The sequence below is a fragment of the Ceratotherium simum genome, chromosome 1 (genome assembly GCF_057802395.1).
Source record: "Ceratotherium simum simum isolate JZ-2026a chromosome 1, ASM5780239v1, whole genome shotgun sequence".
NCBI classification, from domain to species: Eukaryota; Metazoa; Chordata; class Mammalia; order Perissodactyla; family Rhinocerotidae; genus Ceratotherium; species Ceratotherium simum.
The window spans coordinates 73,603,372-73,747,550 of NC_141900.1; the positions used below are offsets into that span (position 1 = coordinate 73,603,372).

Below are 144,179 nucleotides of genomic sequence, written 5' to 3' on the forward strand. Positions count from 1 at the left end.
AACTTTTTTTTTTTTCCCTTTAAAGATTCTGTGGATAAATGATATCATGCAGTATTTGTCTTTCTCTGGCTTATTTCACTTAGCATAACACCCTCAAGGTCTATCCGTGTTGTCGCAAATGGTAGGATTTCCTTCTTTCTCCTAGCTGAGTAATATTCCATTGTGTGTGTGTGTGTGTGTGTGTGTGTGTGTGTGTGTGTGTATCATATTCTCTTTATCCACACATCTGTTCTTGGACACTTAGGTTGTTTCCATATCTTGGATATTGTGAATAATACTGTAGGGAACATGGAAGTGCAGATATCTCTTCAATATCTTGTTTTTATTTCCTTTGGATATATACCCAGAAGTGGGATTGCTGGATCATATGGTAGTTCTAGTCTTATAACTATTTTAATATCTCCTCTAGAGGTCTTTTTGACTCCTTTCTAATTCTTAATCATATATATATGTTTATTTCTATTTCTATTTTTTTCTTAATCAAGACCACACTGGACTTATTTATTTTATAGATTTTTTTTCAGTGATCCATCATTGGATTTATTTATCATTTCTATCTTTTAAAAAATCATTAGTCCATTAATTCTAGCTTTTTTTCCTTAAGTCTATCGATCTGATAGTTTAAAATATTGTTTGTCCTCTTTATAGTTTCTTAAGATGTATACCGTTTTCTTATTTTTTATCTTTCTTTCAATTTTAATAGTAAAGGCATTTAAGGCTACACGTTTACCTCTGAGTGTAGTTTTTCCTGTCTTTTCCGGGTTTAGATTTATAATGTTCTTCATTTCTTTGTATTCTAGTGAGTTCATAATCTCACTTTTGATTTTGACTTTTATCTAATGATTTTCTAGGAGTATGTTTTTTAATTTTAAGATAGTTTGGATAATTTGATCTTTTTTTATTACTTTTTTAATATACATAAATCAATTACATATCTATATACTAGTAATGAACAATGGAAATTGAAATTTTAAAATTCCATTTAAAATAGCATCAAAAACTTAAGATTGTTGGGAAACAATTCTTTATTTGTCTCTTTTATTTCTGCATTTCTTACCAGTGCAGGCACTGCTTGTCTTTGTTCTGAACCATCTTTTCAATGGTGCTTGTGTGGCACAAACCATTAGAAGACAGAGATAGTGTCTTCCCTTGAGATTTCCTTTGCACTACCTTCGATAGAGCAACAGGTAAGCTTGCACATTGCTCATTATAAAATGTTTAGGTCTCTAAGCTTGTGCAGTTATCACATGACATTTTTTTCATCATCCTGTGGAAATTGGGGTTTGGAGAAGTGGTGCAAACGCTGATGCTCTGGTGAATGCTGTTGCTGTAAGTAATAAACTATCTTATGTCTCTCTGGCTCAAAAGTTTCCTGTCTTCTGCCAGCATCCATGTAACTGGCAGGCTAAGTTGTTAACTTGCAAGTAGGGTAAAATTTCAGAAACTTCGTAGTTCTTGACAAAAATACTTAAGGATAAATATAACAAAACATGTGCAAGACCTTTACATTTAAATTATAAACATCACTGATATTAAAGAAAATAACTAAATCAAGAGATATAACATTATTATTCATCGAGAAACTCAATATTGTTATGATGTCCTTTCTTCCTACATTAATATATAGATCCAATACAATCCTTTTCAAAATTCCAGCAGACTATTTTCAAGAGAGAGATAAGGTCATTCTAAAATTTATATGGAAATTCAGAGGATTAAAAAGTCAAACCAATTTTTAAAAGGAACACTTTCCAAAAACTTATACCTTATGATTCCTAGACACGATAAACTATAGCTACAGTGTGGTATGCATGTAATGCCAGGAAAATGAATTGATGGAACAGAGTTAAGAGCCCAGAAATAGACCCTCAGATTTGAAAAACTGTGAATGAAGATCCTTCTCTCACTCCATACATAGAAAGAACAATTCGAGATAAATCGTAGACCTAAATTTAAAACTCAGAACCATAAAGCTTCAAACATAGAAGACTGTCTTTGTAATCTCAATGTAGGCAAAGGTTTCTCAGACAGGCCACAATAAGCACAAACCATAACACTTAAAAAATATAAATTGCACATTATCAAAATTTAACATTTTGGCTCATCAAAAGACTCCATTAAGAATATGAATAGATGAGCCCCTCTTTGGCGAAAAACATTCACAGCATATATATCTAACAAGGAATCTGTATTGAGAATATACATATATTATATGTATATAATTTATGTGTATGTATATATACACATATATAATATATATTATATATACGCAGACAAAACACAATAAAAATTCAAGAAACTCAATATAAAAATGGGCAAGATACATGAATGGTTAATAAACACTTGAAAAAATGCATAACCTTGTTAGTTATCAGAGAAATTCAAATTAATACCACAATTAGATATCACTTTTACCTGCTACAATGGCTAAAATAAAAAAAAAACAAGATGAAATGTTACCAAGGATGTTGAGCAGCTGGAACTCTCCTATGTTCCTAATGGGATTGTACAATCTTATAACCCCCTTGAAGAACTCTTGGGTAGTTTTTCATAAAGTTAGCTATATGCTTACCCAGAAATCCCACTCCCAGGTATTTATCCAAGACAAATAAAAACATATATACACACAAATACTTGTACTCAAATTTTCATAGATTTATTCATAATAGGCATCATTTCAAATAGCCCAAATGCTCATCAGCAGGTGAATGGATAAATAAATAGTGGTACATCCACATAAATGAAATAATACTCAGCAATAAAAAAGAAGAAACTACTGATACATGCAACAATATGGATGAATATGAAAATTATGTTAAACTAAGTAACCCAGACACAATAGAATACACAGTGTTTGAATCCATTTTTATGAAATCCAGATTAAGGCAAAACTAATCCATGTTGATAGAAATTAGTTGTTGATGGGGAAGGGCAATCAGTGAGGAGGAATACTGACAGAAAAAAGGCGGGAAGAAACTTTCCAGGGTGATGGAAATATTCTATAGCTTGTTTTGGGTGATGGTTACATAGATATAAACAGTTGTCAAAACTTAAACTAAGTATTTATATTTTGTGCATTTTATTACACATTAACCTTAATTTAAAAAAATATCAGAATGTCTGATGCTTTAGGGAGATAGAAGAATTCACTTACTCACCCATAGTATAATGGAAAAAATTCCGACACCATCAGAGTAGGCAAACATTCATCCTTTGGCTGAAGGACAATCCTTGTGTTTATTTGGGTTGAGAGACAAAGGAATAATGATCCTCTGCTCCTGGAACATCAGCCTAAGTGCTGGGCACTAAGGCAATTGCCAAGGCTTAAGCTCTCTATAGTTCTGAGTGGTGTTGTATTGTACTTTGCGGATTTAGAAAGAAAAAAACTTGCTGAATGGTTGTATCAGTTATCTGCTGCTACACTACAAATTACTCCAAACCTTAGTGGCTTAAAACAATACCCCATTTATCATCTCATGGTTTCTGTGAGTAAGGAATATAGGCAAGGCATAGCTGAGTTCTCTGCTTCAGAGTTTCTCACGGGCTGAAATCAAGGTGTCAGCTAGGGCTGTGGTCTCATCTGAACGCTCAAGTGGGGAAGGATCTGCTTCCAAGCTCACTAATGTGGTTTTTGGAAGGATTCAGTTCTTCAAGCGCTGTTGGCTGAAGGCCACCTTCAGTTACTTGTTATAGGGCAGAGAGACAGAGAGAGTGCTGGCAAGATGGAATTCTCAGGCTTTTGTAACCTGACCATGGAAGACATATATCATCACTTTTGCCTTACTCTACTCATTACAAGCAAGTCACTAGGTCCGACCCACACTCAACGAAAGGGACTATGCAGGAAGTGAGGACCATTGAAGGTCATCTTAGAATGCTGCCTGCCAAGATACTTACTAATGTGTCTAGCATAGGAGATACTATGTATAAGGTACTATTTTATGGAAAGTTATATTTTCTGGCCTTCAGTATGCATGAGTTATTTTACTTAATAATGAGAAATTTACATGATGCTAAAGAGAAAATATAACAATCTTTAAATATACCTTCATAGTGTATACTTATAAGTGCATAAAATAAACATTAATTGACAGGGGAATGAAGTAATCTTTCAAAGTTATAAATTATTTGAATTACAATTTGTAAAGTTAAGTACTAAAGGGAATATGGTTTAAATAATTATTTTAATTCAATTTACTTATTCAACTGGATCATTTTCAGAAGTACAAATTTGCACGTTTATATTATGATAGTTTTTATAATATAGTAAATATAACTTGATTGTATGGTCAATTGATTACTTACTGGCTTGATATTTCAATGACAGAACTCATCCCAGACTACCAAAAATAATTATTTAACTTTAAACTTGGCTTTCTAAAATGTTGATTTTTAAAAATTTATTAAGTACACTACTGTTATTATGCACTTAAAATAGCTAGGGAAACAAAATGGTTTGAAAACATTTCTAATAAAAGAAGAAACAGTATCTCTTTTATTCAGTATTTTGAAATTACCATTGGGCTTCTACTGAATACACTAAACTACATACAAATGGGTAAAAATATTTAGTAATATATTTAGAACTCAAGCTTTCTGTATCATCCATAATACTGGAAGCAAGATTCTTCTAAGTAGAGGTTATCACTTTTTGGAGGAATTTTAACCAAAAAAATGATGTTAAACTCGTCAGAGACCAAAAAAATGGATTTCTTTCATTTCTTCTCGCTTAAAATGTGCAATTTTTTAATGTATCTGTTGCCCTGGGTCAAAGGCCACTAGGGAGATATTTCAAACTGCTGATTGTTTTACTACAGTTTTCATCTTTCTCTTGGATTAAGGTTTCAAATTCTCTAATCAAAAGTCATCTCTTTCCCCCTTGCCCACTTGTCTACCCTGATTGGGGCAAGGGAGTAGAGGACAGACTTGGTTCCTTGGCTTAAGGACCATTGAGTCTTAGAAAGCATGACTTTAGCAGAGCCAAAGCAGGGGAGTGATTTATGTTCTTTATGCTAAACTAAAAATCAGAATCATACTTTGAGTTATTTAAGAATCTTCCATTGCCTTGTTTTTAAGATAGTTATGCTTACTTTGGGAATTACACTCAGTTTTTAAAATGGCTTTAAAAAAGTGATGCTAAGAAAATCCCAGACCCTCTCCAAGGACTAATTTATCAGAAAAAAAAATTTAGGTGGTCCTAAGAAGTTGCTTCCTTCTGATTGTGAAGGTATTCATATCTTTGTATGAAGGAGGTTCATTGTCTATAATGCTGAATGATCACAGACAATGTCCATCAGCTAGTTTCTAAGAAAAGAGCACTCTGGGTCTCAGTGCAGACCAAACAGAATATTCCAAAGTGATTCTAGCAATTTTAAATGTCATGATTTCATTTTATAATGGTTTGTTTCAACCTTATTTTTCTTATCATCTTTGGCATTAATGATTGTCTTTTATAGGATTTAGAGATTTCTATTTATTTTGAAACAATTTTATAATCATACCTTTATAAGCACAATTCCCTCTCTTTTATTTAAAATTTTATCCTTTACCCGTTAGTAGGCTTTCCAAATACCACCTTCTTGATTACAGAGAGAGCCAGGAGAGATTCTCTGCTCTTCATAGTCTAAAAAGTAAAGACTGTATGATATAAAAGAGACAGATGACACTAAGGGACTCTAGCCAATGTCATACTCCAGCAACATTGTGAGGCAGCATTGTTCTACTATTGGTGGTATTGCTGGTGCAGTTTATGGTGTAAATACAAGTGAGCCTTCTAAGAATACTGTTTTTTTTTTTTTTTGGGCTGCTATCAGGTGGATTTTTCCAGCACCAGATAGCCAATAGCATCTTGGGTATGCTTCAAATGGGTTTTTGTCTGATCACCTGGGAGGAATTGAATGAACAGTGTCATTGTTAGAGAGTAAAAAACTTAGTCTAGAAATCCCTCTAACAGAATTCTGAGATGAAGCTTCTGGAATGTATAAATGAGATCCTATTTTGATATAGGCATACATGTCATAAGAAATCCAATAGGACAGGTATGAGGTTTAGGGTTCTCTGAACGTCCACTACACCTTTTCCCGTGTCTTTGTACTTGCACCTCCTTTTCTCCTTCCTCTCCCTCTTCCTATGGTTAAGTTCTTCTCATCAAGGGTCTTCTCCAAACCCATTTCATTCTTCAAATTCCTCTCTCTTCAGATTGGTTTTGGTGGCACCTCTTATGTCCTGTCACAGGACACAATTCCTACTTCATAGTATGAATCACATCATGTTTTAGTCTTCTCTTTACTTGATCCTTTTTCCTACTCTACTGTTAAGTTCTTTTGAGCAGAGACTTCATCTCTAATTCTATGCCCCTCTTACACATTCTCCCAGCGCACCATCATTTTTCTCCACTAACTACTATTTGTATTTACATATTTACATGTGTGATTATTTGATTAATGTCTACCTGCCCCGAGACTCTAAAACTTTATGAAGGCCAGGACACATCTGCTTTACCTTCCATTTTATTCCAGTGTTTAGTGTTCAGAGTACCTGACATCTTGTAATTGAACAGAAGACTTCTGTGCTGCCAGGACCTAACTGGAGGCCTGGTATGGAGTTTGTATTCAATAAATATCTGATGAATAATTAGATTTCAGTTAGAGTCTGAGCTTTTCAACTTACTACTTATATGTTCTTCATTTAACCTCTCTCAAACTTTGTTTCCTTATTTATAGAGTGGGAATTATAATACATTAGATACATATCACACAGAGTTATCCCTAGAATAAAACTGAGGATGGATAGTAAAGAATGTGTAAATTCTAAAAGACTTGGCATATGATAGTCATTATAATTAACGCTGAGAGATGGGCTATACTCGTGGAGGTATTGGGATGGACATACGTCATCCTGGAAAAAGGCTTTTGATGAAAGGGTTGGGTCCCTTCAGGGATTCAGAGTGAATTGCTTTTCCCTTAGATAGTGAGAGAACAGCAAAAATCAAATAATTAACAGTAGCACACTGGGCCTAAATAGCTTCAATTCACTTTTCCTAAAGACAGTTGTTTTAGTTTCCTGTGGCTGCTGTAAAAAATTATTCCAAATTTCGTGGCTTAAAACAACAAAAATTATTCTTTTAGTTTTAGAGGCCAGAAGTCTGAAATCAAGCTGTTGACAGGGCCACACTTCTTCTGGAGGCTAAGGGAAAGAAGCTGTGCCACGTCTCTTGGGTTTCTAATAATTGCCAGCTTCCTTGGCTTGTGGCCAGTTAACTCCAATCTCCGCATCCATCTTCATAGTGCCTTCTCCTCTATGTCTGTCTTCTTGTGTGTCTGTTATAAGGACACTTGATGTATTAGTTAGGATTCTCCAGATAAACACAACCAATAGGATATATATATATAAAGTGATTTATTATAAAGTATTGGATGGAGGCTGAGAAGACCCAGGATCTGCTATCTGCAAGCTGGAGACCCAGAAAAGCCTGTGGTGTACTTTGAAGGCCTGAGAGCCAGAAAGCCAATGGCATAGATCCAAATTCTAATCTGAAAGCTTGAGAACCAGGAACGCCTCGGGGAGGAGAAGATCAATGTTCCAGTTCAGTCAGGCAGAATGTGAATTCAAACTTCCTCTGACTTTTTGTTCTATTCAGGCCCTCAATGGATTGGATGATGCCCACCCACATTGGGGAGGGTCATCTGCTTTACTCAGTTCTCCAATTCAAATGCTAATCTCTTCCAGAAACACCTTCACAGACACACCCAGAGGTAGGGTTTAACCAGCTATCTGGGCGTCCCATGGCCCAGTCAAGTTGACACATACAATTAACCATTTCGCTTGCTATTGAAATGGGGGCCTAACTGGATAATCCAGAACGATCTCTTCATTTCAAAGTACTTAATTATGTCTGGAAAGACCCTTTAACCAAACAGTGTAACATTCACAGGTTCTGGGGATTAGAATGTAAACTTATATTTTTAGGAGCCACCATTCAGCCAACTACAACAGTCTATGTAAGGGTGAGTACAGAAAACATGCCTCTGTTTAGATTGGCTGTACAGGGACCAAAGCATTCTGGTGTTGCTGACCTTGAACACAGATAAAGCAGGTAATCATCCCTGCAGTGATTTCAGGGATCTATGTAAGCTACCCCTCCCCCACTATATATCCTACAACATCTTCATTTCTTCTGGTCATTCTATTGCATTGCCTGATAGTCTACCAAACACAAATTCAGGCAAGTCTTTTATTAGTAGTATTATTATTGTTGTTGGCAGTAGTAGTTGTCACTGTTTCGGACCTCTAGAGCAAAGAATTGAGTTAATCAGCACCTTGGTATGTGGCACATTATCATCGATGGTCTGTGCAAGTCTCCTTTTTGTACATATGCATGTCTGCATATATTTATATGTTCTCTTTAATTCCCATTCTCCACTCTTTTCCTTCCCCTCATAGATTATCACTGTAAGATGTTTATGTAAGTCCTTTTGCTTGTGTGTATGTTCTCATAAACTGTGTTCTGTTGCTTCTTGGGCACATATTTTTAATTACTAATTGGTGCCGAACTAAAATTACATTGTTTCTTACTCTTTTCAGTAAATACGATGTTTTAAAGATCCATGTTATTCCTAACATGTGCATGTAACCTGTTCCTTCTAATAGCTACACAATACCCCATACTCTGCATCTACCCCATTCACTTCCTGCTCTCCCAGGGATGGCTGTCCCAGTTGACTCTAACTCCCTGCCACCAAAATAATGTGGCAATAAATAACTTGTCTATGTCTCCTTATGGGCCTAGATACATTTTTGGGGGACTATGAACATAGAAACCGGATTGTTGCTCCTAGAGTTAGGAAGACTATGAGTTATTTATATCTTTGTGTTTAATATATTAAATCAAACTCGTTCCTAATAACTTGGGCACATATTTACACAGAGTCTAAGGTTAGAAAGCTGGAGTAGCAGAGAATAGTACAGGGCTCCAAGTGGCTGGGGGGCAGGGGCTATTCAAAGTAGGAGAGAGAAGAATAATGAGAGGTGGGAGGATTTCAAGAAAGCTTTGCGTTTTTCCTAAAGTTGGTTAAAGGTCCTAGGATTGAATGAATAATATAGTCTAGCTACAATCTGCATTTATTTAGTGTCTATTAATCAAAAATTTGGAGAAATTTAGGCATTGGTTTAAATGTCAGAGTTGAAAGTTCCTCTCTTTACCTAAAAATATGAATAATTTAGGGGCCACAGTGGCAAAAGAATCCTCATCTTCTACATTGTTTTAAATGTCTTTGTCATGATCATCATGCTAAAATTACTTCTAATTGCAGTTTCAGTAGGTCAATCATCATTTTCAAGGGTCTCTTATATTTACTACTTTTCCACAATACTTATTCTGGTATATCTAGGTTCACTTTCTACGTACCAGGAAAAATCTTCTTATTGTCTATTTCACGTGATATGCCCATTTTGATTTCTGTCTTCACTCATGTTGTTCATATCCAACATGTGCCACTGTATGCCTTAACATCTCCCTCACCCCCTTCAAAACACAAGCAGGAAAGTACAGTGACAGCAAGGAAATAACCCTGAAGGCCAGTGCCCCAGACCATAGGAGTCAGCCAACTGAAAGGGACACTCACTGAGAGCTTGGAGGCAAAGGACAAGTCAAGCTAATTCGGTAACAGGAGATTTTGTGCCCAGTGCTTTGGTAACACATTTACAACAGAAAATCTTTGGAATTCCTAAGTGTAAGATCAGGTATGCCCTTGCTTTGCCATCTGTTAGAAATGATGGATTCATTTACATGACTTATCCAGGTAACGGGAGCAAGAAGCCTGGATCTCAAGAAACTTAGGCTCTTAGTACTGGCTCTATAAGGAACTTTGTCAAGTCATTTAACTTCTCTGGGACTTTCACACTTCTGTGCCTTTGCAGGCGTTGTGTCTTCTGTCTGGAATTCCCTAAGCTCTGTGACAGGCAAACTTTTACTCATCAGCAATACTCAGCTTGGTATCATCTTCTCTCTGAAACATCCCCTGACTCTCCCCACCTACGCCTGATTTGAGCAGTTGGGTGCCGCTTCCTTTGTGCTCCTGCAGTGCAGTAATTATTTATGTGCAAGTCCCTCTGCAACTCTGCTCCTTTCCCCTACCCCTAGCCTTACATGCTATGAGCTCCCAGTTTTTCCTCTATTTTTAAAATCCTAGTGCCCAGCATATGGCTTAACATATAGTAAACACTCAATATATGTTTGTTGAACCTAATGAATAAACTTTATGTCTTAATATTTCTTTACATGTTAAATGAAGTAGTTGGGCAACATTGGTAGTTTTCAAATGTTTAAATGTGGAAGAACCAGTTTTCTCAGTTAAAAATTTAAGGGAAGGACCAATACATTATGGAGAAAAAGCAGAAAGTGCTCTATTTGGAGAAACAATGGGATTCTAGAAACCTGTCCACTTGACCTCTCCTCTTCAAACAGAGCACTAGGAGGTGGAGAAATACAGTGAAAACAAACTGCCCTAGAATCACGGTTGCTCATTTCCCTTGCAGCTATAAAAATGTAATTCTGTGAAAGTTATTTTTTCAAGGAGTAACATTTTTTTATGTAAACATTTTTTGGTGGAATTTTTCCTAAAATGTAAAAATACTGACCTGCCTCCCTAAAAAACAGAATGCAGCACTAATGTAACTGAATCTTTCCTTCATGACTCAGGCTCTCATTAGGAACAGTCACTGTTTCACTCGGCTGAATTCACAGAGGTGTTGTTATGACGTGTTTATTTTCCTGTATCTCCCCTGTCTGTCAGCTGCCATTTCTTCTGCTGTCATTTTTTCTGACCTAATAGCTCCCTTAGCTAATCTCCTTTCCTCAAAGCCCCTGTGCCCTAAATTTTCTGTGAGCTAAAACAATAAAAAATAAAGTTTGTTTAGAAGAGTATGTTCATACACACAAAAAAATGAGTAGGATTTGAGAAAGCTGATGGCCATTGTGTTGGCACTATGTGAAGGTCGTGAAGGTTATTTTAGGTATTTAAAGGCTTAGGGCTATTTCCTGGTTTCTATGTCCTCACCTTTGGGGATTGCTAAAGTCATGCTTTTCCATATATGTTTTCCAGAAAAACTAACCTTGGTACAATCTGGGAATGACTGAATAAATGTACCTTAAATGATTTAAAGCATTTAAACCATTTTTTTACAAAGCAAACAGTAAACTATTGAGCATGAACCCTTAATGTATGTTAGTTTATAAATTATACACAAGTACTTTTGTATTAACATGTTATATACGTTAAAAAACATACTCAAAAATAGAAATTATAAGTAACATAAAAACAAATATAAATGCTCATTCTAATATTTTCTTCTCACATTCCAGAGAATTGTCTTGTGCACCCTGAGATGCACGCACAATAACACATCCCACTTGTAGACCTCTGGTTTAGATAACTATGTAAGGATATTAACTTTGATTTTAGCTAGGCAGATAAGCCTCTGCCCAAGTGAAACCTAATTTAGCTGCTTTTCAAAACATCAAACCAAAACATTTTTTTATCTTCAGAACCTAACTTGTGGCCTAGCATATAGTTGGTGCACAATAAATGTTTGATGAATGTTGAATGAATGAATGATGAAGATTAAGTAGTCCATAGGGATGCTTTATAAACTCTTTTAATTCATTTATTTTATTTGCTTAGCTCATGTCAGACCTCTTTCATAATGTGTTCACATACTATTATATCATCATTAGTGTGTACATCACTAGGCAGGATTGATTGTAAGGCACATTGGGGTTTCACTGGCAGAGGGCTTTGAGCCAAGGATAAGGCATTTAATTGCAATGGAAGGCTGGTCCCCAGGGAAGGTTTCCACCCTTAATCTACTATAGATTACTATAGTATGAGACATAGCAAAATCTGGTTTAGTGAAGACCATAATGTGATACCTAGGGGCATCTGGGATGGTGGGTGGGGCACTGGCAGTAGTAGTAACTAAATAATAGTGAATCTCAAAGCCAGGCAGATGATAGTATATGATATTGGGAAGGACATGCAGAAAGGGAGAGGGGCCAGTAAGGACACATTTGGATTGAGTTTCAGGGCATAGCCATGTCTAGGCCTTCTGTTCTTACACTACACACTCAGCTTGGGCACTCATGACCTCCTAGACAGTAAAGTACCATCTATGTGCTTGTATTCCAGACACCTATCCAGCAGCATATTGGATGGTTCCAATTAGCTGTCTCACAGGTCCCTCAGACAGTACATCACCTACATAATTAACTCAGCAGCTTTCCCCACACCTGTTTCTCCTGAAGGTTTCTACTTCTGTAGGTGGTATTACCACCATCCACCTAGATGCAGGGACCTGGAAGTCACCCTTGATTCCTTGAGCTCCCTCATGCTTTACCTCTGTCTATGGGGCTCCATTCCCACCGCCAGCATCACCCTTTGCCTCCTAATTGGATTCCCTAGCTCCAGTCAGTGCCTATAATCATTTTAGTCATTATACCAGAGTAGCTTTTATAAATAGAAATTTGGAAAATATATCCTCCTTGTGAAAAGTTGATAAGACTCCTGCTCTTCTCTTCGGCTTCATCCTCCATCACTCTCCCCCTCGCATTTAGTTATCCTCACGTATTGAGCTTCTTTCAGTTCTCCAGTGATGCTAGGCTGCCCTCAAACCTCTGTGCCTCCATCCACACTGCTACTTCTGCCTGGAGCAATCTTTTCTCCTCTTTTCACTTTCTCCTTCTGCTCTCAGCAGAGACATAACTTTCTACAGAAACTTTTCCCTGATTCCTAGGCCAGACTACATCTCCCTGCTAGCTAGTATCATAGCATTTCAGAACTTCCATTGCCATCCCACTCTGCGACTCTTCTTGTAAGTGTTTGTATGTCCATACTTCCTTCTAGATTGTGAGCTCCCTGAGGGCAATGGCCACATTTATCATCTTTACTGCTATGTCCCAAGCACCCACGACAGTGCCCTCTAGCTCCATACATATTTGTTGAATAAAAGAATGAGAGGATGAGGGCACTGGAGTGCTCATCAGGAACCAAGCCTAAGGGATTAGTCAGACAGACTAAACAAATACAGCAAGTGATGGGGTAAATGGGCAGCTTGGGGAACACTAAGGAGCCCATGTTTTTTTAAATTCCTGGTGTATCTGTGGACTGGTATCTTATGGACTTCTAGGTCCTCCTAGAGGGAAGACCTGAGTTTACCTAAAGAAGCAGGATTGCAGTCAGCCAGACGTGAGCTCTAAATCCTAGCGGTGTAATCCTGGCAAGTTACTGACAGAGCTGATGGCAGAACTGATTGAGATAATTTGTGTAAAGGGCATGGCATGGTTTACCTGGCATTTTGATGCGGCCCTTGTAATACAGTCATTATACCATGTTCAACATTACCCACCAAAATGTTTCTGCTTTATAATAATAATAATAGTTAATATTTTTGAGCACCTTTCCTCATATATGACATTCTACCAAATACTATAGGAGACTTATCTTATTTAATCCTCATGAGACCCTATGAATCTTCTCTTATTCTCACTTTGAGGCAACCAAGGCACAGAGAGATTGACTAACTAGCCCAAAGTCACACAGCTGAGCAAGATATAGCATCTGAGTATCTTGATTCTACCACACAGCCTTTCATTTGTTCTTAATATTTTTATTTGAATTTTATTTCTTCCCCATTGAAGAGTAAGATGTTTAAATTTAATTCAAGGAGTATCTATTGAATCACCTACCATGTGTGCAACATTAAGTACTGTGTGAAATTAAATTAACAAGTATTTATCACTGACTATGACTTTCTAGAAGAGTGCTGCAACTCCTTGATATTCATGGACTTTAACATCTCAGCGAAGGGATCAAAAACAAAAAAAGAAAAAAGAAAAAACAAGGCAAGGAAATATATAAGAAAGGGATGAAACAGAACATACCAGAGCAACTACCTTCTATCCCACTCATTTGATTGCAGATTATGCTACAGTAGACAGCGATGCTTCCTAAATGTTTATTCTCTAATGGTAATGCAGTCACCCTCAGAACTGACCTGCAACCATCAAGTGGATTCCAAATAGTCTAGGCCCCTAGATAAGTTTTCAGGAGTTAAAGCACTTTTATACACACGGTTTCTGAAATCTCTAAATTACAAAAAAAAGCATTTGTTAGTCATAGGTCACTGGGCAAAACGTCATTCGTCTTTTGGAGAGTATGGTCTGAATAACTGTCATCAAAAACTTCAAAGGCTATGTTTTTCAGGTTTAATTGAAAGTAAGTTTGGTGGCATCGACTCTAAAGGTGAGAAATGTGTCTTTTCAATCAATTGGAATCAATTCCAATTGGATTTTTGAAGAAATGAAATTCCTGGGATATTATTAGTGATACACCTAGAAAGAGGATGTATCCAATGTACATTGTCTTCAGTTTTGGTAACATTACTGTGATTCCTCTCTTTTCCTAGAGAGTCAAAGAATGAGTTTGTTCTACTTTCTACAAATGAATTCTGCATTTCACTCACAACGAAATAAAGAGCAAAAGTTATCTGAATGTATTATTAAAGTACTTTATATCTGCAAATTACTTTATACTTGATATTCTTGGCTCATCAGATTAAGCTACAATCAGAGCATCTCCTTTATAAATGGAGAGTTGATCAGCGTTTTACTTCCGGCCACAAAGTTTCTCACAGCAGAGGCCATCTTTCCTGGCATTCAGCCTGCGATAGGCCCGGCTTGGCGCCCTGGGCCAGGCCATTCTCAAGGGTGTCAAACTTGCCTGCCTGGATGCCTCCAGTGTTTTCGTGCAACTGCAGCTGGTTTTACCAGACCCAGGATCCTGTTTGACCAAAATAAACGAAGAACTGAAAAACAGAATAAAGGTAACTTTAGATTCAGAGATTAAGAGATAGGGGTCAAGGTTTCAAAACCACACCTAAAATTTGATATTTTTGTATTTTTTCCTTTTGCATTGTCCACCCTAAAAGTTTCTACTTCTCTCTGGGCATTCCCAGAATTTCAGCTGGTCTGGGGGAGGACTGGGACGAGGAGTTGGGAGAGAGGGGATGGAGTGACTCTGCTCAAGGGAACTGTTGGCCAGCAGGGGACCAGCCAACTCCCTCCTTTCCCAGCTCCGGAGGCACCCCTCCGCGCTGGGCCGTGCCGTCGGGCTTTGGCCTCCTGACCCAGACAGCGCGGGGCGTGAGGGAGCTCGCGGTAGAGCCCGGGTCGCCGCCCCCAGCCTCGGCCGCCCGCCAAGAGTTCGAGGCCTCCTGATCCGGATATGATGAAAAGGCGCAACAGAGGGAGAAGTGTTTCAGGAGTGTAGGAGTGGCGGAGGGGGCAAGAGAGGCAGAGGGAGCAAGTCCCCCTTGGAGGAGAACCGGCCGGACTGAGCTGGCTGGAAAGAGGGGGCGGAGAGCGCGCAGTCGGAGGAGCGGCCGCTGCCGCAGTTGCCGCCACTGCGGTGTCTGGCTGAGCCCGAGGGAGGCGGGAGGGACGCACAGGGGCGGCCGCCACCGTCAGGCCACCGGGGCGCGATGCGACTGCTGCCGGGGCCTCGCTAACTTTCCGGGGCGGAAGAGGAGGAGGAAGGGGCTTTGAGCGAGTCGGGGGGGATGCCGAGGTAGGTGGTGGTCTCCCCGGCTGGGAGGAGGAGGCGTCTGATCCCCTCCCCCGAGCTTCTCCCAAATCTAATCTCCCTTCTCCGCCCCCTCCCTCTTCAGTGGCCCCCTCCGACCCCTGGGACTCGGCTGCTGTCAACTTGCTGGGTAACAGTTTTCCTCCCTGGTTTCAAATCAAAACTTCCCCGGGGTGGGGTTTGGGGGAGGGAAGCGGAGGGGGAGGGAATGTCCCGCAGGGGTGGCGTGCTCTTCTCTGAAAACACGTTTTTTTTTCCGCCAGAAGCAGTCAGTTCCCTGCACCCAACACCTAACAGCCGTTCCTGCGTCCGCCCCGCAGGGCGGCGAGCTAGGCGGCAGCGCGGTGGAACGGCCCATGTCCGGCGCCGGCGAAGCCCTGGCTCCCGGGCCCGCGGGGCCGCAGCGCGCGGCCGAGGCGGGCGGCGGCCGGCTGGGCACCCCGGTCCAGGGTGAGTGCGCGCTTGCAAGTTGCAAGCTTCTTTGTCATTGTTGCATTTTAGAAGTTGTTCACACATTTACTGATTGGGGTAGGGGTGGGGAGGTTGGTGCGGTGTGGACAGATAGCTTGTAGTTGTGAACTTTTGCATGATTAGCTTTACTCAAGCAAGTTCTCCAGGATTCCTGCCCTAGATCAACAACCGGATAAGAGGGCGGGATCCGCTGGTCCCTCCACTCCCCCTTCCCTTGGCTGCGGAGAAACAGGATGACAGGATTGCTTCTTTCTTAAGTATATGCATTTCGGGGCCTAAAACTCCAATATGCGGGATCTAAGGCCCTTCTCCCCGACGTCTCTTCAGTTCTTGTGTCTTCATCAGATCCAGGACTGCCGCTGCTCTCTGAACAAGCCTGCACTCTCCGTTCATCTTTCTGTTTGTTGTGGGCTACGCTGATAATCCATAATCTAGGTTTCTGTGACGAGTTGCTTTGGAATGGCTGATGCATTCGTTTTCAATAACTGTTTTGTTTTGAAATAAACATGCCTTAAAAGAAACACTTTCCAATAATGAATTAGCTCCTTTGTGTTCTTCCGAAGTGTAAACACATACAGCCTGTGAAGAAAATACTCTTGTTTTTGGGAAACTTCCATAACAAGGTTATAAACAAGTCAGACCATGTCTTTCTTCTCTTGAAGGTAACATACTTCAGGTTTTCATTGGTGACAGAGCAAGAGCCTTACTCCTCTGATGCATTTTCCTCTAGGGGCATTCTGATTTAGAGCTCTGACACTGATCTAAACGAAATAATTTTCCTGGGCTCAAAAACCTACTTTATACTCTTGATTTTAAGCATATCTGATAGCTTTTTTTTCCCCTTTAACAATGGTGTAGTGAGCTTCTTGAGATTCTCTTTCTTTAAGGCAGCAGAAAGTGGAAAAGAAGAAGTTAATGTTGAACCCAAAATAGGTAAAAGCAGAAAATATCCATGGCTAAATTAAAATGTTTTAGCATTCAGGGCTGTTAAATTGAATTATGTATATCATTGTTTTTTGCTTCTAAACAATGAGTCATTTTTTCAAACGGAGAAAATCAGAAAATCAGAACTAGAATGATAAACATATGTTTCCCAGAAGCAGCCCATGTTCTGCACACTATTGACAACACAGTCGTTTTCCTGTAGTTAGGCATGCCCTCAGTAGTCATATCGACTCATTGATGGGCTTTTTATGGTCACACTTGAGCTAATCACTATGTTAAACAATGCTTATGTCAAAAATCACGTCAAACGTACTAGAACAACAACTGATTTGGAAATAGTTGATGTCTACAATTTCCAATTTTAATAATATGCATTTTTGAAGTCAGCTAGGAGAACTTGCAGTGGTACTTAATGCACCTGTGCAGACGCAATGCTGTAAGGTATCACATGATCTGATTTTAAGAAGCGGGCAGGGCCGGCCCCGTGGCTTAGTGGTTAAGTGTGTGCTCCGCTACTGGCGGCCTGGGTTCGGATCTTGGCGTGCACCGACACACTGCTTCTCCCGCCATGCTGAGGCCGCGTCCCACATACAGCAACTAGAAGGATATGCAGCTATGACATACAACTATCTACTGGGGCTTTAGGGGAAAAAAAAAAAAAAAAAAAGCAGGCGTCTAGGATGGTCTGAAGTGCAATGTTGACTGCATACAACACACACATTATCAGTGTGGAAACTCTTGGGTTACATTTCACCTGAAAATGGGCTTAGCCTTAGCAACATGGTTACCTATTGCTTTTTTATTAGTTTAACTGCGACTCACAATATCCTTTAAATAGACATCAATTTAATTGTAAGTGTAATATAAAGTTGATTTCTTAAAAAAGAAAATCCACTGAATCTCGTTAAAATATTGTGTCTCAAACAAGCAGGGTTTCATAAGGTATATTGAAATAAAAAAACCTTTGGAGCAAGTGGGTAGGGAAAAAGCTTCAAGAGGTAGCCTCTCATGGTTTGGTTGGTTTTATTGGTAAAGACAGTGAAGAAGATTTGCAGACTGTTCTGCTCTTAAGCTCTTCCTTGAGTTCTTTTATCCTTTTCCTTCTGTCCTTGGATTCTTTATTATCTTTTCAGAAGAATAGTTTAATAGTTCTCTGGTTAGATGTGGCTGCTTAGTTAATTGAAACCTAATTTTAAAATTTTATATATTAAAATTGGTGAGAAAAATGGAATATTTTATGAAAGTTAACAGAAAATACCTTTTTATGAAGAGGAAGGATAAGGTCAAGTCCTCCCCTGCAAAGTTAAATATATATATATATATATATATATATGCATGTACATAAAGACATATGATATAACCTATACATATATTACTGTGTTGTAAAGAGCTATCTATACTGCTAACCAAAGGCGTAGAATGTTAAAGTTGAAAGTAATATTAGGGTGTTTCTAGTCTGAGCTCCCCATTAAATCTAGAATTCCTTTCTACATTCTTTTAGGTGGTTAGTTAGAAACCTACATTGTAGTGCATTCTGCTTACCAGCATTCAGGGTTATGAAGATTTTCCTTATTGAGAGCGTAGCTCTGTTTTTTTTAAAACTTCTACCCTTTTGCTGTGAGTCTGCAAGCAAAATTCTGTTGCTTTAAAAGCATAAAAAAATCTCTTCTGTGTATTTTGAAAGTTGTTACAGAGCAAGAACATAAGCTCATATGCTCCGGGCTATAAGAGTGAACCAGGATGGGTGTCAGAAGATGAGGAACAGCGGGGACTGTGGGCCACTGGAGAGCTCCTGGGCCAGGAGGCAGTACTTCTCAGCTCCAGCTCATTGTTGCCATTTGGCCTAATATCTTCCAATATTTCAAGAGATACTGGAAATAAGGATTTTTTGTATCATCTCTCCCTTTTTAAAAGTTGGCAACTAATTAAATACAATTTTTGTCCAGGCCAAACAAAACAACCACACCTGCAGGCTGGAAATGGCCTCTAAGCAGCTGATTTGTGATCTCTGTTATGGAAAATAAAAAGTAAACATGCGATTTAAAACTATTTCCCTATTTATGACTAACTTCTGAAAGATTGATTTGATTCGCCTTCTCACGCAAAGTACCTGTATAAATGTCTTGATAAGTGAAGGACCATTTGGGCCAAACATATTTTTGTTTGGAGAGAGAATGGAGCTTGCATACGTGGTTCATCTAATTGTGATTTTTTAATTTTTTGGATTAAGCATCTTAAAATTCATTGTGTTGTCAACACTGCAGATGTAGGTATTTGCTTTTTTGTTTAATGGTTACTAGAATCCATGTAGTTGCAAGAGCCTTTTAATTAAGCGCTTCATTTATAGATTTGTGGCTTGTAACTAGAAGGATCTTTAGAAATAATTTAGTCCAACTGGCTCACTTTTTAGAAAGGACATTCAAAGAATTTAAGTGACTTGCCCAAGGTCTCATACAGAGTCGGTAGAAATCAGGGTGGAAGCACAAATTGTAAAATATATTATATGTCATTGTGATAAATGTGGTTGAAATGGAGAATCAATACAACTTTTTCCTACGGGTGGATGAATTGAAGATAATAGGCTTTGGATACTGTGAATCACTTGAACCTGTTCCCATCCCTGCATCATCCCCTCCCCCCATTGCATTTGCCAAGACTTAGACTGTTGGACTGTAAGTGCTGGAATATACTTTAATGTGATAATGTGTGATTTAACGCACTCCTCTCTGGGGAGAGTCCTCTGAGACTATTAGGCGGACTTTTCATAGCAGGATGCAAAATGCCAGTGAAGTTAATTAAAAATAATTTAAAATAGAAGCTAGGGAGAACATCTTCAAGTTGAAATTACATAAGAAGAGCTTTGACTTAGAAGCTTAGCTGAGTTGTCAGCAGTTTATAGTGGCTAATCAGATTTCCTTTACAGGAAGCCTGTTTATTTCAGTTTATACAATGTATGCTTATAATATCCGTATTCTTTTACTTTTAGCATATGGTTTTATCCTTTTGATTAAGGATGGCATTTCTCGACGTATGTCATCTTTGGATGGCTGCTAACTCTGGTTCTCAATCAGGGACGATTGCGCCCTCCAGGAGGTACTTGGCCATGTCTGGAGGTGTGTTTGGTGGTCATAACGGGGAGTGGGGTGGGTGCTCCTGGCATCCAGTGGGTAGAAGCTACCCTCTAGGGTAATGCTAAACATCTTACAGTGCGCAGGACAGGACAGCCCCTCACAACGAAGAGTTATCTGGCCCCAAATGTCAATTGTTTTAAGATCTATCCAAATCTTTCAAGGCAACTGGCATTTTGGCTCCACTCCAGACTTTCAGATTCAGAGTCTCAAGACTCAAGAATCTGCATTTTTAATAAGCTCCTGGTGCTCTTTATCTCTAGTTGAGAATTCTTGTTTTAGAGGCTTTTATCTGTGGAAAGATATGTTACATTGATAGATTTTTAAAAACAACGTTTTTTTTTTTTTTAGTAGGAAGCTTTTAAAAAGTCCCTTTTTCAAGTTCCAAACGTGAAGTCATATCACTCCATGCATCCTCTCTCTCAGTGCTCTCCAACATTTTTATCACATATCCTCGTTTGACAAAAATAGACCTGAGTATTCATTCGCAAAAAATTTCTTTTCAAAATGTTATGTACTGTAATCTAAATACATTGTGAAGCTTAGAAAAGAAATACGTAAATAAAAAATTTAAAGGATGAGATAAAAATAAGTAAACAGATATTTTAGTACTTTCTTCCAGCACCTCAGTAGGTATTCTTGTTCTGCTGCCCTACATTGCTCTTTGGAGATCCCAGGGTTATGGATTAATAAGGAAAGAAGTCCATAATTTGCACATGAGTTGCGTTCATTTATAAGTTGGATTTTTGGAACTTGGATTATCCTTTCTCCTGGAAACAGAGTGATAAATTATATTTAGTTCTATAATAAATCTCACTAGATTGTTGGAATTAAACTTTATTAAATTTCATATATTTACAATGATAAATTATAGAGAACATACTATTATAATGCCGGCAACCAAAAATAAATAACCAAGAACAAAATTAAGTTGAATCGAAACTGGTTGGAAACACTTGAATATAGGTGCTTGAGAAAGGGCAGGCTTAATTAGAACACTATAAGGAGACTTATCTAGACTTGGAAGAGGATTTGGGGGCATTGTCAAGCAACTTAGAACTTATACTCCCACTTCTTCATTTTACAAGTTTAGTTATAGAAGTGTAAGGCTTATCAGCTAGGCACATTCGTTTTCCCTTTGCTAAGAAACAGAATCAAAGGAGTAAGAGAAGGATGTAACTGGGAAAAACTAAGAATGGAGGGAGGGAGGAAACAAGTGGTTGTCTATAAATTTTTTGTTTTGTTTTGTTTTGTTTTTTGGTGAGAAGGATTGTCCCTGAGCTAACATCTGTGCCAGTCTTCCTCTATTTTTTGTATGTTGTTTGCCGCCACAGCATGGCTTGATGAGTGGTGCGGGTCTGCACCTGGGATCTGAACCCACAAACTCTGGGCCCTGAAGCGGAGCGTGCGCACTTAACCACTACACCACTGGGCCGGCCCCAATATGTCTGTAAATTTAAGAAAGTGTTTGGAGAGGTTGAACTTTTTGAGCTGGGAACTGTGAAAAAGTTCTAAGGGATAGCATGGTAGGAGCTGAACTGGTGGTGGGTGTGTTAAGGAAGTAGATGATGGGGCAAAATCTTGAGTTAGGCAGGTAGCACTGCTGACCTTGAAGTAGGACCTAATACATATTTGTGGAATAAATGATTGGATAAATGGGGGGCTTGATTGCTGTCCAGAACAAGTGTGAGTCAGGGCAGCAAATGGTGATAATAAGGAACAGTTTTGGGGTCAGGGTGGAGGATGGTATTTGAATAGGGAAAGCATTTATATGTTTGTGTTTTTAATTCAGGGCACTTGTATAGAGGTTTAATTTTATTACTGATTTTCATCTCTACTATACCCTTTTTGTTTCTTTTCGTGTTGTTTATTTCTGCCTTACTCAGATGCTCTATAAATATTAAACATTTGTATTTTAAATATGTAAAATTTTTATAAAATACATCTGTAAAATAGATGTATTTTAAATATATATATATAAAACCTTGTTACATGACAAGTACAGAGAGGAATAGACTGCTGAATGAAATCTGGGGCTTGCAGGATGATGGGGGAAATACATACATTCACGATTACCTATAATACAAGGTAGACTGATAGGTGCTATAATAGAGGCACAAAGAAAGTGTGATGGCAGAATATGGGAGAGAGACAGTATCTCTAGCTGGGGCATTTGGGAAAACATCAAGGAAAACTTTTGATTTGAGTTGGACCAAGAAGCATGGTCATAGGACTCATCTCTGTGGAGATAGATGGTGGGAAGCAAAGCTTGGAGGGGGTTATTACAGAATGTTGAGTACTTCACTCAGACCGTTGTGTGGGCTGTATGAGCTGTATGAAGGAGTAGAGAAAGTCATTTTGAGGATGTCCCTGATTCTTCTGCTGAGGAGTTTGTAAGTAGTGGTAAGCCATTGAAAGTTCTCAAGAAGAACAGGGCCAAATTGGCATTTTTGGGAAAATAAATCTGGTGGCAGTTCAAAGGATGATTTTGGAGGGAGGGGCAAGTGATTATCCAGGAGCCTATTACAATAGCCTGACAAAAGATCAGAGGACCTTGGGTAGCACTAGTGGGAGAGGAATTGAGAAAATGGATTTAAGAACAATAGGAAAATTTGAATAGAGCTCTACCTAGCTGTAAGAGCCCCTTGAGGGCATTAATTTTTACTTGTTCATCTTTGAATCTCCTAAAACCAAGCACAGTGTCCAAATTTTGTTGAATTGAATTGATATGGTTGGGCAAAATATTTAATATGGGAGATGGTAGAAAGGTAGACATTTAAGGTAATCCATAGGTTTGCTTTTTAGCCTGAGTAGAAACATAGCAGAGCTGTTGAGTCTTCTTTTGATCATGTTGGTTCCATTGAACTTACCCTAGCTATGATAGCCAGTAGGCCACTGAAAAAGAGATTTTGTAATTAGGAGAGTGGTGAGGGTCAGGCTCACAGACAGAGTCCACCACCAGGAAGCTGATGGATGGGCATGAGAGGGAGAGAGAAGACTGAGAACCGGATTGGGGGACTGGCTACACTTAAAAGGAAAAGAATACGGAAAAGTCCATAAGAATTGGTCACAGAAGCCTTAGATGTTTAGTGGTCATGGAAGGTGAGGAGTTGTAGTTTGTTAAGGAAGGAACAAGGCATATAGAAGGCTTCTTTTGAATGGGTGGATTTTGAGCATGCTCACTACACACAATGCAAAGAAAGCCAGGGAGGGGATCGAGAGAGATTGAAGATAAAAGGGCCTGGGGTGGAGCGGTGGTACATTGGGTGTTTGAAAGAGTAAAATTCTGGGAAGGAATGGGATGAAGAGAACAGTCTTCCGAAAGCTGAGAATGTTCCCCTTTGAGATGGGAATGGGAGAAAAGGATGAGTGATAATCTAGAGAAAAATTGATGTGAAAAAGAGATTATCAAAGGCCTAGATATTCTCAGCAAAGTAGATGGTAACATCTGCTGAGAGCGAGGGGGGTTAGGGTGAGTCAAGAAATTTGAGATGTGTGGAAAAGATATGGAAGAATGAAGAATTGAAGAGGGAGTCAATCTGGGGCAAACAAAAGGGCTGCCCAGTAACACTGAGGGCTTAACTAAGAATGAATGGCATGAATTTTTAGCGGACGTGGTCAGCATGGTTGATTACCTTTCTCAGCGAGGAGCATGCGGCTGCTTGGGAATAGAAGCAGATCGAATGGATTTTTCGAATTAGCATAGTGTTGGAAGTTGGCAGGTGGAGGCAGTGGAGGGACAAGGAAGGAGGATTGCCCATGTGTGGGAAGAGTGTGTTTGTTCTAACTGATCTTGTGTTCCAGGCTGTATGGGGAGCCAGAGAGAGCAGAAGTGCAACTGGCAAGCTAAGATTTCTGGCCAGCAAGAATCTTGCCTGTTGGTTGGTCAGTTCACATGCAAGGATTTAATACAGTTGTGCGTCACTTAACGACGGGGATACGTTCTGAGAAATGCATCATTAGGCAATTTCGTCATCATGTGAACATCCTAGAGTGTACTTACACAAACCTAGATGGTATAGGCCACCACACACCTGGGCTATGTGGTACTAATCTTATGGGACCAGTGTTGTATATGCAGTCCATCGTTGACTGAAATGTCATTATGTGGCACATGACTGAATATATATTTGAGTGACCTTTACAGGGCTACTGAGGAAACTGTGGAATTTTTGGGTGTGTAAGGGCCTTTCCTGTTTCTTTGAACTTTATTTCCTGGATCTCTTGAGGTGACTTCATGGAAAGGTCTAATAACAGTGTGCAATTATTTTACTAGCATTATATTTTTATAATAAAAGATCTGAGGAAAATAAGGAAACATAAATTGACACAATCTAAAGTTATTCCATTTGCAAATGGAAAATTAGAACAACAACAACAAACAAAAGAGGGAAACAGTCCAACTAAATTGTCTTTCTGAGATAATGTAATTATTCTACTGCATAGAGGCAGGGGATGTGATTTATATGTTTCTACTTCTAAAAGTCTTTGTTCAGTTTTTATTAAGGGAAGACTGATTCTGCACTGGCTAGATTCTAGATGTTTGGCTAGTTTAACATTGGTGTTTCATTGGAGCAGATTAAAGATACTGCACGGGGCTGGCCTGGTGGCATAGCGGTTAAGTTCGTGCGCTCCGCTTCGGTGGCCCGGGGTTCGCCGATTTGGATCCTGGGCACAGACCTATGCACCAGTCATCAAGCCATGCTGAAGTGGCATCCCATATAGAAGAGCCACAACTCTACAACTATGATACACAACTATGTACTGGGGCTTTGGGGAGAAAAAAAGAAAAAAGAGGAAGATTGGCAGCAGATGTTAGCACCGGGCCAATCTTCCTCAAAAAAAAAAAAAACTATTTGGAAAACATTACTAAAAAACAAAAAAGATGCTGCAGCCCTTCCTCTATGTTAATCAGTCATGTGTTTATGCACCAGTATTTTGGATGCTTCCCTCTCTCTGTCTTTCCTTCTCTCTCTTTCCCTGTCTCTGTATCTCTTTCTTCCCCGCCTCCCCCTCTTGCCATTAACACTTTACTGAAGTTACTTAAACTTTTCGTATCTTCTTTTTACATTACCATACATATCCTGAAGGAGGAAAGCTTTTAACCCTAAGTTTTTGGCATCAAGTTATATTTTACAGACTGTAATTCTAAGCACTTAGGGTTCACTAAGTAGGAACTATGAAAAGAGTTATTTTAACATTAATTTTGTTTGTGGTTTTTACTTGCAGTCCACTTCTGTTTTCAGATTCACACCCACATGATCTGCAGATGATTCATATGCATGTGCTTTTATGCCTGATTTTTTAGTAGTTTCCAGAATAAAGTCTGAAATTAATTCTCATGCTAGCACATGTATTTTATTATTGACACATTTGAAGAGGAAACCCTGCCAAGAAATACTTGTTGTGTGCCTACTATGTACAAAGTCATGTGAAGACTAAAAATGTGTAATACATAGTTTTGCCCACAAGGAATTTGTAAACTGGGTGTGAGAGAGGATGAGATATAAATATGTGCCAAATTAAATTGTAATCCCTTCTCTAAACAGGAATTCAAGATTACAGCAAGAACCGTGTGATAGATTAGTTTATGGCCAGTTGCCAGCTGAGTGGTACAGTTCTGGATCATACAGATTTAGAGGTTGAGGGAGAATCTCAGGATGGCAAGAAGTCAGGTTTGTTTGGGTTAGGTTGCTAGTGACCTAGCTGCTAGCACAAGTTGCTAGCTGAAGAATACACAGTTTGTAGGTCTTTTTGGTTTGGATTATGCGGAGTTGAGCACTAAAAATAAGGCAACTTGTGGTTGAGCAGGTGACAGGCCCTCTGAAGACAAGTGGCAGAGTACAAAGGAACCAGCTTCCTCTCCTCACTTTTTCTACTCCAAGGTGTGGTCCTTCTACTGCTTTTTGTGGCACATCTGCCCTTGATCTTTTGGGTCTCTATGAATGTATACCTACTCTTATTTCTTCCATCACCCAAGCAACATGCAGGATCTTTAGTAAGATTTTTTCTGAGGGGTTTTACTCTTTATTTCTCACTGAGATACAGAATGCAATTAGGGAACATGGGAAAGGTGTAGGAGTTTACAACATTAAAATGTGTACCATGTTAAAATCACTATATCAATTTTTCATCAATATGCAAAATGAATTTAATTCTTACTTGAGCTAAGGAGAAACTTATTCAATCTTTGTGTTAGGAAAGTATTTCTGGTTGCACGAGAAAAAGATTGGAGGCACTGGTAGTGGGCGTGGAAAACAAAGTATAGATTTGAGAGAAATTGGGAAGTTGTAACTAGCAGGATCTGGTAATTGATTATGTTGGGGCAGAGGAAATAAAGGGAAAACAGAGAATTGAAAAATGTTTCTGTGAATACCATTCACCAAGATGTTGACCAAAGTTGAGAAACAGGTAGAGACAAAAGCAAAGTGGTGATGAATTTTAGGAAATGTTGAGCTTGAATTGTTAGGGATATATTCATGTAGAGTTAAAACTTCAAATCTATATGTCAGGACAGGAAGCAAGGGTAGGGTAATGGATTTACAAGTTATCTGCCTGGAGGTGACTGAAACTGTGAAAGTTAAGGAGATTGCAAAGATTGTAGAGCCAGAATGGTCTGGTGGTCTTAAAGGAGAATGTCCCAAGGAGATGGTCCAGAAGGCAAGAGGCTGGGTTAGTGAATTAAATGAGAGGCTCTTGGTTTTAGCCGTCAGGAGAAGTACCAGAGACAACACATCCCCTGACTTCTAATCCATATCCATCATTCTGAAGTCCAAGAAATCAATTTGAATATACTTCTAATTCTCTTATCACTGTCTTATTTGTGGCCTCACCACTATTTGAAATGCTCCTCTCCATCCTCTCTCATTTATTTACTTCAAGATCAGACTCAAATCATAGCTTTGAAATTCCTTTATAGATTAAACAACCCCCTTTGGTTCACTTTTCATTTCCATTGGCCTTCATTCTTGTAATAGTGCCAAATAAGGGTTTATCCCTTAACTAGAGAGCTTGGGAAAGGAAGTGTTCTTGATAAAATCACTTGGTATAACTGAGAAGTAACAGAGAAGTTTTTAAAATTGTGGCATGTATAACAGTGATCATGCTAAAAGACTAAAGCATGTGTGCATCATCATTTTAAAAAAGGGGAAGATGGTAGAGTCCTCAGTTCCTTTTTGTAATAGAGTTAATCAACTGCCAAGTAAGGGAAGTGCTATAGATACAGTGTCTCTGGATTTCAGCAATCAGTAAGACAAGCTCTTTCATCATAGCTTTCTAGAAAAGAGTAAGAAGTCTATCATGTCCTATGAATGAATAGAGTGTGAAGACTCTGAAAAACCATTGAACAAAGTAAGAGTGTTTAGCACAGAGAAGATAAAGACAGAAGAACATGAGATATTTTCTAATATGAGACTGTCACGTGGAGGGATTTTGTTGATTGCAAAGAGGAAAATATGATGAATCAGTGAAAATTATAGGAAAGTCAATTTCAGACAGTTGTGAGGAAAGTCTTTGAATAATTAAGCCATCCCAAACTGGAGTAAACTGTCTTCTGAGGCTGTTTCCCTGTTCCTGGAAGTATTCAGGTTGGCCTAAGGGACCTCTATGAGCCCATGTAACTTCAAGTTCCCTGAGCCAATGAGTGTTTGGCTTTAGCATGAGTATACTTGTTGGTAGAAAGAACACAGTTGAACCTATAGTATTTGAGGAGACAGGAGTTTACTGTGCCTCAGGGTCAGTCATCCTGAAAATATATTTTAAGGGTATACAAGGCACAGGAGATTAAAATGACTGAGATAATGTGTCCTGGTACCCCATATCAGCTTGCTGTCATCTAACCTCCCTACTACATTTTTTGAAGTGGAAAGTGCCTAATTCCTCCTTCTCCCCCACTTACTTAGAGCCCTGATTTATTGAGATATTTTTTGAAATATTTCTGCATTTTGTACCTATTCATTTGCATATCCATGTTCAATTGCATATACATATAATTTCGTAATTGATTTCCACTTTGCTGTATGTATAACTCACTCTTCTCTACTCACCCCCAACCTGTAAACTAGTTGAGTCAATGTCTTTTTTTTCACTCTTTTGAATCTAAACACATCATAAGCTTCTAAACGCATAAGAAGCCTTTTGAAGGAATGAATGCGTTTTAGATTTTACTCAGAAGTCTTATTATTTTTCAAAATATTGGTAATAACAATTGTTTAAATTAAATTGATTTAAGCATTTAATTTATTCAAGAAACATTTATAGTATATCTGTGATTATGTGATAACTTTGTTGTATTTATAAAATTATGAAATTTTATGCATATGTTCATTCATCAGTTCAAAATGCTTTGGTGATCTTGACGTGTTTTTTTGGACAATGAGATTTTAATCCGCTTTAGAACCTTAGGCAAAACAGGTAGGTTTTGCAATGTTTCTTAAAGGTCATTAGGCTTGAGGGATTTTTTTTTTTTTTTTTTTTGGATCAGTGAAGAAGTAAAATTCTAGAGCCTCTGGTCTTCCTGAAAGCTGCCTTATCTTTGGTTTTGTAAAGGTTACATTTGGGAAGCATTTGTAGATTTCCACATTGTTCTGAGCCTCTGGGAAGTACAGACCCAGATTTTTTGCTTTTCCCAGAGATTTTTGTCTCAGATTACTTGAGATTTCATAGACCAGAATATGCTTAGATCATCTGAAATAATGCGAGTATTTGAATGGAAGAGTAAAAATGGCATTGTTTAAAGCAGTTTTGTTTACAGATAAAGGACGTATGAATATAGATTGCATAGCAGTAAGAATATACATATTATGTAGACTATAAATGATCCGTCACAGATTATCATCAAATATTTAATTGAAGTAGATGAGATCTAACATGCAAAAGTCTCAAAATTAAGCACAAAGACAGCTGCTTATACTCCTTTCTATAAGAAATAAGTGTACTTTATACTCATTAAGTTTTACGAGATTTTATAAGGTAATCTGCCAGGTGCCATTATTTATATTAGTCTTTCATGAAGTAGCAAATAATGTATGGATAACAAGTAGAAAATGTATTTGGTGACTAGTTTGTTCATTTACGCATTCCTCTGCCTAGTTCAGCAGAATATTTGAGGTAACCTGTAAGAGCACATTTTTAGAAAGGATTAAAACAGGATAATGGAAAATATAGGTAGTCTAGGAGGTCCAAACCTGGGGGAAAATCAAAATATACAGATATAGACTATAGGGTCAAACCCACTTATTCAAGTTTGTCTGTAGATTTGAGTCAAAAAGAAAACATTTTCTTTAATATGATTTCATTGTCCATAAGAAAAAAAATAACAGCGTCTCAGAAAAAGCAATAGTTTTCCTTATATTTAGTCTGGAAACAGATTTTTTGCATGGTTTTTCACATAGGGATCACTGAATAGACACTACTCTCAACAGCCTCCCTATGATATGTTTATAGCAGGTTTTAAAAAGGTGCTTATTGTAGTAACACTAATGTAATAATAACAGCAAGTGTGAATGAGCCCTCATTATATACCAGACACTCTGCTTTCCAGGCATGATTCCATTTATTTCCACATCTCCCTTATGAGGTAGGTACTGTTGCTATTCCCATTTTAAAGATGAAGAATCTGACAAAGATTAATTAATTTGCCCAGGATTCACATTGTTAATGGATCCGGGCACCCTGATTTCACATCCTATTCTCTTAACCATTTCTCTAGTGCAAAGTAAAATTTAGGGAGAGTATTTCTGTCCCTGAGAACCTAATGTGAGTCTTTTTATTCATCAGGAAGGATTCAAATATCTGGACTTTCAGATGACAATATTGTCCCCATTTCTTGGAAAACCACGGCATGTACAGAACTTTATATGTTTAAAAGTTCATTAGTAACTTTGACAAACTCATTTCAACCTCATGCAATATTACTAGATTTTTCTGTTACTATTATTTGCTAAAAGCATTTAGCTGTTGAGAGAGTATATTTAATTGACTACAAACTGAAGGAAAGAATAACCTCTTCAATAGTTTGAACTGTTGTCTTATAGAAAAATTTAAGCTTACTATTTCTACCTACAGTGGGCAGAAGTGGGATTAGTTATAGATTACCTGACAGCAGATTTATGTTCAAAATAAAGAATAACATACTAATGAAATTGACCAAGAATAGAATGTATTTCATTATAAGGTGTACCATTCCTTGGAATTTGGGGGAAGTTCTGAGTATTGCAGTCGGGCTTTCTACATAGAGTGGAATGTGAGATTAGCTGAGCTGCAAGATCCTTTCTAAGTCTGAATTTTAACCTCCTATTTCCAGCTGAATATCTGTCTCTGAGACTCACTCTGTATTCTCATTAGTAAACTTGAGCTAACGTTTTCTTCCTTACTATATTGTTGATGGTTCTGAAAATCAAATAAATATTATATGTTAAAGTCCTTTGAAAATTGCTGATACTGTAATTTCAAAAATTCTTTGATTTATTCTTTCAGCAAAAGGAAGTATTTAAGTTTTTATTTTTACTTTTTTAACGACTACATACAAGCTGAGTGGCTGTTATTTGGCATATATAATACTTTACATATATTATTATCCAATTTACTTATTTCTGATACTCAGATTTTTCTCTTGTTAATCACCATTCATTTATTTTATTCCCCAACTCTCTGAGACAAGTAAAACTCTCAAAGTTGTAAATTTGGATAATGCCAACTAGGTAAAATATTATAGAATTTTAAATTAAATGGGAGTTCTATTTACCCAAATCTCATTCTCCTTCAGCAGGAATAATTGAGATTGGAGAGAATTTGCTTCTCACCATTCATTCCCTTCTTTAGAAAATTAGAAAAATATTAAAAAATAAAGAGTATTGATCCTGTAGAATAGATAGTCATTTCTGAATAGAATATATTGTATTTAAATTGATCGCTTAGAACTCTTATTTTTTCCTTTGATTCTTTTGCTTAATTCATGCTCGTCACTTTCTTTGAGAATTAACTCAAATCCAATGCCTTACAAAGGCTTTTCTCTGATTTCCTCTACTCCATTCTAAACACCCGTGAGTGTGTTTTGGCTCTATTGTTTAGCCCTTGTACAGAGTCAGATTTATAGAATTTGAGAGCCAAAAAAGGCCTCTGCAACCATCCAGTTCAACGCCCTGGTTTCCTGATGAAGAGAATGAGGGGCAGCCCCAGTCACACAGCTGGTCAGTCTTTGAGCCAGAATTGCAACCCAGGGCGGTTGTCACTACCTTCTGCTTTGTAGTTGGCTTGATTGTTTCGTGTGTATGTTTGGTTTCTCCAATTGGAGGACTTGTTGTCAGAGACTGGGCTTTTTTCTTCCTCATCTAAAGATTCTTCTGCACTCTGTGTTCAGAGTAGGCACACTAGTATACTTGGGAGCTAGCCTTTTGAAAGTGGATGCCAGTGGTATTTGACTTTGGTCTAGTGCTATTTTTAAAGTGTCTTCAATTTTTACTTTAATCTTCAAAACATATCTCTTATATATTCATCTATTAGTAGAACTGATTAGTATTGTATATAATTCAGGTTTTGTATTCTCATAGTTGTCCTGACATGGAGACAGAACTAAATACCTATATGTTAGTTAGTGATTAGATAAAATTGTATTCTCTGATTAATGGAATACTGTGACAAGGTGATGAGAAGCAAGGTCTGTATCTCAATATTTGATAGACTCTTCTAGGTTTTCTCTAAATTGTGTGGTACAGAAGAGTTTACTTAGAACAGTGCCCCTCAAACCTGGCCATATATGATGATGACATCCACCCCCCCACACACACCACCTGACTTGGGATCTCTGAGGTTGGGACCTGTGCATCTTTATGTTTAAAGAGCTCTACAGTAGAGAACCATTGGCTTAGAAGAACAGCATCATTGAGATGATGAAGGCCCCCTTTTAAAAGAAAATTGCCAAGTTGGGGAGGAGTGCTTGTTGGATGTATATATAGCAGTCTTGTAGAAATGTGTAGACTGATTTCATACATCATTGAAATTACTTGATTGCATATGGGATGTGTCTTTCAGGCCCACATAATAGTTGAATTGCAACTACAAACCTTCATAAGCCCAGAAAGGAATTGATTAAACTAGGACTGTGCTCTGCTTCTGTAATTCAGAAGTGACATAGCAAACCTGCACTGGTAACAGAAATCTGCTATTTTGTCATCTTAATGAGTAGTGGATGACCCCACCTATTGAAAGTTGTAGTAAGGTTGATTCTGTGGCTGGACATCATGGTGCCCATCTTACAAATGTCTATCAATTAAATCTCGCTCACTCTCAGTGCCTTTCTTCAGTGTTAGATGTAACTGGGCACCATTTATGAGGCTGGCATATAGGTGTTCCATTAAATATTAAGAGATGTTAACAAAATAATGGAGGGAAAGTCAGAGAACAGTCAAGTGGTCACAGAAGTTTGGTGGAGACCAATAGAAGTGGAGAATTGGCAGAAGTCAATTTAAATTTTATACTTGGAACCTTTTCTGAGCCTCACTTTGGGCTGGGTGCTATGTATCATAGCAAAAGGCAGAGACCAACTTATGAACAAAGACATTTAGCTTTCAAAGGAAGCAAATTTGGATAGACTGATGATTGTGACTTAATAATAATTACATAGTATTTATTATTTCTTGAATATAATGAGACAGAGAATGATAGTTTTTCTATTCTTTTTTAAGTTGAGAAGGACACTGGGGAATCTTCTAATTCTAGAATTTCATAGATAAGGAAACAAGGAAAAAAAAACATATGATAAACTGCCGCTTAATAAATATTTAGAGCAGGAAGAACTTTATTTTCCTTTTAGTAGTGGGTCACTACTAAATCTGTGTGTTTATGGACCACATGACATTTTCATTTATTCAATGGAGAGTTGAGAGGGTCTGTGTTTAGCACTCGAATATTGGACATGATTCAAATGTGAGTCAAGTGTGTCTAGAGGCTTTATTCATACCTATTTTCTTTTAGTCAGCAATGCTTCATAATGCCCTGGTTTCATGAATTAATTTTAATGGAATTAAACTTGAACAGCTCAAAATTATATAATTAATTTCATTCAGCTTCAATTAAAGTTACTAATTGAATCAAGCCTACAAGCATGACACCTGGCGGCAGTCAGCTACATAACAGTAGCAGCGAGTATGTAGGACTCTGCTGATGAGCGAGTTCATGTGTACTAGAGAGTTTGTATAAAAATCTCTTCTGTCGATGATCTCAGAAAGGCCTTGAGTTGACTGTGGCAGTGGAAAGACTTCCGGAGTTGTTTAAAAAAGTAAAGATTTTTAATTGAAACTAACACATCTCAGGAAGATTACATTTTCTCTATGATAATGCTGAATAAATGTTACATAAATCTAGAAGATGGTTTAGCATACTTGTAATTTATATTTTACTGCTATCTGAATATGGTTTTGATACTAAAAATGCTTCGTATTGAAGACTCTATTTTTTTCAGAGATCTTAGCCTCTGGACTTAGTCCTAAGTGGGTGTCCATCTATTTTCACGTGTTGAAATGTGTTTTATGGCAGAACTTTTCAGTTGTTATGAAATCTCGATGGTACATGAGAAATTTTTGCATGTGCAGAAATTTTTTCCTTCCATTGGAAATGTTAACACAGTTGACTAACAACTTCTGTTTGAATCTCTTTCCTTTCCTTGCTTCCATGGCTTGACATCATCCAGCTTCTCTTCCTCATCTGATTCCCTTCTAATTGTACAGACCCCTCGTGGCACTCTTCTTTTATAATATACTCATTTTTTGGTGAGCCCATTCATTTAAACAGCGTTAACAATCAAGTTTAGGAAGACCACTGCTTCTGGCTATAACTTTGTGACTTGCAAATTCAAATGTGCAACACTAAACTCATCCACTAGCCTGTAAACTCCATGAAGACCTGGGCTGCGTCTCATAATTCGTTATATCCCCACTGCTTAGCACAATGCCTAAACATCTAATATCTACAAATAGATACTTTTTTAGATTAATAAATTATTTTCCTGGTCTCCAGGTTTTCTCAGTCAAATCCAAACTAAGAGAACTCAGTCATTTTCACCCATCTTCCCTGATTATCCATGCAAACCTCTATAGTTATTTTCTCACATTTACCGCCTTTCCGGTCTTGTTATCCAGTTGATTAAACTGTCATCAACTTCTACCTGGACCATGCTGAGTCTCCCTTTTGGTTTCTCTTACTCTGTTCTCCCTCTTGGATGGATCCATATTCCAGTGATTCTTTAAGGATGTAAGTGCAGTAGAATCACCTAAGCGCCCCTACCCCAAACTGAAATAGAATCTTTGGTGGTGGGGATCAGGAATCTGTTTTTTAAAAAGCCTCCCAAGTGAGTTAAAGTACAGTCAGGATTGAGAACCACTGGTGTGCACAAATTTATTAATCTTCCTAATGCATGGCTCTAATTAGGCAATTCATAAAGCTTCAATGGCTACTTTGACTTATTTATCTTGCTTTTAAATTAGGTCCAGATTTCTCACCTTGGCATTCAAATATCCATCCTAATCAAACCTTTACAGTTCCATCTCCTAATGTCCCCCTTAAAATATTTCATAGTCCAGAGAGTTGAAACCTTTGGAAGGTCTGCTTTTTGAGTTTGCCCATGCTGTTCTTCCACCTGGAATGGCCTTTCTTCCATTTCTACTTTTAGAACTCCTGCTAATCTTTTAAAGACCGTGTTAACGTACACATTTTTCTGTAGTGTCTTTCTTGAGCTCTGAATTCTGATAAGTATCTTTTTCTTCCTTTTAACCTCTTTAGTGCTCTGACCTCTCATAGCCTGCATTTTACCTTGTGGTAGAGTTTGCTTTTTGCTTGAGTTATGTTCCCAATAAGATGTTACTTTTCCTGACTTATTGTCCTTCCCACTGAGAACCCATAAATCCACGTATAAATCTCTCATCCTAAATGCCCTCCCTCTCTGAGAATGCATAACACAATCCTTGACTCTTTCCTAAGTTTCTACTGAGAGAACCCTGTACTTGCTTTCTCTACTTTCTTACTTCTGAGTCACTCCTCATTCAACTGCAGCCTGACTTTCATCTCCACCACTCATTGGGGTCTCTTCTCCTTTGATGCTTTCCCTGTCGCCCTGCTTTCTACGTGTATGGACTTACTTTCATCCTTGATGTAACCTCTCCACATTTCTCTATCATGGCAGATCACTTGCTCTGTTATGATGATTTGTTTACAATAATCTTAAGTTATTTTTACTGTAAACATCTCTGTGTCCTCAATGCTGGGCACACAGTAGGTGCTCAGTGAATATCTGTTATTGAATCAATAACATATGCAACAGTCAATAGTCATACCCATTTCCTTAAATTATTGTAGACTAAGAAGCATTTAGAAAAAAATCTATAAAATGAAAAAAATAGAGAAAAATCTGTAACATTTAATGACAATAAATATATATTTTTTTTATTCAGAAAAATGTGATAAAGAAAATACTGAAAGAGATATAACTCAAGCTACCAATAGCTGCCTCACACATGGAGAGATGCAAGACCAGTCCATCTGGGGAAATTGTTCAGATGATGAACTCATCAGAAGTAAGTATTCTTAGAGAAAATTGGAGTGATTTGGGGATATGACTATGATAATATGCTCTCAGTTAATTGTCCCATATAATTCTGCTGGAAATCTGTAAATAAACAGAGTTTATCTGAAAGTGTTTTTATGACTATTTTAAAATATAGAGCTAAAACTAGGATATAATAATACTATCAGTTTTCATCTTTTCTTTAGAAAGGAAGAAATGACCTGTAAATTTTAGACTTGATTCTCGGAGAGATTTAGACAAAACTTAATTCCTTCTTGAGCAGCAACTAAGTGGAAGTCAGACAACTCTTAAGTATACATGCACTGTGAACCTAAAAAAGACAGAGCTAAAGGACAATGAGTAGTATTTTGGTAATGGCAATGTGGTCCCTGTTCTTCTAGACACGTGATTCCAAACTTTTTTTTTACAATAACATTTTTATCACTACTTGGTTTCTTTTTGTTCACTTCCTCTTCCTAAAATTGCTCTGTAGAATATATACAAAGGCTTTGGTATATTTTTAGTTTACTCTAGGCGTGCCCAGAAATACCAGAATTTTTGGGCGCTATTCAGAATGCTGATTCCGTGTCAGGTTCTGCTCCAGACCTGGAGCGTACTTTCCCATTGCTAAGTTTCCCCAGGTGGGTTCAAGATGAATTTGGCATGTAATGAATTATTCTTTGTAGTTAATGTGTAAGTGTAAAGATCACTGCCATGCCATATCTGGAAGAGCCTGCATTTCAAAATTTTTTGATCCTGAATTTCAAAATCTTTTGAAATTCTCATTCATGGTAACCAAGTTACCATGTCTCATTTTAAGTTGTCTAAAGTCGATAGAGGAGAAGAATTCCTTATTGGGAATCAAGTGTTGTTTTACTTTATTTTTCTAATTCAGTTCTTCCACTTATAAAATTTCATAATATAGCCGCTTTCTTGTGTTACATATTACACTTACTTTGAATCTTGGCACATTTCCTTTCCTCTCTAGAAGGCCCAGTATCTGTCCCTAGCTGAAAACCACACAGAATAAAGCAGAAAAAAAAGGAAGAGGAAACCAGCTAAGTGAAAAAAACAGTAACAATAAACACACCGTTGAAAGAAATTTCAAGTTATCAGACAAAAGCTCTAAAAGTGTGTGTGCTTTAGATTAATTAGATTAATTTTAGAACCATTTTGGGTTTTTACACTTTTGTCTTGGAGACTCAGAAATTAGTGAGGAGCAAGATTTATATAGCTTTTTCCAAAGAATCAAATAAACATCATTTCAAGTAAACATTTATCCCCAAAACATATATTAGTTATCTTCTATCTAAATATGGACTCTGCTGTTGTAAAACTTAGAGTTTTGTGAGATACTGACATATTTGATCTGTGATTTTCTAACACTCAGAGAGTTAGTGAGAGGTAGAAGAGGTCTTAGAGAATTTTAACTCCACCTTTTGAGGGGACATGATTGATGCCTCATTTTTTTTTTTTTCAAGTCACCGAATTTTGTGTGTGTATTTCATTTAATTGATTTAGTTCCCTAATTTTCTTCTCAAAGCCTATCCTAGGAAAACGTGAATAAGAACTCTTAGAACAAAATCCAAAATACAAGCACTGTTGTGTAAGAATATGAAGAGTCCTTTTAAAGTGTTAAAAATTTTTTTGTGCTATTTGGTGAAGCTCATTTTAGTCACAGAATTCATACCGTTGAAGGGAATGGATTTAAAATGAACTACTCTATTGTCTATAATGGTTAAGTGGACAGTGATAAAAATATTGTAAATTGCATGAAATAGTTTCTTTATTGAGATGATGCAGCCTGTACCATGGGACACTGGAGCTTTGGGGAACAACTGTCTAGTTTCCTACTAATGTGCACTAAAGGAACGCAGAGAGAGAGATTTAAGGCCCCCTCTGAGAGGGCTGCTGGGAAAACTGACAGATGAATGGCTATACAAAAGATAATGGCAAAAGACGGTAATACTGCTCCTGCCTGAAAATAAGCTGACAAGTATTTCCAAATATTTGTGGGTGACCTTGGACTCTGAATTATGATTACAAATTTCAAAAACTATATTTTTGTTATTTTCCTGGTCACATTTTTCTAGACAAGACGACTTTGTTGGGTCTACAGAAAAATTTGATATCTGGATTTGCCGAAATGGAACATTTTATGTCATCTTAAACCCGACTCAAGTCTGGATATCATTTGCAAGTTTGATATTGTGATAGCTTCTGCTATTCCAACTCCCAGATACTAAACTCTGCAAAGCTGCTTGCTCGACATAGCGTCATTGGCCATCTCCGCATAATTTAATGTCTGTCTCTCTTCACCCCACAGTTAGGGAGATGTGTGTTTTCCCCTTGCTTCAGCGTCCAGCACATTTTTGGGGCCCCGTAAATCTTTCTTAATAACAATAGGCCCTGGAAAGAAGACTCTGGCTCAGAGCTGCATGGGGGAGGAGGGGAACATCTGCAGTAGTGAGTCAGGATTGGGCTGGCTCCCTTTCCAGAAGTCCTGTGTGGCTCCCTGAGCACTGTGGAAGAGGCGGACAGCTGGCTCTCATGGAATTGATTTTAGTGTTCCCACTGTAATGCGAGGTTGGCTGGATGGAGGGATCATCAGAAAAATGAGGCTGGCTGGGGTGTGGGAACATTTTCAAATGCACAACCCACTCTTTTTCCAAGCTTCCATGGGACAGCTTAGCAGCATAAGCAAGAAGTGAAGGAGGGTTACTCTGTTTAATATGACTTCTTTTTCTCTGTCTATTCTTGAGAGTGGTTAGTGAGGTCTGGCAGCTAACATCTCCATTTTCCCTGATGCCTGCTGCCTTCTTTGTCGGACATTTAAGGCATAATTTATAGGGGACTGTTAGCTGTCAGTGTGATGAGGCTGTTTTTACTTTTCTTTTCTGAGAATAACTGAGCTCTGGAAAGTCAAGGGAGTGGCTGCTTTGGAAATTGTATTCTAATTAAAGGGTGTATTCTCAGGCCTCATAAATGAGATCCAAGCTGAGAATAATTTCCAAATTATTCTGTGAACTTTAACCCTGACCTCAGTGGACCACCCACTTGTGGCTCATGCTTGGTTCATGCTCTACACAGAAGTTTGAGCTTTGTGTGTCTTCCCTGGTCCTTCTAGAAAACACTGCAGGTGACAGACCTAAGATACTGTGCTCTCAGGGTCTGGATTTCAAATTGGTTGCCCTTGAGTTGCTAACTTACTAGAGAGAATCCTTTCTGGAAGTTATAAACAAGAGAGAAGGAATCCGTATGGAATCAAACATTTTGAATAAATAGGCCACACACAATCTGGTCAGGGTATGTGCATTGTGATTCTCTTTCTTATGAAATTTAAATTAAAAAGATGATTCCAACCACTCAAGTTTGTTAAAAAAAAATCCAAATTAAATCAATGGAGAACTAAAACACAATAGAGGTTTTGTGAGGAAATTTTATAATTGGAAAGTTTTATTTTTTCATTTTATGAATTTTTATCCTTTTTATGGCTTAAAAGGCTTTTATATTTTGAGAAAATATTTTGGTGTATAATTTAATTTCTGGAATGGGGCTTAAATTTTAGAGTTTATAAGAGCATCCTTTTATGGGAACACTGGTTAAGACTTTGGCTTTTCCTCCCAGATTAGCATATATGGTACAGTATATAATTTGGAGTTATGCCTTGTTTTAATAATCACTATTCCTCTGACTTAGTTAAGTAAATGTTGCAGTGTAGTGACACCCTCAATTAGTATTAATTTTTCTATTTAACCCATAATATGCATAAAATGATAACAGGCAATAGGCAACATTTCATGTTTTAATTAGACTAGAAGAGGAACAGAAGTAACATTTTGATCTCAGTCTTTGGGGGGATTTCTAAGGTAGGAAGGAGTGTGTGTGTGTGTGTGCACGCGTGCATGTGTGTGTGTATTCCTATGCTTATACTCATAGGCGTGTGTAATATTTTCATTTAATTTAGGTCAAATTCTACTATTCTAATTATTTCCTATATAGAGAGAGCTTACATTTTCTTTGTTCTTCTTTCTCAAGTGCCTCAGGTCTCTATCTCAGATTTTTCTAGGTCTTTCTGAAAATTCTTATTACTTAACTTTATCCTTGGACATTGCTTTTACATAAACGTCTCCTAATTCTAAATGTCATTACTTAACTCCAGAAATTTTCCTTAGCTTCTCTGCTGAAATAAATTTCCCATTAAATTAAACTATTTTGTTCAGCTAATTCTCTCCTTTGTGATTTTGTAGAATTCCCATGATCTGAAGCAGAGTTAGAATGCTCTACTTAAATGGTAATCCCCATTCTATTTAACCCATTTATTCATTTTAAAGAGTTTTTAGCTCTCATAATAGTAAGCACTTAATTGGTAGCAGAATGCAAGCCCCCTTTCTCTAATTCACACTTGCCTCCTCTTTATGGAGTTGATGCATCATGCTTTTTCCCTCATCCTACTGCTTGAAACCTTCTTGGCATCCTCTGAGTTTCCTTTCAACATTAATAGGCTTTGTTATTAGAAACTCTATTATTTCTTTTCCTAGCCTTTGCCAACTTACCGCTGATCACCTCTTAATGAATACCATTTCATCACTTTAGGGAATGCCTCCTCTGTGTAAAATACTGAAAGGAAGGCAGATACTCAGGTGTACTATTTATATACTTAGAACATTTCTTACTTTGGTAGTAAGGAAAGAGCACTGAGAGGTTTGGATTTAAATTTCTTCAGTGGCTCTCATGTTTGAATGCACATTACACTTAAGTATTAATTGTTTGTTTTTTTTTTAGAATACACTTTATATAAAAGAGGCCATAAAGAAGCCCCCCAAATAAGTACTACCCAGTAAGACTGGGATATGTAGCTTTTATGTTACCTTTCTTAGGTAATCTAGGATTCTTTCCCTATATTTCATGCTCATTCATTTTTGGGAGTCCATATTGGGAGTAAGTTATTGTGACTTTTGTCTTGCTCAGTGTCCTGTCTTCCATCTGTCTCAGAAAAATTCTGTCTTTCAATATGCTGACCAAATGATTATGTGACTGCAGTTCAGATGCTTTGATTATTGCTATAGAGAAGAATCTTTAACCATCAATTATCCTCAAATCCAACTCATGGTTAAGTTTCAGCGTTGGGTGGACAATCATAAGCCATTTTTTATGGCTATCTGTATTTATCTCATTGGTCAATGACAGCCATTAGGCTGTGTTCTAGAATGGAGCTCAAGTTCCCCGACACACTTCTTTCTCAGGGTACATTATTCTGTGCTCATCTGGGTTCTGCCCAAGAAGCTAGAGAGAACCATTGCCCATCTTTTGTTTTGAGCACCTTAAGTTCAGGGTCCTGGAGGCCAATGGAAGCCGACTGCCAGGGTTCAGATCCTGGATACATCATTACTACTGGTGTTGAGCAAGTTACCTAAATTCTCTGAGATCAGATTTCTCATTTTTAAAATAGTGGTACTAAAACTCTATACCCTGTTGTGTTATTTTGAGGATTATACAAGAAAATGCATATTATATGCTTAATTAGCGCAGAGCTTAAGTGAGTTAAACACTCAATGAATTTATCTGTCGGTTTTCCTTATTATTGTCCTTGGGCCCAAATACAGTTTCAAAGCTTTTTGTTGTTTTTTTTCCCTCTGTGGTTCTACTGGGTTACATGTCCAGACATGCTGGGTATATAGACCAGGTCTTTCTGAGACCTGTGATATTTATGTCCACAGCATCAGCACATTGGCTGCTACATGGTTTATGCTTAATAAATGCTTGATGATGTAAGTGTATTGAGTTAATAAGGGGAGGGAAGAGATGCTTTACCCATGTTGTTTCTATTATTTCAGACTTACAGTTCCAATGAGGAAGATTCTAAATCACTACATTTTTTTCTTTCTAACCTCCTTCTTACTCCCAAGCCACACATGGTTCATTCATGTCAAGTTCCACATATTTATAGATGACTCTAGTGATATTAAAACAATTAAGTTCTAAGTTTGACTGCTGTTCGGGATAAGGCTATTCTAAAGAGTTCTCAGTGAACCAGGGCAGTGCTCTAGATAACATTCATCGTCTGTGGAGGTGGGTAGGAATGAGACTTTATGTAGGGCCTTTTTTGGTCCCCTATTCCTCATTTTTCTTGCCTACCTATAAGAAAAAAGTTTGAGACTACTTTAGGTCCCACCTTCCTTCTTCATCCCTCCTTCCCTTTCTTACTCCCTTCCTCCTCACCCTCCTTCCTTCTCTCCCTCCTTTCTTCTTCCTTCTCATATCTTTCTCTGCCTTTCTAAATTGGCTTTTAAATGCTTTGTATTCTATAAAGTACAATGTGTGTTGTTACTATTGTTGTTCTTATTATTACTATTATTATTCTAATTTATTACTTTACCCTTCACTTTTATCATATACCATGTGACTCATTCAGTTTCCAATCTATATCCTACTACACTTTTGTCAAAGATTTTCAGTCTCTTCCTGATATTCCTAAAATCTTTTGATCTTTATTGGGGGAGATGAGGTGGTATTGAAGTACAAGTGGTGGATGAGGGCTTAATGAGGGAACCAGATTTATTTCTTTCCCATTTGAGAGTTCTTTGAGCCTCAAGGAGGAACTGAGGCCTGGGAACTAGCTTAGAGATCACCCTGAAAATGCTAACCACTGAATAAATAAATAACATTTAATGATCAAGACCGTAAATGCTGCGGTCTAGATAATTTTAGTTCTCAAACCTCAAACTTCTTAGATCTGAACATTCTGTGAATTTACACATAAATTATTTTTTGTAGAACATGTTGTTATATTGAACTTTCAGGGTTAGGAGTCAAAATGTAACTTTGAAAACTGAATAAAATTACTTTAAGATGGAGTGCTTACAGTGTGCCGACACTGTGTTATGTTGGGGATATGTGACGAACAATACAAAAGTGCGGTCTTTGCATTCAGAATTTACAATCTGGCAGAAGCGGCAGACAATTCATCTAGAAATGATAATGCGTGTTATGAGTGCTATGATGGGGAAGTGCAGGCTGCTGTATGTTCACAGTTGAGAAACACAAATCCTCACGTGGAGGAGTGGTCAGAGAGGGCTTTCCAGAGGAAGTGACATCTACCTAAAGGAGTTAGCCAACTCAAGCGGAGCTTGGGAAGGGGTGGAACCAGAGTGTTCCAAGTCAAAACAACAGCACCTACAGGTATAGAGGTAAGAGAGAACATGGTCAGCTTGAGGAGAGTTGGAGAAGTTTTGTGTAAGCTGGGAGATAAAATGTTAGATGAGGGGTGGAGAGAGATGAGAGGGAAAGAATCTGTTAACAAAGGGTTAAGGGGAGGTGGAAAGTATTGAAGGGAGTAGTAACTTAATCAAATTTATGTTTTACTTTGGCTATATTTTAGGATGATTACTCTTGGGATAGTTAGAAAATAAATGAGAATGGGAGGAACTGAAGGCTTTAAGAGACCAACTGGGAGAGTGTTGTGTTAATCCAGCTGAGAAGGGAAGATGTCTTGAATTGGCACAATGGCAGGTAGGATTGCAAGAAGTAGATGGATTCAGCTTTTTATGGTGGGGTACAATCAGTAAGACATGGGGTAGGGAAATGGCAGGTGCTGGGAAGGAGGCTGGGGTTTTTAGTTTGGACAAGTGATAGTTGTGATGAAAGGACAATGGGGCAAAAGATTTAAGGACATTGTCCAATGAGGGTTTGACATGATGGGCTGTGAATGTCAGATGGGTAGGGAAGGAAGTAAAGAGAGGAAGGGTTACAAATAAGAGAAAAACCAGAGAGGCTAACAATCCCTACAAGTTTCTGTTCTTTAAGAAATTAAACAAAACAAAACAGATATAGATGCAGTAAGTGAATGTGACAAGTGGAAAGAGAAGATGGATTATGAGAATGGGAAATATGAATTTAAGATTTCTGAGGTGGAACAATCCCAGGTGAGGACAAAGCCCAAGGTGTGGCCATAAGGATAGGTGACTGAAATAGTTTCTTCTAAACATGGAGTGCTAGGTTTGAAGGCTTTGTAAAAATTGCCGTATTTAGCAGGTGGGGAAACTGAAATCCAGATGTTTCCTCAAATCAACATGGCCAACAAGAGGCAAAGCTGGGGCTTTATCTGTTTTTTTTTTGTCTCAATTTCTTGAATTCCTTATTGAACCTTAATGGTTTAGGAGAAGTCAGCCAGTTGGTTATCTCTGGTTCTTTGCTGCTTTGCCCTGAGATTAGTCACCTGTTGTAGATGAATGGGATAGTAGTTTGATAGTCTTTAAGCTGAGGACTCTGAAACGAATGAAAAATAGTACACGTTCTTTGAAGCTGCTGGTTTTCTTTATTGTAAGATTCTAAGGGATCTTCTCCATCTAGTCTGATGACATACAAAATTGGGATTTTTAAAAAAGATATATCGATATATGTGTGTATCAAATTATGTGTGTATTTGTCTATTTTTCTTGGTGGAAGATATTTCTTCACAATAGTTATTTCTAGGGAGTTAAGTAAAATTGAGTGGGGACATATTGGTGAAGAAGACTTCTACTTAATATTTTGTATATTCTGTATTGTTTTGCCCCCCCAATGAGGTGAATTATTTTATTATATTAAAAGCAATGATATTTTAAACAGAAAATTCTCCAGTATAGCAAAAATTATCAAGGTGAGGGCCTAGCTTCCCAAAGCCACATTAGAGCCCAGTCACCTGTAGGAAACTCTTCAGGTCACAGGTAGGCCAGGAGATTCAGCTTCCTTCAGGTTCTGCAGAAGATAGGACCAGCTACATAATTTGAGAGGTAGAGAGCAGTGCAAAATGAGAATGCAAGGCTCCTTGTTAAAAAAATTATTATGAATTTCAAGAAGGCAACAGCAGAGCATTAAACCAAGCACAGGGCCCTTCTAAGCACAGAGCTCTGTGCTGCTGTGTGGGTTGCATGCCTGTTAAGCTGGGCCTGGCTGGAGGCATGGAGGGAGTGGGGATTCAGTTATGGTAAGCAAAAAAGAATACCTTGCACTCATTTTATAATTTTCTTTTCAGTAAGTTTCTGAAATTCAAGAAAGAAGGAGTTTTTCTGGGCTTGCCACATCAGTTGATGTGTTAGTCACAAGCTTGAGTAGCTTGTACAGCGATATGGAACAGCTGCCTTGTGGCAAACTCTTGAAGGCTGTGGTTCCCAGCTTTTGTCCAGCACAGAAGGGGTGAGACCTGCTTCCAGCTTTATCAAGGCTCTGTGCGGGGGGTGAGAGAGTGTATCAGATTGAGGAGCGTTGGTGGGATTCCCTCTCCACTCCTTCCGGGAGCTCCGTTCCCCCTTCGCTTTAGCGCAGCTGAGGGTCAAAACTGTGACTTGTCCTGTGTTTCTTTCAAGGAGTCCTTCAGGACTTGGTGGTAGATCTGTGCTCCTCCGTTCTTCACCAGAGCTGGATTCTTCCCGAGTCCCTGAGTTCTGCAGCAAGATGCACAAAAGTCTGGGAAATCTCTTTTAAAACCCTCAGATGCTGGTATTAGAGGGTGAAATTGCATTAAATGAACCCAGAGAAGAGAGTGGGTGGAGAGATTTGTTCTGCTTTGGAACATTAGTTAATTAAATACATTTTCCATGGTACTTGAGAACTTGGATTGGGAAATTTAAGAAAAATAAAGATTCCCAGAGTCTCAAGTTGTCACAAGTAATTGATTCATGGTGGTGTGATCATAAGACCATATGTCTCATCTTTGGATGCTGCCCATCATTCCTTGTCTTTATGAAAAAGATATTAGTGTATCATCTGTGTAGGGGCCTGTCTTTGCAGGTTATCTTCTCCATCGTCCTTCAGCATTAACAAAAGGTGCTGTCATAATCACACAGGTGAGTGATAATGGAGACAGCAGCAGTGAAAACACACCCAACGAATGGCGTGATCATGTGTAGTATTTTCATTTGCCTACCATTCCTTTGAGTTAAGTTCTTCTTATTGCACTTTTCCCGTATCCAGTAAATTTTTAAAAGTCTTATCAAATAACTCTGAATTTGAATATTTACTACTGGAAATGTAAAATTAAATGTATATTCTTGCATATTTATGTTTTCAATATTTTTCACTTTAGCCAATTTAAAGTGGTTGATTTTTGGTCTGGCTTTACATTTTGAAAGAAACAGAACAAAAGCCATTCAGTATTTTCTATTTAAATATATATAACTTGCCTTTTAATTTTTTAAATAAAATGATTTCTTTTTAATTTATTAAATTTCAAAGATTATACCCCAATGGAAAATGTATAACATATATAATATATATATATTACATATCGTAAAAATATTTTTTATAGAGGATTGAATAATACTGACTTCTGCCATAAAGTCCAAATTTATTTGGATTAATTCAAGGCAGAGTGAACAATTTCAGGCTACAAGATCTTCTGATTATTTCAACATTAAATTTGAGCCTAGTTGCCAATCCTCTACCTTGAAAGTTGATGTGAAGGGATGTTAGTGGTACGTTAATTCCCTGGTGACACTGAAAATCAAATGGCAGAACCTGAATCCGTCGGTCATGCGTCAACTGGTGTTGAGTGTTACATTGCTGTGAGTATTTATTCATGCCTTCTTCTCCACCTTCTAGCATAACTAGTTGATCCTTAACTAGTATCTTATTTGTCCTCTAAGTCAAGGCTTCCCAGTATTGGACTGATGTAGAGCTTCTTTTGGTTTCTTTGAAATCACATCGATTCTTGCCTTCCTTGACTCTACAGACCTTACACCTACTTCACTTTAGCCGCCTTATAAAGATGGACCCATCTTGGACCTGGTTATCACCGAGATCTGCTCCATTCTAAGATTTTGAAATCAGCTACTCAGCTGTACTTTATCTTCTAGTTGATTTCCACTTTTGGTTCATTCTTGCCTTTTGATTTTATGACAATTACTGTTTTATAAGGACTCAGCTTATATTCTAATTCCTTCATTACTTCAGCTTATATTCTAATTCCTTCATTACTGAGACATTTTAGGTTATATTTAAGAACCAGCTCCTAGTATTCAAACCTAATTCTGGTCTACACGAATAGATACCTTAGCCCATCTTGATCTATGTCCTGGAAGGGTTAAATACAACTAAATTGGTCTTTTGATACTGATATGTCGGTTTTCCCAATTAGTCCAGTGGCCTCTTCTCAGTCCTCATTCTCTCTGTAGCAGTTGGCAGGACATGTTTCTTGCTTGAAATTCCCTCCCTCTTCTGCCCCTCTCTCCCCTCTTTCTGCCTCTACAGCTACACGGGCTTCCTTTCAGTCCCTCAGATGCCCTGAGTTCCTTTCAGTCTCTGGGCGTTTGCCTACCAGGTCTTCCTCTAGGCTTGATTGTCACTTCCTGAGAGGCCTTCCCAGAGCTCTCAATCTAAAATGGGTTTCTCTATTTCTCATAGCACCCTTTCCTTTCTAGTCCTTGTCACAATTTGCAATTTACTTTTGCTATTACAAGTCTGATGTCTGCTAGCTTTAAATTGTGTCTCAGCAATTAACATCATTCCAGGACCTCAGTGAACTTTCAGTTAACTATTTTGGACGATTGACTGTGGGAATAAAATAAATTTTGCTTTTTTTGCCACAACCTTTTTTCATGAACTGTTGTCGTAGCCAGAATATGTTCCTCGCTCTTCCCTCTGCATGTCCAGTATTTTCCTTCTCCCAAGCTTCCCTCATGTGACCTGTTTCCCCACATCTCCAGCCATACAAGCAAGGCCTTCTTTGATTTCTCCCTCATGTGGACTCACAGAGTGTTTATCTTCATCTCTCCTACAGGACTCATTAATTTCAAAATTGTAGTGTGTGTGTTGATGGCCCTCTTCCCCATCACTGAACTGAAGGCTCCTTAAAGGCAGGATTGGCATCTCATGCAGCTTTGTACCCCTCACAGCGTATAGCCCAGGGCCATGTGCAGAGGTTGGTTCCAATACTTATATGTTAATTGTTGAATAAATGAAAATCTGTACCTTTTGACTACATTTAGCTTCTCTGTAGGAGACTGACAGCTTTGAATTGGTTAAGCTGTAGTAATTTGTCTTAGAATGTGGATTGACTATCTTTGCTTCTCCTAAGGAGCTAATTTTCTCAGTCTTACAGTTCATGCATATCAAAGGATGCTTTTTATTAGTAATATTAACAATGTTATTACTTAGAGCTTTTTACAGTTAATGAAATTTTCCATATTGATCTAACTTGGCCTATCAGCAGCTTTATCAGGCAGGTGGGGTAAGTATTATTATCTATGGATAAGACTGAGCTCAGAAAAGTCAAGTGGCTTGCCTAGGGCTACACAGCTGATATCATGAGTGATTATCTAGCAGTTATTCTCAAATGAGGAGTGGAGTAGAGGGAAGAGTAGGGACTTTGTGGTGTTTTGGTCCCATAGAGATTGGATTAAAATCACAGGGAAGGTGGCAGTTTCCCAAATTATAACCTTATTCCAACCCAAAATTCTTATCCGTTACTCTAGTTGAAAATTATTGCTGTTCTACCACTGTTAATGATATGACTGCATCCTGCCTTTGTGTTAGGCTGGAAAAAAGTTGGGAAAATTACAGTAAACTATACTTCTTCAGAATTTCATCTTTGTTGTGAATTGTTTGTAAATTCAAGACAATTCCTGGTCTTAATAGATACTTGTCATCTTAGAAAAAAGCCTTCTTTAGTTTTCAGAACTATTACTCATTGCCTCCATGAGAATTTGGTCTCATTCCAAGAGACAGGCAGAGAATCTTGGCATCTGCTGTTCTTTTTGTGATATAAAGATACGCATTTTCTTTCTGCCGCAAGAAGAAATCTTAATAACTGAAGCTGGAGATATGGTGGAAGGAATATGATTCTATAGTCATATCCCTTTGTGTGAAGCACTGGTTTTCAACTCTTCACATTAGCTTAAAAACATACAGATGTCCAGCCCCACCCCAGACCAATGAACTCAATCATTTGGGGATAGGGTCTAGGCAAGCTTAATTATTAAAAGCTCCCCTGTTAATTCTGAGGTGCAGCTCAGACTTGGGACCAATAGAGTTTTCTTCAATTGAATATATTGCACTCGAATAAATAAGCTGAAAATGAGTTTTTTTGGTTTTGTTTTTAGTGTTTTTTGCAGAGAAGGATTCGCCCTGAGCTAACATCTCTTGCCAGTCGTCCTCTTTTTTTTTCCCTCCCCAAAGCCCTAGTGCACGGTTGTATATTCCAGTTGTAAGTCCTTCTATGTGAGTCACTGCCACAGCATGGTTACTCACAGACAGGCAGTGTGGTTCCGTGACCTGGAAATGAACCCGGGCCACTGAAGCAGTGAGAGTGCTGAACTTTAACCACTAGGCCATCAGGGCTGGCTCTGAAAATTAGTTTTTTTATTCAAATATTTAAAGACCCTTTACTTTTGAAAAGTGTTTTCTTATAGTTGTGATTGATGACCCATAGGAACAGATAGATATGGCTGCCTATTTGGGAGAGCCTAGGTGCTGGCTTCTTGTTTTATCCCTTAGCCCTTTTGGGAAGTTGTTTTCTTGAGAGATGTTTACAACATTCAGAACGTGTTTCTTACTTTTAGTTTCTCTCTGCAGCACTTTAATCTAAATATTATAATATTGGACAAGAACTAATATAATTTGTACTTGTACCCTCATTAAATGGCACAATGAGGTTGGATGGCACAATGAAAAGACTTTAAAATATAAAACTTGATGTAACTATGTGGAATTATTCAATTATCTTAGGAATCATGATTTATTAAATCAAAATCAAGGTTTATGTTATATATGAGTCAAATTTTTTAAGGATGAAAACCCTTTTGCCTGTTTTTCTGAAGAATTACAAATGCTTGCTTCTTTCATCTTCTTTTGACACTCTGTCTTGAATTGGAGTAAGCTGTCTCTTTCAGTTAAAAATTTCTGGAATAAGCAGCCTTCCAATCAAGTGTTTGTAGATATATTGGAAAGAATATCTCCCTAACTATTATAGCTAGAGTTTGTTCTTGGAGTAAAGCAAAGTCTCTTGTAATAGAGATACAGTTTACCTAAGAGTGATATTAATAAGTAAAAAAAAGATCAGCTTTTTGAATAATATATGAATTCATATGGTATCACTGGTATCTAGGCATTTGGGACAATACATAATTAGTTTCAATTCCCTTTGAGAGGGAGATGTGGATGTTAAAATAAATTGCTGATGAAGCATATACTTTAGAGAACAGTGCATTTCAAAACTTGTGCAATATCAGCTATTTCTTTCAATGGTATGGAAGTATAGCATAAAACTGAGAAGATTTATTAGGGGCAGTTTTAAACCATTCTTACTGTACAAAAGTAGTTTGCTCATTTAGGACTAGTTACTAAAAAGAAGAATAATAGCAAATATTTATAGGCCTGCTTGGAAAACATTAGTTCTATATAACTTTTGGCACCATTGTTTGTAGCCAATAAACCAATAGTAATCATTTGCTTGTATAAGAATAATCAGTATCACAATATTTAAGCATTTGAAAAGGCTTGGTTGTTTAGTTATTAAGAGTTACTCTTTTACAAAACAGTGAATAATGGACCTACTCCAGAAAAATCGGCACTCACAGAGTAAGAAGACTTACAATTGTGAAATAAATATATTCTCAGGGAGGAAGGGAGGAACAGAGTTTGGAATAAATTGATTTTATTAAGTAAAAGTGAAGAAACTGTCTCTATGGAAGAAACTATTTTGCTACCAGGAATAACTATTCCAAACTCAACTGTTCCTTGCACAGTAGAATGTCTATAATCATTCACAGCTTTAGGGAGTTCCTTCAAAGGTTTCAGTTTTATCATGGAAGCTAATTAGAACACAATATACATAGTATATGTGGTGTAAGACCCTACGCAAGCACAGGTTACCATCTGCTCCTGAGTTTTTGAGACACACAAACAAAATACTACATCTTCTTGTCTTTTGCACAACTCTTTGAAGTTTGTTCTCTGAAATTGGTGCAGGTTATCATGGTTATGTTAAATATGTTCAAGTTTTCTTCCTGAGAAATGGAGTCCACCTCTTAGCCGAGGATTTGTCACTCCTTGCTCATCATCTTTCTCAGTTTTGCTTATTTTGATAAACATTGGCTTTGTGATTGGTTCCTTGTCCCCATTAAGCCTACAGAAAATAAGAGGTTTATTATAACACTCACTGGGAAGAAGTCTTCAATTTAGTTTGTTTTTCTGATGACATCGACAATGTCAAAGTAAAAATATTTAATGGTACAGTTTACAGAGGACATATTTAATGTGCAAAAAGCACAAGTGTGTGGGCGTGCTCATTTTCTGCATTTAAATTTTTTTTTTTTTTACTAAAAACAAACAAACAAAAGCCCAACCACTGCTTCTTGGACCTAAAAAAACAAAATTGGATAGCTAAGCTCGCAGAGTCAGAATCTACAGCTCTGGCAGGCTGAGTAGGTGCGATTACAGCCTGGTCAGTAATAATGACAGATTTTAGTGTCCATTTTAGTGTATGAAACACTAAATTACAATGAATTGAAAAAAATGAGTAGTTTATAGTCCTGGAATAGCATTTCTTGGGGGGCAAGGATGATGTTAAATCATTTTGGGGTGGTTTTAGTCTTTTCCTTTTTAATTGCAGGTACAGTGTTGTTTTCACTTCTTTGTTTATTAATACAAACGTGAAAATATTTGTGGATGGTCTATTTGTAAGAAAGGCTCATTATTATGTGTGTCTCCACTCTCTATGTATCCCTATGATATTTTTTTGGCACACAATATTAAAACTCAGCCCCTTGGAAAATGTCATAAAGAAGTTTCTTTATTCAGATAACTTAATTTTTATAAGTCTTCATCAGGGCTGCTTCAACTTAGAGTTTCCAGTCAGTCCGGCCCAAGCCAGTCCACCCTAGGATGCCTCACAAACTAACTGCTGAAACCTCACACTCTGTTAATGATTGTGTATGAAGACTTTGGGAGAACTGGAGGTGTCCCTGACGACAGGTACAAACATGGCATGGTGCTTTTTTAAAGTGAGGGAAGGTGGGACCAGCCCGGTGACGCAGGCGGTTAAGTGCACGCGCTCCGCTGCGGCGGCCCGGGGTTCGCCGGTTCGGATCCTGGGCGTGCACCGACGCACCGCTTGTCCAGCCATGCTGTGGCGGCGTCCCATATAAAGTGGAGGAAGATGGGCGTGGATGTTAGCCCAGGGCCAGTCTTCCTCAGCAAAAAGAGGAGGATTGGCAGATGTTAGCTCAGAGCCGATCTTCTTCATAAAAAAAAAAAACAACTGAAGTAAGGGAAGGTACACATGTGGCAAGCCAATTAGCTTGACTGCCAGATTCTAAATAGATTTAAAAAAAAAAAGAAGAAAGCATTTGGAAGAAAAGCGAAAAAGAAATAATGTCCAGAAGCTTGACTTAACTTGTCAGCCAGCTCCTTTTTGACAGGAGTGAGGCTCCTGGTCAGACATAGGGAAGGGTCGGCCTGCAACACCAGTGCTTAGAGAAAGGCTGTGTGTATGTAGAGAAGGTAAGTAAGGTGTGAAGTCCTGTGATTTGGATTCTAATCCTGCCCAAAGCTCATTAGCTGTGGGGCATTGGGTAAGTCCCTTCCGTCTTTCAGCTTCAGCTTCTGCAGCTTCAGAATACAGGTGGAAGTGATCCCTCCCCTCCCTCCCTCGTGAGGTTGGTGAAGGGTCAAACATGGAAATAATTTTAAGTGTAAGTCTCTAGAGGAATATTAGTTATACATAATGCCGAGAATAACTAGTACCTGGGTTAAAGGAATAAGTAGAAGACCATTTTGACTTACGCCTTGGAAAGAATGGAAACTCTTCCTTAACATATATTTAGGCTGATCAGGAGATGAGAAAACTGCAAGAGCAAAGTGGAGTGTGAACCTCTGGATTTTCTCACTGGTTTTCCAGGAGTTTCGGGGAGGAGTCAAATACGCATATTATGGCCTCTTTTATAGGATCCTAAAAAAGCCTTCCGGGGCCGGCCCGGTGGCGCGGTGGTTAAGTGTGCACGCTCCTCTTTGGCGGCCCGGGGTTCGCAGGTTCGGATCCTGGGCGCGCACTGACGCACCGCTTGTCAAGCCATGCTGTGGTGGCGTCCCATATAAAGTAGAGGAAGATGGGCACGAATGTTAGCCCAGGGCCAGTCTTCCTCAGCAAAAAGAAGAGGATTGGCAACAGATGTTAGCTCAGGGCTAATCTTCCTCAGCAAAAAGAGGAGGATGGGTAATGGATGTTAGCTCAGGGCTAGTCTTCCTCACACACACACACACAAAATCCCTCAGAGCTCATCAACAGAGTTTCCTACAAAAATATGAGGAAATGAGCCACTGTACTGACTAGACTCCTCTTTATTTTAAAGTTAATTTTAGTTTTAAATATAATGAAATATTTCAATCAGAAAAATACACAAAAGAATATTGCAAACACTAACATACCAGCCACTCAGATTTAACAAGTGTTAACAGTTTGCCACATTTTCTTGAGTTTTTTTGTTTGTTTTTGAAAAAATAAAACATGTTTCTTTCAACATGGCAAATTGAACATATATATTCCATTCTTTTTGGAAATTCCACTTAAATGATGGTAAATTAATAATAATTTTAAAAAGACATAAATTTAAGGAGAAAGAGAACGGACAAAGAAACAACATTGGATCAGAGATGTTAAGAATTTTCTGAAAGATGCAAAGTAGGTGGAGAAATGGTAACTGACTTTGCAGCACTGAGAAGCCAGAACCTAAGTGAATAGGACACAATATGGTACTACGCCAAAAGGCTCGAGATTTGGAGGCACCAGGGCTTTTGGCAGCTGGGATGAAACTAGGACTGGAGGAGAAGAGTGCAGGTTGAAAGTTGGAGGACAGAAGACTTTGACCATCAGGTCTCCTCCATCCCCTGTAACTGAGCAGCCATGTTACTCCCACTCTGACCCTCACAAGACACAGGAGAGTGATGCTCTGGAGAATTTAAACCAGAGAAGCTCCATACCCTGGGCACCAGGCATAGCAAAGCATGGGAGTGAGTGGCATACCGACCACAGCCTGCTCAGTGAAAATCGACTGCCTGAATGACGAGGCACAGATGCAGTCCCAACCTCCTTTCCCTTAAACATTCATGGCCATCAACCAAATATCACAAACCAGATTGAGAAAATATTTATTTTCATGTTCCCTTTTATTCACTAGTTTTCCAATTATGGAAGAAAAAGTGAAAGAGATTTAATCTTACCTCCTGCTGGTTGCCACTGTCACTAGTAGCAGCTGTGAGCATCTGACTCCTGGCTAAGCGCAGAGGGGCTACGCACCTTGTTAAACTAATCGTTGTTGGCTGTAGGTGGACAGAAAAGTGCTCAGTCACTACTATCACTCCTTCAGATTAATCTTGCTCCCAATGAATGTTTCTATTTAAGATGTTACACCTTCCACCCTCTCATACTTCTGTCTCTAGAAAAAGAAGAAAATTTTAATAATTATGTTAATAGATATTATCTAAATGGCTTAGATTCTAAAAACTACAAAGCCCTAACGAGGTGGGTCCTTACACTGATTCTTTCCAGATTGTTTTCTAGATATTATGTCATATGTACATTGTTTTTCTACATGTTGGCAATGAATCAAGGACCTATACTCTTGTAAGATTAAAGTTAGGGAAGATGCCTTAGAGATCAGTGTGTTCAGTCTCTGTGTGTTTTTTCAGTTGAGAAATTGAAGCAGAAAGGGGTAAACAGTTTGTCCAAAGATACCCAGGTAGTTAGTGGCGGAAGCAGGGCTATAATTTTTGAAAATGATCTTTGATTATCAACGAGAATATGTAGTTAACCACTTGCAATTTGTAAACCACAATGTGGGATTTGAAAGGCTATATTAATAGAAAATAATTACTAGAAATTAATAGGAATTTTTAAGGCCCCAGGTAGATAAACTTATTCAATTCACTGTCCAATTGCCCATTTTGTTCTTCCCAAAGAGTCTGACTTCATGATAAAAATTGCTCTTGGTCAGCTTTCTACCCACCTGTGATTCCAGAATTAGAATTATGATTCTCCAGTGGAGTGTGCAAGGCGAGAGACACAAGAATCCCAGGAGAAGGAGTATGTTTTTTGAAACCACGCCAGGTATTAGGTGTGTCGCTTAAATAAACCCTGTGGAGTTGGAAAAAGGTTGAGAGCTACTGCTAGAGAATTGTGTTTTAATTGAGTAAAGGAATCTGATTTAGGAAATTGGAATAAAATACGAAGATAAATACAAATCAGAGTGATAGTCTCATTTCTAAAATCTGAGCAGATTCCTAAGAACAGTAGTGAGATTCCCGCACAGTCATTCATTTTACTATTAAAGAACATCAAATAATTCATGCTATTCTCTCTAGCCTCAGAACAATTTTCACCCAATTTCAACATAAATAGATGTGTACATTTCAGAGAAATGGATGTATGTGTTTCTCTCTTAGAAGCAATTAAAGGATAAGATTTCTATAAATGTTTCCTAATATTCCAAATTATGGTTGTATTTTGCATTTATATATGGTTGATGGCCCCTTTATGTAACTTCCTAAGAACACTTTTGTTGGGAGTGTCTTGAATTCACAGTAAGTATTTAAACCTGCTTCTGGTCCGTTACACTGAAAGTGGTCTTGTAAGTGAATAATTTATTATAGTAATGGCTTATATAGTAAAGAAACACAATATCTGGAAGAATATTGCCAGGAATTGTTTATGGAAGTGCATTCTATGATTTTTTAAATATATTTGTCAATGTGTATAATTTGAATTAGGCAATAAATATATAGTCCAAAGGACTGTGTGAGTATTCTCTAGCCACGCTGGCTCTCCATCAGTTCGGCAAATGTGCTGAACTCTGTTCTGCTTCAGGGCTCAGCCCGTTTTGTTAGCCTGGCCTGGAAACCTGTTACTCCTTCTCTTTGTGAGGCCCCTTCCCCTTCCGGTCTCTGTCGACATGCCATTCCTAGCTATCCAAACCCAAATAGTTTCCCTTGTTATTCTGCCTGATAGTAATGCTTTTCCTTTACAACCTTTCCCATAATTTTAAATTGTATATTCTGTTTATTATTTGTTTATTTACATGTTTAATGTAATTCATTTCAATTTATTCATTTCAATTTAACGAGTCTTAGCTCTATGCCTGATACATAGTAGATGTTCAATAAATATTTTGTGAAAGAATGCGTAACACATAATGAAAACATAATTTTATACATAATGGGCTCTTCTACCCACTCTTTATCTTCAAATGCTAAGATCTGTTCTAGTTTCAGTTTTTTCTGTTTTTTTTTTTTTACTAGCTCCAGTTGGTATTTATGGGTTTTGTCTAATGTTGGAAAACAGAGCGACATTCTTGTAAATATTGATGAAATTAATACGAGGTCTGTGGTGATGATAAACTTGGCATTCTCATTTTTTCAATTATTTGAATTACAAATTTAATAATTGGCCTTATAAATAACACAATGTGGGTGGGGTAGTTGTGGGGGATTGGAGGATGAAGATACTTGCCACAGGTTCCAAAGATCACGTGGGTTAAGTAGAGGGATCGGGTTCAATCAGGAGGTGCGAAAGGAGGCAATTGTGCTTGTTTTCCTTGTCTCCTTTTCTAGTTAAGCAACGTGTACTTTTCAAGGTTTTGTTTAAATGATTGAAACTAGGAGCTGTAGAATGAAAATTATTGTTCCCCCTATTGTTTCTTCAGTCATTTTTCTAAGTGACCAGTGTTCTAGGTGCTGGAGCAGGCTGCCAGAAGTGCTGGGCACTTGAATGTAGCACTTAGTAAATGCTCATTGAGTGAGTACATGAATGAATGAATGACATGTTTCTTGCTATGGAGGAGCATATAGTCTAGTGAAGAGGGCAGATTTTAAATAAGTTTTGCTCTGGGGACAGAGAGGAGGGAGCTATGGGGTCAGTGTGTGACCCAGTGCTGACCAGTGAGATGCGAGGGATATCTCATGGAGGGTTTCTGGGAAAGGGTTTTTTAATATGCTTAGAGAGGCAGTAAGAAAGAGCACCCTCATTTTTCAAGGGCTGTCATCATCTCCAGATGTGATGTCTGGAGCAGTACTGGAGAGTCTTATAACTATGAGGGGAACAGTCAGATGGGAAAGTTGACATGCTGAGGATGGCAGTGAAAATATAGGACCTGTGAAATTAATACTACAGCTGCCTTATCTTTGTATTTCTTGTTTATGTGAGATAACAAACATCTGTAAATATCTGTGGGGGCAAGATGTTTGTAAATTTTGTTCACTGTAATGTTCCTTATGCCTGTAACAGTGGCTGGCGCTATCCTGGTATATATTCAACAAATATTTTATAATAACTTGTTTAAGTTAGTTTGCAGCCAAAGGCACCTTGATGGATTTAGTGGGTTTTAATGGCAAAATTAGAGGAAGAAATGTTTGTATAAATGGTCTCACTCATGTTAATCTTTAAATGTGGTTATTGAGTTTGTTTTCTCTGTTTAGCCATTTCCTGGTGCTTATGTTTGGGTACCATTTTATTCCCACAGAGGTTAAAACCGTCTTGATACATTGATGAAGACAAGAATCTAAAATTCGCATATTCCAAATCAGGCTCCAAAAATTTGAAGCAGCCCTGGGGCAGAGGGAGACATTTCATCTTAGGATAAGACAAGATGAGAATAATGAGAAAATAGTGTTATTTTTACTTATTCTTTTACACATTGAAACCTTTTTATTATGTTTAAGCTATAATCTGTTGTTCACCAATGAAAACGAACTTAAAATTCATATATGTGAATCTACCTCCACAAGTTTGGAAAACTTTATTGCGCGGTTTTTCTGCGTATTATTGTTAGGTGGGATAAGCAGCTTGTTCATTACTCCTTATGGAGGAAATTCTCCAGGATCTCTTGTAGAGATTGGACATGATAGGACCATCCCAGTCTTAGAGTCAATTCCGTGAGCTTTACTTGGAGTCCTAAATTTTCAAATAATGTCAGAGAGCATCATAGAAATGAGAACTGTTATTAGAACTAAAGCACAAAGCTTTCCTTGTCTTGGGCCATTTATTGAATAGTGAAAAGCTATCCTAATAATAAATACTCACAAATGAACTTTGAGGATTATGAGCTGTATTCAAGTTCTGGGGAATTCCTAATAACAGAGTTTACTTTTCTTCTGATTTACCTTGTATAAGCTAGTGGAAATAAATTTACTTTTTAAATGTTCAGTTAGCAATTCATAGTTTCCTTTATCTAATTCTATATCTTCTGACTTCCTTTGCATTTCCACTGCTCTAACCTCAGCGAGATACCAGTTTTGTACATTAAGTTGAATTTATGTTTATTACAGAGAGGGGGAAAGAAACTTTTAGATATAGTCTGGTGCTGACTCTTCTTATGCTGTTTTCAAAAAGGTCACTTAACTAGTATTTTTGATGCATTTCCCTACACATAGTATGATATCTGTAACTGAATCTTTAATTCCCTTGTTATAACAGAGAGAATTTCTTGAATCCTTGCTATAGCTCCACCATCCTCATATTAATGCTTTTACAGCAATTCCCTAGACTCATGAAGGTGAAGGATGACGTTTATAATGATATTGAATACCAAACTGTTGCTTGATTTATTCAGGAAGGTTGTTATATACTGGGATCAAGTGACAGCTTAAAAGCTAGTATAATTCATCATCATCAGTTAATTTTCACTGGGTGTCCACTGGGTGCTGAACATTGTACAAGGCTCTTTGTCAGCAGGTATGTGCCTGATAAGGTTGATGGAACTCTAAGAAGACTTCGGAATCTTGTCCTTAAGGCACTTGCTATATAATCAAAGGCAAGTCAGCAAATGCCGAGTGTTGTCAAGCTCTGTGTACAATATGTATATAACTAAAAGTACTTTAGTTTTTGAAGGGTTCTTGTTAGTAAATTCAGATTCTGTTCTCATTAAGATCTATACCGACACCAGAAGAAAGGGGGTGATGTTGGATGGACCAAGAGTAGGTATCTACTATGGTTCAGTCTTTGGCTGACCAGCACACGTTTATGTGTGCATGTACACACAGATACTTTGTCTTCTCATACATATAATTTCAAAATATTCCTACCTAATGAGATCCAATTATTCTTTGAACAAACATATGTGTACTCTGCCTCTCCCTAATGAGACACAAATCAAAGTCACATCTAGATGATACATCTAGAGCTAGTGTCATGCGGTCATTGTTCCACAGACCTCGGGGAGATGTTTATTCCTCCTCTGAGATGATTCAGAAATCTGATCTTGATCAAATTTGGATTTGGCTCCTGATGATCTTGCAACTTACGGCTTAAAACATATCTGATTATATAATGGTGAAGGAAGTATAGGGTACCTGCAACGTAAACTCTCAAGTGCAGTACTGGTCTAGGGAATCTTGTCTCCCTGGTTAGGGATGGTACAGAAGATGATGTGGCTGAGAACTATCATAAACATCTCTTTGTTGAGTTTCTTCCCTGATCTTGGCCTGGCTTCTGTGGCCAGTGGATCTGCTTACCCCAGGATTATCTGCTAAGAAGTTTCCCCTTGTTAGGTGTCCCTCATGGCCATCTCTCAGAAGGGCTGCAGGGAGGATTCTCTCGCAGGAGCCTTAGCAGTTCTTTTCTTGTTGGTAAAAGGACTTAGATTCAGGGATTATCTGAGGGTGGAACAGTCACGAGCCTTTATTTGCTAGGCTAGGGATATTTCTAGCAATATACTTTCTTTTTTTTTTTTTTTTTTTTTTTTTTAAAGATTTTTTATTTATTCAGTTTTTTCCCCCCAAAGCCCCAGTAGATAGTTGTATGTCATAGGTTCACATCCTTCTAGTTGCTGTACGTGGGACTCGGCCTCGCGTTGGACGGAGAAGTGGTGCCTCGGGGCGCTCCCGGGATCCGAACCCGGGCCGCCAGCATCAGAGCGCACGCACTTAACCGCTAAGCCACGGAGCCGGCCCACAATATACTTTCTTCAACATCTTTGTTAGTTGCTTATCACTGTCTTTTTTTTGGAGGTAGTGGTGGAGGACCTCATTTTCTGGTAACTGGCAAAAGAAGTTGTGTCAAATAATAATCTTTGACTCTGGTCCCTTGCCTTGCCACTTTTGTTTTTGAGCTCTGGGCTCCCTCTGTCTCCTTTAATCTCGATTTAATGGCTTCCTGTCACTAGCTCTACTTCTGTGGGTGGTGAAGCCTGACCCGGCGCTGCTCCTTCCCCAGGCTGTATCCCTTATGAATGAGTTATATGAACTACTGATGGGCACTGAGTGGGAGAAGCACTTGAGAGAGCCTGGAGTTTCAGGCTTCCACAGTCCTTGCTCCTCCCTAAAATCTCCTGTTCCATTTAGCAGCATTTCACATTTACCTAATCAGCACACTAAATTTAGACTGTAACAAATAATTTGGCTGCTGAAATTCAGCTAACATCTATGACTACCTGAACTTTAGTGGTCCCACATCATTGGCTACCAGGGCTGTTGCTTGTGGTTGTATATGTGTGAATTGCACAAAAGCAAGTGAGGTTTGAAATCCAGCCCTTGCTGTACTCACCAGAGGTTGCTCTCAATTAGGAAGGTTTTTGAAGATTTGTGTATATATAGAGGAGCGCCTTTTTGGATTTATACTATAGTGAATTTATCTGCATGTTGTTGGCTATGGCTGTGTTGCTTGCAGGTTAAAACAGTTTAATAAAGCTGCCTGCTTATTCCAGTTGGCTTTTACCTTGGCCAGTTGGAATGGAGTTTGTTGTTTTATTGTAGCAGCTACTGAAAGCCATAATAAGTCTAATATACCAGTGTATGAGTAGTTTTCTGCAGAGTATCCTAAAGCTGCAGCCTCAGTGTGCACACGATCTGCTTCTCAAGAACTGATGGCTGCTTTTCTTAACTAATTTCTTTGCTACGGTTTCATATTGACTGTGGATTTTCTAGCCTAGGATGGAGTGATCCTCATTTCCCCATTCTTTTTTTTTGCTTGCGGAAAATTCTACCGGAGCTAACATCTGTGCCAGTCATCCTCTGTTTGGTATGTGGGTCACAGCCACAGCATGGCTGCAGACAAATAGTGTAGATCCACACTTGGGAACTGAACAGGCTCCGAGGCAGAGTGCGCTGAACTCAACCACTAGGTCACACCCCCACATTTCCTCCTTCTTGCCTTTACTTGGCTAGTTTGACATTTCAACAGCCCACTCCTGATGCAGGTTTTCATATTAGATCAGAGTTCTTCGTTTCAAGTTTTTTGACTCGTATCCTTTTCTTACCGGAGAGCCCTTACCACATAGAGGAGGGCTAAAGGCACCCAAAGGCAGGGCTGGTCTAGGACCTATATCAGAAAGCAGTTCTACGTCTATCTGAGTAGGTCAACATGTATATTAAGGTGAAACCTAAGAGTACAGCATGCTTTTAATTGGAGGTCATCTGATATGCTTTGTAGTCCTTGAAAGCTATAATCAATCTGTAAAGTCCCTGGGTAAATTCTGAAGTTTCAAATATTTTCAGCGTATGCTTTTCTTAGCTGTTACGCACCCTAATTTTACTGTAGTATATGTTGCTTAATGTTTGTAGATGCTGAACTTGGTTAAGTCAAGTATTTCTGATGTGTTATTTAAAAAGATAATACTTGAATATGTCCTATTCCCTTGTGACAATAAGGTGCTTTTTAAGTGATTACTTATAAAAGCCAAAATGTAATTATTTTTCATCTTTTTCTGTAAATCTTATAAAGAAACATTAGCAAGTTTGAAGAAATGTTTAACTGATGGTCTGAAGATTGAAGTAGGGGTAGTAGCTCCCTGATACTTGTTGCCTTGCTATTGTTTTGAGATTTCTGAGGAAAGTTTCTATTTGTTGAAATGTAATGCAGTAATGGTAGGACTTTTCAAATGTTTGCTTGCCCACTAATTGATTCTTGAAAAAAACAAAAGAAATGCCTTTTATATCTTTAAAAAAACCCAGATATGTTTGTCCTGAATATGCCTGTTATTACCTAGTGGAAAACTCGGGACTAATTCTTCAAAAGAACACAAACGCTTTATTCCTTGTAAAGTTACCATATTGTAAAAATTTCCGATTGTGAAATAGGTTTTCAGAAGGTTGTGCCTTCCTGCTTTTTATTGAATTAATATGTTTCTTGTCATACAAAAACCACTGTTTAGGCTATTTATTTTCTGCAAAATTAAGTACCTATACATTCGTTTAGATATACTTATTATACAATTATAAATAATTATAAGTAGAGGTCACTTTATAAGTTGAATCAAATGATGTACCTACTGAGTCAGAGAACAAAAGGGATACCACAGCAAATAGAAGTCCCATCTTCATTATGAGATGACGTGGGAGGACAGTATGATCTTTTAATATGTAAATAAAGCTTGTAGACAGCAGTCCGTAATGAAACCTGCTAACTGAAACTGAAAACATTGTGTTCTCAAAGGAATGAGTGGTGAGCTCATATTATCCAGATAAGTAAACTAGAAACTATGATGTATAATAGCTGGCATAAAGTAAGGCCAAATTTGTCATTCGAGGATAAAAACAAGCATTAGAGAAAAGCTATACTTGGAGGGGATATAATAAAGATTTCTGTTATTCATTCATTTACTGTCTGGGAACACTCAGTAATACATGCAAATCTTAAAAGAAAATGCCAATTGCTTTACTTAGTAATCCTATTTTTGAATTTATTTTTCTAGGAGGTCGTAATTTTTCTGAAAAATGAAAACTAATGTTTGCATGTTTATTTGAAACCTGTTTACTTACAAAAAGGTTTTGGATTGATTTATAGAAAAAAAACTCCCAGTAACACGGAATAAAAAATGAAAGCCAAACAGTAAATTAGAAAGAAGTGGATGAAAATTAGGTAGGGGAGAGTAAGAAAAGGAAAAAACAATGGTATGGAACTGAGAAGTTAAACCTCCTCATACCCATGAGGATCTATCATTTTCTCTCATTTTGCCAGTGAAGGTCCTAATGCCCAGGGAGAGGATGTAACTTTCTCAGGCTCATAGAACCGGGAAATACTGACTCTAGAATTCAAACCCAAGGGAGTCTTGTTCAAAGCCTACGAGCTTCCCGCCGTCTGTTGTTTGCAGTTGAGGAAAGCAACAGCAGTTGTGCACAAATAGTTCGTGATATAAGGTGACCAGGTCATCCCAGTTTGCCCAGGACTGTCATGGTTTTAAAACCGAGTTCTGCATTCCAGCACTTCCCTCAGTCCTGAGCAAACCGGGATGGTTGGTCACCCTACCTGATTCCTCCCAGCCGTGGTAAGGATCGAAATTTAACGGAGTTATGTAATTGTCTTCGAATGGCAGAGTCAGGCCATTTTCCTACAGATACTTTTCCGACAAAACTGCATGATGCAATATTATCCCTCAGTAATAATCAGCTCCTGCGTTGTAAAGCTGAGCTGCTGCTCTCTGAGATCCACCACAGGCTGTGGATTTGGCCGTGGTCTTTCTACTGCTACGAATATATCGTTTCGTTTCTTCTTTCCTAGTGAAATGTGGTATCTTTTGGGTCATTTGCGCTAGGGGCAGTTTACAGTAGATTATAAGTATATATAAAATACATAGTTATTAATAAGCCTTGATAGAAGCTATTAATGTTTTATAACAGTAGGTCCCAGCGTTAATCTCATGGCTAAACAAGAGTTTATTTCTTATGTAACAGTACTAGATTTCAGGTCAGTGAGAGGCTCTCCTCCCAGCTGCCACGCAGATTCCCTCTGTTTGGTTTCTCCAGCATCTCTGAAGATATTTCCCTTAGCTGTGGTCAAAGCTGAGTTGGTTGCTGCCAAGTGCAAGAAAGAATGTATAGAGAGGACACACCCCAGTCTTAAAGCCTAGGCCTAGAAGTGGCAGATATAATTTCTGCTCTCATTTCTTCAGATTGAACGTGGATACATGGCTGAACCAAACTGCAAGGAAGGCTGGGAAATGGGTTAGCCCAGCACAGGGGACAATGGGCAGAATGGACATGGGAAAAAGCTAGCAGTCTCCCTCTTCCAGGCTCTACTTAAATATGTTTAAGTACTTTCTAAATGTTCTTTATGAAATGCAGAAAAATGATTGGTTCTCCAAACAACTTCTCAAGTTGTATCCTTTTGTTTTAGGAAGAAGTACCTCCCACCCCTGCCACGCAGTGACTTATTTTACAATAATTAAAACTTAATTACTTTTAAAAATGCTATTAGATGTGATATCATCCTAAGACAATCCCTTCCATCCTGTGAGTTTCCAGTCATGTAGTCACAGAATTTGATTGGGATTCTCAAATTGACCAATGTTCCAGAAAATTCCAAAATATATTTGAATATGTTAATATATACATTAAATAAAATGAAGATGGGAAATACGGTATGTGATGAAAGAATTCAGAAGCTCAAGAGGTAAATAAAAAATTTCAGAAAGCCTTGGAGGAGAACTAAAGAAACAGAGGTAGAAAATGCCAGGAGCTTCCAGACTGTGTAAGTGTTAGGATGCAGGGTCCATCCAGGATCTGCTCAGAAAGGTTTGCATCAAGCTAATGAACAGAGTTGGCCATTAGCACATTTATTTTAGTTGATTTTAGCCTAAATTTACATTATAACCGTAAATAATAATATAGTTTTATCGTAATAGTGCATATTGAAGTCACTTTTAAAGCTGTTATTGTATATAGATGCATATTATATATATAATGAAAGATTATTTTGTTATATATATATGTATATATACATAAAATATTTACCATTTTAGTGTGTGTGTATGTACATGTGTATGTGTGTGTGTGTTTGTCTCATAGTGACCACGGAGTACCATAGCACAGGGCACCCAGTAAAAGCTTTGTAACTATCCCTGGGAGGACTGATTTTGTTCTACACCAGGTCATTTTCCCCCTTCCATATTCTATTTTGATCATTTTGTTAGCGGCAATTTTAAATCCTAAACATTTAAATTTGATTTTTTGTATGTGTACAACAACAACCATACAAACTGACTAAATGGCATGAGAATTCTTTTGTAATTTTATTAAATCTGACTTGTATAAAGAGACCAGCGACTGAAGATGATTTGCACATGCTAATAGATTATATGCTACAGCAAAATGTTGCTTTATATTGCTACTCTAGCAGCTGCAGTTTCAAGTAGAGTTATTACCAGCTACACCATCACCCAGTTTTTTAAAAAAAATTTATCAAAAGAAGTTCATGCTATTGACTCATTACTCCCATATTTATTATTCTTATTGAAAATCACTAGATCTAATTCTATTGGTTTCCTTGCTGATTGAAAACATTTGAACCTAGAAAGCACAGTATTTCTTAAGACATTTGTAACTATTCATCATGGATATTAAAATTACAATCATGCTGCATTGTGTGAGCAATGATTTAAAAAAAAATTCTTTACACATATGGTAAGCGGATGACCAATGCTATCCGAGTTTGAAGATGCTGAACATTCATATAACTGGTATTTGAAATTTTGATGTGTATTGCATTCATTACTGAATATCAAGAATACATTTTTTTGCTCATAAGAGTAAGTTTAAAATGGGGTCTTTTGTAAAAGCACTCATCCTGTTTAGAGTGATATAACAGATGCTGAATGTTCACATATCAAACAAAATGCCAGGTTTCTGTAGAAAAGAGGTGTCAAAAAGTTTCTTTGTACCTTTAACGCATGTGATTATGTAGTACAAAATGCAGAGTTTGTAAAATTTCTTGAATATACAGGCAAAAAAATGAATAATTCAAAACAACTCATAAGTTCTACATTCTATTGTCCCTTTATAACGCAGGCAGAAGATAGCAGTGTGCTCTCAATAGAGCTGAATTTGCACAAGTTACACCTCTGAAAATGCCAGATGGTCTATGGTCTACCTTTGAGAGCTGTCACATATGTAAAGATTTGAAAAAAGAAAGACAGATGAATGAGAGCAGTGGATCATTAAAGGGAGAGCGAGGTTTCCTAGGCATCACTTGTGTTTTAAGAAGCATTGTGTCGTTCTCATATTAGCATGTTTTTTTTTAAAGCTGTATACAACTTTTACACAGTAAGGAAAATAAATCTGTTTAAAGCCAAGTAGTTATGGTTTAATCAGTCAGACATTTTTGTTCTTTATTTGTGGAGAAAATCATGTTTCCAACTTGGTTTTAGTTGTAATTTTACAACTAAAGATTCAGGTCACACCCATGAAAAATTATCGCTAAAGTTAAATGTCTGTAGAAATAATTAGTATATCTAGGGTTTATCCAGTTTTGATTTGACTTATATACTGCATGCATCTGACAAAATCATAAAACTAAGAAATACTTTAAAAAAACTAAACTGAGGAGATAATACTTGGTTACCTGACTATAATACAAACTATAGTAAAAATAATTAGGTGACAGTGCAAAATGAATCTACTATCATTTATCTGCCAACAGAAATAGATATTATTGTGAAGATTGAAATGTAGATAAATCATTAAGGATATGTTTGAATATCACTCCAGCCATACTTGGTAATTTGCAAATAGTCAATTTTGATGGTAGAGAAAGGTCAGATCTGTCAGTTTTAGAATTTGGTGGCAAGACACAGTTGCCTTTTACCACTTTTATTTTTATTAATTGAGAATGTTTAACTATTTCATGGTAATTTTAAATTTATTTTGGATTATGGAATATGACAGGACATTTTTGATTGATAAGAAACCTTTTCAGCATTGGTCAGTGACATTTTAACTTAACCAAGCTCTCAGACTGCTTGAATTATTCTTTTCAGAGAAAAAGTGGCCCCAAACATTCCATTTATTTGGTGAGATTACTGGAAAGTGCTCTGAAAAGAACACAAAATTAGGTTTAACTGTCTTCTTTGGCATCCCTTTAAATACATATGCATAACCAGCTTTATATTCAATAGCAGTCATTAGGATGTCATTCTAGTTGATACAAGAAGTTTCAGGAGCAGCAAATTAATCTCTAGATCAAATGATTGCACTCATAAGAAATAGATCTCCTTTGCAGATGCCTTGATTGTCGATTTTAGTAACGAAAAGGGCATATACAGAGAAGTAACCTTTTCTTTTTTTCTTTTCATCAAAAGTTAGAAGAAAAACAAAATATTTGGATATATTTTACAATCATTACTTTGATTATTTGGTATTCCCAAATATTTAATTTTTAGACAATTATTATCCTTTGTTTATTACTAAAGAACTGAAAAACTGTAAGAGGAGTTCATATATTTGTTTCATAAATCAGGTGTGAATGTTAATAGACTTGGTATGAAAGCATGCTTTTATTAAGTAAAAATGAGTCTTTTTTTCTTGAAATACGTACATGCATGAGTAGAATATTTTGATATGTTAAGATGTTTTTCTTTAAGAGACATGGGATATGTGAATAAGAACGGAAGTAAACAATGTGTGCTAAAGACTTGGTCAGACACAAACTGTCATCTTTGTCAAAAATATATACCAAGTCTTAGCTTCATGAATAATCAGTCCCTGTTACACATCATCAATGCCAGGTATAACTGTCATTGCTTTGCACGCAATACTTTTTCTAAGTTGAAGAGTTCTTAGTGCTCAGATTTAATTTACATTTCGTAACTGTTCATAATCATAAATGGAAAAGATTAATTACAACAGTTTTAGATTTGGAAATTCCAGGAAATTATAAAATAGTAAAATTTTGACAATGAGTGATTTCTGTTGCTGCTGCTGTTTTTGCTGAAATACTATGATTGATAGCTTTGCTCAGGAGCTACACAATCATGGTAAATGTTGATTTTAATAATCTTGTGGGGCCGGCCCGGTAGCTTAGTGGTTAAGTGCACACGCTCCGCTACTGGTGGCCTGGGTTCGGATCCTGGGCGCGCACCAACGCACCGCTTCTCTGGCCATGGTGAGGCCGCGTCCCACATACAGCAGCTAGAAGGATGTGCAACTATGACATACAACTATCTGCTGGGGCTTTGGGGAAAAAAAGGAGGAGGATTGGCAGTAGATGTTAGCTCAGAGCCAGTCTTCCTCAGCAAAAAGAGGAGGATTAGCATGGATGTTAGCTCAAGGCTGATCTTCCTCACACACACACACACACAAAAAAATAATAATAATAATCTTGTTACTTAACCAGTGTAAGCAGATAAATTTTGGAGGAGATCAGGGTTCTTAGCTGCAAAAATTAGAATTCCTTTTGGCTGATTTAAATAGAAATAAATTTATTAGTAGCACAAAGACTCTCACAACAGTTACACAGCCAAGCATCGTGCCCATTCATTCAGTTGGGCTTCTCTAATGAAAACCCCACTGCGGCACCATTGGCCCACTGGTCTGCTAGGAAGTGGACACCAGACGCTGCACCCCACTGCCAAGACCAACAAACACTTCTCCACTGTCTTTGCCAAGAGGCTCCACCTCCCTGGCGTGGCTGCTGTCTTGCAGTGGTCACTTCTGCATGTAAGGCATACTTCTGCTTGCTAGAACTTGGGTCACATACCTGCCCTCTAGCTGCAGAGGAGTCTAGGAGAGGGATAGAGAAACTTTATCAAAATCTGTGAGGGTGTTCAGAAACGCTGGGCAGCATAAATGATGACTAGTCACTTTGCTTGTTTTATGATTCGTTGTCCAAAAAATCAAATTAGTTTGTCCTTCCTTAGTGTCATACTCTTAAAACAGTCTCGTGTGTTTTTATTTTAAGCTAAAAAGTTTTGCTTTTCATATATAGGCATTTAATACATCTGGAATTTTTTTGTGTGAGATATACATGCACTTACATGTGTGCACCCATCTATATTTGAAACTCTGCTGTTCCGTTGGTTTATATGTCTATGCTTGGACCAACACCATACTGCCTTAGTTACTGTAGTTTTTTAATAAAACTTTATATGTGGTAAGTCAAGTCCTACAACCATCTTTTTCTTCCTTAAAATTTCCATAGTGATTCTTAATTACTCTTCTTTTGGATCAAACAAGCCTGTAGGAAATTTTATGGGAATTATACTAAATAAAGATATTGGGGAGAATTACAATATTACCAGAATTAACATATTTATTCTCTCTCCATTTATTAAGATTTTCTTTTATGTCCTTCAGTAGTGTTTTGTAATTTTTGCCATAAAATCTCCGCCCATTTTTTCCTTGCTTAATTCCTAGATACCTGTAGGGTTTTTGTTAGTTGGCTTGTTTTTCTTTGTTATTATGAAGAGTTAATTTTTTATTATATATTTACTAATTGGCTACTGTTGGCATATATAACTTTATTGATTTTAAAATGGTTGATTCTGTATCAGTCTTGCTAAATTCTTAGTTTTTCAGAATTTACAGTCTCTTAGATTTCCCATAGAACGTTCAAATTATGTACACATCTCAAAAATTTTGTTTCTTCCTTTCCAGGACTCAGCCCTGTTATTTCCTTTTTGTGTTTATTGCTTTCACCAGGACCTCCAGTGTAATGTTGCATAAGAGAGGAGAAGGTGGGCTTTCTTTTCTTGGCCCTGACCTAAATGTGAGCACTTTTAAAGTGTTGCCATTTAATTTTGGTAGATGTGTTTTAGCAGATTAAGGAAGTTCTCTTCTATTCCTAACTTTTCATAAATGGTTTATTTCAAAGTCAAATTAAACAATAAATATAGAAAAGGCTTTCTTCTCCAAGATTTAAGGTAGAATTAAAAAGAAAAACAACTATATTTCTCTCTATTGTCTGCTTTGATACCTGAATTCATTGTTCTTCTTTTATCCCAAAAGATAATTGAGTAGTTTATCATTATCAGGGATATTGAGATAATACTGCTGTGTCTCTAGAATCCAAAAGAGGACCTGGTACACAGAAAACAATATTTGCTGTTGAATGAGTGTTAAATTACTTTTTCAGAATTCTAGCTTAAATTTTTTAAAAGACAAAACAAAACAAAATACTTTTTCTGTGGTCTTTTTATAATGCCTTGTGTCAAGTTACCCTTGATGATCCCACTCCCACTTTCCCTTTTGGTAATTATGCTTTCTCTATGGTTATTTGTTATTTATGTTTTGTTATATTGTATATTATGTTTATTGTTATTATGTCCATGTTATTAGTATTTTCCTTTTTTTCTCTTCATTTTTAGTATCATAGGTAAAGTCTGTTACTGAATGTATTTTGATTATTTTCAAATATTAACTTCTTTTTTAACCAGATAAACTTTTCCTGTTTTTAAACTTAGCCCAACCTCAGCGCTTGCCTCAGCTTCAAACTTCAGCACAGGAACTGGGTGAGGAGGAAATAGGCAAGATAAAGAATAGCCATACGAGTCTGAGCAATGGAAATGGAATTCACCACGGGGCCAAACATGGATCTGCAGAGAATCGAAGACTTTCAGCGCCTGTTTCTCAAAAAATGCATAGAAAAATTCAGTCCAGCTTGTCTGTAAACAGCGATATCAGTAAGAAGAGTAAAGTAAATGCTGTCTTTTCCCAAAAGACAGGCTCTTCACCTGAAGGTAATTTTGAGATATACACGTTTTACTTGACCAGATGGACAATCAGATTCACTGGTAACTATTTGATCACGCAAAAATAAATGAAGAATCTTGCTTATCCTTCAGACAAATAGTGATTTTGGTAAAATGCAACTTAACTTCCCCAAAGGAAAGGACAGGCTAGGAAAGGAAGCATTGGCAGCTGACACCCTGCTTTTAGATTATTGTCTTCTAGACTAAATAGTCATTACTTTAAATATAACTGCTCTACTTCTTTTTTTTAATACCACATTTAAAAATATGAATACAACGTTTTGGTGGCATATGAATGTATGAGTGTTTTCTCTGTCCCTGATTCAATATGTTATTCTATGGTTCAGAGATAAAATTACCTGCTTGTATTTTTGTCTTGCAAATCAGTTCTTAAATATGCAAAACTAAAACCAGAAAAAGGTTCGGTAATTTTCATGCTCTTGCCAGAGAGCAGGTCAGGTGGTTGTTGATTGACTGATGAGAATCTTCCAGGCACCAGTGCCTCCACCATCTTGCCCCACTGCCACCCCGGCCCACTCCAGGCTCACTGTGGTCTCGCCATTAGCTCCTCTCAGGAATGAGTTATTACCTCTTCAGTTTGGCCTCATCCTGCCCTTGGCCAGGTTAAAGTCAGGTTAAATACTATGAACCTGAGAAAGTTTTTCTTTATTATAACACAAACCCATGTGATGACAATGGGTTTATAACCTGCAGCCTCCTTTTATAAAAATGGCTTGCCGTATTATATTAAAAAAGGAGTAGTCTCCCCCTATGTTTAAGGTCCCAAATTTCTTCCAGCATATCCACATTCCTCTGCTTTTCCTCCTTCCCACCTTTAGCAGTTTTTGGGCATCAAAAACCTCAAATATTCTATCTGATATATATATTTTTTCTTATTCTCTTTACTTTTCTATTTTAATTGCCATGAAATCTTAAATAAGGGAAATTCTGTGGGTGCCTCTATGAAGTTGGCCATGCTTATTCATAGCAATAAATTGAGTTGTAAATAGGAAATTGTGTTGAGAGTTACTGGTAATGAGTGGGAGAAAGGATATTACATTTTGGCTACAGGTGTCTCAAACTCAGCTGAGGTAAAGTGTTACGTTGATCAAATGATATGATAATAAATGGTCTGCATAGTTCCAGGTCAGTGACACTACTTTCCAAACTAATTAGATTGAAAGGGACATGATTGACACTTTAAAATGAGTTTGACATGTAAGCTGCATGGTCATCTCTGAAGCATAGGTAGGCTGTTAACTAAACTGGCTCTCCAAGGAGTTGAGAAGGCAATGCAATTTTCTTTAGAGGATCTTTGCTTCTAGGTGATTGGGTGAAATAATTGAATGCAATTGAAATCTACTTGTTTTATACATTTGAATTTACTTATTATGCCCCTAACCTCTCATTTTCAATTTAATATTTACTTATTTTAAAGAATGGTAACATTTGTATATCAATCCAATGTGAAATAGCTTATGGAACTTTTATAAAATTTTTATTATTTGCTTATTTTTAATATCATGTCTGAATTTATTTCTAATGTAACATATGAGGGAAAAGGGAAATCAATAGTATTTAAATGAAATATGGTTCTATTCTCCCCCTTACTCTCCCCTCCTCCTCTCTTTTCCCCTTCTTCTTCATCTCCCCCTCTCACACACACACTCACACTTATGGCCCACCACAAAGATGTGGATAAGGGAAGTCCCCTGTAATCCTGATCTGCTCACAAAATCTATTCTAGATTGGGTTGGGGGCAGGAGGAGTATGAAACACAAATGAACATGACTAAATATATTGTACAATGTCCTCCGTAACTTTGCTGTTAGACCGTAGAATTTAGCCAATTGTAGGTTCATTTTACTGTGATTACTTAAATCTAGATGAAAATTCCATTGTCCTAGTTCATATATTCTCAAGGTTAGATGTCTTCATGCTTTTTGCTGCTATTTAAGGTTGTGCCCTAAAATCGTTGTTTCTTCTGACTTTGAATTTTTTTTTTCTTGTGAGGAAGATTAGCCCTGAGCTAGCATCTGTTGCCAGTCCTCCTCTTTTTTGCTGAAGAAGATTGGCCCTGGGCTAACATCCATGCCCATCTTCTTCTGCTTTATATGGGACGCCACCACAGCATAGCTTGATAAGTGATGTGTCGGTGCGCACCTGGGATCCGAAACTTGTGAACCCCGGGCCGCCAAAGCGGAGCATGCAAACATAACCGCTATGCCACCAGGCTGGCCCCTGACTTTGAATTTTGAAGTTAAGTTTATTCTCTGTCAATGTGCTGTAGTTAAAGGAACAAACAAGCATAGAACTGGTAGATGGCAAATTAAAAGGGAAAGCTTCTCAGCTCTGCCACCAGCCAGCTGGGGGACTTAGGTTTCTGTGGGGATGCTTTTTCTATAAAATGGTTCGGATTATAGATTTTCAGAGTCAGATTTGGTTCCAAGATTCTGTGAAGCTGTCTTTACAGCAAAGCTGCTTCACTCTCAGGACAGGTGTCTTGCTGTACAGAACATGTGATCCTTGGTTGAGCGGAAATCTGAAACTGAGTAGAACGGGGCAACAGCAGAAATGGTTGTGACGAACAGGGACAACATCTGGATTTCAGGAGCCCTACATTTCAGAGCAGTAGGTCTTGAACAGGCTTGATTTGTGACACTAATAAAAATGGATAGAAATTATTTTTAAAAAAGCAATAACAATGGGGGCATTTAATAGCTAGACTTTTCTCAAAAGTTTTGTGTTTTTCTTTTTGTTTCACGTTTTTCTTACATCTTCATCGTCTATGCTTCTTCTTCTTACGGCAGAATGAGCCAACGAGTAGTAAAATAGTGTTCACTGAAAATTTGACCTCCAAAACAGCTAGCCATGCCCAGTTGGACAATATTTGTCTTTTCTGGATAAATGGTGCTTATGGTTATGATTTTTGTATTATGCATAAATAATATGACAACTAGAGGGGCAGTTTTCTAGTTCAGATGATGGAATTAAATGTTTAACTATATCATAGTGCTTTGTGTTAAGAGCACTAAGGGCTTCTTTGCTGACCAAGTTTGGAAAATACTGCTAGATGTGGGCCCTTTGCTTATACAGAGGTAAGGATTGACCCATCCACATAATTGAGTCAGTGGGTTGGTGAAATCTTTTAATATGTTTTTAACTGTGGATTACATAAGGCCTGAGTGCAAACGGACATGTTCTCCATCCGATTCTCTTTTTAAAGCTATGTTGATTCATGTGGTTAGTTCTGTGAATTCATTCTGTGTACCAGTTACTGTCTCTATGTGCTTCACTCCCTTGAACTCATGTAATCCTCTCAACAGCTCTGTAATTCTATGAACTATATGTAATTATCTAATTATAAATGAGGAAACTGAGGCACAGAGAGGTTATGTGAACCCACCAAAGTCAATTGGTACGTGATAGAATTGAGATTCAAACCCAGACATTCTGGCTCCACTATAGACATTCTATGCTCCTAACCACTGTGATATTTTGCCTTATCAAAGTCCTCTGAGAAAAAGATAATTCACTGGCCATTCCAACATGATATTGGATGTTGATGGCATTACAGCTGTAGGTCAGGCAGGGAACTTTTTATTAGTATAGATTTGCCTTCTTGAAGCCCTTCCTACTAAAATTTTAAAAACAGTTTTTACACCTATGCCCTGTGTTCGTTTTCCTTCCCTACTTGGGAAGGAAATACTGGACTATAAATTACTGAAGAGTCTGGACTGGGTCTGAGTCAATTTTTTTTCTTTTTTTAATTTACAGCGTTGCCCAGTACAATAGCTTTATAGAGTTTCCCACGAGTTAGTAAGTGATAAAATGTTTTATTCTAAACCACTTCACCCTGCTCTTCCTTGAAACTAGCACTGGAAAATAAAATATGTGCTTATATTCATTTAAACAATGTTCTTTTAAAAAGTTCCTTTTATACATCAGAGGAAAAAAAATACCCATGTGGGAAAATATTATACATTTTATTTGAAGGCATTAAATTAGTAGATTTCTACTTGTTTTGTATAATTAAATATTTTCATACATACTTTAATTTTCTGATTGCATCACCCTGGTGGAGAGTTTTAAGACTAAATGTTTAAGATTCTTGACCTTTGAAATAATTATAGTATAATTTAGTATCATATAATATTCAAATTGCCAAGGGTTTTCATTAGACTCTAAGACACTTTTCTTATTATAGGAATGGTAAATTCTAACACACTTTAGGTGTGCCAGTTGCTGCTGGTTATTTCTGTAAAAATTAAGTTTCAACAAAAATATTTTTAGAAGAGATTTTAGACTTTTTAGACATATTTGATAGTTATTTTATACTTCATATTGATATTATAGATCTAGTATTTATAGAGAACTGCATATCCAGTCCAGCAGCTCATTGAGTATAAATGCTGAACGAGAGTCAGGAGCACTGTGTACATCGCAGTACCTGGGATCCGTCTCATTTTTAATCACACAGAGGCAGTATACCCTAGTGATTAGAGCACAGACTCTGAAACCAGTCTGCTTGGGTGCAGATATTAGCTTTCCCACTGACTGGTGGTGTGTCCTTGGCTTGGGTTTCTTAACCTCTTTGTGCCTCAGTGTCTTGTCTATAAAATGGGGATATCATTAGTACCTATGTCATAGGATTGTTGTGAAGAGCAGTTGAGTTGATGTTGCATTTAGTTGAGCTAGAGGACAGCCTGGTCCAGATGAAACATTTGATAAGTGTTAGCTGCTATTATCATCATTATTATTAAGGAGCACACAGAGAGGGGTCGGGGATGTCGGCTTCCTGGAGAAGGCAATGCCTGGATGAGGACCTGAAAGATAAGGTGAGGTTACGGAGTTGAGGGTTGAGGGAGGCATTCAAGGCTGAAGGGGACTTATGAATTAATCTGTTCTGTTCAGAGAACCATAATCAGTTTGTTGTTGCTGAGAAAGATGAATTAGGGGAGATAAGACTGGAAGGGTGAGAAAGGACCAGTTCATGGGCAGCCTGGGATGCCCTGTGCTTCTGAAGCTATATAGTCAGACAGATATGACTTCTCTGAAGGACATCATTTATAGCCAGTATATATTTCTTTGGAACATTTTATTTCCTTTTTCCCCATAATGCAGAAATTCCATGCTTGCAATTATGTAAAGCCAGGATGCCTTCTTACCTGTGATAAAAACTGCTATATATTAAGCACTTGCACTCTGATTTCCTTTACAGTCTTTTTGCACTTTTTAAGGAACTATTACCATAGAGAAAATGATGAATTGGTTTTAGACTTGTTGAGCTTGGGATGCTAACAAGCTCTTTAGGCAGCCTCGGACCTATGGATGGACTTAAGCCCAGTCCTCTGGTTTTGCTGGTTCTCTCTGCTTCCCTTTCTTTAAACTATTCTCTTGGCTTCTTACCTCTATGACCTTTCTCTGTCTGCCTTGTAGACTCCTCTTCCTCCTCATTTCAGTGTATTTCCCCTTGCATTCATAGTTTAGCAGTTTTTCACTACATACCGTAGGGACAGGGTGTCATACCCTCAGTAGGAGGAATACAGCCATGACTCTGAGAAACAGTCTGGGTGGGGCACACAGCCTTCAAAAGGGATGTAGTGCAACTAAGCACGACAGTTTGAAAGGCCCACTAGGTGATTCAGAAATGTCTCGCCCCCTCCTTCCTTGAGAATCACTAGTAAACTGGTAAAAATATCTTTTCTTTGGAACTTGAGGGTATTATGTTAAATGAGATAAGCCAGACAGAGAAAGACAATCACCGTATGATTTCACTCATACGTGGAAGGTAAACAAACACACGGACAAAGAGAACAGATTAGTGATTACCAGAGGGGAAGGGGATTGGGAGTGGGCATAACAGGTAAAAGGGCACATATATATGGTGACTGACAAACAATAAAGTACAACTGAAATTTCACAATGTTGTAATGTATTATAACATCAATTAAAAAAAAAGAATCTTTCCTTGACCCCACTACTTCCCTTCTCTCTTCATCATCTGCAAACCTCGACCTAACTCTTTGCACTTGAAATTATACATCACTGTAATGCTTAGAGGCCCCTGCACACAAGGTTAAGTGACACAGCTGAATGCCTTTGCTTCTTCTCTCCCCTCAGCCTGGAATGTTCTCATAACTTTCTTTGCCTTCTTGACCTCTGCACATTTTTTTCAGAACTAAACTCAGGCATCATCTCCTGATGCCCCAATTTTGGGCAAATCGCCCCCCTTTGGGTCCCTACAGTAGCCTCCGCATACAAAATGATACTGAAGTTTATGTGTTTTACCGTCTATCTTCCTGCACCAAAATGTAATCTCATTGAAGGCAAAGACTTGGTCTTATTCATCTTTTAATTTCCAGCACACAGCCCAGTGCCTGGCTTGTATTAAGTGTTCAGTAAATGTTGAGGCAAGTAAGGAATGTAAACTGGAGAACATAGATACTTATTCATTAACATTTGTAGACATTGTGCTTGAAACCTCAGGAATGGCTGAAATCCTCAAGGGAGAGAATGTGGAGAGATAAAAGGGAGTGCAAATCTTTGAGCTGAAAGAAGGCAAAAGAAGCTTAGCTGAGGCAGAATTGGAACTCAGAACTCTTGCCTCACAACCCCATCAGTTTTCTCATTATTCTGTATGGTTTTCACTCAACTACATAGTCCTAAATCCAGAAAAAAAATATTAGAAGGGTAAAAGTGAAATTGAGTGGTTCATTCTTAGTTTTAGTATTTTTATAAAATCATATTCATTTTTTCCCCATAAAAACTCCTCAGTTTTGCCTGTAATCGTAGAAGTATTAGTATTTTAATGGAAGGATAATAATAGGACTTTATGATATGACTGTAGTGTTATAATCTGATGCTTCCAGAAACAAATTTTCTGTGATTTTGGCAAGATATGTCACTGCATTCCTCAAAATACTTAATTTGCTTGGATGATGTTTTGTTTTGTTATGTTCTGGTTTTCTCAGGCACAGTGCCCTTCCATTCTGTGTCCAAATAATTGTGTGGGAGAAAGGTTTAGAATTCTGCTTTCCAATGCCATATTTGCCAGCCCATTGGAAAACAGGATTTTAATAAATTTTCCTGCTCAGCCAAAAAACTAAATGGCACAATTGTAATACAAAGAGAAGAGTGTGTGTATATGTGTGTGGAGGAGAGCAGGCATGATCAAAACCGACTATGTCAAAGTATAAATCATTCTGCATATATAAATCATTGCTTTTTATTTACTTGAAATATTTAATTAGCTGTTCTTAAAAAATTAAAATGATTATCTATCTAAAGTATTTATAAGTGGTAAGTATTATTTTAGGGCCAAAAGTAAATATTTAAATACACTTCCTTCAGAGTTTAGGAAAATAGATTAACTATATAATTTATGGTCTATAGTAAATTATTCTCATACCCATCCATTTGATGAGGAGCAAAGAAAAGATTTTACAATGTTCTGAAATATATATAATTTAACATTTGAAACATAGAGAAACCTCAAAATATGCCTCAGAGCACTTCTTTTATAATAGCTGACAGCTTTGCAGGCCATGTTAAAGAAGAGATAGATGCTATCAGCTATGTGTGGACTCCACCTTTGATTTTTTGGTTTTGTAGACAAGCTGTCTTAAGCTACTGCTCTAAAAATTTAAATTCTCACTCAGGAGATGAGTGGGGAGGAAATAAAACACTGGAGATACAGATAGATTGCCCAGGAAGCTTTGGGGTGTGCGGTGGGGGAGTGAAGAGACTATTTAGAAATCTAGCTTCAGAATAATAGGCTAAATAGAAAGAATGGAATAAATCTCATGACCCTATTAATATGCCAAGGTTTTAATTTTTTCTTTATACAGTGATAAAAACTTTAGGTGGTGCTTTTATCAGGTTAGACAGCAATAGATAGAGCAGCCAGGCTTCTCTAGGATGAAAATTTTTCAACTCCAAGAGTTGTGCCAAATGCGTGCAGCGCAGAACCTGAAGGTTTTCAGGATTGAGTGTGGGGTCGCAGCCCAGCGCTAAAGCTGAAGAGAACTGGGACAGCAGTGAGACATGGATCCTAAGCAAGACTGTAATTAATTGTCTAGTTCAATTAGTTGGGAAAATACATAGAAACTAGGAAATCATGAGGAATAGCTGAGTGTAGTTTGAGGCTGATCATGAGTTGAGTTTTAGACCTGATCAATTTCGTATGATGATACACAATCCAAGAGCATTTGGAAATATACAACTGGAGCTTGAGAGAAGAAGTTAGAACCAAGCATACTAATTTATATTTGTTCTCATACAGGGGATATTTGAAACCATGAATCTAGATGAGTTTTCTTAAGTAGAGATTTAAGAGAAAAGGTCAAATGGCTGAGAACTGAGTGACTCAGGGATCACTGGAAGCCAGCCAATTTGGTGGGATGGGAATCTGGGTTCAGCTTGCACACTCGGGAGAAAATACCATGGAGAGTTCAGACTTTTCTCCAGAGGTGATGTCACATGGAGTCAGAGTTAGACCATGGCACTGATAAGATAGCCTACAGGAGAGGTCAGAGGGCAAAGAGAAGAGGAAGATTATTTGGCTGAGAGGAAACAGTAAGAAAGGTGAGAGAAGAAACACACTGGAGAGGGTGGTGTCATGGAGGCCAGGGAAAGAATGTTTTGAGAAGAGGACGAGAAGTGCGCCAGGTATTGCACCAGATGTTGTTGACAGCTTCAGTAGGGTGGGTACTGAAATAATTCTGTTGGGTTTAACAATGTGGATGTCATTTGTCGACCTAATTAAGAGCCATTTTCTTGGAGAAGCCAGAATGATGTGGATTGTGGAATGTGAGGAAAAACATTGATGACAATAGTTCTAGAAAGGCCAAAGTCCAGGTGTAAGTGTGGGTTGAGGGATGTTGTTTTGTTTTAAGATAGGAAAGATTTGAGTGTGTTTACATTTGAATGGAAAGGATCCAGGAGAGAGGGAAAGATTAAATGCAAAGGAGGTAATAATGAAACCTTCTTGACATGCCAGCATATAGTTTCTTTAGAATTTAGATAGGGAGTTCAATACACTGAATTATGTGAATGCACATCCATTATCAAAGCAAGAGAAGTGAGCAACCAGAGAAACATTTACTGAATTGTTAACCTAGATGACGCCACTCTGTATGGGTTGTATGGCTGATTAATCTTAGAAACCTTCTAAGTAACTTCTATGGAATGACTTGGTATGAGGAAATGTAACCTTTAAAATGATTCTAAAGCCTATCTCAAGTCCCCACTCCTAGCTCATTCCAGGAGCATTAATTGCATTTGAATGGAAGGCATTGACAGGTTGGGCATTTATGATTCTGAGTTCCAAATTTCTGACTTTTCTGTTTTGGACTGCAAGTTAATGAAAGTTGATAGCTTCTTATACTTTAGATTGATAAGGCCCCTAGTTGAATTTAATCATAGCTTTTAAACATAGTATAAGATAAGCGAGGAAATAAAACACAACAAGTAAACAAGCAGTTAAAGAGTTAAAAGAAAAGTATAGGAAAGTTGAGCAAGGAAACCACTGCATAATCCAGAAAAATAGAAGACAGCAGGTTAATTTTAAAATGTATTTAAAGTAAATTTAATGTGGCCTACTCTTCACTGAGTCACTATCAAAAGCAAAGGCTTGAAAAGGTTGAGACTCAACCTATAATAAATTGGAATTTTGATTTATTGTGATAGTCTTTTACACAGTGATTCTGATCATTTTTGGTTGATGGGCTTCTTTGAGAATCCAACAAAAGTTATGATTCTTTTCCTCAATTTTTAAGAGAGATGGTAACAAAATCCTGTTAGCTCTTGTGTTGTTCCTAGAAGTAAACAAAGATATTGCATACCTTCAAATGTCTTATTCTAAAATCAAATGTCTCTAAGAACTGAACAGTGAAAGGGGGAGCAGATAATGGGGATCCTAAAGAGCCATTGTGTAAGGGTTTTGATCTGAGTGAGATGGGAAGGTTTTGAGCAGATAACCGACATGATCTGACATCATTTGTAAGCACCACCTACCTTTTGTGCTGAAAATAGACTACAGGTACACAAGAGCCAGAGAAGGGAGGCCTACTGTGCGACTCTTGCAGTAATTCAGATGGGAGATGACTGGGTTGGATCAGGGTGGCAATGGTCAAGGTGATGAGATATTGTGTATGGATGTATTTAGAGGCAGGGTAATATTTACTGAAGGATGAGATTTCAGCATGAGAGAAAGACATGGGTTAAGGATGACTCTAAGTTTTTTGGCCTGAGCAGTTAAAGGTAGGGAGTTTCCACTAATGGAGATGGGAAGACTGTGAGAAGAACAGTGTTAGGTTCTTGGAGGAAGATCAGGAGTTTGGTTTTAGACATGTTGGATTTGAGATGCCCATTATCTATCCAAGTGGTAATGTGAAATAGGTGGCTGGATAGAGGAGTCTGGAGTTCAGAGGAACGGTCTGAAGCTTGAGATATGTTTTGTGAGTTATCAGGGTACAGAATGTTCATTGGATGGGATCACCTACGACTGGGATTCTCAACTCTGGCACCTGGGTATTTGGAGTAGGAACTTCCGGGTAAAGGGAGTGGAAAAGTACATTACCACTCTGGGCTTTGCCCTCAGAGATTCTAATTCAGTTGGAAGGGAGTGGGGCTAAGGCATCAGCATCTTTTAGAAGCTCTCCACGTGATTCTAATATGCATGCAGGATTAAGAACTACTGCCCAGGAAGGAGGTAAAGTTAAATATTCTAAGAACTGAGCCCTGGACACTCCAATATGTAGAGGTCAGAAAATGAAGAGGAACCATGAAAAAAATGAGTATGAGTAACCAGTGATGGAGAAGGAACCAATAAAGAGGGACAGCTTGGAAACCAAATGAAGAAAGTGTTTCAAAATGGAGGCAGTGATCATGTGTCAAATGCAACTGAGTAGTCCAATAAGATGAAAGAAAAATGACCACTGACATTGTCTTGTAAAGGCCATTGGTGACCTTCATACTTTTGGTGTTCTGATGGGGAAAAAAGTTTGATTGAAGTGGGTTCTAGAGAGAACAAGAAGAGAAAGATTGAAGATTGCAAGTCTAGGCTACTCTGTTCAAGGAGTTTTCCTAAAGGAGAAGAGTGAAAGAGCTGTGAGATAAAGGAGGATGTTTTTATTTATTTATTTATTTTATTTATTTATTTTTTTGTGAGGAGGATCAGCCCTGAGCTAACATCCATGCCAATCCTCCTCCTTTTGCTGAGGAAGCCTGGCCCTGGGCCAACATCTGTGCCCATTCCCTCCACTTTATATGGGATGCCGCCACAGCATGGCTTGACAAGCAGTGCATCAGTGTGCGCCCAGGATCCGAACCCGGGCCGCTAGCAGCAGAGCGTGCGCACTCAATCGCTTCACCACGGGGCCAGCTCCGAAAGGAGGATGTTTTTAGAAATGGGATATATTGTTGAGTGTTGTTGGTAGTGAGCTAGTGGAGGGGAGATATTGATGATGCAGGAGAAGGATGTCTTTGAGTAGGCGAGAGGGAAGGAGATCCATTACAAAGTGCCCTATGCTGTAGTTATTGATATCTGTATCTGCATCTTATCATCCATCTCAGATTTTACATCATTAGAAGAAAGCATCCATGCTTTTATCTTCTATAGTGCCTGCTTTAGTGCAGTGCCTTACACATATGAGGCACTTTCTATTTTTTTAACTGGAGATCTTTCACATGACTAGTAAGATTTGGCATAGTAGATTTACATAGTAGATTGGTAGTTTGGGAAACCTTCCATTTAAGAAAATATTTTATCATTTGGAATGATGTTAAATATGCTAAAAGTTTCCACTCATTTTAGAAAGATTTCAAAAAATTATTTCATAGTTACGATAATAGCACTAGACACTACATAATACTACAATTCTCAAAGGAGGAAGTTTATGGGAAGAGATACAGGATGTTTTGAACCTTCTAACAAAAACTGACTGATGACTCATCAGTCTCTTGTAGTTTATGAAGTGTATACACAAGAAAAATAGTATCAGTATTGTTCATTAAATATAATTTTTGTCTTCAAATATTTGTGTGACCACTTAGAGTAAAACTTTCTCACATACAATAAATAAAAACATTTTTTTTAGATTTTGTATTTAACTTTAGCCTAAATTTTACCACTTTAGGTAAAGTGTTTTACCTTTTAAAAAATCAGTTCTATTTTGTAAGAGAGAAGTATAAAAATATTTAAAGCGGTTGATAAACTGAAGAAAATATTGATGTGTAATTCACACCTTAATTCAAGTCCAAATGCCATGTGCTCTTTCCATTGACAATCTGGAGGAAAGAGAAAATTCAAAATTTTAAGCCCAACTGGATTATATTCATGTTCCTTTGTCTTTATCAAAACCGTTTTGAGAAGACTATAGTCCATGTTTTTATTGTTTGTTTGGTGCCTTCAGAAATGTGCTGTTTTTTTCCCTCAGTTTTATCACTACATTATTTCAGTTCCTTCCTTTGTGTGCCCCCCACCACTATTACTATATACTCGAAAGAGCTATTGTTTTACTGGCTAAATAGACACTAAAATGTTTGAGATAGAGAATTATAATATTGGAGGGTGGGAATTAACTTTGAACATGGAGTTTTTAAAAAAGAAGATTCTGAAGGAACAGGAACAGGATGCCCTTCATGTCTGTGACTATGTCTGTTTTGTGCACTAGTCAGAGAAGCTTCCATCTTTGAAGATCTGGCCTGCCAAGCCCAGAGTTTTGGTGGTCTCATTTTGGTTATTATTCCAAAGTACGCCATCTGTATCTCTGTCCATCTGTCCCATCTGTCTGTCTATCTCTTTCTTCCCCTCTCTCCCTCATCTCTTTCCTCCCTCCTCTCATTTCTCTCTTTTTTCTTACTTTCTCTCTCTCCTCCCTTGATTCATTTCAGTTAGAAATTTTGCATGATTTCATTGAACAATTTATTGCAATTTAGAGGAACCCAAATAGCAGTGATTTGTGACATTTTCAATAATAATGTTTCTTAGCTTGTATATTTATGAGTATGGATACATAGCTTAAAAGAAATAGCTCCAAAATTCTTTAAGACCGGAGACTTTTTTTAACAATGATTTTTTTTTCTAGATTAAATTAGATTCTCATGCTATTTGAGTTGATTTCTTTTCTTTCAGAATACATAGTTTCTTCACTGTTTGGTTTTCTTAAATTACATTCTCAAATAACCCTGCCTGACTCCTAAAACTAATTGAAGTAACGTAGAAATACTAGCTTTCTTAGAAATGTTTTTACTAATTGTAATACTTGCATGTAGTGTTAAACTATTATAGTTTTGAAAAACCTTTATAATTAATTTCTATAATTCTCAACTAGTATAGTATAAAATAGGATAGAGGGGAGCTCATGGTATAAAGAAATAAAGTTTTATTTCTGAAAAACTCTTGCAAGGTGAAAATTTTTTTATATAGAAGGTTAAGTTGAATACACTAGGAAGCTATTTGAAAGATTTGCTTATGATCCTCCAGCTCAGAAGTTTTTAGCTTTGGGAGGAGTCCATGACTGTGACAAAGAAAACAAAAATCAACTTAGTTTCACTAACTTCTAAACTTTAAATGAAATTTAGCATTTCCTTCAATAAGAAATGTAGGCAGTAAATGTCATTGGCACTAGTAGTACCTGTGACTGTCACTGATATTTTCATATCATATTACAGTTGTTGCAGAAATCGTCAAATAATTTTTGCTCATCGCTAAAATTCTAGTAGCTATCAAATCACCACTAGATCTTATTATTAATGTGTTAAAAAAGAAGCACATATTTATTCTACCTCAACTTTTAATATTATAACTATTTCAACATAATTGGTTGACTTTGAAATCTTTTGTATTTTATTTTACACATTTAAAATATTATGTCCATGGGACCCAAAAAAACAAGAATACCTGCTCGAGCCATCTTTGCATCCTAAGCATTCTTTGTAGTAAAAATAATTTATTTTGTAACATACTTGTTTTTTAAACTTACATTTCTGGGGCCGGGCCGGTGGCACAAGTCGTTAAGTGCGCGCGCTCTGCTGCGGCGGCCCGGGGTTTGCTGTTTCAGATCCTGGGCGCGCACTGACGCACCACTTGGCAGGGCAGGCTGTGGCGGTGTCCTATATAAAGTGGAGGAAGATGGGCACGGAGGTTAGTCCAGGGCCACTCTTCCTCAGCAAAAAAGAGGAGGATTGGCAGATGTTAGCACAGGGCTGATCTCCTCACCAAAAAAAAAGGCTGATCTCCTCACCAAAAAAAAAAAGACTCTAAACTTACATTTCTGTGTGCAGTTTTCATAATGCAGGGAACACAAATTTTTTTAAGTAGCTTTTTTTCTGCTTGTATTAAATTGTAATAAGAATAAAGGACGTACCCAAATTTCTACTTTAAAAAAACTATATCAGATAGTAAATTCCTAAGTAACTGTTGTTTTCAGGTTTACATTTTAATGACATACTTTTACCAAGGCATAGTCAACAATACCAAGACACAGAGGCCTGGAGAAAGTTAACTTCATGGTTTTGCATGCTACAATTTGGGTAATCTTAGCTTAACTCTCCATGAATAAGTATGGGAGGACACAATCAGCGTCAACAACCTGGTGAAAAATTTGTTTCAGGGATCTCAGGCAAATCTTCGGAAGGGATTTTACTTGATATGCAACATAGTCTGGCCTCATGCCCTCTTCCCAGCACAGGGCCCTTGTAATTTGTACTGGCTTCCCTACTTCTTGTACACTTGAGCAAAGGGAAAATAGAAGGTGGTAGACATCCTCTCAAGTGGATGTAGGAGGCAATTAGAAGAATAAAAATGAATAATTATAAAACGGTTTGCTCAGGGAGATTAATCATATTCCCTATTTTGAAGGGGAAAAATATTCATACAAATAAGTAGCAGTTGTCTCCTAGAAGATTGAGAAATCCAGGAGTTTCGGGGAAATGGAAAGATAATTGAAAGAAAAGAGCAAAATGGATTAATATACTAGTTTTCCAAAGACATATTAAATCTGCCTAAATTTCTACTCTGACTTCTCTTGGGAAATCAAATTGGAGGAACTGGACCTCCTGGGGAATAATATCCCCATAACATAACATAATTTAAAGTTGACACTAGAAGTTGAAGTTTATTTTTTTCCGAATAATAATTATACTCAGTGAGGGATGCAGAAATTGTATCTTGGAATGATAGAAGAGTAATTATTTTAGAAAAAACTTTTCAACATCTATGGTATATATCTGCTAGATAATGTGTATTGTGGAGTGACAGGAGAAGTTAAAGTAAAACCAAAAGTAAACTTTGCCTCAGGCCATACAAATGAATTTCATCAAGCCAACGGGTATTTATTAAGGGTCTGCCCCGTGCCTAGGCCTGTGTACTAGATTCTGCAGAGCAGTCCCATCTTATTTTTTAATCTAATGCCTTTGACTATTTTTCTATTGCTTTTAAAAAAATGTACTTTTAGTCACAAATAAGTATAAACATACTGGCTCTTGAACCCTGATTGATCATAATATCTATCAATATAGATATAAATGTATGTATTTATATCTTGCCTCCCATACATTTTCTTCCTTATCCAGATTTGGATCTCTTGATGAATCTCCTTCAATTCTGACATAGCTGCCTTCCAGAACCAAAACTCTAGATTGTCTGTCCTTTTACCTTCTGTCTATACCAAGGAGCTGAGCACTACTCAAGAAACCTTAACGTCTGTAAAAATTGCTATCACTACCAATGTGTGGTCTCAGGTCTTAACTGTTTTCTCAGAATCCCTCAGCAAGTCTTCTCTGTGTCCCTCATTCATTCAACAAATCATTATTCAGCTTGCCTTGTGGCAGGCACTCTTGGGTACTGGGATACAGCAGTGAACTGCACAGACAAGCAGACCTGCCCTCTCCCATTTTCCACAGTAGCTATTTCATCTTGTTACTACTCTCTTGAAACGAAGCCCTCCGAAACTTTCCCTCATTCTCTGTGGGGAGAAGGGACCACCCAGCATTTCCTCAGGGTCTCTCCCCCTTGGTCCCCTCCTACAAATGTACCTAACTCTGAACCTGTTTCTACCTCCCATTTCAAAGCAAGAGATGTCTCCCTTCCTGTTGTAGCAGCATCCTGTTACTGCACATCCTATCATCCACTCACCCCACTGAGTGGCTCTTTCCATATTCTGTTCTAACTCTCTTCCAGAGAACAATAAACATATGCAAGTCTTTCCTATCTAACAGTGTATATATTGTGAGGGCCTGTAAGTGTTTGTGCATATCTCTTCCTCAATTCTGCATCCCTTTGTAGTTTTTCTTCAGATTTCTCTTTCCCTTCACAGATTTCTTGAAAGGATATCTTCATTTGCCATCTCTCCTTCCTCATTGTTCAATCACTCCTCATCTCACTGCTATTCATGTCCATCCCTATCACATCACTGAAATTTCTCTGGCTAAATAGAGTATTTGACACAATCTCCTTGAAACATTTTTCTCTCTTGCTTCCATGGCACCTCCCTTTCCTGGAGTTTCTACTCCCCTGTTAAGTTCTCAATTTCCTCTGCCTACCTCTCTTCCTCAGTCCTTTCCTTAAATGCTGTTGTCCCCTTGCATCTCTTCTCTTTTCACTCAGTACATTCTCCCTGGGCAACTTAATAATTTTAAACACTGTAAGAGTTTCAGCTACCTCTAACTCCCCAGCCCAGATCTAATTATCTCTCAAGCTCCAGACCAGTGTCTTCAGCCATCTCTTGGACATCTTCATTTGAGTACCCTCAGACTTACCATGTCTTACATTCAAAATATTTTAAATCAAACTATTTCTCCTCCTGTATTTCTTCCTTGGTAAATGGCTCCAGCAAGAAACCAGGGAGTCACACTTGGCTCTTCTCTTCCCCTCATTGCCTCATCCAGTGTCTTATCAACTCCTGCTAATCCTACCTCCTTCATGTTCCTCAATGTCATCCTACCTGACCCCACTGATACCATATTATTACTGATGCTGTCCCTGCCTCCTCATTTCTGAAATGGAAAATTAAAGGCTTTCCACCTGGTTCTCCCTGCTCCAACGATTTTGAGCCACTTTAACTATGATATTCTTGCCTCTGTGGCTTTGCATAGCCTCTCCACTGCCTGAAACCACCTTTGCTTTCTCTTCACCTAACAGATGCCGTCTGACCATCTGCTCCTGAGGCTTAGCTACCTTGGAGTCAACTTGTATTCAGCATTAACTAACTTTCCATTGTGCTTAGAATATTGTGTTAAACCTAGTAATGGCTCTGTTGAAGACCAAGAAAAGACCTTGAGCTAGACTTAGAAATCTACTCTTTATAGATAAGAGTAGATTACATCGTCATAGAAACTTAGTGCTTGAAAAGAATTTGGAGATCATTTTCCCCTTCATTATATGCATATGGACGCTGAGTGAAATGATTTGTTCAAGGTCGCTTAGCCAATTAGCTTTTAGTTTTCAAGATCCTAATAGATAGGATAATACCTGGATTCTATGCCACTCATGAAGATGGCAGGGTGATCATAAATTGTAACATTTTTGTTTCTGTGCCCCCAAGAATGTTATTTCCTTCTCGCTAGCAGCCTCACTGAAACCAAACATACAAATAGCAACAAGCAACCACCACACAGACATTTAAGGCATTTCTTTGGGTAGTTCTGGCTTTGCCTGCCTTAATTGCCGCAGTAGGTAATGAGCTGTGACTCAGGAAAACCTCAGTTAGGGGGTGGCCCTGATGAAGGGCAGAGGATTGGGAGGCAGCTAAGTAAGAGGAATTTTATTTTTATCTTCTTCTCCACAATTTGAAGTAATTTAGTGAGGCTCCAAAATTTCTGTTGTATGAGAAAACCAGGTTTATCTGCTTTTGTCAGTTTTAGAGTACTTACAAACAATATGTTCATAGATTTTCTTGGCTCTGGAATTGTTTGTACATTAAATTAAGGTGGAGGTATTTATACTTATAATTTCAATGTAATGCTGTCCTGTTCATCTAAGGCTTAAAAAAAAATCAAATGATATTCATAGATAACACGGGTGGAGAGGCAGGGATGTGGAAAGAGTAACAATGCCATCACTGATTCACAAATTAATTCCATAAACAACAGGATTTACCTCCTGTGCACTGCTTTGAAATGTGCTGTAACTTTTTAGCTGTAACGTTTGCTGTAACATTTCACTCGGCTTGTACCTCTTCATCCTGCCTAGAGTGTCTGTCAGACCTCTGTGCCTCTTTGGTTGGGGCCTGGCTCTTCTGTCGTGACTGGGGAGCACATCCTGGGCCTTCTCAAGGCAAGGCTTCTCCTGCCTGTGTGAGGCCTGTACCTCCTGCTGGGGATGCTGTCCCTGCCTCCACAGGGGCCTGCAGGAACATTCACTGCTGGGGCCTCTCAGCCCTGTGGAGTGCAGAGGTGCCCTTTGGACTCTTGCTAAGGAACATTCAAGTGCCTAGAGAGTTGTTATGCCTGATCCCAGCCCTGGGAATACTGTCAGCTCCTTCTTAGTGTGTTTATTTACTCCCACACTGTCATGAAGACCTTGTGTCACATGTAACCTGGCCAACTCTGTGGGATTCTATAATAGACTAATATCAGTGACTAAAAGCATCTGACATGGGGAGTTTTGGTTCAAGACGGTGATGTTGGAGGATCCTGAACTCATCTCCTCCCATGGACACGCTGAATCTACAGCTACATGTGGAACAGTTTCTTCTGAGAAAAACTTAAAAACCAGCTGAGCGAATCCTACACGTCGGGAAAATGAGAAGAAACCCACATCAAAGTGGGTAGGAGAGGCTGAGAGACACAGTCTTGCTGTAAACTCCACCCCTGGCATGATGACCCACAGTCAGAAGGGAACTCAAAACCTGGAGCTTCTCCCTGAGGAGCAGAGGATTTGAACCCCACATCTGGCACCGCAACTTTTAGGACCTGAATCTGAGAGACAAGCCCCCAAAACATCTGGCTTTGAAAACTGACAGGGTTTGTGTCCATGAGACCCACAAGGTTATAGCAAACGGAGAACCTTAAAGGGCTTATAGCAAACTGAGACTCTTAAAGGGCTCATGCCAGGGCCCAGCACAAAGGCAGCCAGTTGAGAGGTACCCAGACTTTATGCGAAAGACGCTTATTTGCTTATCTTAAAGCATCAGCCTGAGGGCAAGCATCTAACTTAACACACATCTAAGAGCCTGCAAGGGTACTCTCTGAGGATGAAGGCTGGCGGGCACCATCTTTATGCCCTTCCTTTGCCCCCCTCCAGCTTGCCCACTGTAATTCTCTCCAGAGACCTCCAAGGGCAGGTGCTATCTTTGTGCTCTCCCTCTGTCACCCTCCAGAGCACCAGTATCTCCCAGAGACGGGCTTGTACCCATGTCTGGTGTCCTGGTTTTTGTGGCTGCCACCCAGAGACACCACTTGATCACCTAGCTCTGACAGCCAGCAGGGCTTGTGTTCCTGGGTCCTATTGGACTGTAACACTGGAGAAACAGTTATTGGCCAGCTATCATCCCCAGGGTACTGCACAGATAGCAGACTGAAACATACCCCAGTGTTTCTATGAAAGAGTCTTATTTGCTTGACCTGAGCTTCAGCCTTGGGCAGGCTTTGGGTTTGGCACACATCTAGGGGCCTACTGATGTGCACTCTGGGGACACAGGCCAGTGGACACCATCTTTGAGCTCTCCCTCTGCCTTACTCCAGGTCACTGACATCTCCTGGAAAGGAACTTATACACTCATCTGGTGCCTTGATTTTTGCAACTGCCACCCAGGGGACACCTCTTGATTGCCTGGCCATGGTGGCCAGCAGGACTTACGCTTGCAGTCCCACAGGACTGTATATATTTGCCTACTTTGGAAGCCATACCCTCAGGCAGCAGCTTTTAATCAGCCTGAATCTAGATGCTGACTGAGATCCTCGCCTTTGGGACACTGACAGGTCTTGGCACATCTTTCAACTACTGGGAGCCACTAAAAATAAAATAGGCTGCTTGGACAATCAAAAGTTTGAGAGACAACCAAGAGCTAGGGTAGGGTTGAACAAAAAAGTTCATTTCCTATACAAGGCCACTCCTTCAAGGCTGGGAGAGATGGCTGTTTTATCTAATACATAGAAACCAACACAGAGAGTCAAGGAAAATGAAGAAATAGGAATATATTCCGAAAGAAAGAAGAAAGTAAAACCTAAGAAAAAATATTTAATTAAACAGAGAGAAGTGATCTATTTACCTGATAGAGAGTTCAAAATAATGGTCATAAAGATGCTCACTGAACTTGGGAGAAGAATGGAAGAACACAGGGAGAACTTCAACAATGACGTAGAAATATAAGAAAGTACCAAATTGAAGTCACAGAGCTGAAGAATAAAAAACTGAAATTTAAAATACACTACAGTCATGTGCTGCATAATGACATTTTCAGTCAATGACAGACCTCATATGCGATGGTGGTCACATAAAATTAGTACCATATAGCCTAGGTGTGTGGTAGGCTATACCATGTAGGTTTGTGTAAGTACACTCTATGATGTTTGCACAGTGACAAAATTGCTCAGCAATGCATTTCTCAGAACATATTCTTGTTGTTAAGCAATGCATGACCGTAGAGGGATTTAACAGCAGACTACATGAAGCAGAAGAAGGGATCAGTGAACTTGAAGACAAGGCAGTGGAACTGACCCAATCAGAGCAGCAGAAAGAAAAAAGAATGAAAGAAAAAGTGAAGATAGCTTAAGAGACTTAAGAGACAACATCAAGTGAACCAACATTCATATTATAAGGGTCGCAGAAGGAGAAGAGAGCGAGAAAGGGGCAGAAAACTTATTTGAAGAAATACTGGCTGAAAACTTCCCTAACCTGGGGAAGGAAGCAGATATCTAGATCCAGGAAGCCCAGAGACTTCCAAATAAGATGAACCCAAAGATACCTATACCAAGACATTAACTTTTCACATTTTAATTATAAAGACAAAGAGAGAATCTTAAAAGCAGCAAGAGAAAAACAACTTGTTATGTACAAGGGAACTCCTGTGAGACTATCAGATTTTTCAGCAGAAACTTTGCAGGCTAGAAGGGAGTGGTATGATATATTCAAAGTGCTGAAAGAAAAATACTTCTAACCAAGAATACTGTATCTGGCAAAGTTTTCATTCAGAATTGCAGGAGAGATAAAGAGCCTTTCAGACAAGCAAAAGCTAAAGGAGTTTATTACCACTAAGCAGGCCCTACAAGAAATGTGAAAGAACTTCTTTAAGCTGAAAAGAAAGGGTGCTAATTAGTAACAGGAAAACGTATAAAAGTATAAGTCTCACAGGTAAATATACAGTAAAATTCAGAATAATCTAATGTTGTAAATGTGGTGGATTAATCACTTATAAAGCTATTATGAAGGTTAAAAGACAAAACTAGCAAAAGTAACTATAACTACAATAAGTAGTTAAGGGATACACAAGATAAAAAGATGTAATGTGACATCAAAAACATAAAAAGGGGGCAGAGTAAAAATGTAGAGCTTTAGAATGTGTTCAAACTTAAGTTGTTATCAACTTAAAATAGACTGTTATAAATATAAATATTAAGTTGTTATCAACTTAAAATAGACTTGTTATGTAAGCCTCAGGGTAACCACAAAGCAAAACCTATAGTCGATACGCAAAAGATAAAGAGAGAGGAATCTAAGCATACCACTACAGAAAATCATCAAGTCACAAAGGAAGAGAGCAAGAGAAGAAGAAAGGAACAGAGGAACTACAAAACAGCCAGAAAACAGTTAAAAAACGGCAATAAGTACATACATATCAATAATTACTTTAAATGTAAATGGACTAAATTATCCAATTAAAAGACAGAGAGTACTTGAATGAATTAAAAAATAAGACCCTATATGCTGCCTACAATAGACTTACTTCAGATATAAGGACACACATAGACTGAAATTGAAGGGATGGAAACAGATATTCCATGCAAAGGGAAAACAAAAGAAGGCTAGAGTAGCTATACTGATATCAGACAAAATAGACTTTTAAGAGACAAAGAAGGTCAATATGTAGTGATAAAGGGGTCAGTCCAACAAGAGGATGTAACATTGTAAATATTTATGCACCCAACATGGGAGCACCTAAATATATAAAGCAAATATTAACAGATGTAAAGGGAGAAATAGACAACAATACAATAATAGTAGGGGACTTTAATACCCCACTTTCATCAATGGCTAGATCATCCAGATAGAAAATCAATACGGAAATATGGGCCTGAAACAACACATTAGACCAGATGGACTTAACAGATATGCCACAGAACATTCCATCCTAAAGCAGCAGAATACACATTCTTCTCAAGTGTACATGGAACATTCTCTAGGATAGATCATATGTTAGGCCCAAAACAAGTCTTAATACATTTAAGAAAATTCAAATCATATCAAGCATCTTTTCCAACCACAATGGTTTGAAACTAGAAATCAATTACAAGAAGAAAAAACGGGAAAATTCACAAATATGTGAAGATTAAACAACATGCTACTGAACAACCAATGGGGCAAAGAAGAAATCAAAAAAATACCTTGAGACAAATGAAAATGGAAATACAACATAGTAAAACATGAATTGCAGCAAAAACACTTCTACAAGGGAAGTTCACAGTGATAAATGCCTACCTCAGGAAAGAAGAAAAAACTCAAATTTAACAACATAACTTTACACCTCAAGGAACTAGAAAAAGAACAAATGAAGCCCAAAGTTAATAGAAGGAAATAAATAACAAAGATTAAGCAGAAATTAATGAAATAGGGACTAAAAAGACAATAGAAAACATCAATGAAACTAACAGCTGGTTCTTTGAAAAGATAAATAAAATTGACAAACCTTTAGCTAGACTCGTCAGAAAAAAAAAAAAAGACAAGAGGACTCAAAATCAGAAATGAAAGAAGAGACACTACAGCTGATATCACAAAAATACAAAGGATCATAAGAAACTACTATGAACAATTATACATCAACAAACTTGACAACCTAGAAGAAATGGATCCATTCCTAGAAACATACAACCTACCAAGACTGAATCACGAAGAAATAGAAAATTTGAACAGACCAATTACTAGTAAGGAGATTGAATCAGTAACCAAAAACCTCCCGACAAACTAAAAGCAGGACTGGAAAGCTTCACTGATGAGTTCTACCGAACATTTAACAAAGAATTAACACCAGTCCTTCTCAAATGCTTCCAAAAAATCAAAGAGGAGGGAACACTTCCAAACTCATTTTATGAAGCCAGCATCACCCTGATACCAAAACAGACACAAGGATGCCACAAGAAAAGAAAATTACAGGCCGGTATCCCTGATGAACATAGATGCAAAAATTCTCAACAAAATATTAGCAAATCAAAATCAACAGTTCTTTTAAAGGATCATACTCCATGATCAAGTGGGATTTATTTCAAGGATGCAGGGATGGTTCAACATCCACAAATCAATTAATATGATATACCACCTTAGGAAAGGGGAGGATAAAAATCATGATCATCTCAATAGATGCAGAAAAAGCATTTGAAAAAATTCAACATTTGTGATAAAACTCTCAACAGTGTGTGTGTAGAGGGAACATACCTCTACATAATAAAGGCCATATATGATAAACCCACAGCTAACATCATACTCAATGGTGAAAAGCTGAAAGCTTTTCCTCTAAGATCAGGAAGAAGACAAGGATGCCTGCTCTGACAACTTTTATTCAACATAGTATTGGAAGTCCTAGTCAGAGCAATTTGGCAAGAAAAAGAAATAGAAGGCATCCAATTTGAAAAGAGAAATAAAACTGTCGCTATTTGCAGATGACATGATATTACGTATAGGAAATTCTAAAGACTCCTCCAAAAACCTGTTAGAGCTACTAAACAAAGTTAGTCAAGTTGCAGCATCCAAAATCAATATTAAAAAATCTGTTGCATTTCTATGCACTAATAATGAACTATCAGAAAGAGAAATTAAGAAAACAATCCCATTTACAATTGCATCAAAAAGAATAAAATATCTAGGAATAAATTTAACCAAGGAAGTGAAAGACCTGTACATTAAAAACTATAAGACATTGATGAAAGAAATTTAAGATGACACAAATAAATGGGAAGATATTCTGTGCTCATGGATGAGAAAAATATTGCTAAAATGTCCATAGTACCCAAAGCAATCTACAGATTCAATGCAGTCTCTATCAAAATTCCACTGTCATTTTTCACACTAATAGAACATGCAATCCCAAAATCTGTATGGAACCACAAAAGACTCCAAATAACCAAAGTAGTTATGAGAAAGAACAACAAAGCTGGAGGCATAATACTCTCTGATTTCAAACTACATTATGAAGCTATAGTAATCAAAACAGTATGGTATTGGCAGAAAAACAGACACATTGATCCATGGAACAGAATTGAGTGCCCAGAAATAAACCTACACGTATATGGTCAATTAATTTATGACAAAGGAACCAAGAATATACAGTGGGGAAAAGACAGTCTCTTCAATAAATGATGTTAGGAAAACTGGACAGCTACATGCAAGAGAATGAAACTGGACCTGTGTCTTACACCATACACAAAAGTTAACTCAAAATAGATTGAATGTAAGACCTGAGACCATAAAACTCCTAAAGAAAACATAGGCAATAAGCTCCTTTTCATCCGTCTTGGTGATGATTTTTTGGATTTGACACCAAAATCAAAAGCAACAAAAGCAAAAATAAACAAGTGGGACTACATGAAACTAAAAAGCTTCTGTACAGCACAGAAAACCACCAGTAAAATCAAAAGGCAACCTACTGAATGAGAGAAAATATTTGTAATCATGTATCTGATAAGGGGTTAATATCCAAAATATATAAAGAACTCATACAACTCAGTAGCAAAAAAACACAATCCAATTAAAAAATGGGCATAGAATCTGAATAGATATATTTCCAAAGAAGACATATGGATTGGCCAACAGGTCCATGAAAGAGTTCTCAAAATCACTCGTCATCAGAGAAATGCAAATCAAAACCACGGTGAGATATCGCCTCACACCTGGTAAAATGACTATTATCAAAAAGACAAAAAATAACAAGTATAGGCAAGCTTGTGGAGAAAACCTGTTGGTGGGAATGTAAATTGGTACAGCAATTGTGGAAAACAGTTTGGAGGTTCCTCAAAAAATTAAAAATAGAACTGCCATAAGATCCAGCAATTCCACTTCTGGGTATTTATCCGAAGGAAACGAAAACACTAACTTGAAAAGATATATGCACCCTCATGTTCATTGAAGCATGATTTAAATAACCAAGATATGGAAACAACCTAAGTGTCCATTGATGGATGAATGGATAAAGAAGATGTGATGTATACACACACACACACATACATATATACAATTGAATATTATTTAGCCTTAAAAATAGGAAGAAATCTTGCCATTTGTGACAACGTGGATGGACCTTGAGGGCATTATGCTAAGTGAAGTAAGTCAGACAAAGAAAGACAAATACTGTATGATCTCACTTACATGTGGCATCTAAAAACAAACCCAACAACTGTGAGCTCATAGATTGGTGGTGGCCAGAGGTGGGGGTTGGGAGTGGGCAAGACTGGTCAAAAAGTACAAATTTCCAGTTGTATAATAAATAAGTCATGGGGATGTAATGTACAGCATGATGACTATAGTTAATAATACTGTATTACATCTTTGAAAGTTTCTAAGGGAATAGATCATAAAAGTTCTCATCATAAGAAAAAAATTTTGTAACTATGTATGGTGACGGATGTTAACTAGACATATTGTGGTGTTCATTTCACAGTATATACAAATAGCGAATCATTATGTTGTACACCTGAAACTAATATAATGTTATATGTCAATTATACCTCAATAAATATAGATAAATAAAAAGCATCTGATATATCAAGGGTGTTATTTTACTATCATCATCATCGTCATCACATTTTACAGGATCACCCAAATGGGTACTATATGGCTTAAAAAAAAAGAGCTGATTTCTTTTCATAATATACCTGTACAATATTTAAACAATCATGGATGAGGTGAAGCTGAAATATGAATTGTGAAATAAACACAGTTGTTAAAATAAAAATGGGAAAAATATTATGTTAAGCTTCAGGGAGAGATTATTTAGATCATTTTTGTACAAATACATATTTTCATTAAAACTAGAGGATTTACTGTCTTACATTTTGTCCTCGCCATTGATGGTATTGTGACCAACTTTAGCAGATTGTTAGACATCAGTTCTTTCTAGGAAAATGCTCCTAAGATCTAAAGTAAATTTTGTTAACCAAAAGTTACATTCAACCTTGCTAGTTAATTAAACTTTTTGGATTAGGGATATTTCAGCTGGCCAACTGAATACAGTCAGCCTTGAATAGGTGCAAGTATAGTGTTACTCTGTTTTTGCTTTATAGCTTCCTGAGAAAATAAATGGATAATAATTTAAATATGGAAAATCATTATTTTTAAGTCTTCTGTTGTAGCCAAACACGAGATTTAGTAATTCTTTCCAGGCAGATTTCTGCTCTACTCTGCTGCGGACTCTGTCTCTTAGAATTGCCTTCTTGGTATTTTCAAGTATTGGAACTATGAACAGAGCCTTTTGTCAACTTCCTTAGGTTAAAATAGAATGGCCCTATTTTGTTGTGGTAGTCAGAGTAAATGAAAGATCCGCAGGTAGAGAGGTGCAGCCTTTCTAGAGTAAATATTGTGCATCATCTTGGTTGCTATCACAATAATAATGCTTGTAAGTACTTAGCTGATAAATTCTTTATTGAGCACTTTATATGCATTGTCTCTTTTAATCCTCACCATAACCCTATGAGGACAGTACTGTTATTACCAGCTACCGAATTTGTGATCTTAGTTTGTTGTAGAGATTCAGTAAACTAATGTAAATATTTACACCATCAATATTTTTTAGCTTTTCTTTCCCCTCCTCTCTGCCCACATACTAACTTTACACGTAAAGTATTTTAAATAAACACCTCTATTAACTGAGCTTTTACTCCTCTTAAGATTTCTGTGTAAAGCTCCTGGGAAACAAAAGGTGTCTGGTACATATGTCATCTTCCTAAACTTTATAAAATGTGACTCTTAGAAAGGACTGTTTGGATCAGCACTGCAGTTAAGTCATGACCAGCAATTACTGGATCAAATCTCTCTGAGAGTTTGGAATATTTAATGAATCAACCACAGATGAGGCAGCAGGATAAACGAATAAGAGAAGCAAAAAATCTGTGCTATCCACTTACTGTAATTTAAAATACGAACGCACCTCCCATAGGAGGAGGATGGATTCCAGAATTTGGACACGTGGTAGGAAAATTATTGAGGAGTCCGTTCGTGGGGTGTGGGACAATGGCGTTATTTTTTTCCAAGGTTCTTTTGAGTTTGTTGAGAGGAAAGATAATAGTAAAGATTGTTGTTCGGTTTCTCTAAGTGTGATCTTCTTTGTGCTGCAGTGGAAAATGCAGCTCTTCGCTTTCTTTTACCTCCTGACCTAACTCACTTTCTTCCCCACTAGGAAAATGTTGACTATGTTCTGGCTAAGATGCATGGCCTCGCGGGGACAGCAGTGTGCCAGAGGGTTCTGTGGAGGAGGCGCACTTCAGGCCAATTTATGCAGGTCATTCTAGGGCTGCAGGCCAGAAGGCTGTGCGTCCTCTGGCTTGGAGACATGGAACTGCTTGGAGCTGAGCTACCGTGCTGTATTAGTCAATATTTCCTGCCCCCACAAACACTTGAGGAGCAGAACTCCCTGGAGATGTCTGTGTCTCGTCCCTTGCAGCTGGCTTTTCACAGAGGCCCGATACTAACTTAACCATCCTGGCTGCAATTCAGGATTACCGAAACCCACTTCTAGCCTGCTTTTTGACTTTGTATTGAGAAACAGCAGTCACAGTGAAGCAAAATCTGGGAAGAGGAATGCCTCCACCCAATGAGGCTTGCTGCACAATGGGTTCCCTGGCACCCGCACCTGGCAGATGTGCGTCTTAGCTGCTAAAGACATGAGAACACCTGTGGGTTCTCTGTAGCTTTGGTTGTAAAGCTACAGAGTCAGGTTTGATCTCAATGCAATTTCTTAAATTACTAATTGCATATAACTGTCTGCTCACGTTCTGATTTGGCATGCTGTTGGCCTGTTAAAAATAATGAACCTCTGTTTCACAGTATATAGTTTACGTGATGGGGGCCTGATTAAGAAAATATTTTCAAGCATTTTAAGTCATAGCAAATGTTATTAGAGATTAGTCAAGATAAACACATATCAATCTGCATTCGTTCAGAAATGGGTTGTGGGTTATTCTCAGAATTCACTGCTCTTTGCCCTTCTCTGTACTCTGCTGTTTGGTGTCTTTGTTCCAAGAAATTCAGAGCACCTGTCATACCACATTTTAAAAGAGGAAACTAAAGAAATATGAGGCTTATTTAGAATACAGTTGAGTTTACTGTGCCAATAGTTGTCTGATGGCTTTTAGGGTTCTTTTTACTATAACAAACTGCTTTCCTCATATTTTCCTAGTATTTTTGGCCACATATGATTGAGTAAATCAACTTGGGATAATTTCATTATTAAACTAACGTGTTCTTATAAAAACGAATCTTCAGTCTCACTTTAAACAGAGCAAAGCCCCTTGGATCAGTCACAGACAGTATTTTCCCCAGTCCTCTAGGAGGCTGTTGAAGAAGGTGTCAGTTGTTACCTTCATGGTATTGGGAAGTTAGACACTTTCCAGATCTGCCAGCTGCAAGGGTTTAACCTTGATGACCTTTCAAAGGACTCAAAGATTTTGTTTGTGTTTGTGTCTGCAGTAATTCATAACTTTTTTTTTTTTAATCAAACATTGTGCTAAAGATTTCTTTTATGCCTTCTTTTTAGCTACTTGGCTGCTGGTATGTTCCTTTGTTTTCCTAAATTTACAGTAGCTGTCAGTCCTGTGCTGAGTTCTCCTCTCAGTAGTACACTGAGTTGTGCAATTCCTGCTTGGCCCAATTTGGGACAGGCATCCTTCCCAGAACCTAGTTGGCTTCTCAAAGGTTAAACACTTTTGGCAAAAACTGCAAATATGACTGAATAAAACCATAAAAACTAGAAACCTCAAGAACAGGGGGAAAAAGAATCATTTCTGACAGTGAACTACACGGATGCAGAGGACTCGCCTTTTTTAAAGTTTGTTTCTCCATTTAAGTCCTCTTAGTTTGACAATTATTAGAATCCTCTCTTTGCTTCAAATAAAATCACATCTTAATGCCTTTTATGATTCTTGATTCCCCTGGGGGTGGTGGGGGTGGCAGTGGTACAAAGTATAACACCTATTTCTTCTTAGTTTAACCTTTTCATTACCCCAAGTCACAATCAAACTACTCCTTCTAGAGCACAACTGAAAAGAAAAATGTTTTTGGCAAGAAATAAAAATCAAATTATTAAATTGATTTGATAGCATTTAGAAATCCATTCTTTTTTTTTTTAAAGATAGAAGATGTGCTCCTCAGATTTATAATTTTTATTTATTTATTTATTTATTTTTCCCCCAAAGCCCCAGTAGATAGTTGTGTGTCATAGCTGCACATCCTTCTAGTTGCCGTATGTGGGACGCGGCCTCAGCATGGCCGGAGAAGCAGTGTGTCGGTGCGCGCCCAGGATCCGAACCCGGGCCGCCAGCAGTGGAGCTTGCACACTTAACCGCTAAGCCATGGGTCCGGCCCCTAGAAATCCATTCTTTTTGTTTCTTTTTTGTTGTTGTCATATCTTGGTATTTCTCTACTTATAAAGTATAGAAAATGAATGAGTTTCTGATAGAGGTCTCTGTAAATGCATCTTGTTTAATATCACTTTATCTCTAAAGTCCATTTTGGTTTGTGGTTTTTTTCAGATGCCTGTTATTTAGATTTGTTTTTTTTCACAGTAGCCCAAAGTACTTTTCTAGTAAATTATGTAGGACCTATGTTTTAAGAGGATGGCTATTTTTTGTAAGTTTTAATATTTACGTAATAAAGAGCTTATTCTCTTGAGTCCTCTGTCATTACCATATGTTTTACCCCTGTAGTTCCTATGTCATCTCTACATTGCTCTTGTTCATGTAACTATGGACTTTAATTTTGACGTTTTAAATTTATAGATTTGTTTCTTTGATTGAGACATCATCCTGTCTTGGCTGCCTACCCTCTTATGTCTATTTCAACAATGTAACTGGCAGTTTATTAGTTTTCCGACTCATAAACTTTGCTCTTACTTGTTGAAGGTTAACATTTACTATCGACTCCTCATTAAAACTGAAATTCAGAATCATCTTTTGAAAGAAAAAGGAACGTGAACCAAGGCTAAAAATAGATAGATCAGCAGGACAAATCAGCAGAAAGTTTGGGATTTATAACTGGTCTTCCCCCCAGGAAGATGAACCAAGTGTTAGAAGCAGTGCATCCCTGGAGTGGCAGCATAGCATGCTGGATTAGAGCATGGACTGTGGAGGTGTATGCATGGGTTCTGACCCCGGGCCAGCTACTTGCTGCCACTAGGACTTGGACAAATTTCCTAAATTTTCTGTACGTCTGTCTCTGTGTTGGTAAAACGGGGATAATACCAGTGCTTCTTCTTAGGAATATAATTAGAATTAAATGAATTATATTTGTAAAGAACTTAGAATTTAGCACAAAGTAAGTTTTTTAAATAAATAGTTTTTTAAAAAATGAGAAAGTGATGAAAACATATCCTCTCCTAAGATAACACATTTCTTAATTCTGAAAACAACAAATAAATATTTTTCCTTTGTTAACGCTAGGCTCCCTATTCTATGTAAAACAACCACACATATCTATTATAGAAATCACATTATATTGTAGAAGATAGGCTAGAAAAGGAGTATTTGATCTATTTAGAGCTAAGAACTTTTTTTTTGTTTACTAAAAATACAAAGACAGTTTAACAGACAATTTATAGATCTTGTTGGCTAAAAGCAGGAGTTTGGAGAGATTCTGTTCTTGGTTTAGGGCTTCTAATTTCTGTATGACAACTGTCACTATTGTCTAAGATCTGGATGAGATATTCATTCTCAAATGAGTATATCCTCTGAGCAGAAATGAGTTGTTTAGTTTGGAATGTCACTCTCATCCCTCTTCATCCTGAGGGCTATTGATTTCACAGCAATCACATTCTGTCTCTTCGTCCTGATTACTTACTGGTTTCTTCTCCTTTTCTGTGTATAGGCGTGGCCAGACTTCCTTGTTTTGAATGTAAAACTTTTTATTTCATTCTGCTACCAAATCTTGTTAATGTCTCCTCTTCTTTTCACTGACCAATTTGCCAAACTTGTCTGTCTGCTGCTTCATGTAATCCCCCATCTCCAGCTAACTACAAGATTTGATTTGGATATCTCTTCATCACTTCAAACTCTCAACATCTAAAAATTAACTCATCTGTCTCTCATTGTTTTAACTAAGAAAAGTCACATACGGAGAGAAGACAATCATATTTGACATAGGACTGGTATCTTGAATATATGAAGAACTTCTACAAATCAATAAGAAAAAAGAGGCAACTCAATAGAAAAGTGAGGGAAAAAAATAAACACCCTGAACATCCGTTTCAAAGAGGAGAAAAGTGGCCAGCAAACATTAAAAGATGCCCAAACTTATTAGTAAATAAGTAAATGCAAAATAAAACCACCAGGAGATGCCATTTCACGCTCAACTAATGAACGTATATGAAAGTATGACATTTTCAAAGATTGCTGAGGATGTGGAGCAATGAGCATTCTCATACATGGTGGGAGTAAATTTTGGAGCAATCACTGTGGAAACAAATTTGATATTACCTAATAACATTAAACATGCATATCCTGTGACCCAACAATTCTACTGCTAGTTATTTAACATGTGTGCTCTAGAAGACTTGCACAAAACTGTTTCAGACAGTGATGTTTGGAATAATAGCAAAAACACTGGAAATGACCAAAATATTCATAAATAGGATGGATAAATAAATTATATATATATATCCAATCAACAGAATACTATACACTTGGAAAATAAGTGAACCACAGCTACATGAATCAACAAGGGTAAATCTGAAACACATAATGTTGAGAAAAAAATGCTACTCACAGGAATTCATATGGTATCGTTTCCTTTCTGATAGATTATGTAGGAATGTTTACCCATTCATTGTTGTAAAAAATACAAGGAAAAGCAAGGGAAAGATTCACTCAATGTTCAAGACAGTGATTACATCTTGGGTGAGGAAGATGTACTTAGGAAGGGACCAAAGGAGGCTTCAAAGATATTCTAACCCTCTATTTCTAAGGCTGGGTGGGACGAGCATTCTTTCCACTTTAAAATTGGTAGATCCATTACATATACTTCTATGTGTGATGTATTTTATGATTAATACATAAAGAATCTAATGCTCAATAACTATTCTCAGGGTTTTAAGAATACTCAAAGTTTCTTCAGTGTCAAGTGAGTTTTTGTAGATTCTCCCTCTCAGTCTTGAAATGCAAGCATTCCACAGTGGAATAGAAAGTGAAAGTCAGAAGTGTTGTTAGAATTAGTTAATATATGTATTTGTTTGAAGGTATGTTGAAAAAAATTGGCCTTCTGTCAGTTAAACACTTTTGTATTAATAATAATAATAAAGCTAGCTCTTTATAACATTTCAAACATTTTAAAAATCATGATGATAATGTAATTCTGGAAAAGTTCAACTGAACAGAGACATATGAGACAGATAGTAGGGTAAAAGTTTATAGAAAGAATGTAGAAGGAGGAAACCATAAGCACTCTCTAGAAACCCAGAACTTTCCATGGCTGCAGACTTGGATTCATATAGTTGATTTCAGTGTTCTCCTGATATGGTTGGATACTACTAAAAACATTAGGGGAAGATGGAGAGAAACCTGCAGACTCTTAACAACTCTATAATCTTTTTCCAATTGCTCCATAGACCATTGTATGTGAGAGTGGGCTTGGCACTGAGAATGGAGGGAAAGATTGGTATGTTCTTTTAGCCTGTAATTCTACAAACAACTCTGCAGTTTCCCTTTTGAGTTCTTTTCTGACCCTCCCTCCTTTTTGCCATCTGGCATGTAGAGTATGACCTTGTATTTCCACATTTTCCCCTTTTACAAAGTTAGAGAGTCTCTACAAAGTTAGAGACTACCTAGAAACAGGGGGATGTTCAAGGAGTTGGGGAGTTTATGATGGGATGGTCACACCATTTGCTGAAACTCCATCAAAGGCATTCAGTTTTAAAGCTAAATACAGAAACACAAAGGGCGTGTGACAGTGGGATGGTGGTGGGGATTGTTCTGTGTTGTTGCTGTTGTTGGAAGTAGAACCCTGCATTAAAACTTACATTGTACAAAATAGAAAAAAAAATAATAATCCTGGTAAAAATGCACAAATATTTCTGAAATTGGACAAATACCATTGGTCTTAAATATTTTATTACATGTGTTAAAGTCCTCCAGAAATAGAAATTTTCTTCAATTGTTCCTCTCACTTGCCCCAAAATTCTAAAGAAAGAAGTTTAGAATATGGTTTACTAAGTTTATTAGATTATAATCTGTTTGATTTCTCACGTTTTTATATCGGTTCTTGAAGTTTGGTGAACATTGTTTTTTAGAGAAACATCATTAGAGACGTCTCAGGAAATGTAAAGTACTTTGCCACACAGGCAGTGGGAAAGCAATGTTACTGTGTCATTATTCATATTTGCTAAGGTACAACTGTCCTGTTAGAAATAGGCAGAAGAACTATTCCAGAAACAATGGTTGGACCCAACCAGAGAGTCTCATTGTTTTTCTTTAATTCTGTGAAATCAAAAACAATTTGAGACCATGAAATTGAATCAGTTTTATTGGAAAGTAAACATGTTGATTCCAATTTAACTATTGAATCTATTATTCAAGAATATGCCAAATATATCAGATTTAAAATAGTTTTTTTCCAATTTTGGAGCAGGTAGGTGGAGCAGTTGAAGCAAATTTCTACTTCTGAAAGACTTTAATGTCATGGACTCATTTTAGTCTATATAATAGAGAGCAATAGGGTATAGGGAAGATGGGTAAGGGGAGTAGACAAGTGGAACCTAGAACCAAAGACCATTGCACAGTGTGTGAAAGTAATAATCTAACCCACGTGTATACACAACTTCAATCATTTTTTTTTCAAACGCAGTATCCACTTCTAAAGATTACTCACCTAGAATTTAGTTTAAGTTTCTTTTTGAGGTTCCGGCCCACAAAAGGCTTTTAAGACTGCATGTCATTGGGTTCTGGATTACTTAATTATTTTGATCAATTCTTATTAGTTTATTGATGATGTATATATTTTCTGTTTCTTCTTCTTCTCACTATGTGGTCTTCTCTCAACTGAAAATGAAGATTGCTGCGTCCACTGTATCCTGGCCTGCTTGTTCTGTGAATTCCTGACCCTCTGCAATATTGTCCTAGGACAAGCTTCGTGTGGCATCTGCACCTCAGAAGCCTGCTGCTGTTGCTGTGGAGATGAAATGGGGGATGACTGTAACTGCCCTTGTGACATGGATTGTGGCATCATGGATGCCTGTTGTGAATCATCAGACTGTTTGGAAATCTGTATGGAATGCTGTGGAATTTGTTTTCCTTCATAAATATTTATCTTCTGTTTGTGTTAAAACTGGAGAGTGTTTAAAAATTTTTCTGTTAAGGGGGAAGAAAAGCACATGGTAAGAGTCTCATGAAGCAACCTAGTATTTGCACTGTTAACTCATTATTTTTAAGTAATCTCTGAAAGCCTTTTTTTCTCTAACCAAGTCTACATGGTTTAATATGTGAATTTTAACTACTTTTAAACTTCTTAAAAGGTTACAATGACTGAGGGACATTTTGTCCAAAAAAAAAAAAAAATTCTAAATGTCTCCTCCTTTTTATATGTATTTCTATTTCTTTTAACCCTTCTCAAGAGCCTCTTGCTCCAAATATATTATTTCTCAGTGAGTATTTAAACCAGACAATTTATTTTTGGTGTTTATCTATTAATGGTTCAAAGTAAGAATTCTTTACTTTAAAGTAGACTTTGGGAAACAAACTCACTCAATAGTTGGGCACCCAGTGTTGGTCTCCATGCTCTGTTCTCCACCTGTTCAAGAGAGAGAAACTCAAAAGGCTATAGGAATACACAGAAAAGAATAGCTAATGTCTGCTGGCATATTCAGAAGGCTTCAAGGAAAATGTAATATTTGAGGAGTTCTCTTGGGATGAGTGATTCATTGCTGCTTAATGAATTAGATTTAGGACCAAGTTTTAGGTGGACAGCCTGAACTGTGTGTGTGCCCTTAAGCAATTAAAAGAAAAATGCCTTAAGTATGTATTTTCTTTAGTTGCAGGAATACAGCTTTTTTAAAAAAACTATGAAATTAAAATATGCATTTTCTTACACATAATTTAAATGTTAATAAAATCTTTGATAAAAATGTAATGCCTTATTAAAATAGCTATATTTTGTAAAGAATGTGGACTACTTTTGACAAAGTGCATTTAAGTTAGAAGATTTTTATATTAAAATCCCAGTATTCTGATCTTGATTCATTCAAAAGCTTTCTCTGTTATTTGAGAGCTTTAAGTCTTTTTTGGGGGGGAAGAAGGTGTTGTATGTTTGTTTGTTTTGGTTTGTTTCTTAACCAATGTTATATTTTATAAGCACGGTTAATCTTAAATGCAAGTTATTCTCTCCAAAGTAGTGGGCATCTCGACATCCACTGCTGTGACCAAATTTTGGTATTGCAATTTTATGTTAAATTAAACCAATATGGCAGGTTATAAAGATCCTTAAGTGTAAAGAAACAAGTCAGTTACAAGACTATGTATATCGTTTTTGAGACATAGACACTGTGGTGCAGATGAAAGGGAGAGAGAATTTTCTACTATGTCCTCTCCTACTAAGTTTGATCTCCCCAAAGTTGTACTTTGGTTTGATTTAATGTAATTCCTGATAGAAATTTTGAAAGTATACTTTTGGGTTAATAGTTATTTTCAGTTATTCTGGTTGAATATCAAATTGATAGTAAAAACAAATGCATATTTTTAGACAGCCTTTTGCAAACCTAGGCTTTTGAGAAGTTTTAAACCTAAAGCATGGGAATGTTGCCCATGATTTTTCCTTTGAGATGAAACCTAGTTGCTACTTATGTCATTACTTAAAAGGCTTAAAAAAAATGTTAGCAAACTCTTGAATCCCCCATTTAGTGCTATTTATACACAGACACACACACACACTCCTTTAAATTGTTGGATTTAAATAGAATTCTAGTAAACAACTGTCTTTCTCTTCCTTGTCTAAAGAGCGTCTTTCATTTGTTACATCAAATATAAGAACATCTTTGTACTATTTCATAGTAACCAGAATCTGATTATTTACATATACCCTAAGTTAACTTATGCATATATATTAGGATGTAAGAGTATCATCTGTGTATTGACATATAAAGCCTTCTAATGACCTGGAATTGTTAAAATATTTCATGTTTCATCTTGCAAAATTTTTCAGTCAAGTTGTTTGTCTAATATTTAAATAAATCCCGCTACTATTTGCAATGAAAATATTAGCACTTTTAAAATAATGTTTCTCTGTAACAGAGAACATTAATCGATAGCAGAATTTTATTTTCATATTTATAGTCATAGTACTTTTCCTCTCTTGTCTAGTCTGCAGTCATTCCATAAAGTACCTTGTATGATTGAAAAAGCAAATGAAAAAAACAAAAGTAGGCAAATGTGAAAATAGTTTCAATATATTTTAGAATTTCTGTATGTAAAATGTTTCTTTGAATTATATGGCCATCATGATTAAGTGCTAGAGTTTACAGTTACAGATTTGGTCTCTTTTTAAATGTGGAAACTTAGTCTTAAATATTTTTAAACTGGACCTGTATTATCCTGGATACATTATTTTGAAATAAAAAAAAAGATGTCTCTATTGTGCTTTAACATATTTTCTATCTAATTAATATATTAGTTGATTGATAGTTGAATGAATTCAACTATAATTTAAAACCTGAGGATTTTCTTTATCTTGTTACTCCCGTTTCTGAAGATTTCTCCATCTCCTTATTTGAATCACGTGACTCATGCCCATAAATGAATTATGTAAGATTCACATCAGTTTATACTGCAAATTACAATTGACATATGATTTCAAAACAGTGTTCTTTAAAAAATTTGCAATTGGTCAAAATGCAAGTTTTGTACTTTTTTTTAGTAAGTTGTTTCTATTTATTTATTTTGCAATTATCTCTCAACTTATAAAAACGAATGCAATTTTTTTATATATATGCTGAGATTAAACGCTAAAGATTTATAATATTGAGTATTAGACTTAATGAATTTCACCCAAAATTTCATCAGAAGTGTTTTCATTTAGGGTTCTTAGTGGCACAATTTTTAAGTAGTTGGAAATGTTTTACAATTCATATTTAACCAAGGCAACCTTATGTAATAACTTTCCATTCTCTATCCATACAAAGTCTATCAGTGCCCTAGATTCTAATGTTATAAACGTCAAAGTCACTGCCTAACATAAATAAGACTTGAGTCCAGAGTCTCTGTGGCTTGCCTTCTTGAATTCCAGCTTAAATGCTTAGATTTACCCAACCACTTAATGAATAAGTTTATTTATTAATAAGATTATTTGTCAAATTATTCAAGACCTTTCTGCCCTTTCCAATTACTTGTGATTTGTAGGCCTGTAGATTTAGTACATCTAATCTGACAAGCAAGATAAAATTTCATCAAATACTACAATAGCCATTTTTCTTTTTCTTTTACACTCATGTAGTAAAGCATACCATTTTTGTTTTAAACAGAGGTTAATATATTAATAGAGTTTATTCTACACTTACTGTTTATATTTTTTAATCAAGGATTTATACCACAAGGGAGTCCCTTTAACCTCTCATCTCCATGTCCCCTATAACCAATAAATCTACAGCGAGTTTTTCTCTAGGCACCTCAAGGGAGTCCTGTAACCCTCAGGTAATTTCAACCTAGGGAAGACGTTTGGCACCTCCCGTGAGAAAACTGTTAGTTCCAACAGTGAGGCTACTAATATTTACTTGCTTATTTAAGATTACTTTTGGAGATTTGGGTTAAAATGGAAGGGGTTGTAGATAACATTATGATGCAGCCCTAATGTGGAGGATGATTTTTGCAAAAACTATCATTGGTGACTAAATCCACCATGTATTTTCACATTGCAAAATTCCCAATGAACAATGGCTGCTCCCTCTGCTGTAAAGGACTGTGAATCAAAATATCTTATAAATGACCAAATTTTAATGACGTCAGTAGACAATCAGGAGGTGAAAAGGATTATAAGCAAAGCCACAGCCGAGTCCCACCTGGAAAGCAGGATCTCTGGGCAAGTAGATATCTGCACCACCCCATTCCTCATCATCCTGGGACAGCAGGGTGACATTTTCCACAAAAGGCTGCAAACAATAGCTCTTCAGCTGCCAAATGTCAACATAAGTAGTTTCCTGCCTTCAACTGAACTGCGGCTACTAGTTCTAGTTCCACTGTTTGTTTGTTTGTTCGTTATTTATGTCCTCGACCCCTCACCTCGTTGCTCGCTAAACGAGAATCCTGAATTTGGTTGTGAGGTGGCCGTGAAGAAATCACTTTAGAGAACCATCCTTTGACGCATTACCAACATGGGGTATAGATATCTGTGTTAAAGACAAAGTAGAGCTCTGCAATTAAGTGCTCCCTTCCAGGCAGGTCTTTGTGTGAGGTTCAGTTGAGAACGTAATTATTAGGAAAATAGTGGAAAGCAAATTCAAACAAATTCTAAGTTTAGCTTGAAACATTGAAAAGGTTCTTAAGTTCTGTCTGATGCATAAAGGGGTAGAAGCAAAGGAATTACTTTCCAAAGCCAAGAAGGAGAGTGTACAAAAGCAGCTGATCCACTTGACATAGTTCATAGCCTTTTGCAAAGGAATAAAAGCCTGTTGAGCAGCGAACCAAAAGATCTCATTATAGGATGAAGCCAAGCCATATTAAAGCTTGTGCACTAGTAACTATGTCTAAAAACAGCCTGCTGTTTTATATTGAACCAATACATTTCTTAACTTGGTAGGTTGCAGTGTAAAGATGTACAGAGCCTGTCTGCTGGATGCTATGCCAATTACAGATGTGGTGGAGTGGTGTCAAACACCTACAAATAGTTAGGCTCTCAAGCAATCTTAGAGTGAAACAAAAGAAGTTTTAAAATGTCATCTCAAAACCTAGAAAGCACTGTTCATCCTGTGTGTCTGATTCCGAGTCTTGAAATCACCTTTATTATATAATTTAACATGGCCGTCATGATCCCTCAATCAGAATGCACAATTCTTTCAAGGACATGAATAGTGCCTGGGAGATAAGGACAATATCTTTTAAAAGTAACACCTTCAGATGACAAGGCATTTGTGATCAGCTCGGCAGGAACTGCGTTTTATTGGTGTTGAGGTGAAGGAGGAGGGAAATGCCCATGAATACATATTATATTCGATTTTGTTAGATCATCAGAAAGAATAATTGGGCATATTTACACAATTACATTTTAGTAAACTATTATGCCAGCTTAACTAATACATATTCTGGTAAAAGTACATTAAATAGCAATACAAAAGCAATTTGGCTGCTGAAGACATTATTTTTTTTATCTAATTATTCACAAATTAATGAATAAAATTAAATTCCAATCACTGAAGAAAATGAAGCAACGGTGAGAATCAGAACTACAGATTAGTTAAGGCAAAGATATGCAATGCATAACAGAATTAACGCATTTCTTTTATTCAAACTTGCTGCTTAAAAAAGAACAAATCCATCATCTTGAAATTTGACTTGTGGCTTGACATTAAAAATAATATGAGTAGAATTTTCAGTGGGGTAAGCACAAAACTAGTTCAAGTTGTGTCACTCTCAATTACTGTACTCAGGTGGTGTGCCCATTAAAATTCCCACTTGTGGGTTCCGCTCACTATGTAAATGGGGTCATTACCTGGAGAATTTAATTGGTTATGACACTGGGAGTAGGACTTTTCCTTTCAAAATAAACCCACTTACACACATTTTCAGTAGAAATTTGATTGTTATATATACTTTGGATTGTTTTGCTCTATAAATATTTACTAAAATTAGTAAACTGTCTTTAGTTATTTCTTACAAATAATTTGAAGTGGATCCAAATTACTTTGTGAATATGGTTTTATTTGTTTGTCTATAGGGCTAGTTATAGTTAGAAGGAATCTTTTGTAAATAATTTTGCTTATCAAAATATTATTTAAAAAATCTTTGCATCTTTCAAACCACCCATCACGTGTCAGTACATTTCCACTAAAGATTTTTGTCATTTAATAGTACACATTTTCTTTTTCATCATAGCTGTAAATATTTAATTTGAGGGGCTTCTTCCATTTTTCTCCTTTTTTTGTCACTTAAAAAAAGTGTACAGTTAAAGAGCTAACCTGCCCTCTTGGATGTATAATATATATAATATTGCTGAGGAGCCATGTCTATAACACACGCAAGGTCCTTATATTCATTAAGACAGGGTGAGGACATTAAGTTGTTTGTCAGAATTAGTTCCAGAGACGCTTTCAACAAGAGCCATGAGACAACTGAATTTAAAGAGAACAAATAATAAATCAGTGTGAAAAATGCAGCTCTCCATACACCTACCATCTGTTTTCATTGTTTATGGCGAATCACTGGAAAAAACCTGGGTTTATAGCTACCCTAACAAGAATATTGATAATGGCCTGAAGAATGCACACTGAAATTACAGTGTGGTTTAGTGGATATAACATTAAACTGGGCATCCAAGAATTTAGTTCCTAGACACTGATTCTATCAGCACTTCCCAGAGTGAACTTGAAGTCAGAACAGGATTGCTGTAAGTATTAATGATATAATCTCAGGGAAGCACTAACAGTTTCTTGAAAGAGAGAGGCTACGCAGTCTAAATTTTTATTACTCTCCCAAGTTGTACAACAAGCCAAGATTGTATCACCAGCTTATCTGGAACTAAAGAGAGTATTTTTCCTTTAATGTAAAAAAGAATATTCTAAAATTAGAGAAAAAATAATTCCAAGGATGATAGAAGAAATACTACAAATTCATAGCTGGACCATTGGGCAGGATTTTTAACATCTGTAACTATGGGAAATTTCCCATAGAATATCAAATATGGATCCAAGCCTCTGACATTCATTTTTCTATGATATTTCTAATTGTGCCCGGAGGATAAGAAGGAGTTGGCGCATCCAATAAATATAATCATTTACATGCACGGAGCTCCCTTTGAAGTTAATAGGACCTATGGAAAGGGGAGTTATGCACCACGAAAACGAAGTTGACGGTGAATCTAGTTCTTTCTTTTTAACATGCAGCGGTATTGCCAATACCTTTGGATTTTCTTACTGCTTATCTTTTCTTTGTATGTGACGTTTAAGTTGGAGTTGAGTGAAGTGCTCCATGTGTAAAGGAAAGATAGCCAGAAAGAGAGGATGTGATGATTGGCAAGCATATACTCAGGGACCAGCTTTATAAGATAGTATCCAAAAGTGATAGGGCCTGACATTTGCCGAGCTTGTTTAACTTTTCAAAAGGAAACCATATCCATTTTCTCATTTGATCTTCAAAATGCTGTGATTCATCTAGGATATACATTTTTACTTCCATTTTACAGATGAAAAAACTGGGACAGATTGCTTATGTTGACTTCCTAAAGTAACACAATTCCTAATAGACCTATGAAACCTGGTTACTATTCTTGGGTCTTTCCACCAGAATGACATATTTCTTAATAAATCTTACATATAACCTAATATTATAAGTAGATTCAGTCACAGCTGCTCTGCTTGAAGCTGGAGTGAGGACATGGGGATCTGAATTCTTGCCTGCCTTGTTTGGTGTCTCGTATCTTTCCTGCCTTGAGTTGGTATCCTGGAGTGGGCTCCAAGGGACACTGAAAATCATAGCCACTGTGCTCCTTCTCTCTCATTCCATGCATTGGTTCAAAAGTCAATCAACCCACAATATCTCACTTTCCTGTGCCTACTTATCAATGATGGTTTTTTTTTTTTCCACATGGATGAGGAGTTAAGAGTTAGATGTTTTTCATAAGATTGTTTGCCAGTCAGTCTCCATTTGTCCCTCCAGATCTGTTCTCTGTCTCTGCCTGCTTTGTGCCAGCCTCCCTTGTTTTCTGATTTCTGGTTGGCTTTGACTGATGGCAAGCACTGATAGGAAATCAAAAGGTGGGGAAAAAAGAGAGGTCAAAGTATTAATTCCAACCCCACTCTCTGACCCCCTTCCTTCCAGGCGGTGATTTTTAACAACTCCATTCCTCCATATAAGGTATTCCTTATATGTGCAGTGACCCTCTACCATAGCTATGGCTCCCTCCTCTTGCCCCTTCAGGCATGGGGAAGCAAGGTTTCCCACTGTTGCTAGTTCCTGGCACTTCAAACTCCCTTTGGGTTTCCTTACAACTGATTGTTTCTCTGTAAACAGTCCCCTTTATTAAATGTTCTTCAATTAAACTCTTTCAGTGAGCCATCTGTTTCCTGATAGTAGTCTAATGAGATAGTGAGGAAGAATGAATTCATGTGTGTGCAAATGCACATGTTGTCTGAATCCAATCTCATTATTGTGTGTCTCTAAAATTTATCAAAATAAGGTAAATCCTAATGGTCTCTTAGATGATTGTCTCTTTAACATGGACAGTTAAATCTAATATGGCAAGAATTACACTAGACACTCTAGAAATTTACTTAATTTGGGGTTCAGTGATCACACAACTACACGCTAACATTTGACACTATAATAAAGCTGGAGGTGCGAGAGGGGAAGAAAGAGGTTATCATTATCACGAGTGATCCAGCATTTACAACTGAGTTTACAAAGCTTTTGGATCCCTAGAGACAATGAAGTTTTCCTTTCTTCCCCACTACCTGAAATGATTCAACATCATTATCAACATAAGAAGACCAACAATGGAAATGCTAGCCTGGAAATTAATCCCTCCAGAAATGTTCCACTGGGGACTCTATATGATGTAACCAATGACAATAAAACATTTTAAATATGACATCTATATGCCTTTAGAGCCAAATAGTGCTAAGCTAAAGTAGATCCAGTATGAAGCCTTAGACATCTGGTTCAATCCTAAGTTAGTAAACTGACAACATTTTAATTGATGCCTCAAATATTCACCCAGTTATTCAAGGAGCATTTACTGGTCATCTGTTTGTGTCAGGCCCTGTGCTGGGAGTAATGATAGAAAGGTGGCCATTGATGAGTTCTCAGTTTAGAGAAAGAGAGAGAGAGAATGCAAGTTAATTGGATAAAATTAAAGAGTTAAAATAGAGACAGGTGTAATTGCTATGAAAGTAGAGAGATGAGAGGGACTAAGTCTCTCTAGGAGAGTCAGGAAGGTTCCCCAGAAGATGTAACATTCAAACTGGGATTTGGAGAAAGAGTAAATATTTATTTGTGCATTCTGAAGGTGCAGTAATGTTGGAAAGGATAGAGGTGATGTGAAGAAGCAGAACTGAATCCAGCAAGGCAGTGCCTTGAATACCTTGCTGGAGGCGTCTGAACTCTGCCCTGAAGGCAATGTGAAGCCTTCTAAAGATTTTAATCAAGGAAATGGTGAGATCAAATTTATATTTTGATGTAACTTTATTGGTGCAGCAGTATGGATGATGGACTAGAAGGGCTTAAGGATGAACTTGAGTAGGCAGTTAAAGGATTGTGCACTCATTTACACAAAAGATGCTGAGGCCCTGAACTAAGGCGTTGGCTGTAGGGACAGATAGACGAGGGGAAATCGAATTAAACATGTTTCTGGAAGAGAATTGAAAGACTGTCCCAGGTGAATGGACATGTTAAATGTGCCCAGTGTTTGCATACGAAACCAACTGTATGGATGTTAAATAAAAGTCAAGTACTTAGAAGTTTTAAAGTACATTCATGTTTCAGGTCACAAATGTCATCTTTCATTAAGTGAGATGATAAATCTGAAAGTCCTTGTAAGTAATTTCACTAATATTAGGAAACTTCATCAGAATTCCATTTAGGGTTTACATGATGGGAATGGTATATACATGGTATTCAGGTGGGTGAACTAATAAGATAAATGCCAGAGTGAAATCTTCCACTTCCCTAGTATGCTAATGTATGTAAGCAGAGAGTGGGGGGAAGAAATGAGAGGAAGACAGGAGCAGAGACACATGGACAAAGGATCTCCAATCTCCAGGGTGCCTGGCATATAAGAGGTGCTCATTTATGTACTTGTTGAATTAATACATGAATGAATGAATGAATTTATATGCACATGTATATATAGCATGAATAAATGTGCAGAATCAGATATGTAGTACTAAACAACACACTGGATGACAATTATAAGAATAACTGAAAGAGAAGAGAAATTTCCACTGGGTTATACACACAATGGTTTGATCATTGTTACCTAAATTGACAGATCACTAACCAGTTACTGGTTACCAACTGATTGGTTAAATGAATCGTTCTTTAACTGGCTTAATGAGTAAGTCCAGTCCTGTCAAAAGTCTTCGGTCGTGTGTAACTCAAATCTCTCTGATTGGCTGCCAGCAGCTCTAAAATTAGTGAATAAATCTTCCAAAGTCATAATCTTGCCAGCCTTTGTCTTTCTGCGCAACCTGATTCAAATTTTCTACTGGGCATGTTCCAAGTTTTGTGTTAGTCTGGAAGGGTGTTTACTGGCCCCGAGAGGTTGCGTAATTTGTCTTAAGTTCTGTGCATCACACATTATGTTTTCTTAGTTCTAATAAAATGACTCAAACCTGCTTTAAATATTTTATTCTTCACAAAAAAATTGCAAAAGGATTATGGAATTAAATGATGTTTTCTTAAAAAATAATTACGTTAAAATGTAAATATTTAAATTCACATGGCAAATACTAATGAAATTTTAAGGAGGTCTTTAAAATATAGGTGCTTAGTAAGAATAATAAGGGAGGAGAGGAGCCAGTGGGGTAGGCAAAAGGAAGCCACTTTGGTTATTTGTGTCCCTAGTGGTAGAGGCTGGTACTTGAAGGAATCACAAGGCAGCTCAGGCAAAAGTTCGATTTGCATCGGACCAACTGAATCATAAAATATGAGCTGAAGGCTTTTTATCTGTTCATGGAAATACTAATTGTTGAAAGTCTGGGGGACAAGGCAATAGGAATCCAAACGAGATTTGGAATTTGCCAGGTTCTTTTTTTTTTTTGCTAAAGAAGATTCGCCCTGAGCTAACATCTGTTGCTAATCTGCTAGTCTTCCTCTTTTTGTATGTGGGCTGCCGCCACAGGATGGCCACTGACAGATGAATGATATAGGTCTGCGCCCGGGAACCGAACCTGGGCCACCAAAGCAGAGCACACCAAACTTAGGCCACTGGGGCTGGCCCAAATTTGCCAGGTTCTTAAAAGTTTGTATATTCCAATTCCTTGAGTGTTTATTTTCAGTGAGCATGTCATCAAATAAAAGGAGTCTCGCACTGTGGCTTTCCACATATTATGAAGTGAAAAGGTTTCCGTTCATTTGGATTACATTTTCTTTTACACAACACATTTTTTTAGGTTCTTTGGCCTCAGATATGATAAATTGTACCGAAGTATATGGGTGGTACTGATAATTAGTCAGAGGCTATCCCAAAACCTATCTATTTTTAAAATATTTCAATGCATAGTGTTAGCACTTTAATAATTTCTTCTTTAAAGAAGAGCATCCACCTGGGACAAATGGCTATTTCCATGGGGAGCAAAGTTAATATTTAATAAGAGATAACATGTTACTTTTATGCTTTCTTAAATTTCAGCAAGTATATGATTTTGAAAAATATGCCTGCTTATCTTTGTGGTGAAAAAGTTATATTCTTTCTATATTCACTAAAAAATTCCGGTTAGTTAGAAGTTGGCAGATGGTCTTCAAAAAGTTTTTCTAAATGAAAAAACATGGTGGGATAATACATGGCATAATTACATTCTGAGTTTGCATTAATAAAGTATTATGCTTGTAAGTTTTACAACTAGAAGTAGCACTGTGATTGTCATATATTACAGTACACACAATTTGATTGTTACAGAGTAGACATCTGCCAGAAACATTTCAGTTTAGCATGATGAATTTACCTTAGCCTTGTCAAGAATCACATTACAATGCCAATGTATTGCTTTGAATATAGGTTGAAAAACAGAACTAAATTTGTTGAGGTAGGGTTTCAAATCCCCTCAGATTCATGTCATTACTGGTATTGTGGCTAGGCACATGTGAGCTCAGGTTACTCCGTGGGGGATTTGCCAATAGCGAATGTCACTCATTTAATCAGGACAGCTAAAGAAAAGATATTATTGACTGTGGGTGACACAAGGAGTTTATCAGCATCACAGCAAGGATTCCAGCATACTCAATTTACATCAAGTATAAGGAAATTTAAAACATAATCCCTTTCTAAGCCATTTAAACAAGTTATCTGTAGCCCTTTTTCCTGCTCAATGGTAAATTTCTCTGAAAGATTTAACTAAACTCTAACTAATAGTCCATATTTGCTTCAAAATACCTAATTGTAGCCATTGTTTGTTCCAATAGTGGAATTTTACTTTCCTTGTGTGTGAAGTATATGATTATTATAAAGTGGACAGCAGGAGATGCAAACAATTGGCAGATTGTTCCAAAATCACTCAGGAACTATGGGCAAGTTCACGTCCAGTATCTTTGGAAGCCTAAGTAGAGCATAGGCTCCTCTACGGCCTGCTTTGGAAATGTCAGGCAAAATTCTACTCTGATTTCTTGAAAGGCCTACGAATTTGATCGAGAATTTGCTACACACTTTGGAAAGATTTTATGGTGTAGACATGACCACATGATAGGCTTCTCATATCCATAGCAACTTTTAAAGTCTAAGATGCAGAATAAAGACGATCGCCTTAATAACACCAAAGGGCCACATCCACATAGGCAAGATTGTGTGCAAGGTTCACAGTTTAACAACCATAAAATTTAGCTGCCGCTTTCATTTGAGAAATGTGGCAGATAAAAGCAGTTTCGATATTGCACCATTGCATTAATGTAGATGTAGCGCAGATATATTAAATTTTTTCCTCTCAACACCATGCTCTAAGAAGGTAGTAAAAGTATTATGTTTGCATGATACTGATTTGACATGTAGTCTGAGAAATATATGAAATGTATTTTTAAAGGACTTGGCTTATGAAAAGTCATATTTGAGGGAGTGTGGAATCAATTCACAGGGATAGTTTATGGTCTAGGAACTCTTACAAGGTAATGGGAGAAACTGGTATGTATAAAAAAAAATCTGACAGAAGAAATATTAGTAACTTATATTGAACTTCATTAAGGGAGAATAATAAAAATCATACAATCTCTTTCTACGTTTGTATTTGCAACATATCAATAGTATGCACCTAGTCTAGAAACTGTGTTTATATCATTTTCTAATTTGCCTTTTGTATCTTCTGGTTGCTTCCAATTCAGCTAGAAATACAAGTTTCTATCATATTCAGGCAAGCCAAGTATAAAAAGATAAGACCTAAGTATATAAAGACCCCAGAAAACAATGAACTTTTTGTGGTGTATCGACAGACATATATACACACATACCCATCCCTGTTTGATATGACCACCTATATACATCCTGGAATATTATTCAGAATAAGTGATTTGAAGAAGGTTTACTGACACTTCTCTAGCAAAATCTGACTCTAATATAGGCATGAGAATCCTAGTTGTCTCCCTTTAAGAGGAGAAACTCATGGCAAAATAGCCCAGATAAACAGAAGACATGCATAGGGAGAGAACAGATAAATATCATTATACTGTACTAAGAAAATATTAACAGAGGCCATTGGCAGTGTATCAAAAAAAGGATTCATAGAACATCAGATTGTGGCAGAACAGACTATCATATCACTGTAGGACAGTGAAAAAGAACATTGCACTCATAGGGAAAAATTCTTTTTATTAGAACTATGGGAAATCCTTTTTCATATGAATTCAGAACGTTTGGACATGGTAAGAGGTCTGGTATCTCTCCAACACATCTTCTATATTAAAATCAAAAAAAGTTTCAAATCTTTTCTACTTGCCTGCTCTAGTCTAGCAAGGAGAATTAACACTATAAATCAAATCTATTTCCTCTGAAGTTACTTGTATGATGAAGCATGTTGAGTTTTTTATTTGTGAAGGTTTTAGAGACTTCTTGGCAGCCTGATACCACTGCTCATGGGGCTCCATCTCTGGCTTTTGGATCAGGTTAAATATGAGATACTCAGAAACTGATGCTCGACATTTCTTTCCGAGATGCAAGCCTGGAGTGTCAAGATTCTTAAAAGGGAAATTCCAGTTGGTAAAACACTTTCAAAATAGAAATTATCATTGAAATCACTCAACACCATTATGTACATGTTGCCTCGATGTGCATAATAATTTTTAAAGAATAATTTGAAATGTTAAACTAAATTAATCCTGAGAATATAGCAGTTTGTATAAATAGCAGCAGTACTTAGGAAATTTAGCACTAATAACCTGTCGGATTTTCTTTTTTAATTACAACAATATCCCTGAACTTGAACATCTGTCAGTATCAACTGTATCTCTCTTTTCTTTGCATTCTATCTGCAGATATTTTTGTTTTTATGACTTCTGGCTTTCCTTTTATGGGGTTTGAGCTCCATTTTCATGCGTCACTCTTCACTTCTTTTCCCAAATTGCCTGTTTATAAATATCCTCTCCTAAGTCCATCATCCTCTTTTCCCTGTGCTTTTCTTCAACGTCTAATTCCCTCTTGCCCTTTAGTACCATTTGGTTAAGTTTGGCACACAATTTTAAGTAGCCACTTTCTTCCAGGCACTGGGAAGACCAGACAAATCAGAGTTGGCTCCTGCATTTCTGGAGCACAAAGTAGACTGAGGGAAATAAAGACAGGAACAAATTATAAAAACGCATCATAAGTGAGAAGACTTAGAGAAATGTGAAAATTGTATGGGATTGCAAAAGACCGAGGCTTGGGAGGAACAAGAATTATGATGGAAATATCACTCGAGCCAGTTCTTGAAGGATGATTTCAGGTTTTCCAGGCAGACAAAGGGGAGGAGGGAGGACAGTTCCAGTAGAAGGAATAGCATCTACAAATATATGGAGCCGTGAAGAGCACGGCATGTCCCAAGACCAGAGAACGTTCAATGTAGCTAAAAAACAACTTACACAGGAGGGACAAGGTGGAAGATGAAACTGAGAATATAAGCTGTGGCTAAATTGGTTTTTTGTACCATACCAAGTAATTCAGATTTTATTCTTTGTGATAATTGAAAGTAGGAGAGGACAGTTTCAGATTTGTGTTTTAGAGAGGTCATTTAGGCAAATAGAGTAGAAGAAATTGGAAATGAGGGAGAGAGTGGGGAGAAAGTGAGACCAGGTATGAAGCTGTTGTTATAGAGAGGACAATGGTTGTCTAGGACCTAAGATTATCAAGGCTTTGGCAGTGGGGCTTAAGAGAATGAGGGATGAGACATTCAGGTAATATACCAATGGTCGAACAGGTGGGACTTAGTAATAGGATATGAGAAGGAAGAAAGGGAAAGAGTCAGGATGACACCAAAGTTTTTATCTTGAAGAACTGCCTTATGATAATATCACTAACCAAGATAAAGAACTTTAGATTGTGCTAAAAATGAGAGCCCCATATACATGGAATTTAAAATATTCAGGCAGCTTGACATGCAGGATGGGATCTCAAGGAAGAGGTCAGGACTAGAAAAGTAAGTTTGAGAGTTGTTTTAGTTTGGATAGGGTTGTCCTGAAAGCACAGTTTGAAGCAAAAACTTGTATTTAGTTTATCTGGGAGGTGATCCAGAGAGCAGGATTGAGGGATCAGGGAGATGGAGACAGGCGAGGAAAAAAAGCCAATTAAAAGTGTTATTAAGGTTGTCACTGTGGGCAGTGGGGCTCAATTCTGCCAGCACCAGCTGAGAAGGGCACAGAATGCTTCCCAGAAACCCAGAAACGTACACCTGAAGGACACGAGGCAGAGACGTTAATCTGTAAACTCTTACTCCGTTGGCTGACATCGACCCCGAGGGTGTAATACCCCACCCTTCTAAGCTGTACTTGCTCTGGCCAACTTACCTCCCACAGGGTCTGAGCTAGAAACCCTGGTGCAGAAAGCTAGTAAGGGATCACTTGATGCCAGATTTGGTCAGCATGAAACAGGTAGAAGCCCACATGGAACTATCCACCCCATTCACAGCTGAAAACAGAGATGGAACTTAGAGGATGTGAGTCAGGGCACCAGATGTGTTTGCTATAAAAGGTAACCACAAATAGGTGCTAGTTGAAGCTACTCGACTTAATGAGATCACTAGAGTAAACATGTAGACAGGTTACCTTTTGACAAGGCCAGATTTCAGAGTAAATCCATTGAAAGTATGAAATATATTCATATTTATTTCTAAATGTACTTTTTGGAGAAATAAGTCCAAAGCTTTCATCAAACTCTCAAAGTGCTTCTTGATCCAGAAAAGTTTAAGAAACTCAAATTTGGAGCAAGGATGGAAGTTTAAGAAAAGAAATTTTGGAAAAACAACATTTATGGGTTAGAAAGGAGAAGATGGGGAAAGAGGTGTTAAGTGCCCAAAACTTTGGAATCATAACTCCAAATTCCTAGAGTTCGATCAAGGCTCTATTTGGATTTGGGCAGATTATTGCATTCTGTGAGCCTCATGATGCTCCTCGATAAAATAGACAAGGTAGAGATAATATAACTTAGATCACAGGGGTGTTGTGAGTATTAAATAGGAAATGTGTGCAAATACCTAGGATAAAGTAAATGCTCATTAAATGATGTGTTACCAGAAAAGTAGAAAAATTCCAGGAAGAAACTTGTAATAGAATCCAAGAAAAAATTATGAAAAGGAAATGATAGTTTTCATTAGGCAAATATATAAAGGATATTTAAAAGAGTTCATTGAATTTTTGATGGTTTTGTCAAGAAAATGAAAGTACAGTGGTTGGATAGAGAAGGTCAGGGGAGTAGTAGGTTGAGGAGGAAAGTATTGGATTGTCAAAGCAGATTCATACAAATCAGATGCCTCACCCAGTATCAAGTTTTACAAAGAATTTTATGGATACCTTCAATCAAGAGGCACAGATGAAACAAAGAGGTCTGGGACTTCCACATAGCTCTCCAGGTCCTTCCTCCTACATTGGACATGCTATCTCTGGCCCAGAAGATACAATTTCACTCACAGTTTGGGTGTGAAGTGACACCCTTGACACAGTCAGGAGCACTTAAGTCATGAAACATCTCCATTTTATACCCAAGAGAGTTCTATAATTTATGGGATATTCTCCAAGGAGAATGCCTTGCAAATCCTTAGGTCCTGGATTTATTTCCTATAGTTATCCTTCAGTCAGGGACACCCTGCTTGGAGAATTCTTTGGATAAGGTCTTTTTCTCCTAGCAAATCTTATTAGTCTATTTACATGGAAGTCCAGTTGACAAGATTAGATCAATTCACTTTTCCTTATTATCTTTCACCCAGGGGTGCTCCCCACCCCTAAGGAGATTGACTGGGTCATGAGCCAACTGTTTTAACTCTTTTCTTGTCAGTATCCTGAGGCACATTGTCCTACCCACCTGTAACTCAAATGCCCAAACACACTTCTTTGCCAATAGATAAATAATAATTTTTTATTATTTGGTATATATCTTTAAGGAACTTGCATTAAATATTTACATACTTATTTCCGTATGTTGGGTTCAAAAATGGGATTATACTGTGTATGGTATGTGTGTGTTCATATGTATATATTCACACAAACATCCATAGTTTTGAGACTAGTTTTTTTTTTTCCTTAACAGTGTGTCTTAGAGATCTTTCCACATCATTTCATAGAAACTTACTTCAACCTTTTAACAATGTCAACAACTGTGAAGGGTCTGAGATACTACTCTATTTGCAAGTTAAAAGCACCAGACTGCCACAATGTCGTGAATGCTGGTAGAAGACACAAGACTCGTGGATTAGAGACAAAGAACGTTTTTACTAACAGCACTAGCAATATCCCGAGTATCAGCGTTATACCAATTCCCTGAGCTCTAATTCCTACAAAGGTAACACAAAGAAGGATAGGCAATGCCTGCATATGCAGAAGGCCAGCTGACCCAAGCCTAGAGAACCCAAATCTTTTCTAATTGGCAGTAAGAAAATCTGCTTTACTTTTGCCCTGGAGGAAGATATTATGTTTATTATACTAGAGAGAAAACAAACATGGTCTGTGCTCCAGAAAGAGATACTATCTCCATCTTCCAAGGTTATTCATTATACATTCTTGCAAGACATCCAGGATACCAGAGGAGCCATGGAAGATTGTCTCCCAACAAACAAGTTTATACAATTTCGTTAGTATGGACATTATTTAACCATTCTCCTATTAATGGTCATTAACCATTAAGGTAGAACAAATTCTTTTTCGCATAATTAACTATTTCCCCAGGGTCATTTATTGAATGAACCAAACTTTTAAAGTCATTGTCAAATTGTTCAACTATTGTTATTTTTTTTATTTATTTATTTTTTTGTGAGGAAGATCTGCCCTGAGCTAACATCTGCCAATCCTCCTCTTTTTGCTGAGGAAGACTGGCCCTGGGCTAACATCCGTGCCCATCTTCCTCCACTTTATGTGGGATGCCGCCACAGCACGGCCTGACAAGTGGTGTGTCAGGGCGCACTCGGGATCCGAACTGGCGAAGCCTGGGCCGCCGCAGCGGAGCACGTGCACTTAACTGCTTGCGCCACCAGGCCGGCCCCTCAACTGTTGTTATTTTATTTGATGTTGAATTCATTTTCTGAATTTTGATTTTGTTGGTTGTCTTTCTTAATGCTGTTTTTTCTGATGTGTTTTGAATGCTTATTCTGCATCTTCCTCTTGAATGCATATTTTTTCCTCTCTATCTCAATTCCAGTTCTCCCTCTCTACTATGGAGGAATTTTTTAGTTGTTCCATCTGGCACCTTAGGGCTACCTCGTCAGAATCAGGTCATAGATTGATGGCTCCTGACTGAAGATATTTCAAATTGATTCACTGAGCCAATATCTGGGTTGGTTTGGGCCTTGGCTTCAAATCTAGGTTCCCTCTCTTCTGCCTCTTAAGGTATGTGTCATCATTTAAACAGTCCTTAGTGACCCAAAGCAGCTATTTTCATCCTCCTTTCAAGAACAATGAGAGCAGGGGACAGAGGATAGGAAACAATATCCCAGACCTTTGTTTTAAGAACTGAGGTTGCTTAGGTTCCTCACGCCGTGTGGAATCTTCACCACATCCCAGTAAATGAAATTCCTGTTACCTTGACTTTGTCTGGGTCTGGAGCCCAGTAAGCCCACAGCCTCAGCTTCACTTAACACTGTGTACCTGTTTCAGTCTGTTCCACAGAGTTGTTTAGCTTTTTTTGAACTCAGATATATACATACATATATATATGTGTGCGTGTGTGTATCTGTCTCTCTATATATGTGTATATATATCTAAATATCTATATATATATCTTCTTTTGCTAAAAAATATCTTTTGTTCTCCACATTGCTATGTGTTTGGAGCAAAGGAGGACCTCAAAGGATGAACTTAAAATGCTACCTTGACTGGAAGTTAATATAACATAATAAAAGCTAATTTATACAACTCAATAGCAAAAAACAAACAATCCAATTAAAAAATGAGCAGAGGATCTGAATAGACATTTTCTCAAAGAGGACATATGAATGAATGGCCAACAGGTACATGAAAAATTGCTCAATATCACTAATCATCAGGGAAGTGCAAATCAAAACCACAATGAGATATCACCTCATATCTATTAAAATGGCTCTCATTAAAAAGACAAAGAATAACAAGGGTTGGCAAGGACTTGGAGAAAAGGGAACTCTTGTGCACTATTGGCGGGAATGTAAATTCGTGCAGCCACTATGGAAAACAGTATGGAGGTTCTTTAGAAAATTAAAAATAGAACTACCATATGATCCAGCAATTCCCCTTCTTAGTATTTATCCAAAGGAAATGAAAATACTAACTCAAAATGGTGTCTTCACCCACATGGTCATTGCAGCGTTACTCACAATAGCCAAGACAGGGAAACAACATAAATGTCCATCAACAGATGAATGGATAAAGAAAATGTGATATATATATATATATACACACACATATATACACAATGAAATATTATTCAGCCATGATAAAGAAATCCTGCCATTTGCAACAAAATGGCTGGACCTTGAGGGCATTGTGCTAGGTGAAATAAGTCGAAAAGAAAAAGATAAATACTGTAAGATATCACTTATGTGTAGAATCTAAAACAAAAACAAAACCCTGAACTCATAGATACAGAGAACGGACTGCTGGTGGCCAGAGGCGGGCGGTGGGGGTGGGCGAAATGGGTGAAGGAGGTCAAATGGTACAAACTTCCAATTCAAAAAAAAACTGCTTTGCACAGAACTGCGGAAATGCATATGACATAAGTCTTTCACAAGGTTATAGACTAATACCTAAAGTTCAGGAGTAGCTTTGAGGTGGGTTTAATCAATGGAGTTCTTCACTTCTATCAGGAGAACTTCCATTAATTGTATTTCCAACCTCAGAACTGTCTTCCATGTCCTAATAATTTGATGACTTTAAACACTATATACTTGTCATATGTAAAATATTACTGTCAGGTCTACTAGGTCACAATTACCCAGAATCTAGATGCAACTTTCTGGGAGATGGGGACAGTGAAGACAGGAGGGATGGGGAATCAGTATGCTTAGTTTTTAAGTGCTTCAGTTCTATCAATATTAAAAATTGAACAATATTTTTTTTCAGTTCAATCATAATCATCTGTGGATCTCAAATAAAAGCAAGTGAAAAAATAAGAAATAACATTTGAATACAGCTCAGAATCCAGGGAAAGCCCTTTATCATTTAGAATTCTGAAAAATATATAAAGAAAATAATTTGTCATTTAAGAAATAGGGTAACTCAAAATACAATATCATAGCCTTTAATTTTCTATTGTTATTTATAAATGGTGTAAAGTATAATTTGTAAAAAATGGTTTCAAAGTTTGAATAAATTGTTAGGCACAATTAGTGAAGGACAATGCAATCAGACCTTGAAGGACATTTTTTTCTAATATTGGGTACTTTTTACTTAGATTGTCATTTATCTAGTGACAATGTGAATTAAAATAAAGAATATATATATTTAAAAACAGCAGACCTACATATTAATATGGGGAAAAAATTAGATAAACATCAAAAATACATCCTTTAAATCTTAATCTTAGAAAAAAGACCTAGCCTGTTTTTCTGCTCTACAGATAGATACAAATAATGCCCTTGAGAAGATAAGATTCATTGAGAGGTTTTTTATCTGATTCTTGACAGAAGCTACCAGAATTGTCAGATATAAAACTCTTGTTGCTATTTCACACTAGTAATATTTAAATTAATGATGGTGTCCATTGAAATGTAGTCCCCTACTGATATTCAGTATATTTTTTCCTGCATCTCTAGAACCTTGTAGTATATAGAAGTTTAAAAATCAAACTTTCGGATTTCTTAGACCAGTAAAATTTCCAGAAACACTTTTGAAAACAAACATAAGATTTTCAACTATTTTGTTTTGGTAAACAAAGACATTTGAATAAACTGTGCTAGACAATATCATCAAAAGACTTTTAACGCACAAAATTAATAAAAGACATAATGTCAGAATAAGTTACAGGTGTTCCCAAGAAATAATGGTCAGCAGTTTTACAGCAAAACATAAATATATATTATTACATTTTTTGTTTTGAAGCAGATTTATAAACGCTTCATTATTGACTTATTATTCAAAAAATTTTTATTGAGAGCTGACTAGGTACTAGGTTCTGTTGTAAACGCTAAGGCACAGTAGTGAACAAAACCAAGTCCCCACTTTCAAAAAGATGACATTCCAAGGGGAAGACATAATAAACAAGTGGACAAATATATGTCAGCTAGTGATGTCACATCAGATGGAGAAAAATAAAGCAGAGTAGACGAAATAAGGAGTGCCAGAGTGAGACAAGTGGTTATTATTTTATATAGAATGGTCAAGAAGACCTCTTTTCTAGGGTGAAATTTGTACAGAAACCTGAAGGAAGTCAGGGAGTAAATCTTGCTGCTCTCTGGGAGAATCCTGCTCCTGGCAGAGGGAAAAGCTGGTGCAAAGGCCCTGAGGCAGACACGTGATTAATATGTTAGAAAAACAGCACAGAGTCCTGCATGGCTGGAGCAAAGCAAGCTAGGGAAAGATTATTTAGGAAAACGCACTAGAAAGTTCACGGGTGGCCAGATTGTGTAGTGATTGTTAAGCACTTTGGCTTTAACTTTGAGTGAGATGGGTAGTAAATGGAGAATTTTGATCAGAGGAATAAAACGATCTGCCTTAAGTTCCACCTTCCCCCCAATAAACTTTTTATTTTGGAATAATTTTAGGTTTACTGAAAAGTTGCAGAGATAGCTTTGAGAGTTCCCATTTACATCTCACCCAAGTTCCCCTGTTGTTAACATCTTCCGTGGAATCTTTGTCAAAAGTAAATAACCAACACTGGTTTATTACTGTTAACCACATTCCAGACTTACTCAGATTTCATCAGTTTCTCCATTAATATCCTTCTTCTGTTCCATGATCCAGTCCGAGGTACCACATTGTTTTGAGTTGGCCTGGCTCCCTAGTCTCCCCTGGTCTATGACAGTTTCTCTGTCTTTCCTTATTTTTCAAGACCTTGATGGTCTTGAGGAGTAAGGCCCAGGTTATCCTGTACAATGTCCCCCATTCTGGGTTTGTCTGATGTTTTGTTCATGATTTAGACTGAAGTTACAGCTTTTTGGAAAGAATACCAGAGAGGTGAAGTGCCCATCCTGACATGTCACATCAGAGGACATATGATGTCCACATGACGTCATTGACAATATCAACCTCGACCACTTGGTTATGGTAGTGTTGCCACATTTCCCCACTTAAAGTTACTATTTTTCCCTTTCCGTACTCTATGCTTTGGAAGCGCGTAGATGCAAGGAGACAGTTGGGAGACAGATGCTGTAAAGAAAGAGAGGGATGCTGCCTGCAGTGCACTTGTCTGGAAGAATCCCCACGTAAATTAAAAGGAAGTGCCGTTTTCACTTGAGAATATCTTTGATGAAGCAGTAATAATAGTATTTAATCTCAACACTTAGGCACAAGACTTTTAAAATATACTGTTTGACAAAATTGGAAGAAAACTTCTGCATGTTGCAATAAAATGATTGTCTTGAGGAAAAACACTAGTGTGATTGAGTTGTGAGCTGAACAAGCCACTTTTTCCCACGGTACGCCACTTTTTATATAAAGGAATTACTAATAGACAAAGTAGGGTTATTCAGACTTGAGTATCTGGCAGACGTTATCTTGAAAATGGATGAAGTAAATCTGTCACTTCAAGGAACACAACTGTCGGTATTTGCTGCCAATAACATTGAGCTTTCAAGTGAAAATTAGAGTTTTTGAAAACTTGTATCCAATACTCAAAATCCTTTTTTAAAAATGAAATCAGCCAAGATAGCAATGGATGTGATTTAAAAAATATTTTAAAATGAAATGTGTCAACATTTGGAAGATCTGTATAACTCTGGGAACTGAGTTTTCCAAAGACCAATGAATAATAAAAAATCATATATGGGTAAAAGACCACTCAAAGTGCAAGATAGGTCAATGGATTTTGATGCAACAGTACAAAAAATTTATTGATATGGTTTCAGATTTCTCATTGCAACTAACCTTTAGGAAACTACTACTTGTATTTTTTGTGTGTGAGTCATCAAAATAGAATATAATTATTTGAAAAGGCTCTTATAACATTCTTTCTTTTTCCATCAACATATCTGTGTGAGGCTGGATTTTCTTCCTGTATTTCAACCGAAACACCATATTGCAACAGATTGAACACAGAAATAGATATTAGACTCTATTTCTTTTCTATGAAGCCAGACATGAGAGAGATTTGCAAAAATGTAAAACAATGAAATTTTTCTGCCTGAATATTTTTGTCTTGGAAAACATTGTTCTTTTTCACAAAAACATGCTATTTGTGTTAATACATGATGAGTTTATCATTGCTATTTTTGAATGAATTAATACAGATTTCAAAAATTTCATGGTTTTAATTTCTAACATAGGAACTATTGACAGATATAACCAACATAAATAAAAGTTCTTTGGAATTCTCAATATTTTTTAGAGAGTAAAGTGATCCTGAAACTAAACGTTTGAGAACTGCTGCTCCAAAGGATGGTGCTCATCAGGTCACATCTTTTATATAAATCTTTAGTGACTTCAGTTTAAAAGCAATGGAAGAAATGAGTAAGAAAAAGAGCCACTGATGTGAATTCGCAAAAAGTAAAAATGACTATGACTCAAAAAACACAAAAACATAATTATTAGACAAATGGATAAATGAGAAAATATTAATCTTTTATATAAAAATACATTGCCTTTTTTTTTTACAGTCAACCCCCAATTTTATAAAATACTATTCTCTCACTCTCTCTCTTGCTTTCATTTTCTCTCACCCTCTCTCAGGAACATATACTAGTACTAACAGTGGTTGTCTCTAACTGGTGAGATGAGGATACTTTTAATAATTTCTGATCCTCTTTTTGTAATCTGTATTTCCCAAATCTCTACTTATTACGCCAGAAAAAATGCTAACAATGTTTAAAGGGCAGATATTTTAAAAATTATTTTTAAACTGATGATTCATTTCTATTGATATTCTTTACTATGCAAAACCAAAATCATTCATTCTGAATCTTTAAAATCATTTGAATAAAACTGTTAACATTGCTTGAATGCATTGGTACATGGCTTCCTTATGAACATTAATAATTATAGATGTTTTTGATGCTTCCTTCAAATATTCAATCCTTTCTCACCAAAGAAATATGTTATACATAACTTTTAAAAACACAGAGTCCCAATCGTTAGTGAATTTATAAATGTCTTTAATCATTAGCAGTTCTGATTTAAAAAATAAGTATATTTGATAACAGAAAAATGAAAAACATTGGTTTAAATAGGTTTGGATAATGAATATTGATGCAAATTATTCTTGTCTTATCAGTCCCCTGTTATTAAGACAAGTTAAGAATTGTTAACTGATTGCTCATGATTTGAAGGATTGGCCCAATAATTTGAATTGTAGAAGAATTTGAGTTCAATTTGTTGTGTTTTCTTTATATTCACTTTTATTTCAGTACAGATGATAAATGAGCAAGGGAACATTTTGAATTAATCTTAAAATTTTATCTTATTTATATTTTAGCATTTTAACATTGTCATAATTTTTATCCATTAAAATTTTAGAAGATAAGTTAAAAATGAAAAAAATAAAATATCCTATTTTTATGTCTTCTCTGCCGTGAAGTCAGATTGCAAGATCTTTGCTCTACAAACCATTAGATCTGTCAGTAAAACTTCTGTGTGGTAGCTTAAAAATGTTGGTTCATGTACAATTTTCATTTCTTTTATATCTCCTAGAAAAACAATAACTACTCAAATTCAACCAAATTTAACCAGATTCAACCTCTCTCATCCCCCCCCAACAGTTTGTGAGTGTTTAAAAAAAATGTGCTTATGGAGAGCTTGAAGTGAATGACTTGGCACTGTTCTCTGACATCTTTAAGTACTCTGGAACTCCTTGAGAAAATAAATTGGTGAGTTTACTAACAATACTCTCAATTCTAAATTTCTCTTACCTGCTCCAAAGTCTACAAAATAGTTGTGTTTCTAGTGATTGTGCCTAGGAAATCGCCTTGTGAGCATTGTCTTTAGAAAATATTATGTTATGCTCAACACCCAACAGAATACTCTGTTAGGTGATTAAATTTACCATAACTATAATGGGTTTTTCTTGTGTTCCCCAATAACTAGAGCTTCTGTATTTCCATTTTTACTAGGCAGAAGAGATTGCATTTTTATTGTAGCTTTCTATAGTTACGAGCCAGAAGAAATTCCTATCCTTTAGAACTTTTCTCCTAATGCTGAAATCCAGTCTCAATTTCTTCCCCTTTTTTCCCCATTGTTCTGCCATTTCTCACTTGCTTTTTGATTTCTTTCACTTGTTTCTATCAGTATTCATCTCTTCATCTGTGAAGACGGCCTCAAAATAGATAACTATTAGGTCAGAAGTTACAAGCTTCCTTTAACTTTAGTTTGCTTTTTAGCTTTCTGAGTGAAGCCCATTGAACAGATGTTCATATTTGTTGTTGAGCAAATTAGACAACACTGTAGAAAATAATTATTTAGGGGTAGTTCAACCCTTGATGTTTCTTCTCCTAAAAGTAAAGGTCTTGAGGCAGTTGAAGGGAAGTCGTTCTTTCTGCTTTTATCTCACTGTCTGGTTTGATCAATCTGTCTACCCTCGTAGAGGTAATGAAGAAGTCTCATTTTCATGTTTATTTCTCCCAAATGGAATAAAACTTTTTGTATGCCTTTGTTCAACTTTGCTCCTACATACATTTTTATTTTAATCAAAAGCTTTCTTGGAGTGAGTGAAGGCCACCTACGGAGCTAGTTTATGTCTTTAACAGCTTTGTTTATCCCCCAGAGTGAGAGTCTATCATAGAGGATTCATTTTGGTTCAAGGACATAATATTGTCTTGATTGGGCTTGTACATCAAAGGGAAGAATTAAAGGGTTCTGATGAAAACTTTCCACCTGACACACAGGTGGCTGAAAGTGTGTGCTATCCTTTCTTGGGTCCTTTTGTCACCTTTCTTAGCTTTCTTGTTTTGAAACATGATAATAGTAGTATTTGAGTTTTCTGGGGATTTTTGTTCTATATTGCATGCTGTGAAAGGATTTTTCTAGGTTCTGCTTCTGGGCTCCCTCTGATCTTGTGATGTTAAACACACTGCTGTCTTCCCTCGGCATTACTCTCATCATTTTCTTCTCCACTTGTTCCACTTCTGTCCTGTGTATGTGGGAGGGGGCTGGATAGAAGATGTGAGAGGAAATTTAGTAGAATGGCAGAGTAGGGGGATGTCAGGGAATCACACTGCTGAAAAAAAGGCCTCCACAACTTCTAAAAGAAAAAAGGATAGGCTGTACGGGTCTTTGCATTTTTTTTCCCCAACATAACCACAAAAGTTAAACTTTTTTCCGATGAAGCCTTTCAAAAAGAAATACTGTCACTTATCTTTGAATTTTGATACCATCTAGTTCCTAGAGTTGTGTCCCAAATTCATGAAAATTCATGGTTTGTTTTCTAAACAGTGGAGAATGATTTATGCAACTCAAATCCCATATTTTCTAGCAAGACCAGTGTCATTTTGACCTTGAAGAGCTGTGCAAATTGTAATGAAAATAAATACTTCAATAAAGCATGACATCATATCTTGATTCATTTTGCATTGTGTGTGTTTAAGGAAATACTAGAACTTTCTTCTGATAGTTTTAATACCTTGGGAAATACGTTGACTTTTGCTTTCTGTCTTGGCCCAGGGTCATGTTTGGAAATTCTGCTCAGTATTAGAACCAGATTTAGTCAGTCAACAACAACAACAAAGAAAAAGAATGTTTGGTGTTTTTGGACTGGATATCACTTTTTAAATATTTTCCTCATGCCAGCCATTTTGGTGAGAAATGTATACACAGATGAACACAAAGAAAAGCAAAACGTTGACAAACATCTTGAAGAATAATTTAATATGGATCAAATTTCTCACACCTAGGATCTTGCTAGTATCACTTTCTGCTATTCAGGGCTGCAGTTTATAATCTTTCTTTGATATTATTTCCTGGAATGATTGGCTGGATGTGCTTGTGCATGTGCTAGCACAAATTTGATTGTTCTAGACATTAGGACTAAGTTTAATACTAACCATGATAAGCTTTGATGGTAAAAAAAAAAAAAAACAGGCTTTGGGAGTACTTCATAATTACCAGAAGTATTTTACATTTATTAAAGAACTCAGCATAGTTTCTGGCACATAGTAAGAGATAGATATAGATGTAGATATAATTTTCTTGAATGAATACATCAAGCAAATTAAATAGCAATTCTTCTTTTCAGCAATTTTCACTCGGAGAAACAATGCTTAAAAATAAACACGTAGTGGACAACTAAGGCAATGGAAAGATAAACAGTGAACAAGCCATAAACTGACAAAATTAACTGCTTTCTCAGTTCCCTAGCAAAACATAAGTGCATTTGGGAGTAATAATGGGGATGTTGCTAAAATTTCAACTTTTGGCACCTAGTGCTTTCATTCAGTAATAAATATGATGTGATAGATTTATACTTCAAAACTTCAGAGTGTAATTACAATTGCTCTTATTAACATGTTCCAATGCTAGCGCTCTCCATATGAAGGAAACCTTTTGCTATAACTAACACATTGTTTTATTCTCTCTCTGTGTTCCTCTCTCTCTCTTTCTATTTCTATCTCTATCAACAGGTCCCGCTATATTATAATTGGCTCAAACAAGATACTTCTTTAGATTTATTCATTCATTCATTCAGTTTCTTTTAGCTACATTCCCCACTCCCATCTGCCCCAAACTTCTTTATATATATGTATAAATATCAACACATATACACATATATATGTAGTGTTTGTGAGTTCGTATATTCTGTTAAATGTGTCTTATTGAGTGTTTTTTTGCACATAAATTTTAATTTTAGTAAATGATATTGCACATTGGACTATCTGTTTTTTCCACCCAGATCAAGTTTTTTGGATCCATCTTGCTGCTTTATGCCCATCTCATCCATTGCTCCTGCGCACAGCTCCTGTTAGCACACTAATTATTGGTTATATAATAATGGGTAAATTACTTAAACTAAGGCTCAATTTCTTCATCTGTAAAATGGAGGATGATATGTCTACCTCATAACTTAATTAAAATTAAATACAATTAAAAATTCATTGCCTGGGGGCCAGCCCCTTGGTGTAGCGTTTAAGTACGCACGCTCCGCCACTGGTGGCCGGGTTCAGATCCCGGGATGCACCGACACACCGCTTGTCAGGCCATGCTGAGGCAGCATCCCATATAAAGTGGAGGAAGATGGGCACAGATGTTAGCCCAGGGCCTGTCTTCCTCAGGAAAAAAAAAAAAAAAAAGAGGAGGATGTCATGGATGTTAGCTCAGGGCTGATCTTTGTCACCAAAAAAAAAAAAAAATTCATTGCCTGTTGCACTAGTCACATTTTACCTGCCCCATAGTCACATGTGTCTAGTTGCTACAATATTGGACAGTTCAGGTATAAGACCTTCCCATCATTGCAGAAAGTACCATTGAGAGCAATCTTTTAGAAAGCTCATTTTAGTGGCAAGCATGGAGGATGCATTAGAAGGGAACAAGACTAGAGTCCGGTTAGAAGATCATTTTAGGAGTCCTGACAAAGGCCTTTATGAAACAGGAGCAGTAAAGACAAAGAAGACGGAATAGATTAGAAAGACATTCTTTGTTTTTGTAACTAATTCTTTGAAAATATATTCAACTTTTTTTTAAAAATTCTCCTTTCTTAAGAAAATGAATAGAACTTTAATTATATTGCCAATGGGACTTTTGAAAAGCTCTGAACAGATATCGCCGGGTTGTTTTAAGAAAGGTTGTACCCATTTGTCCTCCCAACACCCCATTGACGACAATGTCATCACTGAAAACAACTTTTCCAACTTGATTACGGCCACATGAAATCTCATTTTTAAAAACTTTTACTTTTCCTGGTTTGCCTTTCAAGTCATTATATTTTTGATATACCATAATATTAATTTTCATACAAAACTACTGACTTTTTCTTTTGCTCCTTCTAACAACATCTGTACATATAACGATCCTTCTTTAGATGCTAGTGTATACATTGCAGACCTTTGAAGTGTTCTGCATGTCAATGAAAGTAGTGTTTAGGAGAGTCTTAGGTAGCATCAAATAGGATGGATGGGGTAAATCCTGGGAAATTATTACAGTAATTCAGGGAGGAGATGTACTTTGTTTTAAGTGATGGATGCGGGAAAGAGACGCAACAACTTATACAAGAGATATTTTGAAGGAATCATGAACACCTTTCAAATATTGCCTGAATATATGGGATAAAGAGCTACGAATCGGAGAGGCTTCTAGTTTCAACTCAGAATGACAGACAGACTTGTGGACTCGTGATGAGGACAATTAAATTGGGTGGTGACAAAATAAGTTTTGGAAACATTGATTTGGGGAAATGGGCACATGACCAAGTGGAAACTAGCATGGCTGGAGGCAAGCAACTAGAGCTCAGGCTAGAGGAAGAACCAAGCAATATGGCTTTGGATTCAGAGCAGAAAGAAAGTACTTAAACTAAGAAAATGGATTGACTTTCTGAAAGAGATGTTTAAAGAGGAAGAGCAAAATCTCCAGGTTTGGCAATTCTCTTCCTCCCTTCCAAAACCAACAATTTTTTCTTTGTACTTAGATAGGAATCAACCTGGGGAAGCAGGTATAGTAATGTCCCACACAACTCTTTTCCTTTATAGCTCATCAGCCTAGAGTCCACTTTCATGAACATTATGCTGTTCTTTTTCTATACTGCCATAGCCCCCTAATAGGTTACCTTGCCCCACTCCCAATCTATACTCAACATACAAGTTCTAACTCCTCTGTGCCAATAATGCCACTCTCTCTGGCTAAAACCCTGGGTAAAGGCCAAAGTTCTCTCCAAGATGTCCACCAGGCTGCACCTGATTCCATGGTCTACTCACACCCACTTGCTCCCTGAGCTCTTTGGTTGCCTACAACTCCTCTACTCACTTTTGCTTTTCTAGCCACACACGGCTCCTTGCTGTTCCTTGACATGCCATGCGTGCTCACATCTCAGGACTTTGGCTCTAGCTGTTCCTCCTGCCTGGAAGGCATCTCCCCCCTTATCACTTGGCTAATGCCCTCAGATTTTAAGTCTTTGCTTGCATTTCACTTTCTCAGTGAATCTCATCCTGACTATTCTGTGTATATCCCCTTCAAGTGAAACCAAAACTTGAGACCTTTACTCTAGTTCTTCTTTTTATCCATTGCATATGCCCTCCAACATACTAACTCACTATATTTATTGTCCGTTTTTCTTTCTCCAGAATGTAAGCCCCACTAAGGTAGCTGAAGCACCTGTGCACAAAGTCTGACACATAGTAGGTGTTCAATAAATATTTGTTGAATTCTTTCTTTCCTCCAAACTGAATAACTTCACTTCATTCTACTTTTCCTGTTAAATAACTTTGCCAATTTTACTAGAACTCATCATTGTAGTCTTAAGAATTTTATTTAAAAATTTTTTTTTCCTCAGAGTAACCTGATTAGAGCAGTGGTCCTTGGTGCTAGATTTGATCGTTTTGTATTTGCATTTTATGTAGTCCCCTGGCCCTCTTGTCCAAATGTCACATGTCAGGGAAATGGTGATTACCAGCGACTCACGCTTGTCTTGTTGATGTTTGATGGCTTGGCTTATTTTGTCTGGTTCACTTCATAATTCCTTGAGCAATTTGGCAGAGCCTTTCCCAATGGTGTGAAAGCATTTTCTATGGGCTTACTGATGGTGTGACTATTTCCCTCTGGTGTTATAGCTTTCGAGTGGCTTAAAATAAAACACTGAATTATTCCTATACCTGGCAGTCTTTATTGCTGCACTTCATCAACTCAATCCTACTAAATCATTAATTTATTTTACTTACATGGCTACATAGGCGTGGTGAAAAAGAATCTGCAAAAATACCACAAAATAAAGCGCCCTCTTTATTGCATCCCTGGTGTTTGTATCGAGCAGAAGACCTCTCTTGCAGTCTCTTACGTTTTCCTGTAAAACAAAAGCCTGTCTCCGTAAATTTGAAAATGGCAGCAAAATTACTTCTATCAAAAATTTTTTAAAAATATTATAGAAAGCCTAGCATTGTCATCATCTGCCTCAGGCACTTTCACACAATCAGTGGATGAAGAAAGGCTCAAGAACAATTCTACGACTCTTCTTTTCTTCTCAGATCCAGGCCACTGTCTTCTCATCTTTCTAGAAATTCAATATGCTAGTTTTCCTTGATGTCTTGCTACACTTATCCTCCTGAAAGTATCATATTCCATGATATTGAATTTTGAACTTTAAAGCTCAAAAGAAAATTAGAGCTTGTCTAATTCTTGCATCATTTGAAATAAAAAGACTAGATCACAAAACATCGGACTCTTCATCCAGTGCTCTTTCCATCCTATATCACCTGCCATATTGTTTTTTACTTGAAGACCTACAGTAAGGGGAAAAAATCTGGTTCAGACTGTTGTTGTCCGGTGAATAAAGTATTATTTTCTTCAGTTTACAGATAAGGCAACTGAGAGCTAGATCTATAGAGTTTATGAAACTCTCCCAATGTTATAGTTAAATGGTTGCCGGAATTCATGCTGTTCAATTCTTCAAGCCCTCCAATTTAAAATGACATAAACAAAACTACTTGACATTAAGCATAATTGCAACTCATCTCAATTAATCTTCTACTCAAATGCATTGTTATTTTATTTATAAATATTTACAGAATTTTTGGCACTGGTGATAGCCTGAGGTTTGTATTTCATATTTTGGAAGAATACCTATTCTTCAAAATATAGGCACTGTAATTTTTGGTTGCTCATGAAATATTTATTAATGCTAATGCCAATAAAAATAATGCCATGGTGATTATGCTCTTCAGTCATTAATGCCCTGAAAGAAGTAATTTGCAAATTGGTACACTGTCACTCAAAGTATTAATTTACCACATGTGGGTAACAAATTACTTCTGGAATCAGGCTAGGCACAACTGTCAAGGCTCTTTGAAGTTTTTCTCCCCTGTAGCACTTACATTTAATCAGTTGCCAAATCGTGTAGAGCTATTTCCACAATGTGTCTCACACATATTCCCTATTCCTTCCATTGTATTCCCACTGTTACCACCTGAGTTCAGGTCTTTCTTACCTCTTGTTTAGAGAACTGAATTAATAATAGGTCACTTTGCTGTCATTCAACTACTATCACAAACTGTACTATACAGCTGCCAGATCAGCCTTGTCAAAGCATGGCTTTGCTTCATCATTGGCTTCTGAATGAAATGTAAACTCTGGGCCTGCCCTTGCACTCCTGCATGTGAACATATGTGCTCACACACAGAATGGTCATGGGCGAACGCACGCGCACACACACACACACACACAGGTTCTCAACCTTAGTGCACTTTGAAATCCCCTAGAGAACTTCAAACAGCCTGATTCTGAGTGACTGATGAGAAGTGTGGTCCGGGCATTAGGGGTTTATAAAGCCCCTCAGGTGATTCTAATGTGCTCTTCAGGCTGAAAATCACTTTGTTGTTTTTTTTGAACATATTAAAAGAGGTAACTTGTAAAAGGGAAAATAACACCATCTCAGAGTCAGCAGACTAATGTTCACTTCTGGATTTTGCCATTGAACAGAAGACCTCCGATATATCACATAATTCCACTAAACCTCATTTCCTCATCTATAAATGCAACATGAAGAAATTGGGCCAGGTTAATTTATTTAACTAATATTAACATAGCACCTATGTATTTGGCTCTGTATTTGAAGCTAAAAATTTAGCCTTGAACAAGAAAAACAAAGTCTCTGCTCTAATCAACTTTACAAAGTATAAGAAACAATGAATAAGTTAACAAATAAAAAATAATTACAAATTACCATAAAAACTATGAAGAAAATAATTGATATATTAGAAAAAAATTGGGGGTGGGGATGAGCACTATAGTAAAGAGAATAGTCAGAAGTCATGATTTTCACTTTTTAGATGATCCTGGTCTCAATTTTGTTAAAAAAAAAATCAACAAGGTAGACCACACCAATAGAAAGAAACAGTAGATTCCTGAAGGGCTTCATACTTAATATGTAGATTTTTATAAACTGAAAATTCTTGTTCAGGAGCTTTAAGTAGGGATTCTGCTTCACTGTTTTCCCATACTTTATACACCCATGTTTTGATGAAATTTACTCTTTTGGACTCTGAAAGAAATGAAAAGATTGGTTTAGGACGATTGAACTCAAAATAAACAATCGTAGGTACTGTACAATGGAGTACTAAGACAAGTATCCAACTCTACTGGGAATTGATGAAAACCGAGTCCGTTGTTCCTGGAGCACAGTTTCTGCTTGAGCAAATATAGATTTCTCAACCTTATATGTTATCCAGATATTGGTAATCCTTGGTTGGCTGTTGGCACTAGCAATACCAAGATGCCGCTTTTTTTTCCTGGAGCCGTCTTTGTCTAATCTCTTATGGTAGGAATTCTAAGGACCCCCTTAGGGCTGAGAGAGGCAATAGTGGGGACAATTCCTAGTGTTAAGATACCTTGTGCTTTATAACTATTCATGAAGTATACGATCTGGATCCTCGTTAACAAGTCCAAATGGAATAAGACAGGAAGTGTGAGCCAAGATTCCAAGCCAAGTGATCTGGAACCATGAGTTGGCTGCCATCTGGAAGAATCTCACAAGTCAAGGAGCAAGCAGATTATTGAGGCTGCAAGTGGAGACGCATCTGAGAGTCTAAGGAAATGCCTACACAGTGAATATTTTTCCTTCTTATCCAAAGTGGTCCAATTTTGCTTGTAGTTGTCCCATTCATTTTAAGTACCAAGTTTTTTTGATGCTAGTCTTAAAGAGATTTGATTTCTCTGATGCTTTTGAAAAATTCTCCCTGGTTAGTTTTTTCTTTCCTTGTAAATGGCTACTTTATCTCTCTTGTCATAATAACAATGATGATGATGATGATGATGATGATGATAAAACTACAACTAGCATTTACAGAAGACTTGTCACCTGCTGGGTGTGCTAAGATGTTAACCCTTTGACCTCTATTCTGCCTCTCTCTAATCTGAAAGCTAAGCCTGAACTGTGATTTTAAAAAGGCTCTTTATAACCAATTGTTTTTGGCAGAGAAATGATGTCTAGAGAGAGCAGGTACATTCGCCAATGCATTCTCTCTCATATGTTTTTGGAAGACTAACATCTTCCCTGCTCTCAGGTTTTCGCCTGAAGAATTTCACGTCTGAGATTATGCTGCATGTCTTATGAGGATTACCCAGTCTGAATGTTGTCAAACGTTGTGGACAAGAAAACAGCAAGCTTAGGCTGATTGGTTCTGCTACCCTGAAGCCAGGGTCAGGGACTGGTGCAGAGAGGATAAGGCAGCAGAGTTCTGGGATCTGAAGTCTGAGAAATCAGGAGAGGACAGTGCTTCACAGTAATTGTTCTGAGTCCTGCAGAGCGAGTGTAGCCCTCTGACTTGGAGCAGGAAGTGCCTCAGGAGTTATTGCATTCTCATTGCTTTTGACTATTGTGTTTTTGGGGTCAGCTTCTCCAGCTAGAGAAGACTGACAAGATCTGAACCACTGGGGAATCAGACACCAAACCCCTGATCCTCTCATCTCTGCCACTTTTCTCCACAGACTGAGGAGCAGCCCAAGTCACAGAAACCCTAACACCTGTTTGATTAAGCATGTGAATGTCCTTTCAAGGTCAAAGTCTTCTTTACTTAAAATATCCAGGCATCATATATTATAACTGTATAGGGGCCCAAAACATTAGACAAATGTGGAGGACATGTGTGGGCAGCCTCACTGAAAAAAAAATAGTAGCACTTAATCTAAGGCAGACATTGTTACAAGGACTTTAGATATACTAATTCATTCAATCTTCTTAATAAGCTTATGAAGTACATTCTATTATTATTTCAACTTTACAAATGTGGAAACTGAGGCATAGAGAGACGAAGCAACCACCCAAGGTCACAGAGCCACTTAGGGCAGAAGCAGGACTTGAACCCGGGAAATCTGGCTCTACCAGCTGTGTTCATAACACTATACTCTACAGAAAGTTGCATCTGAGTATAACTTATATATTTCACCCTGTGTTTGTTTTATGTAGAGTGTTTTATAAGGGGAATGAAGGGAGGTCTTCCATAGTCTGCCACTTAGACACAAGATTAATGTGTTGAAGCATCATCAGGGTCAACTATCAAGTTGTTTTGTAAATTAACCTTGGTTGTGCTCTAGTCAGATTGCATTGGGAAGTGAAAGGTTTTTCATCTTGAGTCTTCCTTATTTACTCACAGGCAAGGCCAGCTGTGGCCCAAGTGGCTTACTTCTTGACTATAATCTCACAAACGCTGCTGTAAGATTACATTCACTTTATTTAGGAGATGGAAATGTGGTTATATTGGTTTGTGGGGTACAAAAATACCACAGGATCTGGTGATGTTTGGCAACATAATTTAAAGAAAATGCTCAAAAATATTCAGTGAAAAAATATGTCAGAGTTATTTAGAAAGCATATGCTTATAAGGCCTTTTGTGCTGTTATTTCCATGAAAAACTATGTTGTCTTGGATACAAAGGGCATCATTGTTGTTACTTAAATTAAATGCCTAAATAAAAGAATTATGAACTGCTTCACTCCATTGTGTCTCATTCTTGCCAAGGGTGGCTACTCTTAGTGTTAAGCAATTTATTATTTTCTTAGGAGTAGCAAGGGAGTGGTTAGCACATATAAGTTAAACAAGTGCCATCACAGAGGCACGGGGAGATATAGTGGTATGAAACGCTGGTTAAAGAGCTTAATGTTATGTCTACGTAAATAATTGCATTAGACTCATTGTGGGCTGTCTTTATTTCAATGAAGAAACTTTTTAGGTTTATTATACTAATTAGTCTCACTTTGTAACCTATCTCATGTTGTACCAAAAGGACCCTCAATTCCTGATTGTAAATATCACCTTTACAGTGGTCCCAAAATGACCCACTTAGGATGCCACTTTCCTATGCATCTTTCATAGGAAACTGATATCCTTCTATCTGAATATGATGAAATCTCTCCTTTGGTATTGTTGTGTCACATGATAACCAGAAATTGTTCAGCAAGGAGAAGCCGAGATAAAGAAAATAAGATGCTCAGATTTATGTAGGGTGGAATCCATTCTGTAAAGCTACACTAAGTCAATTTCCATGCCTTTGCCCTATTGATTTTCCCTTAACTTAAAAATTAATACATAAATAAATAAGAAACTTATGGCATTCAAGAAAAGAAGTTAGAAAGACACTAACAAATTAAAACTAAAGAAAATAAATGAAAAAGATTATTAGGGTAAATGTAGAAATTCATGTTTTAGAAAACAGTAAATTTTTCAAGTAAATCCAAGCACTTATTCTTTGAAAAAACCAATAATATAGACAAACCATCAATCCAGTTTTATCAAGAAATAAAGAAAGCACACACAGAGAGAATATGTTATCGTGACTGTAATTTACCTCCTGCACATCTCCTCCTGGCATTAGCCCTGATTTTCTCTTAATGAGCTACCTTCCCCCCATCAGTTCAAGAGTTTCTATGCAGCCCTAGAAAAAGAGCAGATGACTTAGCCCTAAGCCAGTCAGCATTGCCAACTGGATACTGCATGGCCACAGAGCCGAGGCTAGTCACAAGAGAATGACTCGGGATATTTGCTGGAGCAAAAACTCGCGCTTTATCTGAAGCTGGAAATATCTGTTCTTGGGAGATACTGGCTGCCATATTGTGACATAAAGAAAGAACGTATTTGAGACTTGTCAAAACAGAGCCAGTGAATATGAAAAGGCAAAAGTTGATTTTTTGGTAACGTATTTTGAGCCCCTGTATTCAGTCATGCCTGAAGTGAGATCTAACTGAATTTTTAGCAATGCAAATCAATGAATTGCCACTTTTGCTTAAGTCAATTTGAGCTGGGTTTCCTGTCACTGGAAACAAAAAGCATTCTACACTAAATTAGGCATACACACTAAATCAGGAATGAGATGGGAAATAAAACCACAGATTTGGAAGGGATTTTTTTAAATTAAAAAAAGTGAACAACATGCAGATAAGCTTGAAAATCTCAAAAAAATTATCATCCTAGAAAAATATTATTTGCCAAGATACACTCAAGAAGGCGTAAAAAACTAAATAGGCTGATAATCATGAAAACAAAATAGAAGTATAGTCGAGAATTATGATGATAGGTATAAGGTACATCTGTTAGAAAAATGGGGAAAAAATTTTGTATCATCATAGCAATAAAAAATGCTAAGAAGAAACTAAGAAATTAGGGTCTTTTGACACCATTTTCATTATTGCAGCTTTATAGCATGTTTTAATATATGGAAATTCAACTACATATTCATTTTAGTTTTTCTTTCAAAATATTTTCCTACTGTCTTTTTTTCCATATAAACCTCAGGGTCATTTTGTCAAATATTCTAGAAAATTATTTTTGATATTTTTGTTGGAATTACATTAAATTTATAAATTTGGCCAGAAGAACTAACATCTTTATAGTCTGCTCATACAGGGAAATTTAAGCGTTATTAGTAAGGTTCAGCAAGGTATTTATAATTTCTCTCCTTCCTTGAACTACTTCCGATTCTCTAAAACTTAACTTCTAAATTTATCTGTGATTTTTTTTTAAGACCTTGGAAAAAGTGATTCTAGATTTCACATGAAGAATAAATAGGCAAAAATAGCCAATAATACATTGAAAAAACAAAATGAAAGAGAATTAAATATATAGATATTAAAAGATAAAACTTGTTTAACTAAAAATTATTGTACCCGTGTAAGAATACCACTAAGGTGGAGGGTGGTCCAGTAATACAGCACCATTTCGTCTGTGATAGTATGTATGTGTGCTGATCACTTGTCTTTTGCTTGTGTATCTGTTCCTTGACCTTCCCCTGGGTTTGCTCTTGTTTCCCAAACTCCTGTGTCAGTAGCTTCTGCCTGGGTTAGACCTGGGAAGGCAGGAGATGGGAAGGTGGGAGGAAAGTAGAAGCCAGGACATTCCCCTCCATCCTTCTACCCCTATCCCTACCTCTGCTTGGATGGTTTTTCCGGCAGAGCAGCAGCAGTGTCTCCTCACGGCTCTCAGATGCAGGGGGACAGCTCTCTGTCTGTGGCCCCAGCTCTCACCGGGCAACCCTCATTTTGGCTCTAGTTCCCACCTAAAGGCTCTGGCTTCTGAACTTGAACACTTTCTCCTTTTGTTTCCCCTTCTCTGTTTCCTGGTTTGTAAAATGTAGATGATAATAATACCTAAATGGGATTATAGTAAGAATTTTATCATTATCTGTATTTAAAATCCTTAGCACAGGGTATGGCATATAGAAACCATTCAACAAATGCTATTACTATATCAGATTATGTTAAAAAAAACAAACAAAGACCAACTTCTTTTATTCAAAAGTACCATAAAGAAATTTCATAAACTTGAAAAAAAGTGCACAAAGGGCTAATATTAATATTAAAAGAGTTCTTGCAAAATAAAAAAATAGGATAGAAAACAGATAAAAACTATAAATAGGGGGCCAGCCCCGTGGCTTAGCAGTTAAGTGCACGAGCTCTGCTACTGGCGGCCCAGGTTCGGATCCTGGGCGCGCACCGACGCATCGCTTCTCTGGCCATGCTGAGGCCGTGTCCCGAATACAGCAACTAGAAGGATGTGCAACTATGACGTACAACTATCTACTGGGGTTTTGGGGAAAAAAAAAAGGAGGAGGACTGGCAATAGATGTTAGCTCAGATCCGGTCTTCCTCAGCAAAAAAAAAAAAAAAAAACTATAAATAGGAAATTGAAAAAAGAACACTAGTACTTATTAATGAAGTGAAATCAGTAATACATAAAATAATACAAATTTAAACCATGAAAGTTATTCTTGTTATTATTTTATACAAAAAAAGTTACACATTTGGTGCCAAATAAAAAGAATGACACTCTTCAGTGCTGGTTAGTGCTGAGTATAGACTGATACAACTTTTCTAAAGCACAATTGAGAAAACTGGATCAAGCCCAGAAGAAGCATATAGTCCTTTGAAA

General features: G+C 37.2%; 1 protein-coding gene across 7 annotated transcripts; it reads left to right on the plus strand.

Annotated features, from left to right (window-relative positions):
• Positions 1 to 14,746: 14,746 nt before the first annotated feature.
• Positions 14,747 to 107,129, plus strand: MDFIC (MyoD family inhibitor domain containing). 7 transcript variants are annotated; one of them, XM_087429822.1, is made up of 6 exons: positions 15,083 to 15,620; positions 15,721 to 15,765; positions 15,899 to 16,085; positions 35,623 to 35,745; positions 69,869 to 70,144; positions 104,558 to 107,129. In XM_087429822.1, the coding sequence occupies exons 3-6, from the start codon at positions 15,992 to 15,994 to the stop codon at positions 104,803 to 104,805; spliced, it is 741 nt and encodes a 246-aa protein (XP_087285948.1). In that variant the 5' UTR covers positions 15,083 to 15,620; positions 15,721 to 15,765; positions 15,899 to 15,991; the 3' UTR covers positions 104,806 to 107,129. The 7 variants fall into 7 exon arrangements, with proteins under 7 accessions (XP_014641019.1, XP_087285948.1, XP_087285960.1 ...); XM_087429834.1 differs by having other exon boundaries at positions 15,902 to 16,085; XM_014785533.2 differs by lacking the exons at positions 15,083 to 15,620; positions 15,721 to 15,765 and adding an exon at positions 14,747 to 14,877.
• The last annotated feature ends 37,050 nt before the right edge of the window (positions 107,130 to 144,179 follow it).

Coding starts and splice junctions, on each gene's coding strand:
- MDFIC (XM_014785533.2), top strand. CDS start 15,992: ATGTCCGGCGCCGGCGAAGCCCTGGCTCCCGGGCCCGCGGGGCCGCAG. Junction 16,086..35,622: donor GCTGGGCACCCCGGTCCAGG/GTGAGTGCGCGC, acceptor TTTTTTATTCAG/AAAAATGTGATAAAGAAAAT. Junction 35,746..69,868: donor AGATGATGAACTCATCAGAA/GTAAGTATTCTT, acceptor TTTTAAACTTAG/CCCAACCTCAGCGCTTGCCT.